Source organism: Budorcas taxicolor, chromosome 13, assembly GCF_023091745.1.
Source record: "Budorcas taxicolor isolate Tak-1 chromosome 13, Takin1.1, whole genome shotgun sequence".
In the NCBI taxonomy this organism is placed as follows: domain Eukaryota; kingdom Metazoa; phylum Chordata; class Mammalia; order Artiodactyla; family Bovidae; genus Budorcas; species Budorcas taxicolor.
The window spans coordinates 74791334-74934302 of NC_068922.1; the positions used below are offsets into that span (position 1 = coordinate 74791334).

General features: G+C 51.4%; 1 protein-coding gene across 1 annotated transcript; it reads right to left on the minus strand.

The window, feature by feature from the left end:
- Positions 1 to 2524: 2524 nt before the first annotated feature.
- Positions 2525 to 85579, minus strand: CDH22 (cadherin 22). The gene is made up of 11 exons (XM_052651116.1): positions 85322 to 85579; positions 72512 to 72806; positions 55977 to 56096; positions 44954 to 45121; positions 39746 to 39939; positions 36880 to 37133; positions 25787 to 25923; positions 13948 to 14069; positions 13710 to 13827; positions 6680 to 6931; positions 2525 to 3102 (listed from the first exon to the last, which is right to left on the minus strand). The coding sequence occupies exons 1-11, from the start codon at positions 85577 to 85579 to the stop codon at positions 2525 to 2527; spliced, it is 2496 nt and encodes an 831-aa protein (XP_052507076.1).
- Between the last annotated feature and the right edge of the window lie 57390 nt (positions 85580 to 142969).

Below are 142969 nucleotides of genomic sequence, written 5' to 3' on the forward strand. Positions count from 1 at the left end.
ATAATCTTCTCGGCAGGGACAGAGTCTGTCAATGCAAGGAGCACATGTGGAAGGAAAAGAGTCTTGGAATCAGAGGTCTTGAGTTGTTTCAGCTCTGTCCCCGCCAGCTGGGTGAACTTGAGCTGGTCACTTTACTTCTCTGAATCCGGATCTCAGTTACCCTCTCTACAATGGTGATGGCAATACCAACCTGAGAACTGTTGGGATTCTGTATGTGAGAACTGGGCACACAATTGGGTGAGGGAGAGGATCACGTCTCCTCGGTGGTATGCAAGTTACCAGGGCTCCTACATGGTTGAGAGTCCCAATGCCCCACATCCCTCAGTGGGCTTCAGGAGACATGGTCAAGTTGACCAAAGCATAGTTTCTTAGTTTGGCCTTCAAGGTCTTTTCCCAGCTGGTCTCTAACCAGCCTTCCCCGCTCACATCTCACTGTTCCCCCACCTGGTGGTCCAGCCCTGGGGACCACACACCACTCCTGAAGCTGCCTCATGCTTCCTGCCACTCCCCCACCCCCAGTCTTTGAGGATGCTCTTCTCCTCTCTGCCTGGAATGCTCTTGCTTGCTCGGCTATCTCATATATCTCAGATTCATTCTTCAAGATCCAGTTGGAGTCACCTCCCCTGGGAACTATTCAATCTTTCTTCAGTGTTTCCAGCAACTTTTTTCTGTTAATTCTGCTACAACGCTTATCCAATGCATTGTTACTGGCTGCTTCTGGCCCCCTGCACCCCGACCCCCACCCCAAGTTGGAAGTTACTGGAAGGAAGGAACCACTTATGCTCTGTGTATTAATGGCATGGGTTACTACTCTCTGAGCCTCAGTTTTCTCATCTGTGAACTAGGCTGACAGGATCTAACTTAGATGAAATAATACAGGTAGGGCACTCAGGACAGAATGACTATCTCTGGATCTGTCACAGTGGACCTTGGCAAATGTGGAGGGAATGAATGAATGCTCCCTGGGAGGGTAAAAGAAAAAGGCAAGTGAGCATTTATCGAGCGCTTTCAGTGTGGCAGGAAGGCACGGAGATCAGAACTTAACATTCATCATTTCCTTTAAGACTCTTAACAATCCTTTAAGGAAGGGACTGTCATTAGCCTCATTTTACAGATGAGGAAACTGAGGCTTCAGCAGTTGAGGACCTTGATGAAGGATGCCCACCTAGTAGGAGATGGAATTCATAGCCAATCAATGCGGGACGAATGAATCACTTGGGGACAAGGGTGTGAGGCCACATTGCCTGTATCTTATAATCAAATGGTTTTAGAACTGGAGGCCCTTAGAGATGACTTAGCCCTGGGGTCCTTACCTTGGGGTCCATGGCCGGGGAAACTGCAGGGTCCCAGACCAAATAAATAAGGTCCTCAGGGACCTCCCTGGCAGTTTAGTGGGTTAAGACTCCACGCTGCTGATTGAAAGGAAGTGGGTTTGATCCCTTGTCAGGGAACTAAGATCTCACATGCTGTGCAGTGCGGTCAAAAGCTAAAACTAAAATAAAATAGGGGCCTCATCACACGCAGTGGCTTTCAGCTCCTCCATCTCCCAGCAGCCCTGCCACTGGTCTAAGTCCTGGAGCTACTTGCTGTGCCCCCTCTTGGCCCCCCTGGCCAGTGTCCTATCCCAGTGTCGCCTGAAGTGCCAGTCTCTGGGAATGTCCCCATATCCCCCCCTCCTCCATTCAGAGCAGGAGCACCTTTTCTCTTTCCTTAGAAATATAGAGAAAGTGGGGAGAGAGCTCAGCCTGGGAGACAGACACGCCTGGCTTCTAAGAATGACAAAAAGAATAACAGTATCAAAGGCTAACATTTATTGAACACCTACTATGTGCTAGGCACTGTCCTAACCACTTGACACATACGAAACCTTTTTATCCTCAGGACTCTCGAGGTAGGTTCTGCTAATTTGCCTCGTTTGACAAAGGAGGAAACTGAGGCCCAGAGAAGGGAGGTAACCTGCCCAAGGCCAGGTAGCCAGCAAGGGCCGTGACTCCACGGCACACTGGCCAGGTGTCCTTGGACAGGTCCCAGCCCCTGCTCTTGGGGGTCTTTCCCCATCTGTTACCTTCAGGGCTCCACCTCGCAGTTTCCATGACGACTAAGACGTTCTCTGCACAGTCCCAGTACACAGTAGGCGCTTAGTAAATGAACAGCCCTTCTTTCCTCTTAACTCTGATGAGGGGATACCTGGGGAAGGGAGGGCACTTAGGCAGCATTCTCCCTCCGGCTTCTCCCCGAAGCCAGGAGGGAGCCACGCCCCACCCAACCCCTCTCTCTATGTAACCCCCAGAGCCAAGCGGTGCCCGTTCTCGGGGCAGTTTTCGTGATGTTGATCCTAATTCCCGCACTTCTGGGCGAAAGCTGCCCACCCCCTCGGGGAGGGATGCCGTCGGAGGGTCCGCTCGCGTGGCCCCACTCCTGGCCGCCCTGGGAGGGTGGGAGGTTTGGGAAAGGGGGTGAAGCAGGGGACGGACGTGCTTTGTCCTGGGGGTGCAGTCGTGCCCCGGGCGGCAGGGAGGGCGGGCTAGGAGGCCGGGGCCTCGTCGTCCGGGCGGTGGCCGGCGTAGAGGGCGGCCAGGGGCCGGAAGCGGGGCCCCCAGCCGCTGAGATAGGCGAAGTCCTGCTCGGAGCCCGACGAGCCGCCGCTGTGCAGCGAGCTGAGCGAGGCGGCCGGCGAGTCCGCGCCCTCGAAGGCGTAGGTCTGGAAGGCGTCGTAGGGCGGCACCGACGGGTCCCCGTCCGCCAGCGCCACTTTGCGGCTGATGAAGTCCCTGAACACCGAGAAGTCCGGCTCCGGGCTCGGCGGCCCCTGCGGCAGCGAGTGGCGCTCCGAGGGCAGGCGCGCCTGCGGGGGGCTCCCCGCGCTCCCTGCGGAACCCTCGCCCCCGCCGCCGCCGCCGCCGCCGTCACCGCCGCCGCCGCCCTTGAGCTCGCCGAAGTCGTAGAGGCTCCGCAGCGCCGACATGTCGTAGGCCTCGGTGTCCTGCTCGCCGCCGCCCTCGTCGTTGTACTTGATGACGTTGTCCCGCATGTCCTCGTCCTCGTCCGAGCTCAGGTGGCTCTTGTGGTGGCGCCTGAGGGTGAGGATCAGCAGCACCAGCACTGCCCGGGAGAGAGAAGCAGGTGCCGGTGAGAGCCCAGCCCCACCCAGGGCGATCCCCGGAACCACCCTTCTCCTGATGCCCAGCAGAGCTGGTTCAGCCTAAAAGCTCATGCAGGTTTCCTAAATTTCTGTGCAAAAATACCTTTCTCACAGTTTGGACAGAGCTGGCTATATGGAGAGGTAGTGAGCTGCCCATCTTGGGAGGTGTGCAAATCAAGGCTACACCACCACGGGGGGTGGGGACAGAGAGCTGGTGTTAAGAGATTTCATGTGTGTAATAGGGCTGCACCCAACCTCTGAGGTCTTCATCCTCAACTCTATGAAGATACATCCCCATGAGGTCTCTGGGGGCTGGTGGGTGGAAAGAGGGTAGCTAAGGTTTGGGGGAATGAAATGTCCTTGGCCCTGACCTCTCTCTCACCCTTGTCCTTCTCTGTCCACTCCAGAGGCCCTGATCACGCTGTTAGCCCTTTGGGTCTCAGATCCAGGTATGTCCTGCAGGAGCCCTCATCTGAGAGCTCCAGGCCCGGGTTCAACACCATTACCTCCAAGCTTCCCTGGTGAGGGTTCCTCTCTATCGCCCTGCCTGGGTCCCTGGATCAGCAGCACCGGCACCTCCTGGGAACTTGTTAGAAATGCACTTTCTTAGGTTGTGCCCTAGATCTACTGGGTCTGTTTCAATAAGGCTTCGAAGTCATGCCCAGGCAGCTCAGGTCTGAAAGCCACGGCTCCTTCATAGCACAGACCCTACCATATGTTGGTCTCGTCTCACCTCAAATCCACACTCTGAACTGCCCTGGAGGACCCGGGGCATGTTCCCCTGGCGGGGTGCCTGGCACGCAGTAAGCATGAGGACTATGCTTGTTGAATGAATGACTGAATGAAGAACTAGATGGAGACCTGGGTGTTGCAAGGTGGAGAGAATGAATGAATCGTCCCTTCTTGGCTTTCTTCAACTGTCAGAAAGGACTCCGCGTGCCCTTCCTCCTCTCGCCTCACTGATAACTTGTCTTCAACTTTCTAAGCAAGCTTCTCTTCTCCTCTACTCTCTGACTTCTTTTATTTAGAAAACATTTTTCTTTGGTGGGGGGCTATGCCGTATGTGGGATCCTAGTTCCCTGACCAGTGATTGAACTTGCACCCCCTGCCTTGGAAGCAGAGTCCCAACCACTGGACCACCAGGGGCAGGAAGTCCCCTCTCTGACTTCTTAACATCAGATGTCCCAGGACTCAGTCCTTGGTCCTTTATCCACATCCTCCTTCTTGGCGCTTTCCTTGCCTTGTGGCTTTAAATTCCAATTAGAGGCTGACAGCTCCCATACTTCAGCCTCCAGCCTGGACTTCTCCCTTGAAACTTAGATTGTCCATCCAGATTCCACCCCAACAAGTCCCAGGGGGTGACCAGAAGAATCACAAACTTAACCTGTTGAAATTTAAAATAATAATATTTCCTCCTTCCCACCCTCTGTCTCTCCCCCTTAGCAACGGCAACCCCAACTTCCCAGTGACTCGAGGCTTTTTGCCTCTTTCATTTACTGATGAATCCCAGTGCCTAGAATAATTGAGCACATGGGGGTGGGGCTCATGGATGGATAAATTGGGAACTGATGAGCAAACAGAGAATTAGATGGATGGTTGGGTAAATGAATGGACAGAGATGCACTGGGTATCATGTCAGGCACTGGATTTTTCTTGCTGCTCCAACCAGCTCGGGCTAGGCCAGGGTCCAGAACCAGCTGCGAGGGCCATGGGGCAGGCTGCTGGCTCACGACCTAACAAGGTGGCCCATGACAGGGAAGGAGGGGGGAACCCGGGGACAGGTCGGGAGGGAGGAAGGCGTCAGGAGAGAAGTGGGAAAGATGGATGGACGGCTTCCGGAGCCGGAGGCTGGAGCTGCGGAGGGCGATGCCCGTGAGAGCAGATGGTGGGGAGTGCAGGCGGCGGGCGACAGATGTGCCAGGCCTGATCAGCGATTCCGCCCGTCACCTTTACAGCACTGATGTGCACTTTCTTCGTTTGTGGGCAATTAGGCAGAAATTTGTTTGCACTGCCTCGGAAAATGAAACCGCTGTAAAGTGCACCCTCTGGAAAAAGGTTTCTGAGCCATGGGCTAAGGAGGGGAGAGAGAGGGGTGGTGGGGAGCCTCCTAGCTAGGAGGGGCCTGCCCAGGGCCTCTGCAGGTCCCGGGGGTGGGTGGCGAGGCATAGGAGGCAGCTGAATCTCCCAGGGAACCAAGCAGACCTGGGATGTGCCATCTGGCCCTTCCTTGAGCGCCTCCAGCTTTGGCTGTTCTGTGAAGTCCAGAGGTCAGGGCTGAGGTGAGGCCCTTCTTCGACAGCGGGAGGCAGCACTGTGGCCACTGGGTCCAGCTGAGCTCCTGAAACTGGACCTCTTCCTTGGGGACACTTTGGGGGTTCAAGCGGCTGCTGGTGCAACTGATACCAGAGTAGATTTTGCCCCCTCTGAATACCTTAAGATTTTACCCCAGCTGCCCCAAGATTTTGCCCCCAGTTAAAATTCCTAGCAGTGAAAAAAAGTGGAATTATTAGTTGCTCAGTCGTGTCTGACTCTTTGTGATCCTGTGGACAGCAGCCTGCCAGGTTCCTCTGTCCATGGGATTCTCCAGGCAAGAATACTGGAGTGAGTAGCCATTTCCTTCTCCAGGGGAGTTTCCTGAGCTAGGGATCCAACCTGGTCTCCTTCACTGCAGGCGGATTCTTTACCTTCTGAGCCATCAGGGAAACCCAGATTTCCCAGCAGGGGGGGTACTTAAAGGAACAGAAAACATAGGCTGAAAAGACCTGATTTCAAGGAAGACCGAGTTAGAAGACTAGCTGGGTCCCCTTCGGCAAGCCACTTAACCTCTCCAAGCCTCAGTTTTGTCATCTGAAAAATGGGGTTGATACTCTGGCTGCATGGTTGTAAGGTTCACAAGAGCCCTTTTTACTAAAAGTCCTACATAGAGAATAAAATAGGACGATAGACATGAGAGAACTTTAAAACACAGGCTTGGCTTTTAAAAATTAGGGGAGACTTCGGGCCATGTAGAGCCAGCTGAACTTAGTCTCCACTGGGTGCTGACCCCTTCTGAAGCTGGCAAAGCGGCTGCTGGGTACTTAGGAGATTTCTTATGAGAGCTGCAGCTTAGAGCTTGGAGCTCAGGCAGTTGGTTCAAGATGGAAGAGTAGAAAGACACGCCCCCATCTCCTGCGAGAGCACCAAAATCGCAGCTAGCTATTGAACAACCATCGACTGGAGGATGCTGAAACCCACTGAAAAAATCCAAAGACAAAGGAGAAGCTGCAGTGAGATGGCAGGAGGGGCCCAATCATGATAAAATCAAATCCCAAACCTGCCAGATGGACACCCTGCAAACTAGAGAACCAAAGAAGTTCTCCGCCTCTTGTGAAGGCTCTGAGTACCACGTCAGGCTTCCCAGCCTGGGGATCTTGGGAAGAACTTGGAGCTCCATCAAGCCAGCCCTTCCTTGTGCGCACAGGAAAGTCAGACCCCCATGGGGGCCACTGGGGAAGGAAATCCAGGGCCCGAGGACGGGTCCCAATCAGGTGGACTCACCGACCAGGATGAGGACACAGACCAGGAGGGCGATGAGCGCGCCGGGGCTGAGGGAGGCGGCCATGACGAAGGCCGTGGTGTTGCAGGACTGGATGGCGCCCGAGCTGTCGCAGCCGCAGATGCGGATGGTCAGTGTCCCCGTGCTGCTCAGTGTGGGCGGCCCGCTGTCCACCACCAGGATGGGCAGGAAGAACACGTCCTGCTCCTGCCGGTTGAAGCCCATGTGCTGCGTGTGCACCGCGGCTGTGTTGTCTGCTCCGGAGAAAGCGAGGGGCGAGTGACTTGGGGTCAGCCGTGCCTGTCCCAGCCCCTCCTGAGTCCACTTTGGGATCTGCCTCACTCTGCCCCCAGCTACCGCCTCCCAGCAGACCTGATCTCCCCCCCATTCTGCCCCCCCAGATGCCTGAAGGTCCTGTCCCCAGCCCTCGAGCCTTCACTTCTGTCCTTAGCTGTTCTAAGTTTCTCTTCCCAGCTGTCTCAAAGTTTTGCTTTCAGCTATTTCAAGATTCTGTCCCCAGCTGGGCCAAGGTCCTGTCCCCAGTTATTCCAAAATTCTGTCCCCAGCTGGGCCAAGGTCCTGTCCCTGGCTATGTCAGCTTTTTTTTTTTGCCATGTGTCTCAACAGCCTTTTGTTGTTGTTGTTGTTCCAGATTCTACCCCAGCTGTCAAATGCATCCTGACCCTGGGGTCCTGTGGTCTTGGGGTTGTGGCTTTCTGAGCTCTGACAACTTCTGGGTCATCAGAGAAGACTGGAAACTCCAACTGGCACCTGCCTTTGGCTGAGGGAGCTTGCTGTCAGGGGTCTCTTTAAGAGCTGAGCCTGGAGAGCTTGGGACATAGCCTTCGGGCCTGTAAAGGATGCCCCAGGGCACCGAGGTCTCCTCACCCGTCTCTTTCCTTCGGATGCAGGCGGCCAGAGGAGACGGTGAACACATGAGTCATACTCATCACACTGCTGCAGGCTGGCGCCTGGAGTGCCCTCCAGGACTCAGGGGTGGGTGGAGAATGTGTAGACGTGCCCACTTCCCCTGGCCTCCTGACTCCTCCACCCCTCCCCTGTGTGGGCCAGGCTATCACGGACTGCCCCCACCCCGGGCCCCCATCATTTTGGTGAAAGTACTCAGAGCCCACCCTTGACAGCCAGCCCCACAATGGGGGCCTCACTTCCTGCGAGGGGCTCAGGCTTCCTTCCTGAGTCCTTCTATCTGTTCACAGGCTTCAGGTAGGTCTCTCTGACCTCAGATTTTGGCAGCCCGGGCCCCTTACCCAGCTTTGTGTCCCCAGTTAACTCAGCCCCTTCCCTGGCCCCCATTTGGTGTTCCTGTCCTGGCCTTTCCCATCACGGACATAAAGCAGGAACCAAGAGCCCTCGGGAGGGCCGACTTGTGGTCTTGGGCACATCTGTGAAACAGCCTGGAGGTCCGACTGAAACAAGACTGGTCATGGGTTGAAGCTCATGTGACGGCCACACAGGAGTTCGTTGTGTGATCATTTCCACTTTTATACATATTGGAAAGTTTTCATTAAAATGTTGATAACTAAGGCTGAGTCGGTCATGTACTAGTTAGGGAAACTCATTTAGCTTCTCGGGACCTCGGTTTCCTCATCTGAAATGGAGGAAAACAGCATCTCGCAGGTGTGAGGATGAAATGGTGTAGTTCACCCATGCCCCGCAGAATAGCTCCCGCAAAGCAGAAACTCTCCATGGAGGCTGGTTGTAAATTGTTTCTTGCCCCAACCCCCACACGCCGTACCCCAAGCCCGCTCTCTGTTGAGGCTGCCCTGACTTTATTCACCGAGTTCCCGCTAGCTGGAACGCCCTCTCCACCTTCTTGCTTGGGCAAATTCCTCATCCGTCATGCTCCAGCTAAATGTCACCTCCTTTCTGTGGCCTCCTTTCTCCGCTTCTCTGGGAAGGAAGGATTTATGGTTTCCCCCACCCTGCTCTGACTATGCAGGTGCCACGCACACTTCTGTTATAGCACTTGTCATGCTGCGTTAAGGTAGCGTGTGCCTGTCTCTTCCCTGGCAGTGAGCCAGCCTGAAAGAATGATGCCTGAATGAGCCACATCTTTTAGGGGTAGCTGGTGGTTCTGGGTCAGCTCCTCAAGCTCTGGCTTGAACTCCAGCCTCCTGTCAAAGGGCAGTCAAGCCAGCTGTGACAACATCTGCCTTCCCCTGAGGATGAAAGGCTGAAGAGCAAGATGAGGGGTGAAAGGATGGGACTCCTTTGCACTGACTGTGTATTCTTTAACGCATCAAGGACTGGGTGGAAATGCTTAATCCTCACAAACATCAAGAGTTGTAACATTATTCCCATTTTAAATACGTGCAAGTTGAGGTTCAGAGAGAAGGGATTTGTCTGAATTTATTCTGTTAATTGGTGGCATAGCTATCTTTTCCATCCACCCATCTTATCATCAATCCATCCATCCAACTATCTGTCTTCCATTCATCTGTCCACCCATCCTCCATCCATCCATCCATCTATCCTTCAACCATCCATTCATCTATCCTTCCATCCATGCATCCAATAAATCTTTATTGAGTACCTACTGTGTGCTTGGCACCATGCTAGTCATAGGAGGGAAATAATGAAGACCTAAATCAACCATAGTCTTGGATCTGGTCTTAACGTGATAATGTGGAGAGACAAATGTTAATCAAATAAACCCACAGTTTAGTCTACAACTGCAAACCATGAGGAGTGCTAAGAAGGAAAAGTATAGGAAGAGCATTTACCAGAAGATCTGACCCAGTCTGGGAGGTCAGGGAGAACTCTTTGGGTGAAGACATTACATTATTGCTGAACCCTGAACAATGAGTTCTAGGAGAGGGAATAGCCCATACAAAAGTCCTGTGGTTGGCAGAGGCATAGGAACTCGAGGAGCTGAGAGCAATCTTTTGTGGCTGGAGGGATTGGGTGATGATTAGAGCAAGTCAAGAAGAGGCTGGAGAAGGAGGCAGAGGCTCATTATAGAAAATCTTAGAGGCCATGGTAAGGAATTGCGTTATTTTCTTAAAGGCAATAGGAAGCCACTGATTGGTGGGCAAAGAAGCAACCTAGTGACATATCATCCCTCCTTTCAACAACAAATAAGAATTAAACACCCTCTTTAGGTCAGGATAAGCCTTTCCTGGTGGCTCAGTGGTAAAGAATCTGCCTGCCAATGCAGGAGATGCTGGTTTGACCCTTGGGTCGGGGAGATCCCCTGGAGAAGGAAATGGCAACCCACTCCAGTATTCTTGCCTAGGAAACCCCAATGGACAGAGGAGCCTGGTGGACTACAGTCCACGGGGTTGCAAGAGCTGGACACGACTTAGCAACTAAACAACAACAAGAGGTCAGGATTAGTCTAGCCCCTGAGGAAAGGGCAGTGAACGAGACAGACATAGGCCCTGCCATCTCAGAGCCCACCTTCTAAGCAAGGGTGCTTAGAATCTAGAACACAACTGTGGGTGCAGAAGACCAGTTAGAAAGCTGTTGTATGTTTTAGATGTGAAATAATAGTGGTTGTGGAGGCCCTGAGAAGTAGACAGATTTGAAAAATGACTGGCTGGCTGTGGCTCAGCCTCAAATCCCCAAGTAAGAACAGAGGAGGAGAAAGGGGATATTTGTTTCTCAGGGCTGCTGTCTTTGACCACGGGAGCCATATGTTTCTGGAGCTCTGGTCCCTGCTACCGTTTCATTCCATAGGAGGAAATCCCTGAGCCTCGTGCCCATCCCTCTTCACTCCTCTCCTGGCAGCAGCTGGCTTCATCTGGGGAAGCCGTTGGCCACCCCAGACCCCGACCCCACCCTTCTAGGCGGGATCTGCGCCCAGCACTGCATCCATCCATCTGGCCTGACATACATCAGTGTCAATCCCTGGCTGCAAAAGCAATATTTATAAATCACGTTTCCAAACTGGCTACAAATTTGTACAAAGAAACAGATGGGTTGGGGTAGCCGTTTGTCAACTGGGATATTTATACGGTGAGGAGGAGGGGGCTTGGCACACTGTGGGGAGGAGCTGGGGGGCCGGAAGGAGGAGCCCTCGCCTGCCTATGCTGACCTCAGCATGCTGCTTGGACCAGGGGGTCACACGGGATGGGACCCCTGGTGGCCAACCCAGCCTCCGACCCCCGGATCACAGAGGGGTAGTTGGGGCATAACCTCAAGCCCCTTGGGTTGGAAAGATCTGTGAACCTGGCGAGGTCAAGGGGTCAAGCCAGGGCTCCTTGTGTCTCCTATGCCCAGCTCAGGATTCCACAGCAATGATGAGCAGGCAGGGCAGTACTGGTGGTGAAAGTGTTAAAATATCGAACTACTTCTGAAAGGTTTAAATAGCCATGACTCTGAGTCCCCCGATTCCTGCCCTGTTGCCTCGGCCTCTCCCTCAAGCACAACCCCAACTTTTCTTTTTTTAAAAAACTATTTATTTATCTTGGCTGTGCCTGCTCAGGCTTCTCACTGCAGCGGCTTGTCTTATTGCGGAGCACAAGCGCCAGGGCTTCAGCAGTCGCCGCTCACGGGCGCAGCAGCTGCGGTTCCTGGGCTCCAGAACGCAGGCTGGATAGCTGTGATGCCTGGACCCACTTGCTCCACGGCATGTGGGATCCTTCTGGACCACAGATCAAACCCCTGTCTCCTACCTTGGCAGGCAGATTCTTTACTGCTGAGCCACCAACACACCCCCACTTTAATACAATCAAGTCATTGATGGGTTAAAGCCTGGCTCCACAGAGGCCCCAGGGTCCTACTCCAGGTTTATGATCAGTGTCCTGACTGGTTATCTGAGCTACACTGGTTGTTAAATCCATTTAGGACTCCTGGAAATACACATGGGTCTGGCTTCAGAGGTCACTTGAGGCACTGAGGGAGGGATGTCAAAGTCTTGGGTTGGGTCGGGGGGAGTGAACCCAGACCCGTTCCAGGTTCAAAAGGAACTCACATCATCTGACCTCAGTGCCTCTCTGACTACACGTCCTCCAGTCCTGTCACTCACTCACCCCAACTATGAAGGTCTTGAACACTGCAAGCCTGTTCCTGCCTCAGGGCCTTTGCACTTGCTGTCTCTGGGGCTTGGATCATTCTTTGTGCAGTTATCTGCCTGGCTCACCTCTGACTTCCTTTAGATCCCTCCTCACTACCGACTCCTTCCCAGAGGCCTTCCTAAGCCACCTTATTAAAGTAGCTTTTACGCTTGTGCTGTGCTATGCTCAGTGGCTTCAGTCGTGTCTGACTCTTGAAGACCCCATGAACTATAGCCCGCCAGGCTCCTCTGTCCATGGGGATTCTCCAGGCAAGAATACAGGAGTGGGTTGCCATTTCCTCCTCCAGGGGGTCTTCCAGACCCAGAGATCGAACCTGGGTCTCCTGCACTGGCAGGCAGGTTCTTTACCACTAGCGCTACCTGGGAAGCCCAGCTTCTACTCTTATATTTCCTCCTGTTTTGTCTAACATGTGTATGTGAATACCTACTATGTGCCAGGCACCGAGGGTCCAGCACTGAATAGAAGTCCAGACTCTTGTGAAGATTGCATTATTTCTCCTTGCTGGCCACTTACCACCCTCATCATATTATTTATTTGTTTAATTTCTATTTTCCCTCCTTATAATGTAAACTCCATGAAGGCAGGGATTTTGTCTCATGTGCTGCTGCATTTTTAGGACCTAGAACAGTGCCTGGCATATAGACATATTTTCAGTAAATATTCAAGAAATAGTTGCTGAATGAAGGAGATGCCATGTTCTAGGTACTGACAATACACTTCGGTAGGTCACATTTCACTGGGGCCACCTAGCTGCCTGGCAGGCATTTTCAGTCCCATTTTACAGATGGTGAAACTGAGGCAGACCTCAGGGTTGCACAGGAAGTCATGAACTGAGATTGAACTGAGACTCAGGTCCCTCACTCCCAGGGTGTTGATCCCACTCCCCCAGTCTACCCCTTAAAGATTCAGACTTCAACTTCTTGATGAAGGTGAACCTGCAGGGGTGGGTTTCACAAATGGGATCAGCTCAGGCTGGGTGGGGCAGTTTGCTCGCAAGGTAGGGAGAAGGAAGCACATTGGAACTGAGATACATGTGGGTTTGAATCCCAGCCTCATATTGACTCCCTATATGACCCTGAGTGAGTCCCTTGTCCTCTTAAAGTCTCAGTTTCATCACCTGCAAAATGAGGGGACGGGTAAGAAAAGCTGCCTCCCAAGTGGCCATGAGGATGCAAAGAGAAACGTGAGTGGGCTAAAGCACTTTTTTGCCGGCTGTGCTGTCTTCACTGCGGCACGTTGGCTTTCTCTCGCTGCAGCGCGAAGGCTTTTCTAGTTGTGGCCCACGGGCTCAGTAGTTGCAGAGCGTGGGCTTAGTTGCCCCTCAGCATGTGGGGTTTTGGATATCCGACAGGGGCAGAACCTGCGCCCCCTTAATCGGAAGGTGGATTGTCAACCACTGGCCAAACAGGGAAGTCCCAAGGGATAAAGCAGTTTTAAAACAAAAGGGTGGGAGTTGTGTGTGGGTGTGTGTCAGTTGCTCAGTTGTGTCCGACTCTTTGTGACCCCACGGACTGTAGCTCGCCAGGCTTCTCTGTCCGTTGGATTCTCCAGGCAGGAATACTGGAGTGGGGTGCCATTCCTTTCTCCAGGGGATCTTCCTGACCCAAGATCGAACCCAGGTCTCCTGTATTACAGGCAGATTCTTTACCGTCTGAGCCACCTGGGATCCCTGGCTTATTCCAACCTTCACTTAGATCAGGGGCTCCTTTCACCCTGGAGCTGCTCCCGCTCTTCAGGTATCCCCTCTCTGTCTCTTTCTATCTACCCCTGTTACCCTGGAGCTGGCCCCTCCACTCCACCAACCCAGCTCTTGCTTGTTCTTCAGTCTGGCCAGCAGGCTTGGTAAGGGCTCCAGGGTGGCGCAGACGTTGTGTGTGATCTCGGACCCATCACTGGCCCTCTAGGGGCCTCCATAACATGGGAAGGGGACGGGGAGGCTAGGCTCCTCCCTCCACGGGTCCTAGGATTTGGTGGTCCTTCAGAGGTCACTCACCTTGGATGTCGAGCAAGGAGAAATGGGGGTTGCTGGGAGCTTCCGGCACCAGGCGGAAATAGAAGCGATGCCCACTCTGGGGCTCGTCTCTGTCCACCACGCTGATGGTCTGGATGAGCTGAAGGGTGAGGAGGGGGCAGGGGACTGAGGTGAGGCCGAGCCCACGCCGGGCCTGAACAGAGGTTGCCCCAGCAACCAACTTGGTAGCCACCCCCAGCCCCCAGCCCCTCAGTGGTACCTGGCCTGGCTTGGCATCCTCACACACGGCTGCCTCGTAGGGTGTGGCCAGCTCTGGGGGATTGTCGTTCACATCCAGGATGCGGATCCTTAGGGATGCCCGGGATAGCTGGGCGTGATTGTCTGTAACAAGAGCACAGCAGCAGGGTGGGAGGCTTCAAATGTGAAATCTAGGCAGCCCCCATCTCCTGCTAGAACATTAGGCAGTGGGGTCGCATTGAGAGATCTGTGTGTTGATCAAGCTAGACATCGGGCTAAATGGGTCAGCATCAGCATATCCGTGTCGTCATCATCATCGCCACCATTCGATTATCACTGTAACCATCACCATTATGTTGCTATAATCAGCAGTCCCGCCCCGTCACCAACGCCATCACCCTCTCCACCATCACTACTACTGCCGTCACCATCACCAGCAGCACTGCCACCTCCACCAGCATAACTATCAGTGCCACCATGCCATCCTCCCTGCTCTCACCATCACCCATGCCACCCCAGCTCCTCTGTTACCATCTCCATCAGCATGAGAATGATCACCAGCGTCGAATCCATGAGTACCGCCTCCCTCATCTCCACCATCACAAACACTCATCACTCACCACCCTTTCCAACCCCAGCACCCCCCGACACCACAGTCGCCGATATCACCACCACCATCCTCTCCAGGCATTCACTTATCCACCATCTCTGTTACACCATGACCCCGCCTTCATCACCCACATCACTACCACAGCACCCCCACCCTCACTCCCATCTCCAACCACACTACAGTCAACACTGCCACTCCACCCCTCCACCTCAGCATGCACAGAATGCTCCTGGGGCATCCACACCCATCACATCAGGTCTCCTTGCAGAAATCCGGTAGTTTGGTACAATTTCTATCCCCATATTGCAGAAGAGAAATGAAAACATTGGAGAGTTTAAAGAATCGGGCAGCTGGCAACTCACGTCCCAAACCTTTGCTCTATTAAGACTCGATCCTGAGAGGGCAAGACAAGTCCACTGGAGGTGAGTCTTCACCTCCCAAACCATGCAGTCCCCACCCCTCCATCTGTGATGTCTTTGAGGTCAAGGCTTCCATTGTGTTAGTTCCTGGGTCCCCAGCATTGCGGCATGTGGCACAGACTAGGTTCTAACAGATCCGCAGAGTGAATGAGTGAAACTTGGAAACACTCAGAAAGAGGCTTGCATTTCAGGCATGGCTCTGTCCCTGACACGGTGTTTGATCTTGGGTAAGACTTTTCCCTCTCTGACATCAGTTTCCACACCTGGAAAACAGAGCACAGTGATTAAGAGCAAGGACTCAGGAACCAAGCGGTTCCAATCTCAGTGGTGCCACTTAGTAGCTGTGTGATCCACGCCAGGTCACTTGACCTCTCTGTGCCTTGATTTTCTTACCTACAACAAAATGGATCTGTTAGGAATGGGTTGGCTAGGCGGACGGATTGAGTCAATATCTGCAAAGCACTTAAAACTGTATATATAACACACAGCAAGTATTACATAAGGACTTGTTAAATAAACAGGCATCCTTGAAGGATCCTCTCAGCAGTGACATTCAGTGACTCAGGGCTCTGGGATACCCCATCCCCTCCTGTCCTTTCTGAGAAGCACCCTGAACATTGGCCCTTTACACCCTCAGACCTCTGAGTGCTCATGGGTGCCGTGTCCTTGGCTATCTTAGCCATGAGTTCATTACTGACATGTTCCAGCCAACACTGCAATCAAGGACAGGCAGCCAGGAACCCCATGAGTTTTATTGGGGGAAGAGGGGGTGGTCGACTGCTCCTTTCTGTGAACTCAAGGGCCCCAGCGGATGCCGAATGCAGCTGCTCCTGTGTCGATAAACACAGAAATGGAGATTGGGAGGCAGGTGTGGCCACCAGGTCAGGGAAAGGAAGGGCTGGGGGTGGGGGGCATCCTTAATTAACTCAAACCCCGACTCCTCTCTGGAGCTCCCCTTAGCCAAGGCGCCTTATCTTCTCAGCTCACCCAGATCTGCTGCTTCGGCGATTAGGGGGGTTTTTCCGGGGGCGAGAGATAGGAGTCGTGACTGGGAATGCCGGGTGAGCTGTTATTTTTAAGAGCGCTTAGCCGGAGAACAGCCAGCAGGTGGGTGCTTTGGGGGGAGAGGAGGAGAGGAGGAGGGGAGGGTGAGGTCCATCACCAGGAACAGGCACCTCTCTCCCCACTGAGGCAGAGAGAAGGTAGGGAGTGAGAGGGCACCGGGAGGTGGGGTGGTTCAGGGCTGGAGGCAGAGGTAGGGTCCTGTGGGGCCATGCAGAAGGGGTCCTCAGAGTCGGATAAGATCCTCAGTGGGCAGACTGGAGGCTTGGGTCCACTGCTGGTGAGACACCCATTATTGTATCATTCCTCTGGGTTCTCCTGGGCCTCTCCTATCTCTTCTGTAATTCTATCTCAATTATCTCGATTTACTGAGATGTCCAGTACTCTTGCCTGGAAAATCTCATGGAAGGAGGAGCGTGGTAGGCTACAGTCCATGGGGTCGCAAAGAGTCGGACACGACTGAGTGACTTCACTTTTAACTGACATACAACACTGTATAAGTTTAAGGTGTAAAATGCAGCCAAGAGGTGTGTTTCTGTGTCACCAAAGTTGCCACCTACACAGCTTATCTCAGAGACCCCCTGAACTGGTGGCTGGCCTGGGACCCCAGAGCTCGTGGGCCAACCCTAAGGCAGCATCCTCATGCTCTTGGCATCATGACAGTCTCCAGCCTGGCTCATTAGAATCACTTAAAGGGACTTTCTTGGTGGTGCAGTGGTTAAGAGTCTACCTTGAAATGCGGGGGACGTGGGTTCAATCCCTGGGCAGGGAACTAAGATCCGACATGCCATAGAGAAACTAAGCCTACCGGCCTTAGAGAGGCCGTGCATCCCGCCCTAGAGAGGCTGTGCACCATACTGTAGAGTCCACGAGCCACAGTGAAAGACCGCACGATGCAACGGACTTCCCGTGAGCGCAGCTTAGACCTGATGCAGCCAAATAAATACAAATTTTTTTTTAAAAAAAATCCTGCTTTAAAATGAACTGATGCCCCAAGACTTGGTCATTAATGGTTTGTTTTTTTTAATAGCTCCAGGTGAGTCTATATAATATGTATCCATAGCAAGCTTTGCAAACTCCGGGGGTGACTGGCAGGTGCTGGGGGAGGTCCAACTGGACATCTTGCCTCTGATTGGCTTCCTCCAAACCCCTATGGGTCACAACATCATTTGTAATTGATAATAATGCATAATTTTACCACCTTAAATGTTTCTGGTATAAAACAAGACATCCATCAATTAATAATTTCCTCTTCATGCAGAAAGTTCCCATTTATAACAAACTTTCTTATCTTTCATTGGATCTTCAAAACAACTCATAAAGGAGGTCTTAATTAAACCCGTTGAAAGATTTATTTTTTGGCCATGCCGTGCAACTTGCAGGATCTTAGTTCTCTGACCAGGGATTGAACTCAGGTCCGGGCAGTAAAAGTGCCGAGTCCTAACCAGTGAACCGCCAGAGAATGCCCTAAACCTATTTTGTAGATGGAGAAACTGAGGCCCAGAAAGGGGTAAGACTTTGTCCAAAGCCCCAGGAAAGTCAGTGGCAGAACTGGCGTTGGGTCCTAGGTCTCCGGACACTCAGTCCAGTGCTTAGTCCAGGTGCAATGCCCGTGGGTCCTTCTGCTGCCTGAATATTTGTCCATCCAGATGCAGCTATTGCTCGGACCGAGGCCCAGGCTGACCTCGCCCTACACCCAGTGGTAGGCGCCCTCTCCCAGGGCTGGATGCCCCAGGGGTCCCACTCACCCTCCCCTGGCATCTCAGTTCAGCTGACTGACATGCAAATTAGTTTAATTATTTCTTCTTCTAAAATAAATTATATTTTGCAGTAGCTGCAATATGTTGTGTCAGGCAAAATTACATTCAATATTTTTAAACTAATTGATGCAGCCTTGAGGAAGGCTGATTGACAGCCCAGAGCTGAGCAGGCCTGCAGTCTTAACCAATTCCTAAATTAAAATTAAACGTGCTTCGGCCGGGTGCTTCCTCTCTGAGCTGGCTCACCATTAATCCAGGGAGGTGGCAGGTGGAGCCCTGGGGGGCCGAGGGGCTGAGAAACGTGGGCCGTTCTGTGGGTGCCTTGGGAAGAGAGCAGGCTTGGGCGGGAGAGCCAGTGTGTGGTGTTGGCAGTCCCCTTAGATTCTCTGGGTGTCAGAGTCCCTTTTGTATAACAGATGGGGGACCGGACTGGGCAATTTGAAACTGAGACTTCTGTTTTTTGCTGACTGCTACAGTTTGAGCGCCTCCTTTGTACCAAGGGCACAATACTGAACAAGACCAACACTGCCTCTTGGTCTATGGCAGGGACAGACAGCATTTCAGACTGTGATAAGAGTTGAGAGAAAAAAAGTCCAGGACTGTGAGAGGAGGAGGCAGGAGCTCCTACCCTGGTGGGGCACAGGGATGTTTACCCTGAAGTAGGGGACGGTGGCGCCAGTGGTAAAGAACCTGCCTGCCAATGCAAGAGATGTAAGAGACACGGGTTCGATCCCTGGGTTGGGAAGATCCCCGGAAGGAGGGCATGGCAACCCACTACAGTATTCTTGCCTGCAGAATCCCATGGACAGAGGAGCCTGGTGAGCTAAAGTCCATAGTGTTGCAAACAGTCAGATATGACTGAAGTTACTTAGCACTTAGCAGGGGACCTTTAAGCTGAGATCCAACTAGGAAGTGATCGGGTGAAGGGGATGGGAAGAAAGAGTTCTCCAGACAGTAGGAACAGCGTGTGCAAAGGTCCTGGGGTGGGAGGGGAGTCTGTAGATAGTAAAACTCTGGATTCCTTCTAAGGAAGACCCCATCCCCTGGCCGTTCCTAATATAGTGTTTGGGCCAAACTGAACTTAGAGGCTGGAGGCCAGCAGGAAAGACAGAGGGTGTAGGGCCTGTCCTGGTGACCCTGTTAGGGAACTCCTAGGAATGTGTGCCTCCCAGAAGGCCACCAGCAAACACATATAGAGAACCTGCCACGGGCCAGGGTTTGTTCTGCCTCATTTCATCCTGTGGGAGATACGGATTTGAATTACTGCCATTTTTTGATGAGGAAACTGGCTCAGAGAGGTAAAGAACTTGCCCAAAGTTTCACAGGGGACAATCAATGGAACCTGAGCCTGGTTCAAAACAGGGACTTTCTACCCTTCAAATGATATGGCCTTTCTGACCACCTTTAGCTGCCCGAGGCCAGCCTGCCTTGAGGCCCCAAATGTCTCTGCCTCCTCCAGGAAGCTTTCCTTGACTGTCCTCAGTCCTGGGCAATCAGACTATACGTCCAAGACCTACATACCCATAAGGCCTGTGTGATCTTGCTCCCTGGCCTTGTCCCTTGCCCCACTCTCCTTTTTCCTCTGATCCAAGTTTCCTCTTTACCCTCCTTCAGGTATTTGCCCAGATGTCTTCTCAGCAAGACTTCCCCTGATGACTTTATTTCACTTTGCTCCTTGCAATTCCACCAGATACCCCATTTACTGCTCTCTCTCTGTCGTGTCTATCCAACATCCCTGTATTTTTGTTGCTGTTGTTTTTCAGTTGCTAAGTTTTGTTTGACTCTTTGCGACCCCATGCACTGTAGCCTGCCAGGCTTCACAGTCTCCAAGTTTGCTCCAATTCATGTCCATTGAGTCAGTGATGCTATCTAACTGTCTCATCCTCTGTCTGTATTTTTACTTACTTAAACTCACCCATCATCTATCTCCCCCACTAGAAAGCAAGCAGATTTTTGGTCTCCTGTGTTTGCTGCTGTCTCCCCAGCCCCTCTCTGCATGGCACACAGTAGGTGCTTAATAAAGGTTGGTCAGATGAATGGGTTTCACTGTCTGGCATCTCTAATCATGCTGGGCTGCTGCGGAGTAGCAGGGAGAGACCGAGGCCTCTGGAGGGACAAATCCTGCGGGGGCCGCGCCTGCGCCTGAATCCCATCACCGAGGGAGCAGTCTAGCCGTCCGACCTGTTCCTGCCTCTCTCCCTGCACCAAGGTTTTCCCATCCGTGAAACAAATGGAGCTGGACTCCGAGGTTCTCCTTGGTTGTCACAGAGAAAGAGAGAAGCCAGGGAGGGAGACAGAAGTGAGGACACAAGAGTGGGCGTGGGAAGGAGAGTGAGAAGTGGGGAGAGGGTGGAGGGAGGGGGCTACAGAGGTGGGGGGCTGCTGGAAGGTACCTCCTTCTCCCTCACCAGCAGTGGTCAAGGGTAGCCCAGACCCTCTGCTCCACAGTTCCCTCAGCCCCCCACCCCCCCGCCCCCACCACCTCCCGAGGGAATTAAATTGCATCCAAACACCAGGCTCTGATTAGCGCTGGCCAGCTGGGCAGGAAGATTTATCATCCCAATTACGAGCTGGCCAAGACAAGCAGGCAAGACGATGGGGGGGACTGGGTGAGCAGGCGGGGCTGCTTCAGGGAAGGGGCGTCAGAGCTGTCAGGGGGGGATGCCTTGCACTCCCTGCCCGGTCCCCACTCACCTCCAGGGGGAGCACGAAGTTAGGGCACCTTCTCTGCTTGTTGGTTATCTGTTTGGCTTCCACATGGAGATTGGAAGTTTGACCTTGTTGAGTTGGGGATGTTTCATCCACCAAAGGGTAGGGGAGAACTTCTGGGTAAAATAGGGGCCCTGGAATCGGGGGTGGGTGGCGGGAAGTTTTCCTTCCTAGGGCTGAGCTGGTCCTAATACTCTGGGCTTTCCTACAAAGACCACATGGACCTCACGAAAATCTTTGTTCCTGGTGGGATTAATTAAGTACCTAGGCAGCTCAGGATCCTGGGAGTTACCTGGTCCAAGTGGAACCCAGGCTTGATTTACACACTTCTGGGGATGGGGAGCTCACTACCTTCTGAAGCAACCCCTTCCACGCAGGGCTGGGCCAAGCCTCTTCCCCAACCTCCCCAGCACTTCCTCCCTCCTTCCCTCGCCCTGCCCTCCACTCTCAGCACGTCTCAGCCGAGTCTTCCTGACAGCCTCCCATCTGTTCCCCGCTCCAGGGTGCCCCCCTCCTGTCCCCCTTCCCCCATGAACCCAAGTGGCCACAGGGGACTGCACATCTGACTATCTCCCTCTTCTGCTTGAAGACCTGCTCTGGCTCCCTGTCGTCTCCAGGAGATGTCCGGCTGCTCACAGGACATCCAAGGCGTTTTGTAGAGGCCCCCAGTGAGCTTCTGCATGCTCAGCTCGTCTCACTTGCTCCAGCCACCCTCTGGCCCAGTCTCTAGCCACATTCTATTTCTCAGAACGGACAGTGGTCTTCCTGCTGGCCAAACCTCGAGGCCTTGGCACACGTCTTTCTGCTGGGAGCTCCCAACCCGACTCTCCTTAACCTTTGAGACCCAACTCAGACATCCCCTTCTCTGGGAAAGCTTTCTTGCCTTCTTCCCCTGCTGCACCTCCTGAGAGCCCACCGCCTCATCCCCTCTACCCTGTGCTGTCCAGAGCGGGGCCAGACCTCCCGAGGTCAGAGGCCAAGACTCTACCCCCAGACTCCAGTGCCCAGGCCCGGTGGGTGAGAAGAGGACCCCAGCAGACACTTTATATAAGGCATTCAGCACAACATCTGGCATATTGTGAGCTTCAAATAAATAGAAGCAACTATGATAAATAGTTATGAACTTCTCAGGTGGCCCAGTGAGTAAAGAATCTGCCTGCAATGCAGGAGACACAGGAGAGCCAGGCTCGATCCCTGCGTCGGGAAGAAACCCTGGAGGAGGGTGTGGCACCACCTCCAGTATTCTTGCCTGCAGAATCCCATGAACAGAGCGTGGCAGGCTACAGTCCATAGGGTTGCAGAGTCAGACACGACTGAGCGATTGAGCGCACATGATTAATAGTCAACAGTAACCGTTACTACCCTCACAGCTGTCCAATAGGGTGCCATTTCATAGGTGAGAAAACCAAGGCAAGAAGAGGGGAAATGACTGTCCATACTCTCGGCTAGGGGTCGGACCACTAGAAGCAGTGTTTCTTTATCACGCTGCCCTGCCTTCCTAACTGGGTGGGCAAGACCATTTACCATCCATTCAGGAAATATTGAGTTGGCCAAAAGGGTTGTTTGGGATTTTCCATATGATGTTACGGAAAATCCCGAATGACCTTTTTCGCCACCCTAATACTTGTACACACCTACTAAGCACCAGGCCCAGTGTGAATGCTACAGATATGGAAGAGACCCTGCCTTCAAGGAAGGTCCTTTCCCCAGGAGACGAGAGATCAACAAAGTCGGCACACAAATGCATGTCTAAATCATAAAGCTTGCTCTGTGATAGAAAAGAAAAATCAGGGGCTGGTGAAATCGGGACTTGGCCTGGGGTGACCCGGATGGGGAAGCTCTAGCTAATCTAGTTAACTCTTTGCTGTCCAGCCAGAGACAACCCCTCCAGACCAGTTTGGGGCCTGGAAGAGGGGGCCGGCTGCAGCTCCCTGGCACACCGCGCCCCTCTACCCCAGCGCAGGCTTCGCCAGCCCGCCCGCCACCCCTCTGTCTCTCTGAAGACTGTCCCTTTACAGCTGCCCTTTTTTCCACTGAAGGATTCAGACACAAATTGTACTTTAAATTCAATATCGGTCATTAATATTTCATGATTACAAAACGTTAAAGATAATGTCAGTGGAAGGAGCGTCTGCATGGGCAGAATGGATGACTCAGAAGTTCGGGGGAGAGGGGAGCCCGCATGCTAAGTGGCTGGGGAGTCTTTGAGGTAATCCGGTCTGACAGGCTGCGGCTGTGCCTCAGTGCCGCGTTCTCGTTCTGTTCTCCGAGGTGCTCACAAGGCTCTGCTGCTGTGTGTAAATATTTCCCCTCTGATTCTTGTCACCTCGTGTTTGTTGACCCCGCCACTGGCCCCCCGCCGTGGTCCCCTGTTTCTGAGAAGCCAAATAGATGCTTTGGCAGAAGGGCACCACGGTGTGGGGGGGCGGGGCGGGTGGTGGGGAGACCCCAGGGCATTGTCCCTGAGGCTCTGGCCTGGCTGTGGGAGCCCTGCCCACCCCCATCCCCCAGGGACTGGCTTTGTGACTTTGGGGCCATCGCGATTCCTTCCTGAGCCTCTACTTCCCAGTCTGCAAAGTGGGGATAACAATTTGTCCTCGTCTCACAGAGAGGGCAAGAGGCTGGAGTGGGTGGATGGCTGGCGCTGCTCCTGGCTTCATGCCTGGCACCAAAGACATATGACTCGGGGGCAGCTGGGTGAACGCCGGGCCATGCCGTCAGACTGGCTGGGGCCCGGAATTTGGACAAATGACTTCACCTCCCTGAGTCTTAGTTTCCTCATCCATACGTTGGGGGTAATGGCAGAATCGACATCTGATAGGTGGGGAGCTTCCGTGAACACAGCACTGTAGAGTGCCTGGCACAGAGTGAGTGCTTCAGGCAAGTGCACCAAGTCCAGATCAATAGCTATCATTAACTGAGCACTAAGTACTAGGCTAAGTTCTTTCTATCCTATTTAATCCCCCCACAAGCACTGTGAAGTGGGAACCACTCATTTTATCATCGATCAATATCCCCGGTGAGACTTGGGCAGGAGTTGTGAATTGCAGCTCCGAGGGGAGTGGTCGCTAGCCCAGTCCTTTCCTTCCCCATGCTCAGTTACTGGGATGGTGTGGGGGCAATAGGGGTGGGGCCCAGAGAACAGAGTGCCAGGAAAAGGGAGGCTGTGGAGCAAAGCTGTGGAAGACAGGAAGACCTGGCCCCAAATCCTGGCTCTGCCACTGCACATCCTTGGGCAAAGCTCTTTATAGTCTGAGGCTCAATTTTCCCATCAATAAAATGGGTGCTGATCATGATTCAATAGAAGTATGTGCTAAAAAGGATCAAGCTCAGTATCTATTAGGTAAACACTGTAAAAAAATCTCTGCTGGGGAGAGGCCCCTGACACACTCTCTCTGTGAAATGGTAGCATTAGAGATTCTGTATGCTTCTCTAGCTGCTTTCTGGAAGAGATTCACAGGGCAGAAGAACAACGCTTAACCCAAGAAGGGACCAGCCAGCGGTGGGCCGTCAGGTGGTGTGACAGCTGGTGGGGAGATGCTCTGTGGGCAGGGAGAGGGGGTGTCTCTGCCCAGCAGCCCGGCCAGGCCCCCTGGCTGCTCAGGAAGCAGGTTCAGGGAGGTGAGGATGGGGAGCTGTCTGCCCACCAGTCCAGCAGCCACTTCTTCTCCAGCCACCTTTGTTATCTCCCTTTCATGCGGTGGAGAAGTGGATTCAAAGGCTCGGGAGCAGCAGGCACTGAGGTTTGAGCCAGCTTTGTATTTCCTTTTAAACCGAAGTTGAAAGAAACGAAGGGAACTTCAGCCTAGGGACTTCCTCGGCTGGAATAGGCTGGTGGGGATAGGGAAGTGGGAGGTACCGGCCAGCGAAGGCGGAGGAGGAGAGCCGCCAGGAGGGCTCAAAGGCACAGGAGGGCCTTGGGGCCCAGCTTGGCAGAGGGGAGTCTGAATGGCGCCCACTTCCACCAAGGCTGAGCCTCTGAGTATTCCTGCTGTCACCATCGGTTACTGGAGGCTCTGCTGGCTGCTGAGACCTGGAGAGCTGACAGGGAGGGGAGCTTGCGGAGCTGGTCTAGCATGGGCTCTGGCAGCATTGCTCTGGTTGAGGAGGAGGCCTGCTGAACTGCCCTTTCCCCATTTCTGGCATGCCATGAACCCCCATGCTCTGAGCCCCTCACCTCCGTGGCGTGACTTGTCTAGACTCCATGTCCCAGGGCCTCTTTCTTTCTCAGCTCACACACCTCCCCAGCTGTACCAAACTGCCTGTGACATGCGAGCACGCGTGCACACACACACACTCTTCGACACAGCCCAATCACCTTGGAGTCATTCTTGACCCCTCCATCTCTTTCCTCCATCTCACCCCATCAGCAGGTCCAGGGGGCTCTATTTTCAGCCTGCCTCCAAAAGCTACCACTTCTGACCATTTCCATGGCTATCACCCTGGGCCAGGCCACTATCTCATCTTCAGGGCCCTGTTGCATGTAAATTCTAATTGAGCCCCTGCTCCTTTCCCTCTCCCCACCCCCCCCCCCCCACCCCTACCCTGCAGCCCCCAAACAACCTATTTTCAATGCAGCAGCTGTAGGTATCATGTCAGGCAACCTCCCTCCTCTGCTCAAACCCCTCAGTGACTCCCGCCTCATTTGAGTCAAGTCCAAAGACCCACTGCAGGGTAGACACTCTGCCCCTCGCCAACCACACTGGCCTCCTTGCTATTTCTCCAACTATGACCTCAGGGCCTTTGCACTGGCTGTGCCCTCTCCTTGGAACTCTCTTCCCTCCAATGGCAGCATGACTCCCTCACTTTATCAAGCTCTCTTTTGACAAGTCTCCTTCACAGCGAAGCCTACCCTAAGAGAAACAATTCCCTCCCAATCCCTTTCCTCTGCTTTCTTTTTTCCAGTTTCTTGTTAGCACTTAGCTGACATGCAAACACCCTTTCTCGAAGTTTCCTGAGGGTCTAGCTCTAGCCCATGGAGACAGTTTTTTTTTTAACCTTGTTAGGGGCTCTATCTCCAACCTCTGTGAAGAGGACTGGTGTATAGTAGGTGCTCAATACAAGCTTTAGGAAGAAAGCCAAACTCAAGACTGGGCCCGGCCTTTTGGGCTCGGGATCCTTCCCACATCTGTATTCCTGTGGGTCAGCCTTTGCCGACCACGCCCCCACCTCAGCTCTGCCCAGGTTCTTTTTGCCCTGCCCCCAGCCTTGGGCCCCTCCTCCCTGGGCTTTGCCCCGCCCATAGCCCCACCCTTTGGCTATCGCCCCTCCCTTCCGTATTCGCCCCGCCCCCTGGCTCACCCGCCTCCATAGCCAGCACTGTGATGTTGTGCCAGCCGGCCGTCTCTCGGTCCAGTCCCTTGCCGGTGACGATGGCACCCGTGTCCGCATCGATATCAAAGATCTGGTCCAAATCTGAGTCGCGGTCGATGGCATACCTAAGAGGGGCAGGTCAGGGCTGATTGAAGGTGTCCTGGCGCTGATGGAGCAGTGCCCATGTCCCTCCACCCTCCCCCTAAAGAAGAACCACCTGCCCGGGAGACACAGGAAGCAGAGAGACCTTTTCCGACAGAGGAGGCGTGAAAATGGATCTGAGTTTGCATCTCAGCTGCACTGGGTTCCTGACGTGTGACCATGGGCAAGGCTCAACCTTTCCGAGCCTCAGCTTCCTCAGCTGGGTAACGGGGCTAATAATTTACATCTCACGGTCATTGTGAGGTCAGGAAGAAGGCAAAGTGCCCAGCACAGAGTTAGCATTCACAGGGTATTTGATTCTTATCTTTCCATAAGAGGTGACTCTGGAACCGGTCTTGAGAAAGGGACAGAATGGCATTCCAGGCATGGGGAACAGAAGCTGCAAAGTGAGAATCATTCAGGGGACGGCAAATTGTGCAAAAAAGGCCAGAACTGGAAAGTGCGGAGGAAGAGGCTTGAGAACAAGCAGAGTGCAGAATTCAGGGCGTTGGGGGTCCTGGGGAGCCTAGAGGGATTTTGAGCAGGAGGGAGGGAGTTGGCTGTGCCGCTCAGAGGCTCGCTCTTCCGAGGCCCCAGACCTGGGACTCGGGCTGAGCCAAGAAGGGGTCTGAGGTCTGGCCGCCGGCCCCTCCCCGCCAGCGCAGCGCGCCAGTGCTAATCTGCGGCTTTTCACTTGCCGCGTGAAAAAGCCCTTTGTTCCGCCTCCTTCCCAGGCCTTTGTGCGGCGGCTCCAGGCCTGAAAGGCCCGTGTCCAACACATGTCTCGGGCGGCGGCGGCCCAGAGAGGCCCCGCCAGCTCTGTCCGCCGCTTCCCCAGGCTGATAACGCGGGCGGGGGCGCCGCCAGGCTGCGCGGCCTACAAAGGCCCCCGAATGCCAAGCAAGGGCTCTTTGTGCAGCGGGAACAATGGAGCCTGGTGGGGCGGGGCACCCCTCCCCCTTCCTCCAGCTGGAGGAAACAAGCCCTTCCCGCATCTTCTGGAGCCAGAGCCGAGACACTGAGGCCCACGGAGAGGACAACACCAGAACATCCCCTTCCCTACCCACACTGAAACTCGAAGCCCTGAGATGACCCTTCAGTGGGCCTTGGCTGCATTACCAAACCGCTCCAGGCCTCCGTTTCCGCATCTGTTGAATGGGGATAATGATACCCAGTGCATGTGGGAGGGGCTTCCCAAGTAGCTGGTGGTAAAGAACATGCCTACTAATGCAGGAGATGCAAGAGACACGGGTTTGATCCCCGGGTCGGGAAGATCCCCTGGAGGAGGAAATGGCAACACACTCCAGTATTCTTGTCTGGAAAAATCCCATGGACAGAGGAGCCTGGAGGGCTACAGTCCATCGGGTCACCCCTCACACTACTAAGCACAGTGGTACCCAGTGGAACTGTGGAGTCTGGGAGCAGTTGCAGCTGGCTTTGAATCCTCTGCTTCTTATTCCACCTGGGTGACCTTGGGCTAGGCACTGGACCTCACTGGCCTCTGTTTACTTGTCTGCAAAATAGGGTGATTCATACATCACTGGTGTGGGTTAGAGGAAATAATCCATGGAACTGGGCAAAAGTGGCAGCCCTTACTGTTTTCATATTCACTGCTGCAGTGGAGGTGCCAGCTTGTGGCAGACTGCAAAGGGCTGGGCATGAGGGTGTAGTGGGCATTAGAGCTAGTCTTCTGGGGCCTTAGGTTTTTTTCTTTTTCAGCCATGCCACACAGCATGTGGGATCTTAGTTCCTTGACCAGGGATTAAACCCACATCCCCTGCATTGGAAGCAAACAGTCTTAACCACTGCACTACCAGGGAGGTCCCCCGAATCCCTAGTTTAATGCCACCTCCTCTCTCTAAGTTGCTAAGCCCACATCTTCTTTGGCCCTGATCAGCCTGGGTCCTCCTGACCTGGGTGAAAGTGTGTGGGTCAGATCCAAGATGACAATTCCTCCCATCAGGCCAGCACTTAACAGTCTGTAGCTTGCTTTTCCTCCAGCCATCCCTCCCTTCGTTCTTTTATGCCTAAACATTAGCTGAATGCCTTCTCCACGCTGCTCTGTGCTAAAGTGAAAGTCGCTCCATCGTGTCCGACTCTTTGTGACCCCGTGGACTATACAGTTCATGGAATTCTCCAGGCCAGAATACTGGAGTGGGTAGCCTTTTCCCTTCTCCAGGGGATCTTCCTAATCCAGGGATCAAACCCAGGTCTCCTGCATTGTGGGCAGATTCTTTACCAGCTGAGCCACCAGGGAAGCCTAAGAATACTGGAGTGGATAGCCTATCCATTCTCCAGTGGATCTTCCCGACACAGGAATCGAACTGGGGTCTCCTGTATTGCAGGCGGATTCTTTACCCTCTGAGCCACAGGGGAAGACCACTCTGTGCTAAGCTCTGGGGGTAAAATGGCAAATGAGACAGATGAGGCCCCGCCCTGCCTGTCATCTTGTGAGGCTGATGTGTGGTCAACCCATTTTGCAGATGAAGATGAGAGAGGCAGCTTCCCAAGCTTAGGGCTGCCAAGTATGGTTGTGCAGGCTGTGTCCTGCACAAAGCTACTAGGCTGAAGAGGGGAAGAGGGGATGAAGAGCAGCTGGTGTTCTTGCCTAGCCACAGGTGCTAGCTCAGGAAGAATCTTCTCAAAGGAGGACCTTTTCCTTATTTATGAAATGTGCCACATGGGCTAGTGTAACCCTGCCTAAGGTTGCACAGGGACTGTCAGAGAACTGGAATTTGTGCCCCAACTTGGGACTCTACGCCCGGAGTTCTTTCTAGCGCATTGAACCATCTGAAGCGGCAGTGCATGGAGTCTCGGGTCACCGTGGATCCAAGCCTGAACTGCTGGATGTTTGGGTCCAAAGATGGTAGAACCAGACTCTTGAGTAGTGTCGGCTCAGCTGGAAGGAACCATGGAGACCTCCTCTTGATTTTACAGGTAGAAGTGAGTCCGAGAGACAACCAGGGGCCCCTGATCGCCTGGTCGGGGCTGGGCATAAGGCAGGGCTGATGGGAGGATGCCCACTGCCTTCTGTCTCCTCCTCTCTCTGCTCAGACCTCTTTCCTCTCTTCTCTCCTCCCAGTTACTCTTTTGTTTCCTCCTGGAGAGGAAGAGGGGGATGGATTCTAAGTGGAGGCAGCTGTTCTCAAGGCCATGGGAAGGGAGGGGGGGCGTGGGGAGCCACCATCAACCAGCTAAAGACTTGGGGCTGCAGGTCCATGTGGCTGCTCGGCCCAGGTGCCTTTGTTCCAGCTCAGGGAGCCAGCGAGCGAGAGAGAGGGATAGGTGGAGGGCACGTGGCAAGGAGCGTGGCCTGGCAGGTGTGGGGGCAGCGGGGGAGGCTTGAGGCCCTCACTTGGCAGCCCTCGAGTTGTGTGTCTGGTCTGTGCTGCAGGTGGTCAGTGCACGTGCGTGATGCTGTGTTATGGCTGGAAGGTACAAGAGTTAGGCGCTCAGACCAGGAGCAGGATCCACAATGACCCCAGGCAAGCCACTTCATCTTTGAGCCTTAATTTTAAGGAAAATGGAAAAGTGATTTAACTCCTATCTTGCAAGTGGTTGGGAGGGTTATGCGCCTGGCTGGGGGACAGGTGCCTAGTTGGGTTCCAGGAAAATGAATCTGTGAGTGAGCACTATTGTTATTCTAATGATGATTCAGAAATGTCTGCTAAGGGGGACACAGGACCCCCCCCAACCCAGTGTGTGCTCTGCGGGCCTAGGGGTGGGAGGTACCATGCATGGATGTGGGAGCGTTGCCAGGGTCTGAGAAGGACAGGAGGCATCTGTGGTCTAGAAGGCGCTGCTCAAATCTCAGTTCTCATTTGGTCAGCCAGGACCTGGAGGGCAGGAAGGGGAGCAGGAGCAGGTGTGAGTGGAAGAGAGCAGTGAGAGAGTGTAGGTTTGTGTCCGCTAGCGTGTGTGTGTGCACAAGTGCAAAGAAAGCCTGGGAATTGTGGTCAGGAGTGGGATCCGATGGCCATCTGCCGAGGTTTGAAACCTAGCTATGTGACCTTGAGTCAGTCACTTAAGCTCTCTGGTCTTTGGTTCCCTCTTAAAAATGGTGCTAATAATAACACCTACCTCAGAGTGGTTGTGAGGATTAGACAAGTACTACCAATAAAACACTAATAAGACACTTTTAACAGCGCTGGGCCCCTGCCACATGACGTATGGATTAGCTCTCATTTTTATTTGCTCAGCAAGACTCTGTGCCAGGCCGGAGCACATGCAGGAGCCGCTCCCAGCCTTGCAGATAACTGTCATCACTGCCGCTGCCATTTTACACATGGGGAAACTGAGGCTCAAAGAAGCCAGGCGCCTTGCCCTGGGGCAGAAGGGCTGATGGGTGGCAAGGCCAGATTCCCAAGCCATGTGTGTCTGTGCAGAGTCCCACGTCTGACTAAGAGCAGCCGCCTCAGGGCCAGCCTGGTGCACCTGCGGGCGCCCCTGCACCCTGGGGACAGCACAGAACACTGCTGTTGTCAAGGTCAGGGTGAGAGGAGTGGCCAGGGTACGTCTTCCTGGTTTGAGGGCACATGTGGGTTTTTGTCACTTAAATATGTGCATATATAGCTCACGCAGGCATGATAAATACGACAGTGTGCAGACTCGTGCGTGTCCAGGCTGCCCGGGGCTCCTGTATCCGGGCTCGTGCACACACACGTGCACACACAGCAGGCTGGATGATGCAGTCCCCACCTGAGCTCCCAGCAGGGGAGACTCTTCACAAGCAAAAGGGGCTGCTCCCCTGAGCTGGGGACTCCTCTCTGCTCACTCCATCCTGCCTTTTGACTCTTTCCCCTCCTCCACCCCTTTAAAAGCACACCCTCAAAGCCCACACACGATACCTAGAAATCTGTATGGGGTTAGTACTGGTTGCAGAATGAAGGGGAGTACTGGGTGTCCAGACCACCGAGAAAAATGGTAAGGTCCATTTCCTGAGGATCTACTATGTGCCAAACACTTAATCCTTCCTCCAAGCCTGGGACCACTGATCACAGAACCTGGTCCCTAGTAGACATTTAGTACTTTTTTTCTGAATAAATGAATGAGGCAGGAACTACCATGACACCCATTTTAGAGATGGGAAAACTGAGGGTTGGAGTAGATGCAGTGATTTTCCCATAATTCTGCAACTGAGCTAGGATTCATTCCAGGTTTTCTCTGACTCTAAAAGGAGTACATCAAGGCTGTATATTGTCACCCTGCTTATTTAACTTATACACAGAGTACATCATGAGAAACGCTGGGCTGGAAGAAGCACAAGCTGGAATCAAGATTGCCAGGAGAAATATCAATAACCTCAGATATGCAGATGACACCACCCTTATGGCAGAAAGTGAAGAGGAACTAAAAAGCCTCTTGATGAAAGTGAAAGTGGAGAGTGAAAAAGTTGGCTTAAAGCTCTCAACATTCAGAAAACTAAGATCATGGCATCTGGCCCCATCACTTCATGGGAAATAGATGGGGAAACAGTGGAAACAGTGGCAGACTTTATTTTTTTGGGCTCCAAAATCACTGCAGATGGTGATTGCAGCCATGAAATTAAAAGATGCTTACTCCTTGGAAGGAAAGTTATGACCAACCTAGACAGTATATTCAAAAGCAGAGACATTACTTTGCTAACAAAGGTCCATCTAGTCAAGGCTATGGTTTTTCCAGTGGTCACGTAAGGATGTGAGAGTTGGACTGTGAAGAAAGCTGAACACCGAAGAATTGATGCTTTTGAACTGTGGTGTTGGAGAAGACTCTTGAGAGTTCCCTGGACTGCAAGGAGGTCCAACCAGTCCATCCTAAAGGAGATCAGCCCTGGGTGTTCTTTGGAAGGACTGATGCTGAAGCTGAAACTCCAATACGTTGGCCACCTCATGCAAAGAGCTGACTCATTGGAAAAGACTCTGATGCTGGGAGGGATTGGGGGCAGGAGGAGAAGGGGACGACAGAGGATGAGATGGCTGGATGGCATCACTGACTCGATGGACATGAGTTTGAGTGAACTCCGGGAGATGGTGATGGACAGGGAGGCCTGGCGTGCTGCGATTCATGGGGTCGCAGAGTCGGACACGACTGAGTGACTGAACTGAACTGAAAACCCATGTGCTTTCTGTTGCACCCCACTGTGGAATGCTGGGAGGAAATGAAGTGTTCACTCTCTCTCTGGTTCAGCTTGGGCTTTCCTGGTTTTGACACTGAAGGGAGACCCAAGAGGGGGCTGGGGCTGGTAGGGCTGGAGATGGGTTGATAAACAGCCAATCTTGTCTGCAAGGCTGCCTGATCCAGAGATGGGCCCATCTGAGCCCTCTCCTCTTTCTCTTCAAAGCCTTCCAAGACTTCACACTGCCTAAGGATAAAGTCCCACACCTTCACCTGACATTCAAGGTCCTCTCAGCTTGTCCCCAAGTGCCCCCACCCTGACCTCCTCTCTGGCCCCAACCGCCCTCCTGTGAGCTCATTCAGCTGACCTCACTGCTCCTGAACTTGACCTCCTGGCTCCCTGATTCTGTTCCTGCCACCAGGTCCTCAGAGCCACTCCACCCTGGATGCTGCCCCCCCCATTCCAGCCCCATCCTCTTTATCTTTGCTCCATCCCTCCTTGGTGCCCAGAGAATGCACCTCTCCTTGGAGCTCCTGAGTCCTTAAGCCCCTGCTCAGCCCACTGAGACTTAGCTCTGTCACTTGACTCACTCACATGGGGCCTCAGCCTTCCCCTTGCCCCCATCTGACTCTGTGTTTCATGCAGAGGGGAGGGCACCACATAAAGTTGGAAGCTGTTCAAACTACAAAGAGAATCAGAAAGAAGAAGTGTTAGTTGCTCAGTTGTGCCCAACTCTTTGCAACCCCATGGACTGCAGCCCACCAGGCTCCTCTGTCCTTGGGATTCTCCTGGCAAGGATACTGGAGTGGAGTGCCATTTCCTTCTCCAGGGGATCTTCCTGACCCAGGGATTGAACCCAGGCAGATTCTTTACCACTGAGCTATGAGGGAAGCCCTAAGAGAATCAGAAGCAGGGGTGAAATGGCAGAAGGCTGGACTCAAGAATCAGACAATCATGGGTTAAATCCCATTCCTTCCCCCTTCAGGCTGAGTGACATTGGGAGGGTCACTTCTCTCTGACCCTCAGTCTCTTCATCTGTAAAATGAGTAAACTACAACCTGAGGGCCAAACGCCACAGAGTGAGGCATCTTCCACGCTCTGCAGTACAGCGACTCGGAAAAGTCACTTTCTAATCTGCATCTCAGGATTTCCCAGGTACCGCCATCCTAGGCAGAGTCGCCTAGGATATCACTTCATTTCCAGGAACACACTAAGCATGTTCCTGCCTCAGGACCTTTGCACTCGCTATTCCTTCTACCCCTGATAGCTCAGTTGGTAAAGAATCCACCTGCAATGCAGGAGACCCTGGTTCAATTCCTGGGTCGGGAAGATCCGCTGGAGGAGGGATAGGCTACCCACTCCAGTATTCTTGTGCTTCCCTTGTGGCTCAGCTGGTAAAGAATCCACCTGCAATGCAGGAGACCTAGGTTTGATCCCTGGGTTGGGATGACCCCCTGGAGAAGGGAAAGGCTATACCCAGTATAGCCTCCAGGCCAGAATACTGGCCTGGAGAATTCCATGGACTGTATAGTCCATGGGGTCGCAAAGAGTCGGACATGACTGAACGACTTTCACTTTCATTCCTTCTACCCAGAATGCACTTTGCCACATCTTTGTCTAGTTGATTCTCTCTTGATCATTCTGATGTCAACTCACTTGTCAACTCCTTGACCACTTAATCCAGGGTAGCCCCCTGTGGCCCCAATTGGTCTTATCCTATTACCTTGTTTATTTTCTTCATAGGTCTTATCAGCAATGACCCCTTTTAACCATCTGTTGACTTGTGGCGACAAACATTCGGCTACTTATTGGCTGTTTCCCTGCCTCCCCTGCCCCCCAGGAGAAGGCAAACTCCTTGAGCGGAGGGACTGGGTCTTATCACCTCTGTTTCCCCATTGTCTGGGGCAGTGCCGGATGTGACATGACTCACACCCCTAGGTGTTGACTGAGTCCAGGACCCTTGGAACCCAGGGAGCTGGAACATAAGCCAGGCTCTGGGCTGCCCAGGTGGTCTGTGAGGACCCCTTCTCTAGCCATCTGTCCCCTTACAGACTGGGCGCTCCTCCCCAGTTCTGCCCTTGGCTGAGTCATCTAGGGCCTGGTTCCAGGCCGGCACGGAGGAGGAGGAGTTGGGTAAATGTTTGTGGTGTGAAATTGGACCTCTCTCAAGCTCCTCACCGCCTCCACATCTGAGGAGCCCCAGGGAAGGGGCGGCATAGAGAGATGAAAGGAGGTGAGAAGCAGGTTTCAAAGTTGGCCCTTTCAGTGCAGATGAAAGCAGGGGGGAAGGGAAGTCAACAGAGGGTGGAGGGGGAGGACTGGGGGGGAGTGGGGAGAGCAATACTGGAGAGGAGGGGAGAAGGCAGCGGGGTGCGCTGGACCTGGGAGGCAAAGACCAGGCTCCTACTGATGCCTGGTAACTCTTGTGAGCCCAGGGAAACTCCTCCCCTCCCTGGATCTCAGTTTCCTGCCAAACAAGGGTGATAATGCCCTCCTGGGAAAGGTCTGGGGCTGAGCCAGAGGCTGACGGGGATGTTTAAAGACTGTATCTATTGTCAGCGGGGATGGAAAGATGGTGGAGTTCACAGGCAGTGGAGGGTGGTTTTGGCCATGGGAAGGGTGGAGGCAGCCTAGGAGGCTTTCAGGACCTCTGGACTGAGTCTGAGCCCTTCAGCCTATCTTTGAACCTTGTCAGACTTCTCTTGTTGGTTCATTGCTCAGCCTCCCGTAGACATCACAGTCTACTCATCTCCAGACACACCTACCACTTCTTCCCTTCTGATGCCTGTGCCTGGAACAGCCTTCTCCTCATAGCTACACTTGGAGAAGGCAATGGCACCCCACTCCAGTACTTTGCCTGGAGAATCCCAGGGACGGGGGAGCCTGGTGGCTGCCGTCTATGGGGTCACACAGAGTCAGACACGACTGAAGCGACTTAGCAGCAGCAGCAGCAGCATAGCTACACTGACCAGACTCAGGTACACGGCTCAATATAATTCCTGCCTCCTCCAGGAAGTCTTTCTAGACCCCTGAGGGTAGCCTCCAGTCTGGGAGCCCATAGGTAGTTAAGCATCTTTGTGTCTTCACCTTGGGGTTGCCATGTAAGGTTGCACAGGCTATGCACTGGACAAATCAGAGGGAGCCATTCACATAAATGATGGTGAGAATGCTACCCATATGGAGTTGAATAATGCAGAGATCCTTTAAGCACAGAGCTAGGCACATAGCTGGCTCAGGCATCATTCACTATGTACAGGGGTTTCAGGGAATAAACAGGAAGCTCCAGACACTTAAATTCAGTCAACAGTGGGCATTCACCCCACCCTGACCTCCTCCTCTGGATCACTTTCTTTCTCTCTGACATCCTTTCAGCTTGGGCCATGGTCAGGGACTCCCCAACCCCTGCAGATTGCAAACCCTTCCAGGGACACCAACAGCACCAGAGCACCCCGTGGCCTCCGCCCACTTGCCGCTGGCCCCTTTCCCCCCGTGCCCCACCCCCATGCCTCTGTCTCTGCCACTGGCTTTCTCTCCAACTCTCCTCTTTCAGTTCCTACAGTGTCAGGTCGGTTCCTCCATCCTTGAGTTACTCCTGCCCTCTTTCCACTGGTTTTCCTTCTCTGGCCACTTCCTCTCACTGTCGGTCTCACTGCATCTCCAGGAACCTCTCTCTTCTCTGTCTTTCTCTGCTTTTACATTTCATCCATTCACCCTGTGTCAGGGAATGTCCACTGAGCGCTAGGCAGCATGAGGACCTGAGGATACAGTGGTGAACTTAGACACGCATCCCTATTCTCCTAAAGCTTATCTTTTAGGGAGAGGGACAAAGTCATCAGGAAAATGGGTAACAGGTTAGATGGTGATGAAGGACGAAAGAAAATGGATATGAAGTGTGGGGACACGTTGGGGCGGGGTTGACATTTTAGAAAGGGTGGTCAGGGAAGGTTGCACTGAGAAGGTGACTTTTGAGGAAAGTCCTGGAGGAAGTGAGAGGACCAACCCTGGAGATGTTAAGTGGGAGAACATTACAGGCAGAGGGATCGGGCAGTGCAAAGGCCCTGGGGTAGAGGCGGGCTGGGTGTATCCCTGGAGCTGTGAGGAGGTCAACGTGGCCAAGCAGAGTGAACCAGGGAGGAGGTGAGCCAGGGTATGAGAAGTTACAGTGAGGCCACATCCTATAGGGTCTGGGCTTTTATCCTGAGTCCCAGAGGTGCCTTTGGAGGGCTTTCAGCAGAGGAGGGCCAGTGGAGGGTGGTTTGGGCCACGAGAAGGGTGGGGCGGGAGTCAGTCTGGCTCCTGTGCCCATTCTAGATTGAAGAGGGGTGATGACAGAAGCAGAGAGAGCCAGTAATCAGGCAAGAGAAACAGGTGGCCTGGACCAGGGCGGCAGCTGCGGAGGAGGTGAGAAGTGGTCAGATTCTGGAGATGTTTTTAAAGCAGAGATGACAGGCTTTGCTGATGGATTGGAGGGAGGTGTGAGAGAAAAACGTAAGTCGAGGATGTTTGCAACATTTTTGACCTGAAAAGCTGGAAGGATGAAATTATCTCTTTTTTTTTTCCCCCTTCTGGTGGAGGACCGAGGCTGAGCCCAGGTCACTGCTGCGTCTGTCACACCTGGTTCTCTCTCGTTATCCTGAGCTCCCTGTCTCTCTGCCACTGTTCTCGAATCCGATTCCTTTGTCTCTTTGGCTCCCGGTGGCCCGAGTCCATCGCTCTCTCCCCTCCTCCCTCACCATCACCGCCCCCAACCCTCCCTGTCCGGTCCCCACCCCCTCTGCCCGCCGTCTGTCCGCAGGCGCTGGCGGGGTAGCAGGCAGCAGGCGTCGGCCCCGGGCGGGGGTCTCACCGGACGGGCCGGTTGGCGGCGTCGGGGTCCCGCGCCGTCACCACGCCGACCAGGGAGCCCACCTGCGCGTCCTCCTGTACCTCCAGGAGGCCGGAGGGCGGCCGGAACTCGGGGGGCTCGTCCACGTCGATAACCGCCACGCGCACGATTGCCTGGTCGCGGAACGTGCCCAGGTCAGCGAAGCGGGGGTCCACGAACTTGTTGAGGGCCTCCAGGACCACGGTGTGCACCGGCTGGGACTCGAAGTCCAGGCGCTGGAGGAGTGGGCGGAAGGGAGCAGAGGGCCGGTGAGTGGACTGGTCTGCTCCACACCTCCAGGCGGACAGAGTCCAAGTCTGGGGGTAGGGGGAGCTGGCCTGGCTCCGAGGGGGCGGGGCTGACCCCAAGAGGGTGGGGCTGGCTTAAGGTCACAGTTGACTGAGGCATCACTGACTCAATGGCATCACTGACACACTGTCCGGTTACAGGGAGAGAAAGTCAGGCCCTGCTGGGGACAGTCTTGCTCAGGGACACAGGGTCACATACTGACTCCCAGACTTCCTGCTACCCGGCGCACGGGACTGGCCTTAATTTATTAACTTACAAAGCTCTGTGTGCCAGTGTTCTAAATGTAGCGACTCATCTAATTTTACAGCGTCCCAAAGAGGCTTGTATTATTATTATCATCCTATTTGACACGTGAGGACGTCGAGGCCCAGCAGGCTCTGTAACTTGCCCTAGGTCACTTAGCAGTTAGTCCCTGGCAGAAGCGGGATTCACATCCCCAGCAATGCGGCTGTCAAGTGCCAGCCCTTAACCCCACTGGCAGGAAAGGCGCTGGATGTGTGGCTGCCCGGCTGTGTGTCTGCGGGCAATCTGTTTGGCCTCTCTGGGCCTCGGGTGGGAGGGTGAGATGAGACCTTCCTGGTGTATTATTGGTGGCAGCTGCTAATGTGAGTTGAGCCTGATAAGCCGGGCGGCCTTAGAGCTTCCCTCAGAGACCTCGCTAAAGCCACGCTGAGCCCTGGTCCTCATCAGGGAATGCTGGTGGGGGACCCTCTGACGGACAAGCTGCATGGCTGCATGGACTCTGGCCTCCTAAGGATAACGCCTTTAGAGCAAAGAGAAAGGGCAGTGGTGGAACCATGGCACCACTGTTACATGCTGGGGGAGCCATCTGGGCAGCAAGGGCCACCTTCCTGGAGAACTGCCTCTGTCTAGGGTCCCTCCTTTCCTCTCAGAACCTCCCCTCCACACTCCTCCTTCCCCAACAGAAAGAAAAAGAAGGGCTACCTCCTCCCTCCATCCTGTTGCCTGGGAAATCAGGATGCAGGGAGGCAGGCGCGGACCTGGCCTGGGAGTGAGCGATGGGCTCTGGAGCCAGGTCATCAATCAGGCGGGGGCTCTGCTCCCTGAGCCAGCACTGACTCCACAGAGACACCTCAGGCGCCACTGCTGGAGCAGGCGGGGTGGGGGTGGGGTTATGGGGCAAGAGGCAGGGAGGATGGGGAAGTTACTACAGGGGCATCACCGGGGATGAGAGCAAATGCTGTGCTGGGGTCCCTGGGCTGGGCTTGGGGCCTGATTCTGCTGCTCTGTGATGCTGGGCCTCCCCAGGCCTCCAGGTCCCCCATCTGTGAAATGGGCTCATCTTACCGTGAAGACAAGTGGAGGTCAGAAGACCGAAAGCTATGTAATGTCTAAAAAGGTGGATTCTGGAGACAGACTCCCTGGGGCCCTGTCCCTACAACTTCTCTGTAAGATGCTTGTCCTTGGATGCAAATGACTGAACTCAGGGCCTCAGATTCTCACCTATGAAATGGGCAATAATAATACTGAGAGGGTTGTTGTAGAGATTAAATGAGTTAATACATGGAAAGCATTGGAAAGGAGGCTGGCATGCTATTAACACTTCATTGTAAGTATTAGCCTCATATTCTTATCCTAGTTGAAGAAACAGAGTTTTCTCTATCCTCAAACCCTCATGGCCAGGGAGAGAGTTTGATTATTGAGTGAATGAAGGGCTGTCGGGGCAGATGTTTCTGTGGGTCCCAGGAGGCAGAGCCTGGGCTGACAGGAACTAGACAGACTGTGGCTGAATGGGAGAAGGAGGAGCAGGACACTGGTAGGGAGTGAGCATCCCATCCCTGGGAGTATACAAAGGCTTACGACTGTAGGCCAGGGCAGGGGACTCAGACCTCCTGTGGAACAGCAGCGTTGGAGTGGGCAGCATCAAAGACATGTGCACCCCTGCGCTGCCAAGTTCGTGACCAAGCCCTTGAAGATGATGTTTGCTTTTTTCTCTGACCTCTGTCTCCTTTCCCTAGGGGGTGCTGAGTTTGCTGTTTGAGCTTCTGGTTCCTGGGCTGGTCAGTGGGTAAGGAGGCTGTTAGACTCAGGAAGGAAAGAGCTTTGGGGTTACCAGACCTGGGTTCAAATCCTACTCTATCTCTTACAGGTATAATCTTGGGCAAGCCCTTTTACCTTTCTAAATCTCTGTTTTCTTACTTGTAAAAACGGTCATAATATGTTTTCCTTCCAAGGGTAACATCAAGATGAAAGGAAACAGTGAGTGTGAAGGGCCTGGTGTGAACTTGAAGTAGCACAGCGTAGTGTGTAGGAGCACAGATTCAAATCTGGATTGACTCCTGGCTCTTGACCACTAGCTGTGCAACCTTGGACAAGTCACTTAACCTCTCTGTGCCTCATGTTCTCATTTGTAAAATGGGAAGGAAAGCATTAGCGTTTTCCCAGGTTGGTCCAGCCTCCCTGGAGAGACTTCACCCCTGGAGTGAAGTGGGATGGGGTATTTGGCTGCTCAGTGACCCCCTACCCAACCCTGCTGCCCTGGGGCCTGCCTCCCCCATCACTTCCAGGGCGGCCGCACCTTCTGCACTACGATGATGGCCTCCTGCGTGTCACTGTCTGTGATGACCTTGAACACGTGCCCGCCGCTGCCGCTCTCCTCCCTGAGGTGGTAAGTCATGTCTGTGTTTTCGCCCACGTCTGAGTCCTCGGCCTTCACGCGTCCCACGGCCGTGCCGATGGGGGCCGACTCCTGAATGCTGAACTGGTACATCTCTGTAGGGGATACAGCTGTGAGCGGGGATGGTAAGGCAGCCCCTCCCTCAGCTTCCACCAGCTCTAGGGGTGAGGAGAGGGGGGGTCTCAGATGGGCTCCTTGGAGCTCCCTGCTTGGCCAGGACTGGTGCTGGGAGAGGCGCTTCCTCTGCAGAAATGCAGGATGCAGTGCAAAGAGGAGGGTTCTAATTCTGACCTTGGCTTTATCCCCTGATTGATTTGAGAAAGTGTCGGCAGTTCTTTGGGACTCAAGTGTCCTCATCTGCCCAAAAGGGGACAGAGAAGCACCGTGATCAAGGCTACGGCCCTGGAGTCAGTCCTGGCTGTGTAATTCTGAGCTCTGGTTTTCCTCATCTGTAGAATGGGAATAATAATAGTGTCTTCCTGATAGCACTGTCATTTCCCAATCAATTGAGATGATAATGCATGTCAGTTGCTTAGCACAGAGGCTAGTATCTGTTGCTGCTGCGGCTGCTGCTAAGTCGCTTCAGTCGTGTCCGACTCTGTGCGACCCCAGTGTTACCCACCCAATAAATGGGACACACTGCATTCAAATAGTAGGGCTGCACACTGATTTTTTTGTTGTTGCAGATGTTAATGATATTGGTTCCTTCATTTCCACATATTTATTGAGCATCTGTGATGTCCCAGATGCAGCTCTATGCACTGGGCTTCCAGCAACAAGCAAAACAGACCCAAATCCCAGGCCTCACAGTGCTTTCCTCTTAACGGAAGGAGAAAGACACTAAACAAACATATCAGTAAAATAGGATGTCAGATGGTACTTGGGAGAAAAATAAACCTGGGAAGGGAAATGGGGGGTGATGATGAAGGTGTATGTGGAATTTTAAATAGGGTAATTGGGACTTTCCTGGCAGTCCCGTGGTTAAGACTCTGTGCTTCCAACGCAGGGGGTGAGGGTTCAATCCCTGGTTGGGAAACTAAGATCCCACATGCCACAGGATGCAGCCAAAAAAAAAACTGTAAATGGCGTAATCGAGGAAAAGACAACATTTCTGCAAAAGTCTGAGGGAGGTGAGGCAGTGAGTCAAGCAGATATTTGGGAAAGACAGAGGGAATAGCAGGTGCAAAGGCCCTGAGGTGGGTGCAATGCCTGGCTTGTTTGAAGAATGGAAGATGGCCACTGTTACCAGAGTGGGGAAGCAGAGGGGAAGCCAGAAGGAATGAGGGTCAAGTGGAACTCAAATGGCTCCCTGCTATCCCTCCAGAGTGGAGTTGAAGGTGAGGGTGATTTGCTAAGTGATGGGCCCGCCCAGGGGAAGCAGGGGCTGTGGCACTGGGGATGTGTCTCTTGGAGCCCGCACTGGTCTGGATACCCTTGTGTGGTGTGGCTGTCTCTGACTGACTCTCACATAAGAGTCTTGGGGGGACTCTTAACACAAGCTGACCATGCCACCCCCTACTCTTTGCCATAGCTCCCCCAGCGCTGGAGGAAGCTGGGGGAGGGGCTGCCTTACCATCCCCACTGCACTTGGAATGAAGTTGTACAAGCCCCTTGGCCCCTGCTGACTTCTGCAGCCTCATGCCTCCAACTCCCCACCTCAACATGAGCCTTAGCCTGGCTGAAGTTCTTGCAATTCCTTCAGGATGACTTGCTCTGTCTGTGCCACCTCTAGACATTCCCTCGCTTTACTCTCCTCTCTGCCTTCACTTCCCGTTTCCCCTCCTTTTTAGTCTCAGTGACTATTACCTCCTGTAACGGGGAAGGTTCCCAGACCTCCAGGCTCTGGTCCTATGTGTCCAGGGCCCCCAAGCTTATCCTATTGTAAGGATTACTGCATTTCCCTATTATTTTCTGTTTATTCTCTCTCCTTCTCTCTTCTCCCTCCCTCTGGGCTGTGAGCTCCTGCAAGGCAGGGACCACATCTCTTATTCATCAGGCATTCATGGTGCCTGGCAGAACACCAGGCTGTCACATAAATGAAATGTTTGAGTGACTAGTGAGTGAATGAATGAAAAGCAGCGTGAGTTACTAGTATACATTCACTGCTGCTGCTAAGTTGCTTCAGTTGTGTCCGACTCTGTGCGACCCCACAGATGGAAGCCCACCAGGCTCCCCCGTCCCTGGGATTCTCCAGGCAAGAACACTGGAGTGGGTTGCCATTTCCTTCTCCAATGCATGAAAGTGAAAAGTGAAAGGAAAGTCGCTCAGTCATGTCCGACTCTGTGCAACCCTAGGGACTACAGCCTACCAGGCTCCTCCGTCCATGGGATTTTCCAGGCAAGAGTACTGGAGTGGGGTGCCATTGCCTTCTCCATACACTCACTGGATTAACACAAATGAAATAAATCTGACAGTACCAAGAATCAGTGAGGGTACGGTATGATGGACACATGCATTTCTTCATGGGGGAAAACAACGTGGCTTTATTTAGTAAAGTTGAAGATGAGTTTATTCTGCTCCTCTGTAGACGAATGAAATTGCATGCAAAACAGCAGTAGGACGCATACAACCATGTTCAAAGTGGTGTCCTCTGTAATAGCCTCAGACTGGAAACAACGTAAATGTCCATTGGCAGGAGAATAGATAAATCATGGAATACTATACAGCACTGAAAATGAATACATTATAGCTAGAAGCAATAACATGTGATTTCACAAACATAATTTGGGGAGATAAAAAAGCAAGATGAATCATTTGTATTGTGAGTTTCCATTTAGATAAGGTTAAAAAACTTATAAAATTAAACTATAATGTTAGATGATGCCTGTATGGGTGAATCAACCCTAAAGGACTGGATAAGGAAGAGGTGGTATATATGCATACTTATATATAATAGAATACTACTTAGCCACAAAAAAGTGAAATTTTACCACTTGCAGCAAGATGGACTTGGAGGGCATTATACTAAGTCAAATAAGTCAGACAAAGACAAATACTGTATGATATCACTTATATATATATAATCTAAAGAATATTTTAAAAAGAAACAGATTCACAGATATAGAGAACAAATTAATGGTTGCTAGCGGGAAGAGGGAAGCGGGCAGGGGCAATGTAGGAGGAGATTGAGAGGTACAAATTATTAGGTTTAAAAAAACTACAAGAATATATTGTACAACATGGGGAATATAGCAACTAATTTATAATTAGTTATAACTATAAATGGAGTAAACCTTTAAAAATTATGAATCACTGTATTGTACACCTATAATTTACATAATATTATACATCAAAGAAAGTGAAAGTGTTAGTTGCTCAGTCACGTCCAACTCTTTGGGATCCCATGCACAGTAGCCAGCCAGGCTCCTCTGTCCATGGAATTTTCCAGGCAAGGATACTGGAGGGGGTTGCCATTCCCTTCTCCAGGGGATCTTCCCCACCCAGGGACTGAATCCAGGTCTCCTGCATTGCAGGCAGATTCTTTACCATCTGAGCCACCATGGAAGCCCCTATTATCCACTAACTATACTTTGATAAAAAAGAAAAAGAAAAGCAAAGAGATGATGGTCATGAAAGTGGGTGGTGGTTAACTCTGGAGGAAAAGGTAAGGGGAGAAGTTATCATCAAGAAAGGACTTGTGGCAGCTTCTGGGTCCTGGCCGGTGGTTACAAGAATGTTTGTTTTGTAATTATGTGCTGAACTAGACATTTATATTTTATGCATTTCTGTCTGTGTGCTGTATTTCCCAATAAAGAAATAAAGAGAGAATAGATGAACAACACGGCTCTATATTAAAAATGGATGACCAACAGGGTCCTGCTGTACAGCGCAGGGAACTCTGCTCAATGTCATGTGGCAGCCTGGCTGGGAGGGGAGTTGGGGGGAGAATGGATACATGGATATGTATGGCTGAGTCCCTTTGCTGTCTGCCTGAAACTGTCACAACATTGTTAATTGGCTACACTCCAGTATAAAATGAAAAGGTTAAAAAAAAAAAGAAAGAATACATGAATGAATAAATAAGAGTCTTCCAGGGGCCCTGGCCTCTCTTCTGCCCCACCCCTTCCAGCTCAGGGCTGGCACACAGCCTGGCACACAGAAAACTGGGTGGCCCCCGCCCCTTCATAGGGGTTTTGAAGCTTCCCCATCAAGTGAGTGGGGCTGGGCTGGGGGAGTGGCTGAGGGCGGCTACTGGACCGGGTTCCCCGGGGAACAGCAAAGATGGGGAGCTGGCTGGCGGGCCCTGCCCACCCCGCTTGGCGTCTGGACTGAGGCGCTTAGGCTGTGATGTGCTCTCAGCTAAGGGATTGGATTCCCTTATCTCTCGGGGGTCAGTCCCCTGTGGCAGGGCCTAATGTGAGCAGCAGGCCTCAAGTAATGACTCGCCCGATAGGGATCAGCCCGGCTCCCCACGGCAGTTAGTCTCTGCCAGCTTCAGCAGCTTCCTGGGCACAGCCTTCTCATCTGAACCTGGGACGGAGGGGCTGGCTGGGCTGACGGGAGGGGGCAGGGACTGGGCCAGAGAAGACACCCCCACTCTGCTGTGCCTGGGGAGGCAGAGAGTGGAAAGCACTCTCCCCCAGTTCAGAAGCACAGAGTCCTCCAGGCTCAGAGGAGAAGGAAAAGACCTGTCTCTCCAGACCCTGGCATTTCTATGCACAAATGATAGGTGCCCCTGGGCATGGCTGCAGCCTCTGTCTGTATGTCTAAAAGACCCTGTGTCTGTCCCTCCATCCCCAGCGTGCCTCTGAAGCTCAGATCAGTAGCAGATCACACATAATAAGCATGACAGGGGTGTGTGCAAGGACCAGCCGGAGTGGGTGGACAGACAGGGGCTCACTCTCGGCCAGAAGCAAGGCGCGGGGAGGGGTGGTAAGTGTGCTACATGGATGTATGGAAAGTCAGACAACGTTGGGGCTGTCTCTTGCAAAAAGTAAGATTGGAGGGGGGAGGGGGTTGTGGTGACTTGGATGAATAGACAGATGGACAGACTGGGGAGTCCCTCTATGGTGAGAAGACTGCAGGGCAGCTTGAGGTCAGAGAGCGGCCGGGAGGGATGACCAGACAGACACACAGACCCACTGCTCCCTCTGGGAAGGCCTCACTCACTCTGCGGGAAGCGGGGCGGGTTGTCGTTGACATCAGTGACCACGATGGTGACGGTCGTGGAGCCGGAGAGGCCGCCCAGCTGGCCCGCCATGTCTGTGGCCTGGATCACCACCTCGTAGCACTCCTGGCTCTCGCGGTCAAGGTCGGGCACGGCCGTCCGGATCACACCTGTGAGTGGGGGGTTGAGGCCAGGGATGCCCCTTGCCAGCTGCCAACTGATACAGAGACCCCTCCCCAGGCAGAGGCCAGGGTCATTCAAGTTCAGGAGGGGAGTTGCGGATGCAGAAGACACTGATCCGACCACCATGTAGGTGTGGGGCTCAGCATACACACACACACACACAGACACACACACACACGCATGCTTATACAGATAGGCTCACAGATAACTCACACTCAGCACTCCACACACACATACCCTCACACACACACTACTCTCTCACACACATCAGATTCATGCATGCGTGTGTCTTCAGTTGCTCAGTTCGTGTCTAACTCTTTGCGACCCTGTGGACTGTAGCCCGCCAGGCTCTTCTGTCCATGAGATTTTCCAGGCAATAAAACTGGAGTGGGTTGCCATTTCCTTCTCCAGGGGATCTTCCTAGACCAGGGATTAAACCCACGTCTTCTGCATTGTAGGCGGATTCTTTACCGCTGAGCCACTGGGGAAGCCCAGTCACATGCACATATACTTTAAAACACACACCTTCCCATCCACTTGTACACATAAACACACACGTTATATACAGACATGTTAACATACAATCCACACACTCACACACATACATGCATATTCACACACTCACATGCAACCCCAAAGGAAGAGAATATGGACTGTTTCGTTTACTAAAAAGAGGCGTAGGGCCCAGAATCAGGCACTGTGTGACTCCGCCTTGAGCCTCCGATCCCACTTTCAGGGTCTCAGTTTCCCCATATGAGGGGGGATCCCGACATTTTCTGGGTGAGCCTGGCCTGTCTGATTCTGGGTCGGTGTCACTCAGCCCGGAGCCAGCCCCAGCGTGGCAGCTTGGTGAATGTTTAACTGAGTGAACCGGCCTGACAGCCACCCTCAAACACACTCACGATGGAGTCACACTCGCCCGCACATAAACACTGATATGTCTCACACGCTTAGACGTACTATTAATACATAAATACACAGGTAACACCTATGAGGTCACATGCACAGGCATAGCACATAGCTACTAGCACACACTTCTTCTCACACACACACATACACCCTCCACGATTAAGTCATCCCCCAGCCCTGGGGACCCCAGCCCTTTCCTCCAGGGCCCGGCCCCAGATTCTCTGTCCCGGCACCAGCTAATTGCTGATCAGACAATCCTTCAAACTGTTAATGGAAGCAGGCAGAGGGGCAGCAGGAGGGGGTGGCTGCAAGATGAATTCTGAGCAGGGGAAGGCTGGACTTCTGGTCTCCCTGCACACACACTTATACGGTGGGAGATCAGGCGGGAGGGGGGAGTTGATGAACCAGTCAGAGCCCCCCCACCCCTGACCCACTTCAACCTGTGAGCGCCAGGTGGTGGCAGGTGGTGCCCAGGGCCTGAGCACCAGGTGGAGTCACGCACCAGCAGCCCCACGATGCGCCCCATAAAACCCAATCTCTCCCTCCTGATGTCCCCAGACAGCCCCTAGCCTCCAATAAAGGCAATGGAACGGGAGGAGAGGCTATAGTGTGTGTGTGTGTGTGTGTGTGACGGGGGAGCCAGAGGTGGTGCCTCTAGGGGGTGTGCCTGCTTTTGTGGGATCCCATGGAGATACGGAAAGTGCGGTCTGTCTAATCGGGGTCATGGAGACCTTCTATCAGCGGCCTTCAAGATTCCTCAATAAGCTCCCTCCTGACTCCTCCTTGGCCTGGACTGATCTTTCCAAGGGCAGGGGAGACTTGGAAGCAGACGAACTTGGGATAAATTCCAGATCTGCTATTTGTTGACCAGGTGATCTTGAGCAAAACCCCTCACCTCTCTGGACCTCAGTTTCATCATTCATAAAATGGGACCATCACATACCTCCCCAAAGAGCAGGATTTCCCCAACTGGCACCGTGGACATCTTGGGCAGGATAATTCCATCCACGAGATGCTGGTAGCAGCGCCCTCCCCCTCCCAGCTACAGTTCCAGACATTGGCAAATGGTCCCTGGGGGGCAAAATTGGTGCAGAGTTTCATCTCATGAGAACTGCATGTGACAGTAACAGCGATAACTGACATGGATGTGCATTTTCCTGTGCTTGCCACGGTTCTCAGCACCTTAAGGGAACTGCCTTATTTAAATTTCTCATCAGCCCCATGAGGATGGTGCTGTGATTATACCCAGTTTACAGATGAGGACATGGAGACACAGACAGGTTAAGTACTGGCCCAAGGTCGCACTCGGAGAAAGTGCCCAGTCAGGATTCCAGCAGGCTCTCTGGGGCCGGAGCCCATGCTGTGGACTGCTCTGCCGGACCTCAGTAAGGAAGGAGGGCCCCTGCCCAGCCAGCCTGGTATCCCCCACCCCACCCACCCTCAGGTACAAGGGGAGAGTGCAGGCCTCTGATAGAGTGATGCTGTGCTTCTGTCTCAGCTCCTGAGAGAGCCCTTGCTCATCTCCGTCCTAATCAGGCAAGCCACGCTTCCAGTCATGCACTGGCTCCTTGCCCCATCTCCCTGGTGCTGGACCTCAATACTGGGACTGTTAGAGGAATCCCTTCTGGGAATTAGGGCAGGACCCAAGTCCAGGATGGCAGGGGCCGTACTGGGAAGGTGCCCTTGTGTGTCCTCTACCCTGAAGGGCTGGAGGAAGGAAAGAGCAGGAAGGGAAGAGAGAAGAGAGGGAGGAGGATGAAGGTGGCAGAGAGGGAAGGAGAGAGAGACAGACAGAGAGGAGTCTGAGAGGTCAGAGCGGAAAGAGACAGAGAGCGCCATGTACTTGAGGCACAGAAGAAGGGAACGGAGGGGAGGAGAGGGAAAGGGAGACCCACGGAGAGACAGAGGCCTGGAGAGAAACCAAAAGAAAGAAGAAAGCAAGGCCAAGATCAGCAAGGGCAGCGTGAACAGACCTCCCCAGGGACGCCAGAGAGGCAGACGGACAGGGAGGGGTGGAGAAAGAAGGTGGGAGGGCCGAAAGGAGAGGGCTGACAGATGGACTGACAGGGGAGTGATCACGGGCCAGAGACATGGTGGGGGGCTCCCTGCGTGAGCCAGGCAGAGGGGCAGGCTGAGGGGTGGGCCAGTCGAGCACTTAAGATGGGCTAAAGAAAAAGTGAAAGTGAAGTCGCTCAGTCGTGTCCGACTCTTTGTGACCCCATGGACTGTAGCCCACCAGGCTCCTCCATCCATGGGATTTTCCGGGCAAGACTACTGGAGTGTCATTATTAGAAAAATGCAAATCAAAACCACAATGAGGTACCATCTCACGGCAGTCAGAATGGCTGCTATCAAAAAGTCTACAAACAATAAATGCTGGAGAGGGTGCGGAGAAAAAGGAACCCTCTTACACTGTTGGTGGGAATGCAAACTAGTACAGCCACTATGGAGAACAGTGTGGAGATTCTTTAAAAAACTGGAACTAGAACTGCCATATGACCCAGCAATCCCACTGCTGGGCATACAGACCAAGGAAACCAGAATTGAAAGAGACATGTGTACCCCAATGTTCATCACAGCACAATAGCCAGGACATGGAAGCAACCTAGATGTCCATTGGCAGATGAATGGATAAGAAAGCAGTGGTACATATACATAATGGAATATTACTCAGCTATTAAAAAGAATGCATTTGAATCAGTTCTAATCAGGTGGATGAAACTGGAGCCTATTATAGAGAGTGAAGTAAGTCAGAAAGAAAAAACACCAATACAGTGTATTAACGCATATATATGGAATTTAGAAAGATGGTAACGATGACCCTATATGTGAGACAGCAAAAGAGACACAGATGTAAAGAACAGACTTTTGGACTCTGTGGGAGAAGGCGAGGATGGGATCATTTGAGAAAATAGCATTGAAACATGTATATTACCATATGTGAAACAGATTGCCAGTCCAGGTTCGATGCATGAGACAGGGTGCTCAGGGCTGGTGCACTGGGATGACCCTGAGGGATGGGATGGGGAGGGAGGTGGGAGGGGGGTTCAGGATGGGGAACACAGTACACCCATGGCTGATTCATGTGAATGTATGGCCAAAACCACCACAGTATTGTAAAGTAATTAGCCTCCAATTAAAAAAAAAAAAGAACACGAGTGGGTTGCCATTTCCTTCTCCAGGAGATCTTCCCTACCCAGGGACTGAACCTAGGTCTCCCACATTGTAGGCAGACGCGTTACCATCTGAGCCACCAAGGAAATCTATGGGCTAAGCTTTGTCATTTATGTCTAGGATCTCACTGATGTGGAGTCTGGTGATGGGGCCACTGTGCATGGATAAGCTTGTGGACCTTAAGCTCAGTGACCCCAGCTCTGAGTGGGGCTGGGAGCAGGGGTCTGACTGAGATCTATGCTGTGGGTGAGGTGCCATGCTTATGTGACTGGCCTCCTTGCTGTCCCTGTCACTTCTGACTCCAGAGGAACTGGGGACACGTAAGTCTTCATCCCTAGAAATGGGTCATGAAGCCGTGCTGAGTGTGTGAACAGGTGCCCTCTCTGGACAACTAGGAGGTGGGTACCCTAAAGCCATGCTGTCCTCTGGACCCTGTCCCCCCGGGCCACACCCAATAACAGGTTGCTATGGTGATAGCTCCCGAGGAACCACGCCTGCTGGGATCCACACCTTGGGTCAGCCTCTCCCATGCTGACTCCAGCCTCGGCCATGGGACTTGCTTTGGCCAACAGGACATCAGCAAGTGTGACAGAAGCAGAGATAGCTGATAAACCCTTGTGTGCCAGGGCTTGTCTCCTTGGAACCCTGAGACCACTGTGCCGTGAAGAAACCCAAGGTGAAAGGCCACAGCTGTCCTAGCTGACCTGCCAGCTGACTGTTGCTATGTGAGTGACCCCAGCAAAATAACTGCCCAGCCAACTCACAGAATCATGACAAATAATAAATTGTTGCTGTTTTAAGCCACCGTGTTTGGGGACAGTTTGTCACATAGCGGTAGACAGCTAACAGAGAAATCGAGATTCCCCAGCCCGTTCCTCTTCTGGGCTCACTCCTGTAGCTGCGTTTCACTGGAGGGCCATCTGGCTGGAAGGTCCAAGATGGCCTCATGTATTGATACATGCTGGGCAGTTGATCCTGGCTGTTCACCAGGCCTTCTTTCACCCTCCTGTGGGCTGGGCTGGCTTCCTTAAACCATGATCTCAGGACCGTGTTCCAGGAGAGAAGCATGAAAGCTGCAAGGTCTCTTAAGATCTAACCTAGGAATTTGCAGAACATCACTTCTGCTACATTCCACTGGCCAAGGCAAGTCGTAAGGCGGCCCAGAGTCAAGGGGCAGGGAAATAGACCCCTCCTCCCCCCTTGATGGGAAGAGCTGAAGTTACTTTACTAGGAGGCCAATTCAGGGATGGGAGGACTTGATGCCATATTTTGCAATCTGCTCTATTTCACACCCCTTTCTACCCCCAGTTCGGGGAGAAGCATCCTGGAGGCTGCTGTCCACCTGAGAGTCAGAGGCAAAATTCTCAAATCAGCTCTTAAACTATCTGCCTCTGGGTTTCCTTGGTGGCTTAGTGGTAAAGAATCTGCCCGCCAATGCAGGAGACACAGGTTCGATCCCTGGTGTGGGAAGATCCCACAGGCCAAGGAGCAACTAAGTCTGTGAGTTGCAACTACTGAAGCCTGTACACCCTACAGTCCATGCTCCACAAGAGAAACCACCACAATGAGAAGCCTGCACACCACAGTGAGAGAAGCCACCACTCTTCGCAACTAGAGCAGAGCCCGCACAGCAGCAAAGACCCAGCACAGCCAAAAATAAACGAATAAATAAAACTACTGAAGAAAAATCTGGCTCTGAAAATTCATTCACTGACTCATTTATCAGGGCCTTACTGAGGGGCTATCATGTCCCAGGGCCACACAGAGTCAGATAAGAAGCAGCACAAAAATGAGGGACTTTAGAGTCAGATTGATACAGGTTCAAGCCCTCTTTCCACCATTTATATGTTATCTGACCTTGGGCAAGTTCTTAACTCTCTCTGAGCCTCAGTTTCCGATTCTGTACAATGGGACTACTCAGTGGAAAGGGCTCTTACGTGGGTTAAATGAGACAAAGCTTCAGCAGCAGGCCCCACATTTTGGAGATGCCTTGAGGATTCCCCCTCCCCAAGCCCTGGGTTGTGGACCCTATAAATCAGTTCCACAAGGGCTGAGACCCACAGTGGCCTTGTTCATCATCTTATCTATATATTCCAGCACATAGCATGTGTTCGATAAACATTCTGATTTACGGACCTACAACCATAGACCCTCTGCCTGCCTCTCGCAGCCGGGGTGTAGTTGTCTATCTGTATCTGGCTTCTCTGTTGGAACAAAAGCCCATGACGGCAGAAACCAGATCCAGTGCATCATCCTGACCCCCGGGATGTGGGATCTGGCACTTAGAAGCGTGAGTGTCATTCCCTCTTCAGGAAGCCAGTGTTTCTGGCTCAGCTAAGAACGTTCAGCAGAGATCTTGAAGTCTCTGAGAGCCAGAGGCTTTCTATTCTTGCTGGGATGGTGGCTGGGCGGGGGCTGGTAATGAGAACCTGGCCCCGGCTCCCCACAGCCTCGTCCTCACCCGACGCCCCCAGATCCAGCTGTTGTCCTCCCCGTCCCCGCGGTCCCCTCCAAATGCTGCAGAAGGGGCCCTGGAGCCCAAGTGACGCCTCATTAGCCCCGCAAATGCCATCCCTGTTTTCCCAGTGGGGGGTCTGCTGGCAGGCCTGGCCTTTAAAACACACACGCTAATTCCTCCTCTGGCACGGGCCTCGTGGCGCCCCGCCCCCTCCCTTCCCTTACACCTTCCTCTCAGGCCCCGTTCCGGCTCTGCTCCCTGCTATCTGCACAGCGAGAACAGACTGTACCTCGCCGCGGCTGCTAAATATAGACCCGCATCAGCGGAATATTCCTGGCTGGGGAAATGGAGCTGGGGCTGGAAATGGCACCAGGGCGGCTCCTACCGTGGGGCCGAAGGCTCGGGGAGGAAACATCGAGTCCCTCCTCGGCAATACCTCCACAAAGACCCTTTCAGACTATGGAAGTTGAAGGATCCTGAAAACAAGGACCCCGTTTGTGTTTCTCCACTTGCCTTGCCCCGTGCCCACTTTCGAGCTTCTTGAGAACTGTTCCTGCCCTCCCAGGCTCCACGGCCTCCTACTTGCCACCTTCCTCCCAACTCTCTGCAGCGGGCCGGGGTGGGGGGGGGGGAGGGGGGGTGGGGGTGGGGGGTGGGGGGGGTGGGGGTGGGGGGGTGGGGGAGTAGGGGGGGTGGGGAATGGATGCTCTTTCTTAGAACCTGACCATCCTCCTCATTCTCTTGGAGTCTGATGCTTCATCTGCCCACCCCTGTCACCTCCCAGACTCGGTCCTGGCCCTGCCCTTATTTCTCTGTCCTGCCTTTTCATCCCCTTCTTAAAGCTGATGAACTCTCAGGCTGAAGGCATGAAGGTCGCATCCCCATCATCCCCAGGGATTGCACTGAGCCCATCACACCCTCACTGTCCCCTGGCCTGCATCTTCTGTGCTAGATACCGGGTGGCCGACCCCTTCACTTTCATTCAAGGCTCAGCCCCAGTGTAACCTCCCCAGAAAGGTCTGTCCTGATTTCCTCATCTAAGTCTACTCTCTTATCCTGCTTAGGTGTCTTCCTAGCACTCACTGCTACTCAACATTATGTTGCATGTTTGTGTGCTTGTGTTCTGTATTTCCTACTTAAAAGCTCCGTGAGGGTAGAGTCTTGGGTCTGCCTATTGCTGCCTTCCTAGGGCCTGGAGGCAGCAGGACCTCCACAGGCATTCCACAAAGGGCTGGTGAAGGAATGAATGAATTCTATTGGACCCTCCCAGCAGTCACGTGAGAGGAGTATTATTATCTCTCTTGTGCACACAGGGAAGCCAAAGCTCAGAGTCCCAAGCGCTCTTGGAGCTTTACGCCCATATTTCAGATGGCCCATTCTAGACGATTCTTCCCTCCTCTCATCTTAAAGCCAACGGAGTTAAAATCGAATTAAATAGCTCTGTACCAGATCCTGAAGCATACTCAGTAATTCCTCTGCCCCTCGACAGTTTTCTTAAGCCACACTCATCCTTCTGTTTTGATAGATGGTGCCCCTTCCCATCCCAGGTGCCGATGTTAGGAAAGCCCAGATCCCTTCCTTAATCTAGTCCTGTGCATTCACCCAGGTCTCCAAGGTTCACCCTTTGCAGGATCTCACTGTCACCCCTCATTCTCCCTCCTCAGCATCTCCACGAATCTTCGCTAGCAATCCCAAATCATCTCTGGCCCCCAACAGATGCAGCAAGTTAAGGAGTCTGGGTGGGCGCTGAGAAAGGGCGCAGGCTTTGACTTTTGTCCTTTGGGGCTCTCTGCTGGCACCCCAGGCTCCTGGGTGTCCCTGAATTCAGTGCTTGCTTCTGAGCCATGCTATACAAGGGCAGCCCGAGGGATCTTGTTAAAATGAAAACCTGAGCATGTCACTTTCCTGCTTTAAAGTCATCAATGAACCCACAGGGTTGGCAAGGGGGAGGGGAAACAGGCTCTCTCCTAGGCGGCTCTTCGCAAGTGTAATCTGGTACATTTCGGCATTATCTATCCTGATTCCAAAAGCACATGCTCTTTGACCCAGCTTTTCCACTTCCCGAAAATTATCCTGCAGATACACTCACACAAGCACAAAATGATATATGTATGAGGTTATTCACTGTAGCATTGTTGGTTGTAGGAAAAGATTGGAAACAGCGTAAGTGTCCATCAAGAGGGGACTGGTGAAATAAATTTCAGTGTATCCACAACAGCTGTTAAATAAAAGAATGAGGAAGCTCTTTATGTGCTGATATGGGATAATCTGCAAGATGTATTGTTAAGTGAAAAAGGCAAGCAGTGTGTATAGTGTGTGTTTATAGCTACCATTTGTGTGAAAAAACAAACAAATACATGTACCTACTTTCTTGTACATGCATAGAATAGCTGGAAAGATACACAAGAAAATTACATTGGTTGCTTTGGGGATACAGACCAGGTATCTGGGGGACTAGAAGGGGTGAAAAATTTCCATTAAATACAAATTTGGACATTTTGGGGGCTGCGCTGGGTCTTCGTTGCTGTGTGTGGGCTTGTTCTAGTTGCGGTAAGTGGAGGCTTCTCTCTAGTGGGATGTGGGCTTCTCACTGCTGTGGCTTCTCTTGCTTTTGAGCTCGGGCTCTAGGCGCACGGGCTCAGCAGCTGTGGGGTGTGGTACATGGGCTTAGTCGCTCCGTGTCATGCGGGATCTTCCCAGACCAGGGATCAAACCTGTGTCTCCTAAACTGGCAGGCAGATTCTTTACCTCTGAGCCACCAGGGAAGCTCCCAAATTTGGACTTTTCGAATCTTGAAATGTATTATCTATTTAAAAAATATATATTTTTCAAGTGAATGAGTTCAAGGTCTCATAGGATATATACACCACGTGGCTCCCTTTGGGGTTGCAACTTCTGAGGGTGAGAGTGCTCTTCTTTCCTCTCTTTTTAAAAACATTCCTTTCACGTTTGAATGTTTTCTAAAATGTATTAGTTTTGCAAAGAAAAAAAGTAATGCAGATATTATGTGTAAGAGCATGTGATTATAGACTGGAACCCTCCCCCTAAACAAAACGAACTCACATACACACAATATCCCAATCTCAAATCTATCAAACACCCTCCCACCTCACTGCCCTTAGAATAAAATCCAAGTGCTTTGCTTGCCTTGCACGCGACGCAGCCAGGCCCCAGCCAGCCTCTCCACGTCACCTCTCCACAAGCCTCTTCCCCAGGCCTGAGTTGTTTACAATTCCCCGTACGCCTCAGGCTGTTCTCTTCCTCCCAGTTTTGCCTGCCCCATGCCCTCTGCCTGGAATGCCCTTCTCTGCATCTTGGTCTGGCCAGCACTTTATCCTTTGGAGATTGCTACCACTGCCTCCAAGAAACTGGCATCCTAATTGCCCAAGCAGACGCCTGTACCCCTGCCCCCACTGGACTAGGAGCCCCATGGTGACTTTCGATAAGCATTCGGCAGTGTCTGATGTCTCAACCCCTGCCTTCTCTAGTCCCAGGGACACTGAGGGCACTGCTATTGGCATCGGCAGCCACAGCCAGCTGTGGGACCTCAAGTGAACCAGTTCACCTCTCTGAGCCTCCTCCTTCTATCATCTGTGCCACTCCGGCAAGCCGCTCCCCCACCCGGGGATGTACTCAGGTTCTAGCCTCAGAGTGAGTGAAGCAGTGGACAGTGGGGAGGGGTACTGCAGCACTGCTTGCTGGTGGTGGGGAAAGCAGTAAGCCAAGACCTTCCCTAAGCCAAGTCTTGGCTTCTGTCTTCCCATCAGATCCTTAACAACTGTCACTTGAACAGAGGTTTCACAACTGCCGAAAATGTGCCTTGCACAGGCCCACTACTGTCCCCCGCTACCTGTCGGCCCCCAGCTACACTTATGACTATGGCCGACTCGTATGGACTGCGGACGCGTCTGCCCAGTTTAGTTCCTAGGCCAAGGTGGGGGGCCACTGAGTTCAGATCTCTGCCATCTTTTCAGGAGCCCCATAGTGGTTGCCTCCCGCCTTTTGGTTTCCGTGCCAGGCTCGTAGGTGCCCCCACTCCATTTATCCCTCTACTGCTCTGTCCTCTCTTCTTGCCTGGCTGCCCTCCCTCTCTGCTACCCTGGGGTCTCCTGGATCCAGCGAGATGCTTCGGTATCCTGTCCTAACCTCAGCACTGTTGGTTGGAAGGCTGAGGGCAGAAGGCCGTCCTCCTCTCTGGCCCCGCCCACCCCGCCCCTGCCCCGCCTACCCCGCCCCTGCCCCGCCTACCCCGCCCCTGCCCCGCCTATGGCCCCGCCCCTTGGTCTGGCCCCGCCCCTCACCGGTCTTGGGGTCCACGGTGAAGTGATGCTCGCCATCCAGCACGCTGTACACCAGTCGAGCACTGCTGCCATACGTGGGGTCATCCGCATCCGAGGCCATCACCTGCATCACCGATGTGCCTGGGCCCGGGGGAACAAGCGAGACGGAGGTCAGCTGGCGCCGCTGTGCTCATTCTCTCCACCTCTCCCCACCCACGAGAAGCTGGGAAAGGAGACTGAGGCTGGAGGTCACTGAAGCCAATCCCTTCACAGTCCCCTTGTCCACATTAAGCCCCAACCTGCTTCCAGATCTGGGGGCCTTCCCAGTAGCACGAGCAGGACCATGGAGCCAGATCTGGATTCAAATCTCCTTTCCCGGCCGCAGGACTCTGGCGAGAGAAGAGAGCCTCTCGGAATCTCAGTTTCCTCACCAGCAAAATGGGGACAATCCTGGTTCTTGTTCATGATGGAACGCATTTTAAACTCCCAGTGCACAATGAACAGGCTCAGAGCCTTCTCTCAGTGGTGGTGGAAATGGTTAATTTCACCAGTTAAGGTCATCACAGTCAGAGTTAGAGCTGAGACTGGAAACGATGCATTTTACTCCCAAAGCAGGGGTCTTTGTACCCATCCCAGCCCGTCCTGATTTCTCAAGGAAATTCTGCCTTCTTCCTCCCACCCTCTATACTCCCATCCCCACCATGGAGGGGGCATGTACGGAGGTCAATGCAGAAGGACAACCAAGTTTACTGAGACTCAGCGGCCAGTGTCTCTTGGCCCCCAGGCAAAGGAACAGTAGCACCCAGCTCTTGCTTTGGGAAGTAGTTGGCTGTGGTCCTTGGTGCCCTCCTCGCTCCTCCCCGCCGGTGTCCAGACAGTCCCCAGTCCCAATACACACACTTTTCCTCATGCTCTGCACGTAGGCTGCTGGGGAGAGTATAAATTGGATAAAAGTCCATCAAACAGTGGCAATTAAGTTATTGATTTTCGACGCTGCCTCATTAAACTGGGAGCTTCTCTCGGCCTGTCCCAGAGATGGCTCTAATTTGACATCATGTTCAATTTGACGAAAGCAGAGCTTGGGACGTGAGGCTGGACAGGGTGAGGATGATGGAAGGGGTGGGGGAGGGGTTGAATGGAGGGATGGGCTAAGCTGAGTGGTCCATCAGAACCTTGCCAGAGAGGCGGGGATAAGACCCAAGAGGGAATCATGAAGGCTTGGGATGGGACCCAAGGGGGATGAGACTCAGGCATCACTTCAAGGAGATGTCCCCTTCTGGGTGCCCTGCTAAGGTTCCAAGTAGAGCCCTCCTGGTGGGCTGGGTTCTCTGGGCCAGCGGGGTGGCATGCTGGGGGGTGCGGCCAGTTCACTGCCTGGCTAATGAGTGAGGCTCTGGAAGTGCTACTGCAGCAATTCTGCTGAGCCCAGACAGCCGCCCGCCTCTCCCGCCTCCAGCCTGGGGCCCTCGATCATTCCAGACAGACACATGTATTTATTTTTCACTCTTTTGCATTTCTCATTTCCCTCTCCGTGTCCCCCCCTCCCAGCTTCCTAAACTGGCCCTGCAATGCGCCTCTCTCTTTTGGCGGCTCCAGCTCTGCATCAACCATGTCAGAGTTGCCTGGAGAAGCTGAGAGGAAGAGGTTTGGGCAAGCCCCCTCTCTCTTGATGCTAGGTAACCAGGGGTCTTCTATTCAGGGCCAGGGCATGATCCCAGGCCCCTCCTCTTAAACAGAGAGAAGAGAGAGTAATAGATGCTACTGAGCACTCACGGCATGCCTAGCTTCACCAGCCACTTAAATCCATTATCTCTAATTCTCATAGCATCTCTGAAAGGCAGAGTGGACCTCTCTAAATTACAGGTGGGGAAAGAGGTCAAACAGGGGAAAAGACCTGAATGGGGACACAGAGTGACGAAGTGGTGGGACTTGAACCCAGGACTCTCTAAGGTCAAAGTCCTCTGGAAGCCAGAGTCAGCACAGACACACACAGTGACTCTGGATGGTGGCCTGGTGTGCTGAATCACAGTCAGTGGCTCTGCCACTTCTTAGTAGTTTGACCTTGGGACTGTCATGAATCCCATTTTTGCCTAAATTTCCTCCTTTGTGAAATGAGGGTGAGAGTACCACCACCAAACTCCTGGGATCGATTTCAGAATTCAAATAGATTTCCGTATTCAGCAGCAAGGACAGTGCCTACCCCCACGCTAAGAACTCAATAAACGCAGGTTGTTGCTGTCTTCTCAGGAGGCACTGCATGCTTGTATACAATGGCACAATCAAGCCTCCCTCACAGACATGCTGAAATGAGAGACGATACATACAGCATCAGGCTCATGGTGGGTGCTCAATAAATAGTGGCTGCTGTAACTGTTATAAGAGAGGATCTCCCTGTCACTCTCCTCTGCATGTTGCCCCCACCCCCAGGGCAAGACACAATGCTGGGTTGAGTGACTCCCCAGGGACATGGCTGAGCTCTCTCTCTCTCTCCCTGGCCGTATCCCAGGGACTCCCGCGGGGATGATTGAATCATTTTCCCAATCTGGGGTTCTTTACTGCAGCCATTACAGTTAATGCGGATGCATGGGGATGGTGAAGGGTCAGTGATTCACCCCTCGTTCCCCAGGCCCCACACTCCCTCCCACCTCCTTCACAAGTCAGCAGCTCCCCAGAGTCAGCAGACAAATGGGTGCCAGACTTGTGGATGCTGTAGGACAACTTTGTGCCATCCCCCTAAGTTTAGCAGATTGCATTTTACAGCGCACCGTCACGGCTCTTCTCTCCTTCAGTCCTCATGTCAACTTGATGAGGTAGATGCAGTGACATGCTGGCAAATGTTTAACCATTGGCTCTGGGGGGCAGAGGGGTGGGCATAAATGCCCTGCTTTGCAGCGTTTGCTGATTTCTACGGTGTAAATACTCTTACCATGGCCCATTTCAAACTACCAATGTGATATCAAGTGGCTTATGAAACTCCTGAAAATCAATATTTGGCTCTCATGAGCTGATACAAGCCAACTTCAGTATACTCCTGCACCATTTCCATTTTACAGATGAGGAAACTGTTATGCACAGCAAAGGGTGACAATGTAAATTAATAATGAATAATAATGAAACCCATGATTACATAAATGTCTTCAATGATAATGATAGATTAGGTTTATTAAATAACTACCTTGTACTACATGTTATAATAAGCCCTTTATGCATAGTCTCTCATGGAATTCACATAATAGAGTCTTGAAGTAAGCTCTATTAAGATTTCTACTTTGCAGGTAAGGAAATGGAGGCTGAGTGCAGTTTAACAAAGAACCCCTTTCGTCTCAACTTCATCATCTGTGAAATGGGGGTACTCAGGACCATTGTGAGAACTCAAATAGATTTCCTTGTTCAACAGCTGAGACAGTGCCTGGCTAAATTCATCTGGCAGGGAAATAGGAGAGGCAAGTTTCAAACCCAGGTCAATCTGATGTCAAAACACACATGTATCTTGCCTTATAAGGTAGTAGGGTGGGGATCAATAGGAGTAGAAGTAGATAGGCAAGTGAGAGAAGAGTCAAAGAAAGGCGAGAAAGAAAGAGCAGGAGGAGAGCAAGGAACTGGATTCAGGATTCTCCCTCCCTGGCATTTAGTTCAAGCCCAGACTTTCAGAAGCAGGGCTGGGATTGGCTAGATTGAGCCATTCGCTGTCCATGGTGCTGGCCCCAGCCCTTCTGCTAAATGAGGTTAAGGGCCTAATTCCAGACTGATATAAGCATCTGAATGCAGAGTTCCAAAGAATAGCAGGAAGAGATAAGAAAGCCTTCTTCAGCGATCAATGCAAAGAAATAGAGGAAAACAACAGAATGGGAAAGACCAGAGATCTCTTTAAGAAAATTAGAGATACCAAGGGAACATTTCATGCAAAGATGGGCTCGATAAAGGACAGAAATGGTAGGGACCTAACAGAAGCAGAAGATATTAAGAAGAGGTGGCAAGAATACATGGAAGAACTGTACAAAAAAGATCTTCATGACCCAGATAATCATGATGATGTGATCACTAATCTAGAGCCAGACATCTTGGAATGTGAGGTCAAGTGGGCCTTAGAAAGCATCACTATGAACAAAGCTAGTGGAGGTGATGGAATTCCAGTTGAGCTATTTCAAATCCTGAAAGATGATGCTGTGAAAGTGCTGCACTCAATATGCCAGCAATTTTGGAAAACTCAGCAGTGGCCACAGGACTGGAAAAGGTTAGTCTTCATTCCAATTCCAAAGAAAGGCAATGCAAAAGAATGCTCAAACTACAGCACAATTGCACTCATCTCACCTGCTAGTAAAGTAATGCTCAAAATTCTCCAAGCCAGGCTTCAGCAATATGTGAACCGTGAACTCTCTGATGTTCAAGCTGGTTTTAGAAAAGGCAGAGGAACCAGAGATCAAATTGCCAACATCCGCTGGATCATGGAAAAAGCAAGAGAGTTCCAGAAAAACATCTATTTCTGCTTTATTGACTATGCCAAAGCCTTTGAATGTGTGGATCACAAGAAACTGTGGAAAATTCTGAAAGAGATGGGAATACCAGACCACCGAACCTGCCTCTTGAGAAACCTATATGCAGGTTTCAGGAAGCAACAGTTAGAACCGGACATGGAACAACAGACTGGTTCCAAATAGGAAAAGGAGTATGTCAAGGCTGTATATTGTCACCCTGCTTATATAACTTCTATGCAGAGTACATCATGAGAAACGCTGGACTGGAAGAAACACAAGCTGGAATCAAGATTGCTGGGAGAAATATCAATCACCTCAGATATGCAGATGACACCACCCTTATGGCAGAAAGTGAAGAGGAGCTAAAAAGCCTCTTGATGAAAGTGAAAGAGGAGAGCGAAAAAGTTGGCTTAAAGCTCAACATTCAGAAAACGAAGATCATGGCATCTGGTCCCATCACTTCATGGGAAATAGATGGAGAAACAGTGGAAACAGTGTCAGACTTTATTTTTGGGGGCTCCAAAATCACTGCAGATGGTGACTGCAGCCATGAAATTAAAAGATGCTTACTCCTTGGAAGAAAAGTTATGACCAACCTAGATAGTATATTCAAAAGCAGAGACATTACTTTGCCAACAAAGGTCTGTCTAGTCAAGGCTATGGTTTTTCCTGTGGTCATGTATGGATGTGAGAGTTGGACTGTGAAGAAGGCTGAGGGCCAAAGAATTGATGCTTTTGAACTGTGGTGTTGGAGAAGACTCTTGAGAGTCCCTTGGACTGCAGGGAGATCCAACCAGTCCATTCTGAAGGAGATCAACCCTGGGATTTCTTTGGAAGGAATGATGCTAAAGCTGAAGCTCCAGTATTTTGGCCACCTCATGTGAAGAGTTGACTCATTGGAAAAGACTCTGATGCTGGGAGGGATTGGAGGCAGGAGGAGAAGGGGACGACAGAGGATGAGATGACTGGATGGCATCACGGACTCGATGGACGTGAGTCTGAGTGAATTCCGGGAGATGGTGACGGACAGGAAGGCCTGGTGTGCTGCGATTCATGGGGTTGCAAAGAGTCGGACACGACTGAGCGACTGAACTGAACTGAACTGAACTGTAGGAAGGATTGCCCAAAGGATTCCTGCGTAAACAGGATCTCAGAACTCCAGGGCTCCGTGTAGAATGTTGGATATGGAAAGGCTGCTCCTTGGGGGGCACAGAAACCCGTGGTTCTCAACCTGGCTGTACATTAGAATCTCTTAGGAGTTTTAAAATAAAACTGATGTTGAGCCCCAACCTAGATTAATTTAATAGCACTCCCTTGGGGGTGGAGCACAGGCAAGGGTATTTTAAAAGCTCCAACAGTGATTCTAAAGTGCATTCCAGACTGATGCCCTACATGCAACCCCAGATTGAACTGATGGGGAAACAGAGTCACAGAGAGACTCAGTGCGTTTCCCCAGGTGAAGTCCTAGTAAGTGGTAGGAAAGGACTCCAAGCCACATCTCCGTAGCCAGCATGTCACCCTCCTGAACTCGCTGTGCCTGCACTGAGACTGACACGCGAAAGGAAGCAGCAAGTATGACACAAGCCACCAAATCAGCATGAGAAGTTGGACACTCCTACAAAGAGATGCCCCTCGCAGCTTCATGGAGACATGGGACTTCGGCATCAGAAAGTCCTGGGTTCAAATCCCATCACTTCCTCACTCTGTGCCCTCAATCACGTCTTTCCCTTGCTTGACCTTTTTCCTCACTGATAAGTTAGAGGGTCACACTCTGCCTCTCAGAGATGTTATGGGGATTAGAGATGATGGATTTAAGAGGCTGGTAAAGCCAAGCATTTAGTAAGTGCTCAATAAGAGTTTATTCCTTTCTCTTCTCTCTATATGGTCAGAAGATCTCTGGGGCTGTGTCTTTGCCCCTGAGTGGGAGACTCCTGGGCACCAGTATCAGGAGGGAAGGGGCTTGCACACTCTTCATTTCTAGTTTATCTGGGTGGCTCTGACATGGTTTATCATGGGTCCAGAACTAGAATCTATGCTCTGGCTCCCAAGTCAGAACACTTTCTCTCCTCCCTTTAACCATTGCTGTTTATGAAATCCAACTGAGGCCCAAACATGGGCCCCAGAACCCCAAGCTGCTCAGGGAAAAAGTGGTGCCATGTGGAGTGGAGGTCAGGGGTTGAAGACAAGTTCTTATTCCAGCCCTGTCCTTGGCTCTCTGTGTGGCTATGGGACAACTACCCAACCTGACTGGGCCTGAGTTCCCCTTCTGTAAAATGGAGATAACACTTTATGCTTCCTGTATCCTGGGTGAGGGAGACCCCTTGATGAGATGAAAGAGATGAAACGCTTTGGAAAAGAACAGAGTCCGCAACCGAGGTGACCAAGTGTCATTATTATGAAGATATTTGTAATTATTATCATCCTGTTTCTTCCCTACCTCCCTCTGCTACCCTGCTGGGCCCGGGGAAACCCTTGGCTTACATTTAGCTTCTCAAACATTTATGAAAAATGAGTCCCACCCCCTGCTGCTGCTAGAACTGCATGGAATGCTTTCTATTAAAAATTAAAAACCACTTGTCGAGTCCCTGGGAACATTCAGATTACACAGGAAACAAGTCCCTTCTCACACTCCCCCTCTTACCACCGCCCGCCACCCCTATCAACTCCCTCTTTGCTCGTCACTTACAATGCCGGCTCACTGCACTGGCCTCAACTCCACTTCCGGCTGCCCAATCAGGGCAGCCTAATATAGATGAATGATACACAGGAGATGTAGGAAAGTGGCTGCATGGAAAGGGGGGTCAGAAGAAAGGAGGGGGGGAGGAAGCAGGTCAAGAGACAAGGGACAGAGAAGGCGGCATACAGAGATGGGGTAAGAAAGTGGGTCAGAGGCCGAGAAACAAGAGACAGAGATGCAGACAGATGGACAGAGAGAAAGTGACAAAAACAGAGGTACCCAGATACATAGGGAGAAATTAGAATAGAGAAAGAGAGATGATGGTCAAGGAGGGAGATATACATACATATATATCCAGAGAGAGAGACAGAGACGGGGACAGAAAGAGGTTGCCATGGACTCACCCAGGCAGGCAACACTTGAGTGTGTGTGTGTGTGTGTGTGTGTGTGTATCTCATCTATCCCCCTGAGAAAGGGGATTCTTCTTTTGTTCCAAATTGAGTCCCATTGACTCTTCCATCCTCTCCCCATTTAAATGGGTCCCTTCGTGGAGTAGTCTGGTCACCTCGTTTATTCGGGGCAGCAACATTCCAAGTTTCTGCTGTAGCATCCCTCGGCCAGTTGCAGAAAGCAAACATTTTTGGCGTATTCAGTTCTATTCAGTTGCCCAAGATATCCAGAGCACCTACTATGTGCTAGGCCCTTGAGGGTAGGGTGCCACATTTGCCACCTTTGTGCTCACTGATGCGTGGGCACCGGGCCTGGCAGAGAGGGGCTGCTTGTGTTTGCTGAGGGGTTTGTTGATGGAAAAGACAGAGAACGAAGTGAAGCCAGGGCCTGTGCTCCTCTCTGCCACCTCTCTCCACCAGAAACCTCCTGCCCCTTTTCTCCCCATCCTGGGTGGTGAGAGCCAGTGCCGTTGCTAGGCAAGGAGATATTGCACATATAGATCTTCCTGGACTTTAATTAAAAACATCTTTAGAATGTGTCTCTGCAGAGGCCAGCAATTGATTCCTGGCTTGGGCCTGAGGGCTGTTGAGCCACACTCTCTCCAGCAGCAGGTGGAACAGTCAGAGGGTCCCAGCCTGCCCTGCCCTCCCCAAACAGGACCTCTGGGGAGCACACTGCCCCCTGCCTTCCTCCTCTCTTCTCTGCCACCGTCCTCTCAAGCACGGGCCCTGGCAATCAGATAGTATGTTCTCCCGATTTTATTTCTCCCTCCCCTCTTGGGCCTCAGTTTCCTCAGCTGTAAAATGAGGGTATCTACACTTAACCCAAGAGAGTTCCTGGGAGGATGAAATGAGATTAGGGGTGTGAAAGTGCTTTGTAAGCTCTAAAGTCCTGTGCACACTAAAGAGATGGCTGTGACTGTTTCTCATGCCTACTGAGACAAGTAGCTTAGGTTCTGGATCCAGGATTTGGAGCCGGTTCTGGCTCCAGCTCTTACTATGGAACCTCAGGTAAGTTACTTTATCTCTCTCTGCATTTATCTCCTCATTGGTAAAATGAGGACAGTAATACCTGCCCTGCTTATTCCCCAGGACTGTGAGAATAAAGGGAAATAGCTTTGTGAAAACAGTGTTGGCTGATAGCTATTATTTAGTGGATGTCCCAAGAAGTGCAGACTGTACTACAAAAGAGTCTTTTTCCATCTATTAAAGATGCTGCTCACAGAGGGATTGCAATACAAGGGAAAGCGGCTGTGGCAGGGCCCCTATCCGTTTCCACAGTCTGTTGAGCCCCAATCTCATGGTCCAGCAATGCCAATCCTATGGCATATGTGCCTCCATAGTCGCCTTCCTTTGCTCCCAGCAGACATCACTAATCGATTGTGGCATTCTTTTCTGCTAAGCCTGAATGAGACCTCAGACACCTTCTCAACACAGCCCTACGACCAGTTGATCAGAGTTGGCACCAGAGATGAAACTGATCTGCTAACACTTTGAATGGCAGTATCTTGCTTATCTTTGCATCCTCACATACCTAGTGAAGGACCACATACGTAGTAGGAACTATTATGTATTTACTGAATTAAAGCAACTGCTTATTTTTTCTATCCCATTCGGGATATACACACACACACACACACACACACACACACACACACACATATATATAAAGCACTAATAAATGTTTGCTTAGTTGGGTGACTCATCTTTGCAACCCCTACAGACCCAAGTACACTGAAGGCCTTGTATATAATGGGTGCTAATAAACATTTGCAGATTTAATTCAATTACTTATCCTTACAACCCCAGCAGTACCCAGAATAAAGTAGTGGGTAATAGATGTGTGCTGGATTGAACTTCTCATTTCTGTATCTTCAATAGTCCCAAGGATTTTGTCTTACACATAGTTGGCATTAATAAGTAGGTGGGGTTGAACTGGGCATGGGAGCCCTGTGAAATTCCCTTGCTGTCCACTGGTCAGGTTCTGCCAGCCTACATAAGGGATCTGGGACCCCCAACATCAGGAGATTATCTAGTCTAACTCTTCCATACCAAAACTCACTCCTTTGTTGATTTCACCCAGACTCAAGCTTTAAATTCTCACTTTGCAGATGACTTCCAAAGTGGTAACGCTAGCCCTCATTTTGCTTTTGACCTCCTGACTTAGAGATCTAACTGTCCCCTTGACAACTCCACTTGGATTTCTAGTAGACATCTCAATCTAAACATGTCCAATAAGGAACTCTTAATTTTGTGCTGCAAATTTGCTCTTCCTGGAGCATTTCCCAGCTCAGCAATAGCAGTTCCATCCATCCACTTGCTCAGGTCAAAAACTTCAGCCTCATCCTTGTCTTCTCTCTCTCACTCCCCTCATCCAATCTCTCACAAACCCTGTTGGTCTGCATTCAACATACATCCAGAATCCAAATCACCATTACCTCCTGTCCCCTGATCCCCCTACTTTCACCTTTAACCCTTATAGCTTAGATTCAGCCAACAAATCATCTTTTAAAAATCTGTGCTGGATCATAGAACTCCTCTCCCCACCCCCCGCCCCGTCTTACTCAAAGCACAACCACAAAGCTTTCAGCAGCTACAAAAGTCCTATGTGCTCAAGCTTCTGGTATCTCTTCTGACCTCCTTGGACCCTCTCCCCTTCCTTTACTCCTCTTTTCAGCCACACCAACTTCCTTGCTATTCCTCAAACATGATAAAACACATTATGCCTCAGGACCTTCGCATTCACTGTTTCCTCTTCCTGGAACATTCTTTCTCTAGCTTAGTTTTTGTGGATCTTTTGTTGCAGTGCAAGAATTCTTTAGTTGTGGTGCAGGCTTAGTTGGTTCTTCAAGTGTCCCCGGAACCAGCAGCATCAGCATCAGCTTTGACAGCATCTCTGTTAAAAATGCCAACATTTCTAACAGCCCAGATGTGCTGGGCTTCCCTAGTGGCTCAGATGGTAAAGACTCTGCCTGCCATGCAGGAGACCCAGGTTCCAACCCTGGGTTGGGAAGGTCCCCTGGAGTAGGGAATGGCAACCCACTCCAGGATTCTTGCCTAGAGAATCCCATGGACAGAGAAGCCTGGCGAGCTACAGTCCATGGGAATTGCAAAGAGTGGGACACGACTGAGCAACTAACACTGAATCAGAAACCTTGGGGGTAGAGGGGAGCCTTCCGTGCTTTAACAAGTCCTCCAAGTAACTTGGATGTACAATAAACTTTGAAAACCACTGTTTCACATGAACCTCACCAAGATGGTGGAGTAGAAGGACATGTGCTCATCTTCTTCTGTGAGAATTCCAAAATTACAAGTCGCTGCTGAACAACCATCGACAGGAGAATGTTGGATCCCACCAAAAAAAAAAGATACCCCACGTCCAACAGCAAAAGAGAAGCCCCAGCAAGACGGTAGGAGGGGCAAAATCACATTTAGAATCAAACCCCATATCCGCCAGAGACACTCGGAGGGCTCAAACAAACTTTGTGCATACCAGGACCCAGAGACCCCACAGAGACTGAGCCAGAACTGTGTTTGAGTGTCTCCTGCAGAGATACAGGTCAGCAGTGGCCTGCCGCAGGGGCAGGGGCTTTGGGTGCAGCAGACCTGGGTATGGCATAAGCCCTCTCGGAGGAGGTCGTCATTAACCCACCATAGAGCTGCCAGAACTTACACTGGACTGGGAAGCATACTCTTAGAGGGCACAAACAAAACCTTGTGTGCAGCAGGACCCAGGAGAAAGGAGCAGTGACCCCACAAGAGACTGACCCAGACTTGCCTGTGAGTGACCACAAGTCTCCAGCGGAGGCGTGGGTCGGTGGTGGCCTGCTGCAGGATCAGGGGCACTGAGTGCAGCAGTGTGTGCATGGGACCTTCTGAAGGAGGTCACCATTATCTTCATTACCTCCATCATGGTTTGGCCTCAGGCCAAACAACAGGGAGGGAACACAGCCCTGCCCATCAACAGAAAGTTGGATTAAAGCTTTAGTGAGCATGGTCCCACCCATCAGAACAAGACCCAGCTTCCCCCTCAGTCAGTCTCTCCCATCAGGAAGCTTCCACATAAGCTTATCCTTATCCATCAGAGGGCAGACAGAATGAAAACCACAATCACAGAAAACTAACCAATCTGGTCACAAGGACCTTAGCCTTGTCTAACTCAGTGAAACTATGAGCCATGCCACAGCCACCCAAGACAGACGGGTCAAGGAGGTGAGTTTTGACAAAACGTGGTCCACTGGAGAAGGGAATGGCAAACCACTTCAGTATTCTTGCCTTGAGAACCCCATGAACAGTAGGAAAAGGCAAAAAGATAGGACACTGAAAGATGAACTCTCAGGTCAGTAGGTGCCCAATATGCTACTGGAGATCAGTGGAGAAATAACTCCAGAAAGAATGAAGAAATGGAGCCAAAGCAAAAACAGTACCCAGCTGTGGATGTGACTGGTGATGGAAATAAAGTCCGATGCTGTAAAGAGCAATATTGCATAGGAACCTGGAATGTTAGGTCCATGATTCAAGACAAATTGGAAGTGGTCAAACAGGAGATGGCAACATCGACATTTTAGGAATCAGCGAACTAAAATGGACTGGAATGGGTGAATTTAACTCAGATGACCATTATATCTACTACTGTGGGCAAGAATCCCTTAGAAGAAATGGAGTAGCCATCATAGTCAACACAAGAGTCTGAAATACAGCACTTGGATGCAGTCTCAAAAATGACAGAATTATCTCTGTTCGTTTTCAAGGCAAACCATTAAGTATCACAGTAATCCAAGTCTATGCCCCGACCAGTAATGCTGAAGAAGCTGAAGTTAAACGGTTCTATGAAGACCTACAACACCCAAAAAAGATGTTCTTTTCATTATAGGGGACTGGAATGCAAAAGTAGGAAGTCAAGAAGCAACAGTTAGAATTGGACATGGAACAATAGACTAGTTCCAAATCAGGAAAGAAGTACGTCAAGGCTGTATATTGTCATCCTGCTTATTAAACTTATATACAGAGTACATCAAGAGAAATGCTGGGCTGGATGAAGCACAAGCTGGAATCAAGATTGCTGGGAGAAATATCAATAACATCAGATATGCAGATGACACCACCCTTATGGCAGAAAGCGAAGAACTAAAGAGCTTCTTGATGGAAGTGAAAGAAGAGAGTGAAAAAGTTGGCTTAAAACTCAACATTCAGAAAACTAAGATCACAGCATCTGGTCCTATCACTTTATGCCAAATAGATGGGGAAACAGTGGAAACAGTGAGAGACTTTATTCTGGGGGGCTCCAAAATCACTGCAGATGGTGACTGCAGCCATGAAATTAAAAGACACTTGCTCCTTGGAAGAAAATCTAGGACCAAACTAGATAGCATATTAAAAAGCAAAGACATTACTTTGCCAACAAAGGTCTGTCTAGTCACAGGTATGGTTTTTTCAGTAGTCAGGTATGGATGTGAGAGTTGGACTATAAAGAAAGCTGAGCACCGAAGAACTGATGCTTTTGAACTGTGAAGCTGGAGAAGACTCTTGAGCGTCCCTTGGACTGTAAGGAGATCCAACCAGTCCATCCTAAAGGAAATCAGTCCTGAATATTCATTGGAAAGACTGATGCTGAAGCTGAAACTCCAATACTCTGGCTACCTGATTCGAAGAACTGATTCACTGGAAAAGACCCTGATGCTGGGAAAGATTGAAGGCAGGAGGAGAAGGGGAAGGACAGAGGATGAGATGGTTGGATGGCATCACCGACTCAATGGACATGAGTTTGAGCAAGCTCTGGGAGTTGGTGATGGACAGGGAGGCCTGGTGTGCTGCAGTCCATGGGTCCGCAAAGAGTCGGACACGACTGAGCAACTGAACCGAGAACTGAGTTTCACATAGCTCCTTGGTCCATTCCCTTGTTTCCTTCAAACCTTGTTCAAATGTTCTCTTATAAAAAAGGAAGGCCGGTATGTCCCTACTTCCCTGGTGGTTAAGAATCCGCCTTGCAATGCAGAGGATGTGATTGAATCCCTGGTAGGGGAACTAAGATTCCACACGCATTGGAGCAACTAAGTCACAGCTAAAGAATCCTTGTGCCGCAACACAATGTCCGTGTGATACAGCAAAGATGCAGCCAAATAAATGAATAAATACAAAAATAGAAAGGTCTCTCCTGACCCCTCTGTCTAAAATAGCACTCCCCCGATATAAGCCCCAATTCCCTTGGTCCTCACATTTACACCACGGGGTGTATTTATATCTTGACTTTTTTCTTTCTTTCCTATCTCTCTCCCTGCCCTAAATGTAGGCTTCCTAAGAATCTCCGATGCCTGAAACAGTCTCTGGCACAGAGTAGGCACTCAATAAACGTCTGGGCATGAATGAGCCCGCTCTGTGTTCAGAGGGGAACCTGGGGCCCAGAGACGAGCAGGGACTTTCCCGAGGTCACGCGCGAGGCGCCAGGCTTCCTGACCTTCAGATGCGGGGACCCGCTTTGCAGCGTTAGGCTCAGCGTGGCTGGCGTGCCCCTCCTCAGAAGCGTGGCTCATTGGAGGCCCCTGGCACACTTCCTTTCCCTTTTAAGCTGTGAGTGGTTTAATTTGTGAGCGCTGCTGCCTTTCATGTCCCAAGCTGTGTCCCCGCTCCCTCTGATCTCCGAGGCCGCCCAGACCCCGGTGCTGCTTGTCGGCCCCGCCCCCCTCAGCCCAGATCAGGAGGCTCAGTAATTGTGACTGATTTTCAAAGCTGCCTGAAGTCTCCGTAAGCACCCAAGTGTCGGATTTGCTTTTCCTTCAAAAAGTTGCTCAAATGAAATAAACTAATTTAATTTCTGTTTCCTCCTCTCCCCTCCTGGGTTCCCCCAGCTTGTCCAAGTTAAATCCCCACTTTTTCCTGAGAGGAATGTCAGAGTCAGTGGACTGGGAGACGGGGGTGGGGCGGGGGTTCCTTGTGGCTGGGCTCATCAAGCTGGGGGCTGGCTCAGCCTCCCACTCTCTGGGTGACCTTGAATGAGTCCTTGCCCTTTTCTTGGTCACTTTCCCCATGAGTGACACAAGAACCTTGCCACTTCAAAAGCCCGGGAGCCCAGCACAACGACTTGCTTGGTCGTTGACTTACTATGTGACCCTGGGTCACATCATCTCCTCTCTCTGAGCCTTGGTGTTTCCATCTGTTCAATGGGGATGCTGACATCAGTCCTGCCACCTCTCAGAGTCAAAGTGAGAGTGGAGTGGTGATGGGCAAGCCAGCATGGGGGATATGGGGCTATAGCTCCCTCATTCCCTTCCACTCTCTACCCCAAGGCAGAGGGAGGCTTCCAAAATGCAAGTCTGCCCACTTACTCCCTTGCTTAAGCTTTTCCCAGGCTACCTGGTTCCCTCAAGTCCTTTGCATGAGTCGTTTCCTCCTCTAGCTTCATCTCTCGCTATCTCTCTGGCTTTTCCATGTGGAAACGTGCAGTTCAGTTTTGGGTGAAGAGAGACAGGGCTACATCTCTTTCGGCCAGAGTTTGAGTCCAGGAGTAAGGGCTGCCGGACTTGGGAAATCAGAGGCTTCATAAGCTACCTCTGACTTGCAATGTAACCTGGGACCCATCACGGCTCTTCTGAGCCTCAGTTTCCCCACTTGCAAAACTGATTTCTAAGTACTCCCTGGGTTTCTGCCATGGACAACCTCCAAATTCATCTCTCTAGCTTAGACCTTGCAGCTGAAACTGGATACTGAACTGCCTTTTTCAAGATCTCTCCTTGGCTTTCTAATAAATACTTTCAACTTAGTTCATCTAACCAAACTCATGATTTCCTTCCATCCCCACAAATCTGTTCCTCCCACAGTTTCTCCCATCTCAGTAAATGGAGATTCCATCTATTTAATTGCCTAGGTCAAAATCTCAGTAGTCATCCTTGAATTTTCTTTCTCTCACACCCCACATCCAATCCATTAGCAAATGCTTTCAGCTCTACTTTCAAAATATATCTAGAAGCCGACCTCTTTTCAGTACCACCTTACTGGTACCACCTTGTTCCAAGCTACCATCATTTCCTGCCTAGGTAATTGCAATATCCTTGTCAACAAGCTCTCTGTTTCTGCCTTTCCCCCACCTCTCCATCTAATCTTCATGGAACAGCCACAGGATCCTGTTCAAATTAAGTCATATCATGTCACACTTCTGAACAAGCCCCTCCACTAACTTCCCAGTTTGCTGAGCATAAAAGGCAAAACCTTGACTATGATCACATGGCTGCCCGATCTGGTCTCCTCTCTGCTTCCCCTCAGAGGGAATTCAGCCTTGGGACCTTTGCTTATACTGTTCCCACTGCCTGGAATGCTGTTCCCTGGGTGCAGGCTCTCACTTCTTTTGACTCTCTGCTTCAGTGTCTTCTTCCCAGCCCCAGGATTGGTTTGTTAACTTGCTTCCTGCCTGTCTTCCTTGACCAGAATCGCCCTTCCATAGAAGCAGAGAGGCTGGTCTGCCTTCTCCTTGCTGTGTCCCCAGGGCCTATGCATACTTGTTAAATGAATGAATGAATTCACTCAGCAGACACATGACCTGTCAAATGCACGCACGGGTCTTAAAGGCTGTGCATATCTGCACACGCGTGAGAATACAGTATGCACAGCAGACAACACCAGCACACCAGTGTGTGTGTGTGTGTGTGTGTGTGTATGAACATGAACCCACACCCACATTCACAGCCCCCCATTCCCTATTCTCCCACCAGCCTTTGCACTCACCATTTTCTCTGGTGGGGAAGGTGGTAGTGGCCGGCTTGCTCCTCAGCCCATGACTCCAGTTTCTAACCAAACTAAATGATTGTCTCACCTGGGCTAAGTGATTGTCCAGGACTGTGCCTGGGCACCTGGGCTCACAGCTGTATCCTGACTCCCCTCCCGCCAGCATGCTCCCTTTCTCAACCCGGCTGCTCCCCTTCCCCTCTTACTGACTCACCCCACCCCCCAGAGCCTACTGCCCACCTGTGGGTGAGAGCTCGGCCACGCTGCCAATGTAGGGGCCATGCAGGAAGCGGGGCTCGCTGTCGTTGATGTCCTGCACCTTGATGATGAACTCCGACTCGGGCTCCAGCAGGCGGTTGGTGGCACGGTCCCGAGCTTGAGCCCGCAGCGTGTAGAAGGTCTTCTGTTCCCGGTCTAGGCGTTCCATGGCGTGGATGTCGCCTGTCAGCTCATCAATCAGGAAGATGGTCCCAGCGCCCTCGCCCGAGATGGTGTACTTGATGGCCCCGTCACCCTCGTCTGAGTCCGAGTGGATCTGGGGAGGCAGGGAGGAAGGCAGAATGGAGGCCAGGGTGGGAGCTCCCGTTGGTGCCCCACTCCCCCAGCAAGTCCCACTGAGGGCCTGTTCCTAAGCACATCTCTTCTTACGCATTCTTCAGTGAAGACACTGAGGCTGGGGAAACCAAATGTGATCCCAGTCCCAAGCCTCACTGTCTGGCATGTTTCACTAGCCCTCCATGGCTCTTCCAGCTCCAGCCCTGCTCTTGTAATCCACCTTCCCCTCTGTGGCCAGAGATATCAGCCTCAGAGGCAGATCTGAACAGGTCCTCCCCCATCATGCAACCTTCTATGGCTCCCTATCACCCTTACAAAGAAGTCACAGCCACCTCCACACCTCTCTGCTTCTTCTTTGCGTGTCCTGCCTTTTTTCTCTGTCTACTGAAAGTCTCCTCATCCTGCAAGGCTTGCCACATCTTGCAAGTTTAAATGCCACCTCTTCTCAAAAGCTTTTTTTTGGACCCACCCCCACCCCCACCTCCACTCCACCTCCAACTCTGCTATTCCGCTCCAAGATCTTTGCGAGACGTCAAGCCATCGTTATCACGTTCACTGTAGCCATGCTTCTCAAATCTTAATATGCATGCAAATCACCCAAGATCTTGGTAAAAAGCAGATTCTGACCCATGGAGTTTGGAGTGGGGCCTCAGAATTTGCATTTTTAGCAAATTTCCAAGCTGCTGTCCATGACCCTCGCTGGAGTGACAGGGCTAGGGTCCCTAGGCTCAGAGCCCCCAGAAGTATCTTCTTACTTCTCTGGAGAGCAGCCTCAGGGCGTGGCATACGCTGGGGACAGGGACTGGAAGGACAGGGGAAAGGGGGGTGCAAACTGGAGGAGCACCCACCATGTGCCAGGCAGTGTGCTGAGCAATTTACATACTTATTTGGTGCAGAGGGCTTTAAAAAGAAAATTGCTATTAGAGTAGGTTTTGCTATCTTCACTTTGCAGATTTTTTTTTTTTTCATTTTCCTACTGCGGACTAGAGAAATGGGGTGAATTGCTCAAGGTCAGACCACTGGAGGAACTGGTCTGGTCCACAGCCTGAGCTTTCTCACTCCATCCTCACGCCTCCTGGGAGAAGCCCATGGTGGAGGGAAGAAGCAGTACAGCTCGGTCAAGCCTCGGTGCCAGCATCACCTCCCTGTGAGTTCTTGCACAAGTCACTACCTCTTTGGGCTTCAGGTCCCTCCTCTATAACATGCGAAGCATAATAGCACCTCCTCCTAGAGATGCTGGAGGGTGGCACACCTGCGTGCTAAGTGGCTTCAGTCGTGTTCGACTCTTTGTGACCCCATGGACTATAGCCCGCCAGGCTCCTCTGACCACGGGATTATCCCGGGCAAGAATATTGGAGTGGGTTGCCATTTCCTCCTCCAGGGGATCTTCCCAATCCAGAGATGGAGCACGTGTCTCTTACATCTCCTGCATCGGCAGAGGGGTTCTTTACCACTAGCACCAGCTGGGGAGCCCACATGGAGGACTAATTGAGTCTGAAGCCCACCTAAGACCCTTAGCACTTGCCTGGCACCAGATGATGTTTACAATATGTAACAGCCAACCTGGTGGTGGCACTGCCTATGGAGCGGTACCATAGCAGAGCCCCTGCTGGTCCAGGTGGGAACACTTTGGATGTGGGATCACAGAGAGGTCCGAGGAGCGGAGGGAGCCGAGGGGAAGGAGAGGAAACAGACTATTTACCGCAGGTAGGGAGCCTTTTCACTATTTTAGCAACTGGTACAACTATACTGGTAGGTACTAGCTGAAAATCAGTCCTGCCTGAGACATAGTAAGTGTCCCATAAATGGTAGCTATCATTATTATTATATTATTACTAAATGTTAGCTATATATAACTGGGATTTAATCCAGGCATGCTAAGCTCCAGAACCCAGGCTGTTTTCACTGCACCGAGATCTCCTGGGCAAGGAACCAGCAGAAAGACTATTCTCCCACATAGAAACACCCAAGTCCTTATCCTACAACGTCCAAATCTCTCAGGCAGCTCTGAGCAGAAGAAAACGCATCCGAGGAAGCCAGTGACCTTGGGCGGCTCTCTGCTGCTCTCTAAGCTTCTGTCAAGATGGGGCATGAACAAGAGAAGCCCTAAAGCCCCCTTTCAGGCCAGGATGCCATGTACCCCAGCCCACTCAGCAGGATAACAGGTGCCAATGAAGTCATCACCAAGAGGGATAAAAGCCCGCCCCCTGCCACGCAGGGGGAGCCCGGGTATAAATTCTGCTGGTGGAACTTTGTGTCTGAAAGGTGGATTATAGAAGTGCCATTTGGAAGATTGAATGGCCCATAAACATTTTCATATTTCATTAGCCGATTAATGGGCATCTCTCTCTTTTTGGCGAGTCTGCTGATTCTCAGCAGAAATTGCGGGGAGTAAATGGAGGCGTCGGGTGGAACCTTTCCGGGTCCCCATCCTGTTATAGATTGCCCCAATTAATGCCCGTCCTGGGCTCCACTGAGAAGCCTTCTTCCTGTCCAGTTACTGTTAATAGATTTCTCATAAGTGGCTGGATTGTAAAAACCTCATAACTCAGTTTAATACCCCCAATAAAATTATCTCAAGACATCGGCCCTGAATCATCGGCAGTGCTGGAGATGAGGAGACCTGTCTCTCCTGTTTGCTGTTTACACTGTTCCTCCACCTCTGCCCGGAGGAGGTGGGGACCAGAGAGGTGAATGGGTTCCCTTTTTGGATGACTTCACCCACTTCCCAGTCAGACCCGTTGCAGGTTTATTTAATCAGCACACACTCCTCCCCGGAAGTCTGGTGGAATAGATGCCATTTGGGGGAATGCGTAACAGCGGTAATCTTATTAGTCTTCATCACTATCCTAATAAGAATGAAATGTCATTCTTAGTTCCATTTATCAGATGAGAAAACTGAGGAACACAGGGGAGGTCATTTGCCTGGTCACCCAGCTAAGTGCAGGAAGCCAGTCTCCTGAACCCATCACTCATGAACGTTGTGATCACATCATCTGTTATTTTTATCCCTCTGGGTCCATTTTTCCACCTGAGAAATCAGATCAAGTCCTACCTGGCACAAATGCGGTGAAGATGAAACAGGAGCATGACCTACACACTCTGTAGGGTTTCCCTAGAGGCTCAGTGGTAAAGAACCAGCCTACAAATACAGGAGAAACAGGTGCAACCCCTGGGTCAGGAAGATCCCCTGGGGAAGGAAATGGCAACCCACTCCAGTATCCTTGCCTGGGAAATATCCATGGACAGAGGAGCCTAGTGGGCTACAATCCATGGGGTGGCAAAAAAGCTGGACACAACTCAGCGACTAAACAACACACTCTGTAAGTGATTGTCTCCTTCCCGTCCGTCTCCTAGGTCTCCATCACGTCCCTGAAGCCTTTAACATTTTATCTCAGCCTCTGGCCAGGGATCACCTACCAGTGAGGAGTAGAAAGGAGGGAGTGAAACCCAGTGATGATGTCATTGATATTCTTCTGTGAAGTGTGACACAGAGCTCATGCTGGGGCCCAGGGGCTGCTCTCTGGGGACAGCAGAGTCGGACAGAGCCGGTCAGCCTGCGGAGGAGCTAAGAGCTCAGACCTGCAGATTTGGGCTGGGTCAGGGCTGCTTCCCACCCCCCACCCCCCTGGTTCTGGAATGGAGAGGAAGTGGACAGAAAATCTTGGCGGGCTAAAGTCCACAGGGTCACAGAGTCAGACATGACTGAAGTGACTTAGCACGCACACACATGCCGATCATTCTATCCCAGGATGATATTTCTTAAGAATCTCAGCTATGATGCTGGAGGATGGGACTTTTATTTACTGAGTGCCTACTACATGCCAGATTGCAAGCCTCTGCAGAAGTCTAATTTAACGCTGTGGCAGGACTTCCCTGGTAGCCTAAGTAGTTAAGAATCCACCTGCCAGTGCAGGGGACATGGGTTTGTTCCCTGGCCCAGGAAGATCCCACATGCCATGGGGCAACTACCCTGGCCCATGTGCCACAACTGCTGAGCCCACACTCTATAGACAGTGAGTTGAAACTGCTGAGCCCACGTACCCTGGAGCCCGTGCACCACAAGAGAGGCCACTGCAGTGAGAAGCCCACACACCCCATCTAGAGAGTAGCTGCCAGTTGCCACAACTAGAGAAAGCCTGGTGCTAGCAATGACAACCGAGCACAGCCCAAAATAAATAAATATAAAAGAAAACATTGTGGCCTATGTAAATGTCTCTCCATTTTCCAGGAGAACAGACTGAGATGGTCCCAGGTCTGTCTGACTCCAAAGCACAGGTTGGTCCCTCTGCAGCCTTTGGAATCTCGTCCACTTACAGGGCTTCCCTGTAGCTCAGTCGGTAAAGAATCCAACTGCAATGCAGGAGACCCGGGTTCAATTCCTATGTCAGGAAGATCCGCTGGAGCAGGGATAGGCTACCTACTCCAGTATTCTTGGGCTTTCCTGGTGGCTCAGCTGGTAAAGAATTGCCTGCATTGCAGGAGACCTGGATTCGATCCCTGGGTTGGAAAGATTCCTCTGGAGAAGGGAAAGGCCGAGCAGATCCCAATTGACCTTCTCAGTCGGACACAACTGAGCAACTTTCACTTCACTTCACTTAGTCCGCTTACAACATTTCTGGTTAAGGAAGAGGGAGAAAGGAAGAGGGGGTGGGCTGGAGGGCAGTCATGGGGCTGTATGGCTTTGACAGAGGCCTGTACCAGCCTGTACCCACAGGCCACCGTCATTGGCGGCCTTTTCAATCTGAGCCTCTATCTCATCATTTGGAAAAGGACTTCAAAATCAGAAGAGGTGATGGGCTCTGGATACAGGAAAAGCCAGGTGCCAGTGTCTGCTTTGTCACCTACTTGTTGCCTGGCCCCGAGTAAGAGGCTGCCTTCCTCCAAGCCTTGGTTTTCTCAGCAGTAAATGAGGCTGACAGTGCTTTCTCAGAGTCTAAAGAGGCACTAGATAACATGTGGGAGCTCCTGGCACATACTAAGTGCTCATTGAAGACAAGTTTCCTTTCCTCTTCAGTCACCTGGTCTCAAGAGAGATTGAGGGTCACCAAGTGCATCCATTCCCCCATTTCCTGACATAATAACCAGGGGCTCAAATCCTGACCCACTGGAGACAGGGGGGCCATTATGCAACATCTTCTTGTCTTTTATTTATTTTTAAAGTATTTGTTTATTTTATTATTGTAAGTATTGTTATTATATTATACTAATTATATTATTATAAGTATTATTTTATTATTCTTATTTTATTTATTTTTATTTTCTGACCCTGCCACGTGGTATGTGGGATCTTAGTTCCCTGACCAGGGATCGAACCTGCATTGCCTGCATTGGAAGTGTGCTGTCTTAACCACTGGACCACCAGGGAAGTCCCTCTTCTTGCCTTTTAGACTCAGCTTGTTTCCTCCTGCAGGCAGCCCTCCCAGAGGCCCTCCCATTTGCCCTCCGCCATGCACACTTCCCTCTGCTCCACACTCGCCTATAACACCTCTATATTGCAGTCTGTCTCCCCAGTTCTCATGGGGCTCAGGGGCAGGGACTAACATTGATTCATCTTTGTCTCAATCCCCCATGCCAGGCACACAATAGGTGTCCTGACAATGTATGCAGAGAAAATACAGGGGGAGTGGTAGAGGTGAGTGTGTGTGTGTGTGTGTGTGTGTGTGTGTGAGAGAGAGAGAGAGAGAGAGAGAGAGACAGCAAGTGTGTATGTGAGATGGTGAGCTCAGATCAAGCACATGGCCGTTCATGTCCATCTCCCTTGTACGTAGGTTAGGCCACAGCACCCAACACTGAACACATAAGTAATGAAATATACAACTGTCATTGTGTGTGTGTGCTTAGTCGCTTCAGTTGTGCCCGACTCTTTGCAATCCCCTAGATCTCTGTCGATGGGATTCTCTAGGCAAGAATACTAGAGTGGGGTGCCATGCCTTCCTCCAGGGGGTCTCTCCAACCCAGGGATTGAACCCATGTCTCTTATGTCTCCTGCAATGGCAGGCGGGTTCTTTACCACTAGTGCTTACCTGGGAAGCCCTGCAACTGTCATTAGAATTTTGCAACTGTCTTCCAGGCTTTCTGAAGGATCCAGTCACTTTGTTCCATCCCAGGTACCCGTGAGCTAGACTAGGCAGGACAATCACTAGGCACACTTTTAGACCCTCTATTGTTACTGTTACCTCCTTGATATTTCATAATGATCTTATGGCTCAGAGTTCATCCTTTCCCTATTGTACAGATTGGCAAACTGAGGCTCACAGAGGGCACACATCCTACCTAAAGCCACACAGCTAACAAGAGGCAGCCCAAGGCCTGTCTGCCTCCACATCCTGGGTTCTTTTCTCTGCAGCTATTGGAGACAGCCCCACAGGGGATTCCCCCTCCCTAAGCCTCAGCCTGGATCATAAACAACTTGAAAAACACCAGAGTGATGGCTTCTCATCCTTGGGAGGGGGGGGGCTGAAAAATGGGATTTACGAGGCCATTAATTACTTCCTCCTAATTAAATCAAAATTAAATGCGAGCAGAGGTACGTTTTCCTTATTAAAGACAATTAAACGGACAGTGCAGCTACGCAAATAAAACGAGCCCAGGATTTAAACGGAAAGCAAATCAAATAAAAAGCCTCCCCCAGAATGAGGGATCTGTTCATGCCTGTGCTACTCGTAAACCAGGAGTTCATCAATTTTCTTTAAATATTAGCAACTTAATTAAATCTGCTCTCCTCCCCACTTTAATCCTGCCGTATATCTAAAATAGATCTCACCGCCCACAGGAGTTGGTCATAAGTGCTGACCCCATAATTCTCTTTAAAAAAAAAAATTAAAAATCCTACAAAACCCACATCCAGCTGACAGAAGCCTCGGGGGAAATCACAGTTCGGAAAAGGGATTAGTCAAAGTACCCAGATTGTATGGAAATGTTGGGAGGCCACTCTGAGGGTGGGAGTTGTGGGAAGGTGTAGGGAGGAGGTGGGCCCCCAAGCTGTTGGGGTGGGTGGGGGGGCAGGACCGCAGAGGGATTTGTTGGTGTGGGGCCCTGGTGACAACCATGGGGCCCAGTGGCTTCTGAAGGTGCCAACAGGAGCCTGGCGGTGAGTGATGGAGGAGGCGGCTGTAAAATAGGTTACCGTTGGGCGCCTGGGGTTCACTCCACGGATGGTGCTGTTGCTAAGCTACCTTTGGAATTCGACAAGGACGGATGCTCCCAGCGGCTCCCTGGGGCGGGGGACCGGGAAGCAGTGAATTAACTGAAACTGTGGAGAAGTCCTTTCTCCTTGATGAGTGAGAGAGTGTGGAATGAATGTGTGCATATGTGTGTGTGCATACACAACCACTTGTACAAATGTGGGACTTGGCTGGAACGGGAACAGGTGGTTTTCAAGAGGATGAGCTCATCTTCCCAGAGTGAGGGGTGGGCTGGCGACCACCTCCCCCTACTTTGTGGGGAGAAACTAGCACATCAGGTTGCAACGAAGGCTTTCAGGATGTAGGGCGTGGGTTCATAATACCGGTGTATACTCAAGGCAGTGGGAATATCAGGCAAGATCCATCAGAATAAAAGCTAATACTGGGCACATAGAATGTGCTCTCCAGGTTGTTGGCATATGCTAACTCATTGAATCCTCACTGCAACTCTTTGAGAAGGTGCCAGGTACAGCCTCACTCAACAGATGAAGAAACTTAGGCACAGAGAGGTTAAATAATGTGCCAAGGTCAGAAAAGGAGTCAGCAGCAGAACTGAGATTTGAGCCCTGGCAGTCTGGCTCTGGTTGAACAGCAAAGTGAATCAGTCATACATATACATATACATATACATATACATATACATGTATGATAATATAAATACATATACATGTATATGTATAATAATATAAATACATATTCCAATAAACTGTGGAAATTTCTGAAAGAGATGGGAATACCAGACCACCTGACCTGCCTCTTGTGAAATCTGTATGCAGGCCAGGAAGCAACAGTTAGAACTGGACATGGAACGACAGACTGGTTCCAAATAGGAAAAGGAGAGCGTCAAGGCTGTACATTGTCACCCTGCTTATTTAACTTCTATGCAGAGTACGTTATGAGAAACGCTGGGCTGGAAGAAGCACAAGCTGGAATCAAGGTTGCCGGGAGAAATATCAATAACCTCAGATATGCGACACCACCTTTATGGGAGAAAGTAAAGAGGAACTAAAAAGCCTCTTGATGAAAGTGAAAGAGGAGAGTGAAAAAGTTGGCTTAAAGCTTAACATTCAGAAAACGAAGATCATGGCATCCAGTCCCATCACTTCATGGGAAATAGATGGGGAAACAGTGGAAACAATGTCAGACTTTATTTTGGGGGGCTCCAAAATCACTGCAGATGGTGACTGCAGCCATGAAATGAAGACACTCCTTGGAAGGAAAGTTATGACCAACCTAGATAGTATATTCAAAAGCAGAGACATTACTTTGCCAACAAAGGTCTGTCTGTTCAAGGCTATGGTTTTTCCAGTAGTCATGTATGGATGTGAGGGTTGGACTGTGAAGAAAGCTGAGCACCGAAGAATTGATGCTTTTGAACTGTGGTGTTGGAGAAGACTCTTGAGAGTTCCCTGGACTGGAAGGAGATCCAACCAGTCCATTCAAAAGGAGATCAGTCCTGGGTGTTCTTTGGAAGGAATGATGCTAAAGCTGAAACTCCAGTACTTTGGCCACCTCATGTGAAGAATTGACTCATTGGAAAAGACTCTGATGCTGGGAGGGATTGGGGGCAGGAGGAGAAGGGGACGACAGAGGATGAGATGGCGGGATGGCATCACTGACTCGATGGACATGAGTTTGAGTGAACTCCGGGAGTTGGTGATGGACGGGGAGGCCTGGCGTGCTGCAATTCATGGGGTCGCAAAGAGTCGGACACGACTGAGCGATTGAACTGAACTGATACATATACATATACATATACATCCCTGAACCACACACTATACTACCTTTCACAAAAAAGAGTGCTTTGGGCACATGTTTGCAAAGAGATGGAAACCTCTCTTCTCCCTGCACAGAGTGCTTTTCTGGAGGTGGCCTTGAGAGTAAGGGAGGAGGGGCTCTGAGTGAAGATGATGGAGGGGGAGGATAACGTAGTCATGACAGCAGTGGTGATGCTGGGAGAGGCTGCTGTGAGAAGAAGGATCCCTGGGGCTGGGCACAGAGTGGGGCTCATCAGTTCAGTTCAGTTCAGTCATAGAAGATGCTTAATGCAGGACAGTACTGTGCAGCACAGGGCACTCTATTCGGTACTCCGTGATGACTTATATGGGAAAAGAATGTAAAAAAGAGCAGGTAGATGTATAACTGATTCACTTTGCTGAACGCCTGAAAGTATCACAATGTTGTAAATCAACTACACGCCAATAAAAATTTTTAAAAATTGCACTGGAGGAACTCCCTGGCGGCCCAGTGATTAAGACTCCATGCTTCCACGGCAGGGGGTGTGGGTTTGACTCCCGGTCAGGGAACTAAGATTCCATATGCCCCGTGGCCAAAAAGTTAAAATTACAAAAAAATACTATTAAAAAATGCACTGGGGAAAGACCTGGTGTCCGTTGAGCCTCACCTCTTGGGGTTGGTTCTAGTACTGTGCTGGACTCACCCCATCTCTGCTGATCAAAAGTCCCTGGAAAGCTGAATGGCCTTGGCATGATGCTCATGATGTTCTTCTGGCCTCAGTTTCCCCTTCTTACCAGGAAGGGAGGTACTAGGGACCCCCATCACCTTGAGATGGTGGTTCAAGGAGACAGGGGTGGTGCTTGACTCATGACAATAATTGGTAGGTGGATGCAGATGGAAGGTGGTGAATGAACGAGCAGCTGGTTTCTTTCATCTGTTGGGGATGTGGATGGCTGAGGAGACCTTCTCAGAGCCCCAGCTGGCAGGCAGACAACACGGCTGAGGTGCCTGAGACCACCGCAGCTGACAATCAGGTAGACGTGCCCGTCACTCCCTGAGTTTCTAGGCTTTTTCTGAACCCAAATCTCTCTCCCAAGCTTGGAGAGGTTTGGAGAAGCAGCACATGGGTTTCAATCCTGGCCAAGCCGCTTGCTCACTCTATGCCTGTCCACTCTGCACCTCGAGTCCGTTGCCTACAAAATGGACTGATTTCTACCTTGCAGTTTGAGAGTTAAATGCTTCATATGGGAATAATGAGAAAATAACAATAAACAAACAACCAGGGACTTCCCTGGTGGTCCAGTGGTTAAGAATCTGCCTTGGATCAAGCATATGGCTGTTCATTTCCATTTCCCCTGTACCTAGGTTAGGGCACAGCACCAAACATTGCATTATGAGTAATGAGATATACAACTGTCCTTGTGTGTGTGTGTGTGCTAAGTCGCTTCAGTTGTGCCCGACTCTTTGCAACCCTATGGACTGTAGCTCACCAGGCTCCTCTGTCCATGGGATTCTCCAGGCAAGAGTACTGGAGTGGGTTGCCACGTCCTTCTCCAGGGAATCTTCTGGCCCAGGGATCGAACTCGCACCTCTTTTGTCTCCTGCATTGGCAGGTGGGTTCTTTACCACTAGCGCTTACCTGGGAAGCCCACTTCACTCATGCACTATAAACATCTCAACTGCTGACAAGACTCTGAATAAGCCAGGTTCTGTCAGGCCGTCAAGTCTTTTTTATAGGCTATGCCCTCTTCCCATCAGCCCAAACTTCTACTCATATATTAAAACGCAGCTCAGGCATTTAGAAAACACTTCCACAAAGCCAGCCAACAGATACCACTTAATGAATGCCTACTCAGTGCCAGGTGCTGACCTGTGAAGCTTTTTATGCACCAGGGTGTCTCTGCCTCTCCACCATTGCACCCATGAGGGGCTTAGGGATTAAAGGGACTAATGAAAGTCCTTCTCAGTTCCATATACTCTTAGGGCATAGACCTTCAGTCACATTAACCCACACTTACTCAGTTTGAGAAAGTAGCTTTCATTCATTCATTCATTCAGTGAACAATCTGTGAGCAATGTCTGTGCTAGGCGCTAGGGATTTTATGGTGAGCAAAACAAACACAATCTAATAGGAAAGACATGCATTAATTGCATAATCAAACAAAAACACATACATAATGAAGTGTTATGAAAGAAAGATATGGGGACCTCAAGGGGCACATAACAGGGAGGTACAGCCACATGCAGGGGGATCCGTCCCAGGTGGGTGTGATCAGGGATGGCTTCTCTGAGGAAGTGGCATTTCAGTGGAGACCTGAGTGTGAGATAAAGTCAGCAGCAGAAGGAGCAGGATGGGGACATCCCTGGTGGTCCAGTGGTTGGGAGACTGCCTGCCATTGCAGGGGACGTGAGTTTGATCCCTGGTCCAGGAGGATCCTGCATGCTGCGGGGCGACTGGGCCCCTTGAGCCACAGCTATTGAGCCTGTGCTCTAGAGCCCAGGAGCTGCAACTACTCAGCCCATGTGCCCCAACCACTGAAGGCCACGCACGCCAGACTGCGCTTCCCGACCAGAGAAACCACTGCAACTTGAGAATAGCCCCCACTCTGCAACTAGAGAAAACCCATGCACAGCAAGGAAGACCCAATGCAGTCAAAAATATGAATACAAAGGAGCAGGATGGAGCAGTTAGGGGAGGCAAATAATCTAGGTAGGTAAGGGGGTATGGGGCTGGCAGAAGCCTCTGGGGGCAGCAGAGAGACCAGGGAAAGGCATCAGAAGGGTGTCCTGGCCCAAAACTCAGAGGGAGTGCGGCAGATGAGGTTGGAGGAGCCGGATCTTTGCAAGCAGTGGAGCTCAGGATTTGAACTTGACCCTGGGTGCATGGGAAGCAACGGACGGATTTTGAGCATAGCAGGGAGACTCTGTGTGTGACATGATCAGATTTACAAACTCCTTTCTACATTCTGGCAACCCGTTCCAGTATTCTTGCCTGGAGAATCCCATGGAATCCCTGGCTGGCTACAGTCCATGGGGTCTCAAAGAGTCGGACATGACTGAAGAGACAGCATAGCATAGCATTCTGCATTCTAGCTGGGTCCAGCTACAAGAGGGACTGGCTTTCCGCCCTACTGGCCCTCTGGCTCCTCCGTGGGGTCGCTAAGAGTCGGCAGGACTGTGCGACTTCACTTTCACTTTTCACTTTAATGCACTGGAGAAGGAAATGGCAACCCACTCCAGTGTTCTTGCCTGGAGAATCCCAGGGACAGAGGAGCAGCCTAGTGGGCTGCCGTCCATGGGGTCGCACAGAGTCGGACACGACTGAAGCGACTTAGCAGCAGCAGCAGTCCTCTCTGCTCTAAGATGCGAAAGCAAGAGGGTCCAGAGAAGGATGCACGGCAGGGATGCCAGCAGAGTGAGGATTCTGTGGTCCACCCGCCCCATCAGGGCAGCTGGGAGGAGGCAGAAGGGATTTGGGAGGGGTTGGGAGGGAACTGGGATCCCTTGCGTCTGCCAGCAGGTGTCTCTGGGGTCCTAGGAGTAGGATGGCGGGTACTGGGTCCCACTTTACCTTGCCCACGTACAGGGGCTCGGTGCCCGTGTACTCCTCCACCACGAAGAACTGGTTCCACACCCAGCCGCGCTTCACGCGGCCAGCGCCGGGCGCGCTGTCCTGCACCGACGGCGCAGGCGTGCCCGCCGCCCACAGGGCTCCCAGCAGCGGCGGCGGGGGCGGCGGCAGCAGCAGCAGCAGCAGCAGCAGCAGCAGGAACGCGGGCGACAGCGCGGCTCCCGCCCGGAGCCCCCGGCCTTCGGGCCGCGGCCTCATGCTTGGCCTGCGAGGGGCCCGTGCCCAGGAGCATGGACGGGAGGCACCAGGGTGTCGCCGCTCGGTGGCCAGGACGGAGCGGGGCCGCAGTCACATGGTGGGCTCAGCGCGGCCGCCGGGGCGCCGCCCCCGACGGGGCACCCGGACAGCCCCGCGGCCCTGATCGCCGCCCAGCCGCGGGGGCACCCGGCTGGAGGGGGAGGGGGCGCGACCGCACCCGGGGCATGGACGGCCCCCGAGGTCCCCGCCCGCGCCCCCCTGGCGCCGGCGTGGCTGGGTCACCAGGCAGCGCCTCGGCGGCTCCGGAGTCTGGGATGCGCCATGGTTCCTGCGCGAAGGGGTGCTGGCCGGGGCCGGCTGGTCCTTCGGGGACTAGGGGCCGTCCCGCCCAGGAGCCTGTGAGATATACAAGAAGACGTCAGAGGAGGCGCTCTGCGGGGACGGGGCGGGTTGGGTCTATCTTTTTGTCCTTGTAGGTACCAGTAAACACCTGCTGTGTGTCTGGCACTGTGCAGGGTGGGACAAACAAGACAGAGTGGTCCCTGCCTTCTTGGGCCTACGGTCTAGCAGTCCTGCCCCTCCCCCGCTCCCTCCCCTAGCCCGGGTGCTTCCATTGAACACCCACCACTCACCTCTCCTCCCCCAGCATCCCTTTTCCTCAGACTCCCTGGTCCTGCCCTTTCTTAGTGGTCCTGGGCCATCCCACGTGCCCACAGAGACAGGGACCCCTTGAGCTGCTTTTCCTGCCCTTCCCCCACCTCATGACAATCTCCGTAACCCAGCCCCCCCCCACCCCCCATAACCTCCGGTCCAGAGAGGAAGTCAGCCCTTCTAGAAAAACTCCAGAGCTCCCAGGACCCAGCCTCCTGGGTGCATAGAGTCCAGCAGCCAGCCGGCCACCCCACCAACCCTCCGGCCCTCCCACGGCAGCACAGAGAGGTCATTCCATCCAAAGCAAGAGCCGGGGGAAGGCCCTCTGACCTCAGGTGAGTCCCTCCACACCCCACTTTCAGGAGTGGGGCACCTGAGTCCCAGAGGGCCTTGCTTGGAGGCACCCTGTGTGGCTTTGGCAGGGTCACACATACCCGCACCCCCCCTCCCCTGCCCCCCGCCCCGTGCTTGCCTTTGGTGTCTCCACCCCACCCCCCACCCCTAGAAAACCTTCTTTTCCCGGAGGCTGATAGACACTCCCCCCACTACCCCGGACCAGCACTGCCTCCCCAGATCAATCCATCTCTCCTTCCCGCCACCGCCCCCCCCCCCCCCCCCCAATCAGATCCTGCTTTCAGCCAGAAAGGATCTGAGGGACTAACTCCTACTCAAGCCATAATGATGAATAATGGCTTCGTGTGGGTGTTTACAGGGGACAGCAAAGCTGCTTCCAGGGAGGAGTTTCAGCCACTAAGAAGCAGAGGTGAATCCCCAAGTTCCCTCCCCCACCTCTGCCCTCAGCCCAGTTCAGTTCAAGTACTCCATTCTACTGAGCTTCCATTCTAGTCCAGGTTTGGGCTGGATGCTAAGACAAAGATGAAATAAGCTCACAGATTAGTGGGATGGGAGACAAGACCCCCAGTAATGACTTAAATACTGGGTGGAGTATAATCAGGGCTATAAAAAGGGGTGCTACCTGACACCTGTCTGGAAGGTGCAGGTGTGTGGAAGGATATCAGGGCTGCTGCTTGGAGGAGGGGGCATCTGATTGGGTGAGAAGAAAGGAATGGGCATTCTGGTAGCTGAGTGTGCAGCCAGGCTGGGGGTGATCTGGTTAGTTTGGAGAGGTGGGTTGGAAATGTGAGGTGTGTGGAGCTAAGCAGAGAATCTGGGAAAGTGCCTGGCCCCAGCCAGGTCCACCTGTGGGCAAAGGAAGGGGCTGGAATTTGGGGGTGGGGGCAGAAGACATGGGCCTCATGTGACCCAGGACCCCAGTGGGCAATTCTCATATGTTTTTAGGGGTCCCCAACCTCTGGAATCTAATGTCTGATGATCTGAGGAGGAGCTGATGTAATAATCATAGAAATAAAGTGCACAATAAATGTAATGTGCTTGAATCATCCTGAAACCATCTCCCCCACTCCCGGTTCATGGATGGAAAAATTGTCTTCCCTGAAATTGGTCCCTGGTGCCAAAAAGGTGGGGGCCCACTACAGTTTAACTCGCTAAGTCACAAGAGTCACAGTAGCTGTGAAAGTGGGCGTCTTATACCCATTTCACAGATGCTCAACTCCCCAGTGCTCTTTCCCACTCTCAGCTCCAGAATTTCTTTATGGAAAGGGTTCTGGGGGAGGGAGTCATCTGCTGGAGGTAGGGGGAGTGGTGAGGGGGTCAAAACTGCATTGAGGGCAATGAGGAGGGGAAAACCCCCACAGTCGGTAAGGAGGAATGGAAGGGAGATATCCCGAGCCAGCCCTCTTTCCCTTTAGGACCCACCCGGAACTGATGGACATCAGGAGGACCTGGGACCCTGATGAGAGCATCCCCAGCACCTCGTCCCACCCCCTCCTCACCTGCTCTGGGGGGTCTAAGCTTGAAGATGCTGGCAGACCCTCCCCCACCCGGGTGGTCCCTGAGCTGTGAGGCTGCCTCTGGGCATCTAGCGTCGTCGATTCCCCACATTATGGCCAGGGCTGGTCCTAATGAGACTGGAGTTATTGGTGAGGAGGAGGCGCCGCTCTGAGGCCTTCATTTCCTGGAGCTTATGACTTCCCTGCGCGGCAGGAACTGGTCCCCTGACTCCATCAGGCAGTTTCAGGGCTCATCACAGCCCTACAGGGATGCAGAGGGGAGGGGCTGGTGGGAGGGAGGGTTTGGGGAGTCGGGGACCATCTCGGGGAGGGCTGTGGGGGTGCAGGAAGTGGGAACAGGGGCGATCCCTCAATGTTTGCGAGCACCCCACTGTGGCTCTTTCTCCCTCCCCCATCCCCCTCTCTTCTTTATGTCTTTCTTTATAACACCTTTTACAAGACAGGGACACACTAAGATTCAATCATTCATTCATTCATTAAACATTAGTGTCCACTACAAGTGGGGAGAGAGAAATGCATTTCATTTATTCATTCAACACACTTTAAAGATCATTTCTTTGTGTAAGACAGCAAGATGCAATCAGCTCCTCAGCTATGTGACAGGAGAGAAGTGCATTTCTTCTGGTTATTCATAGACTCTTTCTACAAATATTTACCCGTGCCGCCCTGATTCCAGTTCCTGCGCTAGGCACTGGGGACAAAGTAATAAAATAAAGTCCCAGCTCTCATGAAGCTGACCTTCTGGTAACAAAGGAATAAATTCTACAATGCAGTTCCAGGGAGTGGTAAGTATTAAGAAGGAATATGAAGCAGGAAAGAGGAAGGAAGAGTGTGATGAAAGAGTTGGGGTGTGTGTTATTATAGACAAGGTATCAGGGAGGACCTCTCAGAGGAGGTGACATTTGGCTGATCTGGAGGAATGAGACGGAGCTGGGGACAGCAGAGGGAACAGTCTGTACAAAGGTCCAGAGGCTTGGAGAAGCTGAGGAACAGGGAAGAGGCCACTGTGGTTGGCACAGAGCAGTCAGATGAAGATGAAGGAGAGAGGGGTACTGGCCAGACTGAGCAGGACCGGAGGAAGAAAAACAGTGTCCATTTTTTTCTGAGTGTGCAGAGAAAGGCTTGGAGGGACTTCATACAGTAAAAAACCATGGTAGAACAAAATGGCACAGGGCCATAAGGGACTCTCATGATGCAAGCCCTTCAGTGTTGCAGGGCCAGGCATAGTGAATCGCGGAGTAGGGACAGCATCACAGAGAAGGTGGCACTTGAAGTTGAAGCACAGGAGGGATGGGGGCAGGTGGCGTTTGGGGTGTTGGGGAGGAGAGGGCGCGCTCTATGGGAAGGCTGCAGAGGTCTACGGTCAGCTCCCACTTTAGAAAGGGGTGGAGTCCAAGCTGCTGCTGCTAAGTCGCATCAGTCGTGTCCGACTCTGTGCGACCCCAGAGACGGCAGCCCTACAGGCTCCTCTTTCCCTGGGATTCTCCAGGCAAGAATACTGCAGTGGGTTTCCATTTCCTTCTCCAATGCATGAAAGTGAAAAGTGAAAGTGAAGTCGCTCAGTTGAGTCCGACTCTCTTAGCGACCCCATGGACTATAGCCTACCAGGCTCCTCCGACCATGGGATTCTCCAGGCAAGAGTACTGGAGTGGGGTGCCATCACCTTCTCCCAAGAGCGTCATCCAAATTTGCACAGGATGCCTGATGATGGAGTGGGGCCTCGATGGAGTGGGGCCAGGACTCAGATTCCTTTTGGAGGAGGGCACCTTTAGGAGGATAGGGAAGCCCCTCCGAGTGGATCAGCCCCAGGCCAGGAGGCATGCTTGGGAGGACAAGGGTGGCTGCCTGTCAGCCCCACCTGCCCCTGGGCCGGTGCCCTTGTACAGCGCTGATCCTGCACCGTTGTTTGAGGGGCGAGGTCCTCACAACCCCATCTCTCCCTCCCTCCCTGGGCCTTCATACCTCAGCCCACTGGGTCCGCTTTCGGGCGTGTTACCCAGATGCCCTAGATGTGAGCCAACTCTACCCTGCTCAGCACAGCCCTGCCGGGGCTGCTGCAGACACTCCAGCCTGTTCCCTCTCTTCCTTCCTTTCTCTCCAGTTCCAGCTGCTTGTTCTGAATGGGTGTCAAGTACAGGGCCTCATCCTGGAATTCCTGGTCCTTCAGGGGAGGCGGCTGTAGTGCCGTGGGGTCACGTTGGCTCCACCGGGCCTCCTGGTGAGATCTGGGGCATGTCGGTGGCCTTCTCTGGGCCACACGTCTCATTCTACTGCGCAGTTATTGGGTCCCCAGTGGGATTGAGTCCCCCGTGGGATGAAAAGTCGAGCCCCAACCTGGCTCAGTTAGTGTTGGCTTCACCCAGTCTGCTTGTCAGCCTCACCTCCTATGATCCATGTGCTCTTGGGTTCTCGAGGAAATGTGTGTAGTTCCTGTATGCCTGTGGGCACAGGTCTGCAACTGTGTATGCTAGCATATGAGTGTGTGTGTATCTGGTGCACACTGGTTCATTCTACAGATGTTTGTGAGTTTCCACTCTAGGCTGTTCTCGGCACAATGAAAAGAAAGAGTCCTTGCCTTTGCACCTCTAGTGAGGGTCAGAGAATAAACAAACAAACAACATGTCAGACGACGGTTTAAGCGCTGTGGAGAAAAACAAATCTGGGGCACAGAAGTGTTAGGGGTGGGGATTTTCTCTCTCTCTCTCAATCAAGTATTATAAGTAATAGTTTATACATGGTGGTCAGGGAAGGCCCCGTGGTGAAGATGACATCTGAACAGAGATCTGAAGTGAGCGAAGGAGAGAGCTGTGCACATGGATAGAAGAAGAGCATTTCAGGCTAAGGGGACAGCAGTGCAAAGGTCCTGAGGTCAGGGCGTGTGTGGCGTTCAGGAGGAACAGCAAGGAGCCCAATGTTGCTGAACGGGAGTGAGCGTAGAGGGGCAGCAGATGAAGCCAGTGAGATGAGCTTGGCATCAGAGCCTGTAGGGTCTCCTTTGGGTATTTCTGTGAGTGAGATGGGACCCCGTAGGAGGGTTTGAGCAGAGGAATGATGCGATCTGACTTGTGTTTTAAAAGATCACTCTGGCTGGTGGATTCAAAATAGAGGGAAGCTGGGATAGGGGAGGGGGGTGGCGAGGGAGCTATTTCAATAAGCCAGCCAAGGAGTAAACGTGGCTTGGACCAAGCGGGAGCAGAGGAGGTGCTGAGAAGTAAGGCTCCTCCTGTGTGTATCTCCTCCACAAGATATGTTGGTGGGTCGGAAATGGCGCGAGGGAAAAAGAGGAACAGAGCATGACCACACCTGCAGCCTAGGCAACAGAAATGATGGTGCACTCTTCCATAGGCTGCAGACCAGCGTGAGCACAGCAAACCTGGGGAGGCGATCAGGGACTCGTTCGGACGTATTACGATCAAGTCCCGGATGTGTTACGTTCCCTGCCTACTGGATACCCAGCGGAGACATCAAGCAGGCGACTAGCACTTACAGTCAGGAGTTCAGAGGCAAGGTCCCGCCTGCAGGTATAATTGTGGGAATTTGGATGGTATTCAGAGCTGGGGCTGCGTGAGCTTGTGAAGGAGTGAGGGTGGATGGTGAAGAGGTCCAACATCTCAGCACGTAGAGACTGGGGAGATGAGGAAACAGTAAAGGAGCCTGAGAAAGACGGGGGGAGAGGGGAAGGGAGGCGAGGAGACAGGAGGTGTCTTGGAAACCCGTAGAAGAAAGGAGGGAGGAGGCATTAGCTGGTGACCCTCTGTCCACCTTTGCCTGCGACAGTTCCCCTTTACATCCTCTGTCCTGGCATAACTAGGAATAGTGTCTTACCCCTTTTACTCTCAGCTTGGATGATAAATTGTATGGTCATCCTACTGATAGGTCAGGTCAGATGCAGACTTTGAATTGACCATTGGATTTAGCAACACAGAGGTCATTAGTGTAGGCCTTGACAAAAGCTATTTTGGGCGGGTGGTGGGTGTGCTGGTGCAACCGGAGTGGGTTCAGGAGAGGCTGGGAAGAGAATATGTGGAGACATGTGTGAGTGGGTGGCAGCCCCTCTAGGGATTTTTTGCCTGCTCCCCCAGCTCCCACCCCCTACCTCAGCAGTCTGGCTGGGTTTTATGATGTGTAAACAGAGTGATGGGAAATACAAAAAATGGGCTTGCTGCTAAAGACTAATTCATTCCCCTAACCTTCTTTCTTGTTTCAATTTTGTTTTAATATCCACCCTCCCACAGCTGGGCCATGTGCGCAGCTCCTGCCCTTGGAACAGTGATTAGTCTGAGCCAGTAAGAGCCATTCTCCCGTCTCCACCAGTGACTGGTCTAGAAAGTATCACACACACCATTCTGGTCAATGAAATATAACTCCTGGAGAGCTTCTGGATATATATTGTTTTTAGTCTTTAAAAAGAGATGTCTTGAGGAGAAACCTTTTGTTTCCTGCACATATGAGGTGATGGCCAGAGCACTGGCAGCCATTCTGGGACAATGAGGCCAAAGGGCCCTACTGAAAATGATGGAAAAGTCTGTATCCTTGATGATATTGTTCAACCACCAAATATATCCATTCTGGGCTTTTGTGATCCACTTCTGGCCCCTACTTCCTCCAGACTCCCCTTTTCTTTTTTCCTCTGAACCCCTTCAATCCTTTATGGCTAGGTCTGGGGTCAGCTGTGATGACAAGCTTCTAGAGGGCAGAGATCATGTCTATTCCTTCTGCCACCCTTCCCTGCTCCTTCCTACACACACCTGCCAGAGCCAAACAAGGAGTTGGGGCCTGGGAGGGACTCAGGAGAGTTTTGCCTCAGATAGATTTTGGGAGCTGCTCAGGCAACGTGTCTTTCCCTTTGACTGAGCAGCTGCCAGCCTCAGTGATTTGCTGTGGCCCCATCTGTCCTGTGGGCATCACTGCAACCATCTACAGTGTACACTTTTAGAATCCGGGCTGAGTGGCCAGCATGTCCCTTCTTGATTTTTTAGTGCCCTAGTACCACTGCTGCCAAGGCTGCAGCACTGCGAGCTCAGTGGCTCCAGACCCTTCTTTGTCATCTGGCTGTCTCGTTGGGGACAGAGGAAGGGATTCTTATCCAACCCACCCCTCATTTGTTTCTCAGCCTCTCACTCTGCCAAGACTAAGGAGAGGGGCAGGGCTCTGTGACCCCACAGGCAGGACAAAGCAGGAGGAACTTCATCATGTAGCCTGGAGCTCCTCACCTGTGCCTCCTCCCCCAAACTTCTGATAATCTTCCTAGCCCTGATCTCTGGGACAGAATTTAACATTCAGGGCACCTGAAACCATGAGGTCCAAAGTCAGAACAGAATTTGAGTCCCAGGTCCATTGCTTTACTGTACGTATTCAGTATTATTCTAAGCTCAGTCGTGTCCGACTCTTTGCGACCCCATGGACTGTAGTCTACCAGGCTTCTCTGTCCATGGGATTTTCCAGGCAAGAATACTGGAGTGGGTTGCCATTTCCTTCTCCAGGGGATCTTCCTGACCCAGGGATTGAACCCAGGTCTCCTGCATTGCAGGCAGACGCTTTACCCTCTGAGCTACCAGGGAAGCCCATTACTGTATGTACGATCTTGGTAATTTTCTCCTTTTCTCTAGCATCTTAGTTTTCTCATCTGAAAAATGGATATAATAGTGCTTACCTCCTAGAGTCAGTGTAAGGAATAAATGAGATGATGCAAGGGAAGAGATCCACAGTGTTTGGCAATAAATGCAAGCTAATGTAATGATAATAGCTATTGTTATTATTATTTCTAGTCACTTGAAAAACACCAGTGGAGGGACTTCCCTGGCAGTCTAGTGGTTAAGACTCTTTGCTTCCGATGCAGGGGGCATGGGTTTGATCCCTGGTCAGGAAACTAAGATCCACATGCCAATGGGTGAGGCAAAAAAAAAAAAAAAAAAAAACCTATAAAATTACTAATTAGCCTCCAATTAAAAGAAATAATTAACTAAAAAATTAAAAATAAAATAAAATTATTAATGGACTCCTACTGTGTACAAAAGTATCCTGACCAGGTAAATGGAGCGCATAGATATGTGTCCCCTAAGTCATTCATTTATTCATTCATGCATTTATTTAACAACTGCTAGAAGCCCATGAATGCACCTCTTTCTAAGAAAAGTGAAGTCTTATAGCAGGCTGTGGTGCTTACTCTGGTTCCAGGGCTGTTGCCCTGGAGGGGATGTGTAATGCAGGAGGAGGCAGTTCATTCATTTTCTCATCCATTCATTCCCTCTCTCTGCCCCACGCTGGCTTGACATGTATATGTCCTCTCTCCATGCCCACCTGGCTCCCAGGTCTGCCAGTGGGAACTGTGCCTGGCAGCCTGGCTCCTGTCTGCCCTGTCCGAGTCCTAAGGGCACTGTGCCCGCTGGATCCTGTGCCCAGAGCTCTCTGTGCTTGGCTGCTGCCTTCCCCTGGGGGAGAAATGATCCCTACCAGCTCAGTACTCTCCCTCCAGGCCAGAATGGACCCCAGAGTAATGTAGGAACTGTTGAGGTGTGGAGCATTATGGGGCAGAGTCACCTTGTGTCTGCCCACCTCTCACTGCCCCTTCCCAACCCCCTGCTCCATGGAAGGCACGGCAGAGTCACAAGCGAGAGAGCAGACCAGCTACTGCCTCAGCCTGCCCTGGCGCGCGTGAGCATGGGTGTGCCTGGGCACATGTGTGCCTTTGCATCAGTAATGGTGTGTGTAGGGGCAGCACGCATGCGCACAGTATCCCAGCAGCTAGAACAACTTCTGGCACGTGACAGGTGCTCAGTAAGTGTGGAGGGTTGACTGGATAGGGGCTTGCTCTGTGTGAGTTGAGCCCATGGGCTGTTTCCGGGGCCCTGGGGGTGATGCAGGTGTCCTGTGAACAGTGCTGTATTCCTAGGTGGGGTGGGGACTATCTCTCTGAGTGTTTGCATGGGGGCTCAGGATATGCCAAAGCTTCTGGGCTTGGTAGCTGGACTGTTATCGAGGGAGGAAAATGTGGGAGATCGGGGGAGAAAGGGGACAAGGGGGGTCATATGTAACCCATATAAAGGATCACCCCATCTGCAAAGCTGGTCCAAGGGCCCCCAGTCTTGCCCCCAGTCTATGCTGGGCATGCTGCCAGAGGCACCTTTATGCAGCCCAGCTCAGTCTGGAAGGTTCTGTTCAAATCTCTCCCCAGCTCCCTTTTGCCTTCAAGATAAAGTCCAGACTCGGGCCTGGCATTCAGTAGTTACCATTCAAAGTAGCAGAGTTCTTCATGTTCAGTGACTCTACCTAGATATAGTCCTTTGAGGTGGGGACTGTTATTTGTCCTCATTTATCAAATGAGGAAACTGAGGTACAAAGAGTTCATAAAACTTGCCCCAGACTCATCCAGAGGAGGTGGAGCTGGGATTCGACCCCTGGGCTGTGGGCTCCAAAGCTTGTTCCTTGAGCCACTGTGCACACGGCCACTCAAGGCCCCGGGAGGTCTGGGCCGGCCCAGTCCATGTCACTGTCACGGCCTTGTTTCCAAAGATACTCTTTACATTCGTTGATTTGGCTGCATCGGGTCTTAGTTGCAGTATGCGGGCTCTCTAGTTCTGCCCATGGGTTCAGTAGCTGCAGCACGTGGGATCTCAGTTCTCGTGACCAGAGATCGAAGCCAAATCCCCTGTATTGCAAGGCGGATTCTTAACCGCTGGACCACCAGGGAAGTTGCTGTCATGGCGTCTCCACCCACTCATCTCTCCGGGCGGATGGGATCAACCACTGTTTATTACTTTCATGCCTCTAGTTCTTTGCTCCTACTGTTGTTCCCTCTGCCAGGAATGTCCTTCTCCCACATTGCCCCACATCCATCCCTGACCCCCCTCATGGGGCCCACCCCGATTGCCCTCTCCTCCAGGCAGTCTCTGCCTCCCCTCCACCACCTCCCCAGTGAGCTAACTCATCTGAGCCATGGCTCAGAAGGGCTCTCTCTTTTGTCTTCGTCTCAGCATCCGGCCAGCTGGCTTTGGGCACCTCCCTTACCGCTCTCTGCCCTTCAGTTCATACCTGTGTACATGCTCAGACTGGCTGGTGCTGAATGTGTGAGTGAACTGGATGAAAGAAGGCATGAATGGTTGGAGGCATGGATTGATGGATGAATGGACAAAAGGGCACGCATTGCAGTTGCCTGGTTACCGCCACACCACCTCCCTGCAGACCGCCCTACTATGGCATCATTTCCTTCTGTTTGTTCCATTCGTTGACTCATTAAATATTTATTGAGCACTTACTCTATGCCAGGCACTGTGTTAGAGGCTGAGGATGTAGCTGTGGGCAAATCAAAGTCTCTGCCCCCTGGTGTTTGTGTGTGGGTGTATGAGAAGACATTCATTAATCCGATCTTCTCACAAGTAAATATACAGTTACCAATGGGGGCATATTCACAGAGGGAAGGTAATGGGGACTACCACATTTAATAGGAACCTCATTAGGGCTGGGTGGGCCAGGGAGGGGCAGTTCCCAGAGAAAGGGCTTTTGAGCTAAAAGGTAAAGGATGACAGAGGCATATTGGGGCCCAAGTAATAGCAGGTGCAAAGCCACATTCAGGGGCCTGAAAATTCACATAGCATGTGAGGGGGAGGGGTGGCTCACCAAGGGTCTTAAAAAGTTTAGATTTTAGCTCCAGAGCAAATGGGAGGGCACTGAAGGCTTTTTAGCAAGAAGATATCACCAAACTTGTGTTTTGAAGAAGATCATGGGCTTGAGACTTAAAGGACAAACTGTACAGGTTCAGGACCAGAAAAGGGGACCCAAGAGGACTCGATGGTGGTATAGATCAGGGAGGCCGTTATGTGATGGAGGGAAAGCAACAGATTTGAATTATTTAATAAATAAAGTGGACCAGGCTTGGTGATGGCTCAGACGTAAGGAATGATGGGGGAGCAATATCGGGCATGACCCCTGGTTTTTAAGTGATGTTTATTGATCACTTACTGTTCCAGCACTTTTTGGGCATTACCTTGCTTACGCCTCACAATAACCCCATAAGGTAAGTTACCATCACCCCACTTCACAATCCCATTTCACTCTGATCAGAATTGGGGAGGGAGGAGGGGTTGACGGGACACAGTGGGGTTTGTCCCAGGCTTTGTTCCTTTGGGGAAATGGCCTTGGCAGATGAAAAGAATAGAGAAGGAAGAAAGGGAGGTAGGGTGCATGTACTGAGCTGATTCTGAGTCACCAAGAATAATGATAGATAACATTTTTAGCACTTTTACTGTGTGCCAGGCACGGTGCCATTCAATTAGCTAATAATGAGAGGCATCACTTAGTTCCAGGGCATTTTATATCAATGATCTGACTGAAATCTTACAGCAGCTCTCTTTAAAATTTCTATTACAGAAGAAGGGAAAGTGGCGAGGAAAGGCTGAGGGACTTGCCCAAGGTCACACAGCTAGCTAGTAGTAGATGTGGAATTCAAATGGGCTGTGCAGAAAGTGGGGAAGGACAATGAGCAAAGGGGGATTTAGTGGCTTCTGGGAAGGAAGGAGAGGCCTGCATTTGGCTCTACGGATGAGCTGTGTCCCTCCGCCAAACGCCTGCTGACACTATTTACCCCAGGCCTGACTGTCTACCTACAGCCTGACCTCCCGTGAAAGTTACGAACACACACGCGCAGACACATTGACACCTGCTCACATATGCACACATGCATGTCTTGGCTTCCTCTGCTCACCTGCCCTGAAGTGACCACCTGGCCCCTCCATGCCAGGTGCCCGGGGCCTGCACCTGGCTCCCCGCCCTGCCCCCATCCTGCCTGCCTGCTGGTGCCGCAGGCAGAGCCCGCTGTACATCATGTTGACAGTAGAAATTACATCCGAGCTGCTGTTTTACACCTCGCCCTGTCAGAACTCACCGCAGCCCAGTGATCAGGACAAATTGAATACCATCCTGGCCGTGTCAATATTTATTCCATTTTATAAATGCGGCCGGATGGGGGGCAGGGCCCTGCCGCGGGGCCAGCCGAGCAGAGTCCCGGGAGGTCCTTCTCCCTCTCACTCCTGAGTGCCCCCACGCCTCCTCCTCCTCTTTCTTGACTTTGGTAACCAGTTAAAACTGTGAAATCAACATTCATACTGAAAAGTATAAGAAACATAAATGAGGAATTTAACAAATAATTAGCAATTGAACCCTGTGGATCGCCCTTTGATCAAAACACTGAATGTGGTCCCCTCACCAGAAGCCCCCTACTGTGTCCCTTTTTGACTATAACCCACTGCTTCCCTTTTCCCAGACTTTTGTGATAACCAGACCCTTGCCTTTTATATAGTTTACCAACTCATTATGCATTCCAATAGTCTTAGGTTTGTTTTTGAACTTGAGATAGATGGAATCATCCTGTGTACACTCTTGTGTCCTGTTAGCATTGTTTTTAAGATTCATTTTTGTTCTTGCGTCTTTCCTTTTCACTGCTGTCTAGTACTCCACTGTATGAATATCCATTCTAGTCACTCCCCCTTTTCCTCTGCTTTCCTCCTTTCTCCTGCCCTTTCTTTTAGTCTGTTTCTTCCTACCCTTCTCTCTTCTCCCCATTTTGCCTCCTTGGTTGTCTGTCTCTCGCTGTTCTGCCTGCTATATCTGTTCATACCACGCATACCTGATCCCAGGTCGTCCATCCTACCAGGGGCCTGGATACTTCCTCTGGGTCTCTGCCTCCCCCCACTCAGTTCTTGGAATATGTGGCTTAGGCCAGAGGGAAATTCCCACAGACCTGATTCTATTAAAGCTTATCTGTTGTAAAGGATACCCAGGAGCAGAGACTGAGACCCACAGCAGCATCCTTTTCCCTCTGTATATCAGCTTTTACTCTAGCAAGCCTGGGGGAGACGTTCTCACCCATCGCCGTCACTCAGAGAGTAAAACACTGCCATCAGGGCTGGGGTGAGAACTGAGGTGACCCTGAGTGGTCCGGCAAGATGTACTAGTAAGATGCATAGGTGGGTTGAGGGGGGACTGGAACCAGGGGAGTCGAGGGTGAAGCCCCACCCTCAGCCCTGCTCACTCAAGGCCTCTTGGGGCACTCATCCTGTGCCTAGCATTGGGTCCCAACCCAGGCCAAAGCAGAGGAGACCAGCAGGCTCTGGGGGGCGGTGTCCTCTTAGAGTGGAGGCCCCTCCAAGGAGTCATTAAAGAGCCTGCCTGGATACCCCGGGAGTGTGTGTGACACATCGCATTTCCATCCCTTCTCTGTCTTGGAGCTGCATTGATGATGCACATATTCAGGGTAGTTAATTTTTACTGCAACCCGAGCAGATGACATTAAGGGATATGTCCCTCTGTGGCACAGGCAGGAGGAAGCGCTCCAGGATGGAAGGCAAGTGGACTGGGTTGGAGGTTGGCTATGATCCCGCCGTGCTGGGTGACCTTGGGCAAGACCCCACCCTCTCTGGGCATCGGTACAATGGAAGGTCAAACTGTGGTTCCCAGGGCTTGTCCGAGGACCTGCCGGAAGCAGGGTCACTTTGGCAGCATAATAAGAGGTACTCTTTCAAAATCCATATCCCCAGGTCCCCAGGGCATCTGATTCACTAACAGTGACAATAATACTAATAGGCAACATTTATAGGGTGCTTTCTACATGGCGGGACATGGGTATCTGATGAGCTAAAAGTAAGAGGCTGTGCTTGTTGACCACTGTGCTAAGCACTTTACATGAGTTACCCTGTTTAATTTGTGCCAGTCTGTTTTAATTATTATTATTATTTTACAGATGATGACATCGGGGCACAGAAAGGTGAAGTAACTTGCCCAAACCCATAGCCAGGAAGTGGGGATCTAGGGCTTGATGTAAGAACTTCTGGCCCCAGAGTCTGCCCTAGGTCTGGGACAGCCCACTCTCAGATTCTGAAGCTGATCTTGGAGCCCCTGGACCAGGTGGTCAGGATGTTGTGTAACTAAGCATCATGTACCTACTATGAGTGACATGTTTTCACAGTGATTCATCAAAATGTGTGTGAAGGACTCATCCAACACACAGGCAGTGCCAGTAAGTACAATAAGTAACAATAAGTTCTCTTATTGTTACTTAAGCAAGCCTCACCCTATCCTCCTGAGATGGGAACTGGTCTCTCTAGTTACTGATGAAAAATAGAAGCACTTAAGAAGGGGTGGTTTTGCTCAAGACCGTGTGGCTAGGATCCAGCTACAAAGCTGTGAGCTTTCACCCTACCACACTGCCTCCATGCCCCCACTCCCCCCTGTACCTTGTAACTCTCTGGGCCTCAGTTTTCCCATCTGTAAAATGGAGGAGTTGGACTAGTGGGCTGGGAGTCTGGCGTCCCAGCTTTTGCCCCTAACACCAAGTGTTCTTGAGTAAGTTTCCTGCTTCTTTGGGCCCCAGTCTCCCCATTGGGAAAAGGAGGCTCTGTGATGCTCTTCCAACACTACACACAAAAGCTGTTTTACAACAAGCCTGCTGGTGAGGTAAAGCCTTAGGTCTGGTTCCCTGGAAATAGGCTCCAGGGTAGAGATGTGCCTGTGGGAAGTTTACTGGGGAGAGCTGAAGGGAACACGGGGGAAGGGGTGAGAGAGGCAAGGCTGAGCAGAGGGAGAACTTGAACTGTGAGGCTCTCTCAACAGAGGCCACAGCTGCTACCATGGGGCACTATGGAGTTGGGATGCTCCAAGTTGAGCCAAGGGGTCCCACCTTTGAATCCATGCACCTATCAGATGGTGGACATGAGTTGTTCTCCCCCTCCAGTGGACATGACCTTGAGCTGGACAGCTCCCTTTGGCTGAGGGCTCCCTTTGGCTTCTCCCAATGCTGGAGAAGGCGCTCAGCTGAATGCTGTTGGCAGCCCCTGTCACAGCTGTCCTGGGCAGTACGTTCTGCTACATAAAACTGGCTGAAAAATCGGGGCCTGACCTCGGCTCTGGAGACGACAGCGGACAAGACGTGGCCTGAGCCTGGGGCTTAGCCGGCGCGGCCGGCCCTGCTCGGAGCCCTGTGCCCCCCGGTCTCCTGTCCCCCGCTGTGATCACAGCGGGATCAGCACCCCAGATCTCGCTTAAAGCCTCGACTGCCACCGCCTGCCTCGTGGCTCATCTCCTGCGGCTCCCTGAGGTCCCAGCGATTATGCCACTGAAAATTCCGCTTTCATCTTGTCAACCTCGCAGTAAATTACAGGCCCGGGGAGGCGTGGGCCTCCTCCTTAAACAAGATTCAATTCCACTTAGCTGCCCCCCTTCCCACCCCACACACGGGTTCCCTCCCTCCTACCACCCCGGGCTCAGGATTTATGGCCTCTCCTTGCAGGCAGCTGGTAACCATGGCAAGCTCCTTAGGGAGGCTTCCGGCTGGAGCCTCGTCAGCCCCAGACTAGTGCGGCCGCTTCCTCCTAGGATGGGAGAGAGGAGAGTCCAAGACAGCAGAATGGGGCTTCTGGAGGCCAAGGCTGAGCGATAACAGGAATCCCAGCAATAAAGGGGCACGTCCATGCTATCCCATTTATCCTCACACTAACTGTGATACGAGATGCAACCATCACCCCCATTTGATAGATGGGCAAACTGGGGCCAGAGAGCGTGGGGTCAACTGCCAAGGTCACTTACTGAGCAAGCAGGTGATTCCAGGGCTGCAACAATTACTCAAGCACTACAGTCACTGCCTCATCCTGCAACGGCCACTCCTGGTGGGCTGCAGTGTCTGAGAGGGTTTCATGCCCTCTAAGACCTTAGCCCACCCAGAGGGTTTTCTTGGTGGTCCAGTGGCTAAGACTCCTCGATCCCAATGCAGGGGGCCTGGGTTCAATCTCTGGTCAGGGAACTAGATCCCACGTGCCACAACTAAAAGACTGTGCATGCTGCAATAAAGACCAAAGATCCTGGGCGCTGCAACTAAGGTCTAGTGCAATAAATAAATAAGTAACTAAATAAATAAAATAAGTAAGTAAAGCCAAATAGATAAGTAAAAGAAGAAAACAAGACCTTAGCCCACCATCTGATGTCTGAATCCTCTCTTAGACCTCAACCTCTGCTCGCATTCCCCCGGGGATGGGGAGATCGCTGCCTCTCTGAAGGACCCATTATCTCTTTAATGATTAGGCACGGTCTCCAAATTATTGATCAAGCCCTGTCACCTCTTGGAAGCATTGCTTTGGCATTTGAGTTTCTCTGTGATCCCGCCGCTCACTCCCTTCTCGATATTCACCTTTTGTGTCTCACCAACATGGTAGGCTTCCTGGGGGAGGGGAGGGGTTTCTCACTGGGTCTTTCTATTCCCCCACCCCCTTATAATTACTATCCCCCTTTAATTTCCATCCTCGAATATCGGAGCTAGAAATCTACCACTTTCCTAATTTTCCCAATGGAGAGAGACTCCGAGAGAATGAATTTCTCCAGTGCACAGTGGGAGCTGATAACGGGCCCAAATCTTCTTTCAATGAAAATAATAGTAATAAAATAGCCGACATCCATTGAGTGCCTGATACCATCATCCTAAGCATCTCATGTGTAATGCACTTTCTCAAACATCCGTACGAGGCAGGCCCTATTTCTATTGTCATTTTGTGGAGGGGACGAGGCACAGAGAGGTCAGGTGATGTCCCCAAGGTCGCACAGGTGGTTTGACATCAGAGCCGTGCTTCTCACTACGTGCTCCCCCTGCCCCACTCCACCTGGCTTGTTTATGAACAGTTAGCAGACAGAAGATGCCAAGAGGAGCCAGCGTACCAAGGAGAAGTACAGGTGGCTGCTTTGTCAGGGAAAGTGACCTGTCACTTGCGCTATCAGGCCTGGGACCTGAGATCAACACTCCCCCCACCCCCAGCCTGCTCATTCGGGGTTGTCACTTCCCACCTCCTCAGCAGTTTCGCATCCACATCCCCAGGGACCTCCAGCCATGCTGCTTCTTCCTACCAGACTGACAACCCCAAGCCCCTGGAAGCAAGGCCACGATATGATGCATCTCTGAGCCTAACCTGCAGACCACACATAGTAGGTGCTCAATGAAGTCTCGCTTTTCTCTAAGGAGGGCTTCCCTGGTGGCTCAGACTGTAAAGAATCTGCCTACAATGCAGGCGACCTGAGGTTCAATCCCTGGGTCAGGTAGATCCCCTGGAGAAGCTAATGGCTACCCATGCCAGTATGCTTGCCTGGAGAATCCCCTGGACTGAGGAGCCTGGAGGGCTGCAGTCTATGGGGGTCATAAAGAGTCGGACTTTTCTCTAAGGAAGTCATATGGGACTTTTTGTTGCAGGTGACATTTGAATTGCTCCTTTAAGGATAAGGGGGGTTCACCATTTAGAAGAAAGGAGAAGGGGAGTGCCTGGCAGAATGTCCTGGAGGAAGGAACATTCAGGGTATGGGGCAGGGGTGGGGCTTGTGAGGTGAAGAAGAGGAAATAAAGGTAAGCTGTGGCCAGGCTGAGCATCTTGGCAAGGGATCGGGTCTTTTAAATTGTTTTTATTTATTTTTGGCTGCACTGGGTCCTCATCGCTGTGCGTGGGCTTTCTCTAGTTGCGGCAAGCAGGGGCTTCTCTGTAATTGCACTGCCTGGGCTTCTCTTGCTGTGGAGCACAGGCTCTAGGGTGTGCCAGTTTCCATGGTTGTGGCACACGGGCTTAGTTGCCTCTCAGCACGTGGAATCTTCCCGGACCAGGGATCAAACCCATGTCGCTGACACTGGCAGGTGGGTTCTTAGCCACTGGACCACCAGGGAAGTCCAAGGGGTTGGGTCTTAACTTAGAGATGGAAACACTCCTTATGACCTCATTGTGCCTGGAACATATGGGAGAAGGGAACTGGGAAAGAATATTTCTCAGAAGTGCTACATCCCTGGGTTGGGACGGCTGGGGCTGCAAGCTGCAAACCAGTTTGGCCAAATCATCCTCCTGACTGTGAGCAGGCCCTCCTCTGGGGTGACAGATAGGCAGCACCGATGCCAGGCCTTGAAGGAGGTTTCACTTTCTTCTCTCTCCTGACAAGTGATGGAGCTGGCAGATAGGGCATCGTCTTCCCTAATCTCCTGTCTCCGGCTGGAACAAGAAAGCAAGCCGAGCTCGGCACCTTGTTCAAAACTTAATCCTCTCTTTCGTGAGCTTAAAGCTGTAGATTCGAGCCATGGATTCCCCAGCCCTTTCTCCAGGGGACACTGCAACCACTGAGGAAAACAGAGCTCCCACACAGGGCTGTACTGTAGAGGCTGCTTGGGGGAGAGGCGAGACCTAAGTCTGAGTTCGTCTTGGTGGAGAAAGCAGGAGCTGATGTCGGGGGTGTGGATTTGGGGATTGGACCTGGCCTCCCGACTCTGTGGCTGCCAGCTTTGTGACCTCGGGCAGGTTTCATCACTTCTCTGAGCATTCTCCTTTGTAGAATAGGGAAAATAAATCCTCCCAGGTTTCACTGTGAGGCTCACATAGATGAATATCCAAGTAATCCTCTAGAAAGAGTTAAGTGCTATAACCAGGTGAGGTTTGATGATTATTATCCATACGCGAGAGTGTATCAGAGCTTCGAGAGTGAAAGATAATAATAGTGGCTGCTATCTGTAGAGTTTTAACTACCTGCCATTACTACCCTAGGCTGAGCCCATTATAAGCACCCGTTCATGGAATCCCCACCCCACTGGCCCCAGAGGTAGGCACTATTATTATCCCCATTTTATAGATGAGGGAACACATCTCCTCTCTCCTCTTTCTTGCTCTTTGCAACAGAGAAAATGTCTCTCTTGTCTGAGGACAGGCCCCTAATCTGGGTTCTAAAGCCCACTCACATCTTCCCGGCATCTGAGAAACCTTACTCTGCAAATTCTCCCTTCTCCTGCCTTATCTTCTCCTGTCTCTGATGGACCCCTGGCATTTCCATGTGCTCAAGAAGATTTCTTTCTCAGTCATGTCCAACTCTTTGTGATCCCATGGACTATAGCCTGCCAGGCTCCTCTGTCCATGAAATTCTCCAGACAAGGATACTAGAGTGGGTGGCCATGCCCTTCTCCAGGGGATCTTCCCAACCCAGGGATTGAACCTGGGTTTCCTGCCTTGCAGGCAGATTCTTTACCATCTGAATCACCAGGGAAGCCCCTTTCAAGAAGCCTATCTTAAACAAACAAAAATAGGCATACCCCTCCTGACGCTTCTCAGCCCCTTCCCTTAACAACAGAACTTCTCTGCAGGTGGGGTGTCCTCACGATTCCTTTACTCACCTCCCATTTTCCTCTTAAGCCACGGCCATCTGGCTTTTGTCCCTGGCACTCCATCGAGACAGCTCACAGAGGTCACCACTGACCTCCATCTTGCTAAATCCAACGCATGTTCTCCACTCCTCATTTTACTTGACCTCACAGCAGCTTTTGAAACATGAAACTAAACAACTGGGCTCCTTCCCACCTCTCTAACAAAACTTTCTGCATCTCCTTTGCAGGCTTATCATCCTTTATGCCACTTTCAAACTCCTCAGACTCTTCCTGGGCTATCTCAGCCATGCCAGTGGCTTCAGTTACCATCGATGCTGTGATGACTCCCAAGCTTAGTTTTACCCTCCCTTCTGAAGAAGTCCAGAGATAAAGATACAATTATTTCTCAGTACTTCCACTTAGATGCCTCTGAGAGATCTCAAATCTAACGTGAAAAGCCAAACATATATTCTTCTTCCTCCACACCTGCCTGCCCTCTGGGTGCTCCATGTCGGTGAATGGCATCCGTGTCTGTCAAGCGGTCCAAGCCGGAAGGCTGGAAGTCATACCTGACAACTGTCATCTCTGCACCCGATCTGTTATTAAGTCTGGTTCACTTTACTCCTTAAATAACTTTCTAGGTTGACACTTTGCAAAATCTTTATCACCACTCTAATTCAAACCAGGGATTCTAGATGATTCTTAGATTCTTGGCCTAAAACTGGATGGTGTGACACCGTGATGGAGTAAATGAAGGAGGGGTTGGTAGGAAGCAAGAGTTCCTATTTAGGTGTGTTATTTTTGAGACATTCACAAGATATGCGACAGGAGATATGTAGCAGACAGTTGGATGGAACAGTCTGGACTCTGAGGAGAAGGGATATAAATCTGAGGTTTATCAGCATGTAGGTGATATTTAATGCTGAGGAAATGAATGTAATCACCTGGGGTGAGATAGAGAGCAGACCCAGAAATGGCCCCTGCTGCCCACCAACATTAGGGATAAAATAGAGGAGGAAAAGGAAGGAGAAAGACTGAGAAGCTCCCAGTGAGGCTGGAGGCCATTCAACAGACTGGTGTCATGGAAACCAAGAACAGTAACTAGAGGTCAACGTGTTGAAAGCTGCTGAGAGGCAAAGTAAATTGAGGGGGAGAAGTGACTCCAGCAGGCATTGCAGAGGTTGTTAGTGGACTTGAAAAGAGTGTTGGTGTCTGTCTTCCTTGCTGGACTATAAGCCCTGTGAGCCAGGGGCATGGTATTTGTTTGCTCACTCTGTACTTCTAGTGCTTGCTTAGCTTACTAGCATTGCTTTCTGGCATGTCTGGTTATCTTTGACTATGTGTTGGCCATTGTACTTGGAAAATTTTATTTTTTTTTTGGAAGAATTTTTTAAGAGGAATTTTATGCTTCAGATGAAAGCATTTGCTTCTAAAAAGGATTTGCATTTGGCTGCCGTGCTACCATTCTAGGATTGCTTTAAACAAAATTCAGGGTTTGAGGTTCCCTGGAATACCCTGGTAGTGTGGATGAGGCTGCCAATTCATGATTCAAGGCTGGGTTACTTTTCTGTTCAGTTCAGTTCAGTCCCTCATTCGTGTCTGACTACTTGAGACCCCATGGACGGCAGCACGCCCAGCCTCCCTGTCCATCACCAACTCCTGGAGTTTACTCAAACTCACATTACCTTTGGTTCACCCGTAATGCAAGGGTGAAGCCCCCTGGAGCCCCAGCTTATTTTGGCGAGTGTCTTCTACTTGATTGCCCACTTTGTACAGGCCGCAGACTTCGGTTTCAGTTCCCTTTATACTGGGAGATCCTCAAAAAACAAATTCAAAATTTTCAAGATCGGCAAACGCCCTCAGGACAAAAGAGTTTCTGTGCTTTCGAACTTTTCAGGGTTTCTGTCTTCCCTTCAGTTTTGACCTAATAATTCCTGATAATTCCTTACAAAGAGCTTGCTTGTCAGCTCTTTGATGATGCTTTGATAAGATGCTTTTTCTATTTTATCCAGTATTCTTAGCTCTTTTCAGCTGAAGGGTTGTTCCAAAAAACTAGCCTCCTGTTTCTAAACACAGAAATTGCTCACCGCTAGGACTTGGCAACAGGCATGGGAACATCATGACGACGCGATGAGTATTTGTTGATCGAATGGAGGAAGTGAATCCAGGTCTCCAATACCCCCATTCTTTCTAATGTGTTGGACATCACACTCCTGGCCAAGATATTAATATCAACAGAGCGCTGTGGTCAGAGCAGAGGGCTGTGCCGAGAGACAGGGCTGTGAGCTCAGAGAAGGAAAGATCCAAGTGGGATGGGGAGGGACAATTAGCAGGGGGTAGGGGACAGAGTGATAGGCACAGAAGCACATTTTAGCGTGTGAGGCATTGGGCTGGGAAAGGAGGACTCACAGGAAGTGACATTTTAAGTAGAAGCCTGGAATGAAGTCTGGAAGGCGTAAGGGATCCAGGAGCTAAGAGTGGGCGGTGGGCAGAGAAGCAAGGACCAGCCAGGGAAAAGTTTTGGAGGCCAAGGGAGACTTCTGGCTCCACAGTGAAAGTGGAACCTGAGACCCAGCAGAGTCAGCTCCCTGCAGCCAGCAGGAGGAGGGAGGAGAAACAGCTTTTGTTGAAATGCACACAGAGTAATTGCTAAGAAGAGTATTTCCCTCAGTTTAAAAGGCTTTCTCCTCTGCATTTTCCTTGGTCTCAGTTTCAAAGGAATTTTAATTGCAAAGAAAATGTTGTCATCTCCCCGGGCGGGGAGAGGGCTCTGTGGCTCGGAACAGTCATGTCCTGGTGCTGATTCTTCTCCATACTGGGGATTTTCACGGTTTGGCTGCTTGGAAGCTGTCTGGGGATTGGGTGGTGTGGAGGGAGGGGTGGGTATGAGACAGTCCTTCCGGTACCTTTCTAGGCCTGGGAAGGCTGGGTTTGCAGCTGGGGAGGTCTCCTGGCCTGGGTCCTGCATGAGGGTCTTTGGTACCAATCTGGTGACAGTCCTAATTTCTCTCTCCGTAGATCCAGTGGGTTTATTTACTTACTTATATTCATCAAACAACTGGTCTTTCAGCTCCCACCCTTGATCCGCTGTAGACTATTCTCCACATAGCAGCGCACATGGAAAACGCTTTGAAAGTGAAAAGTGAAAGTGTTCGTCATTTAGTCATGTCCAACGGGTCCCATGGATTATAACCCGTCAGATTCTTCTGTCCATGGAATTCTCCAGGCAAGAATGCTGGAGTGGGTGGCCATGCCCTTCTCCAGGGGAAACTTCCCAACCCAGGGATTGAACCTGGGTCTCCTGCATTGCAGGCAAATTCTTTACCGTCTGAACCACAAGAAAACATTTTGGGAGTTTCTCAAAAAGTTAAACATAAATTTGTTATATGATTCAGCAAGTCCACTCCTAGGCATCAACCCAAGAGAAGTGAAAACATATAGCCTCACAAAGGAATACTATTAAGCAATAAAAAGGAACACTCTGCTGATATATGCTATCATATGGAACACATCTCAAAAAATATTATGCTCAATGAAAGAAGCCAGATGGAAAAAAACATACACACACACATACTGTATGGTTTTGTTTATGTGAAATGTCCAGAAAAGGCAAATCTCTGGAGACAGAAAACAGATTAGTGGTCGCCTGGGGCTGGCGGTGAGAACGGGGATTGACTGCAGATGGGCACGAAGGATCTTCCTGGGATAAAAAAAATTTTCTAAAACTGGATAGTGATGTGAGTTGCACAAGTCTGTAATTTACTAAAAATCATCGAATTGTATGCTGACAATGAATGAATTTTATAGTATGTAAATTACACCTCAATAAAGCTGTCAAAAAAAAAAAAAAAAGAAGGCTCTCATTTCTCTCAGCATAAAAGCCAGAGTTTCTACCAGGCCCTATGTGGTCTGTGATCACAGCCTGCTTGACTTCATTCTCCCTCCCATCCTGTCCCTCTTTCCCTCTGCTCCAGCCCCGCTGGCCTTCTGGGTTTTCCTTGAACACAGCAGACGTGCTCCCATCTGACCACCTTTGAGCTAGCTGTTCCCTCTGCCTGGAGTATTTTTCCCTTAAATATCTGCAGGGCTCCCTCCCTTAACATTTTAATCTTTGCTCAAATGTCACTTTTTCAGTGCAAAGCAACCCAACCACTCCATCTGAAATTACAGCCCCTGTCCGAGGCTTTGCCAACCCACTTTCCCTCCTCTTGATTTTTCAAAGCGTTTATCACCTTTTCATATACAATTTACTTATTTATTATGTTTATTGCTTGTTTCTCTCTTGACCCCATCATACGTGCTTCCTTGAGATCAAAATTCATGTTGGTTTGATTCCCTGATGCACCCTTTGGGCAGAGAACAATACCTGACACAAAAGAGTTCAACAAATATTTGTTAAGTGGAAGAATTAATAAGTGATTCACTAAACATTTTCTGAATGCCCTCTGTGTCAGGAGCTGAGCAGACAGCAGTGAAAGGGTGAACAGATCTCACACCCCCAGATGGCGTGCATTTCAGAAATGTAGAAACGCCAGAGGCAAGAACGAATTTTAAACCAGGAATGGAGAGCGACCCCGAGTTCCATCACCAAGAAATCATGAGTGTGATAAACTTGACAAAAGGCTGGTGTGGGTGCGGGATGGGTGGGGGGGATCTTCCTGGGGAGTGACCCGTTGAATAAGTGGGAATTGGCCAGGTGGGCTGAAGGGAAGAGGGTTTCAGGCCCAGGGAACAGCATGTGAGAAGGTCCAGAGCTCAGAGAGGGAAGGTGTTCTGTTTGGAGACACATGTTTGTTCCAGCCAAACATGAACTTTAAGGGGAGTGGCGTGAGAGATGGGGCTGGCGTGAGAGATGATGGGGCTGGTGTGAGAGATGGGCTGGCGTGAGAGATGGGGCTGGTGTGAGAGATGGGCTGGCGTGAGAGATGGGGCTGGCGTGAGAGATGATGGGGCTGGCGTGAGAGATGGGGCTGGTGTGAGAGATGATGGGGCTGGTGTGAGAGATGGGGCTGGCGTGAGAGATGGGGCTGGTGTGAGAGATGGGGCTGGTGTGAGAGATGATGGGGCTGGCGTGAGAGATGGGGCTGGTGTGAGAGATGGGCTGGCGTGAGAGATGGGGCTGGCGTGAGAGATGGAGCTGGCGTGAGAGATGGGCTGGCGTGAGAGATGGGCTGGTGAGGTGTACGAGAGCCAGACTGTGCAAGACCTGGGGCATATCGAAAGACGTAATGGTCAGTTCAGCGGGGCACCAACCAATTAGAAAAGACACTGTCCATCCACAGATGGGATCCCCTGCTGAATCTCTGCTGTGTGCTAAGCCATGGGAGAGACCATGGAGTTAACACATGTTGGTGATCACGGGAGGCCGTAATCAGGTTTACGGAAGGATCACTGAAGAGCAGAATGGATTGGAGGGGCACGCGTTGATTGGAGGGAGGTGGGACGGGGCCTTTAAGGCAGTCTGCCTGGGAGAATGGACCATTGCAGGCAATGGATCGGATGTACGTGGTCAGGAAAGGGAGGGGTCATGGATAATATCCATAATCACAGCCAGCATTTCTAGGGCAGGCACTGTGCGCCAGGGAAGGCCCTGAGCACCTGGCAGGTCCTAGCTCTTAATCTACACGGCACACCAGGAACTGGAAACACAGGGAGGTTCCATGATGGAAGTGGGGCATCCAGGCTTCAGACGGCAGGCTAGAGATGATGTCAGGCTTTCAGGGGGTGACCTCAGGTAGCTTATTTGGGTGAGTGATGAGGAGATGGGGCTGGGAGTGGGCAGGAAGATGCTAAACACACAAGAAGTGTGAGGTGCCTCCCAAGTGGTGATGCCAACCACACAACTGAGTGTGTGGGTCTGGAACCCAGAGAAGAAATGAGAGCTGGCAGCAGGTGACTTGGCATCATGCCCCAGCACGCCACCCCAAGACACCACGCTGGGTCAAGAATGAGCAATGAGAAAAGGCCCAGGTCAGCCCCAAGATTTAAAGGGGAAACACAGAACAGGTTGTAAGGATGATCCCTTCAAGGTACATAAAAATAACATAAAGACATAGGCGCTGGAGTATGAACAAAACATTTTTCTAGAAGAATTATGAGTCAGGGCGATCAGGGTTTGCTTCTGGAGAGTGGTTGGAGCGGGGGCGGGGGGTGGTCTCTCCGGACACAGCATATTCTTGGATGTGTGGTTCATGCACCACATCTATTTAAAAAAAAAAAAAAAAAAAACATCAGCAGGGGAAAATAACTGGTGAGATTTCAAATCATTTTTGTTCATTTTTTCCTCTGTATACTTTTTTGGCATTTTTTAGAAAAATGACTTTAAACAAATGGAGGGGCGGGTGGGGGAGGAGATGGCAAAGGTGATGGAGAAGGAACGCTCAGAGAGATGGGAAGAGTCCAGGAGGGAAGTGGGGTCTTGGAGGTCAGTGAAGGGAGATTTGGGAGGATGCTGTGGCCACGGGTGTCCAGTGTCCATAAAGGACCAAGGGGATGACTGTGACACAGGAATCGGAGGCAAGGAATGGAAGCATTGCAGAAGGGGAGGCCACGGGGACCCTGAGAGAGTTGTAAACAGGAGGATGGGCGACACCAGATTGGAGTGGGTGGAGGAGTGAGTGGGAGGGAGTGAAACGGAGGCAACTTGATCCGTGGGGCTGGGAAGGAAAGGGGGAAGAGGGCAGCAACTGCAGAGGAACCTGGCTGGGAGGGAAGGCCTTTTAAAGGAGCGAGAGTTAAGCGAGTTCATGCTGATGCAGAGGAGCTGGCAGAGCCAGAGGGGCTGAGAAGAGAGAAAGAAGAGCTGAGCGCAGCGACAGAGGGGCTGAGGGCAGAGACAGAGGGGCTGAGGAGAGAGACAGGGGGGCTGAGGGCAGAGACAGGGGGGCTGAGGGCAGAGACGGGGAGTGAGGGGAGAGAGAGGGGCTGAGGGGTGAGGACAGAGGGGCTGAGGGCAGAGACAGGGGCTGAGGGCAGCGACAGAGGGGCTGAGGGCAGAGACAGGGGGGCTGAGGAGAGAGACAGGGGGGCTGAGGGCAGAGACAGAGGGGCTGAGCGCAGCGACAGAGGGGCTGAGGAGAGTCAGAGGGGCTGAGGGCAGAGACACAGGGGCTGAGGGGAGAGACAGGGGGGCTGAGGGGTGAGGACAGAGGGGCTGAGGGCAGAGACAGAGGGGCTGAGGGCAGCGACAGAGGGGCTGAGCGCAGCGACAGAGGGGCTGAGGAGAGTCAGAGGGGCTGAGGGCAGAGACACAGGGGCTGAGGGGAGAGACAGGGGGGCTGAGGGGTGAGGACAGAGGGGCTGAGGGCAGAGACGGGGAGTGAGGGCAGAGACAGGGGCTGAGGGCAGAGACAGAGGGGCTGAGGAGAGTCAGAGGGGCTGAGGGCAGAGACACAGGGGCTGAGGGCAGAGACACAGGGGCTGAGGGCAGAGACAGAGGGGCTGAGGGCAGAGACGGGGAGTGAGGGCAGAGACAGGGGCTGAGGGCAGAGACAGAGGGGCTGAGGGCAGAGACGGGGAGTGAGGGGAGAGACAGGGGCTGAGGAGAGTCAGAGGGGCTGAGGAGAGAGACAGGGGGGCTGAGGGCAGAGACGGGGAGTGAGGGGAGAGACGGGGGCTGAGGGCAGCAACAGAGGGGCTGAGGGGAGAGACAAGTAGGGCTGAGGGCAGAGACACACGGGCTGAGGAGAGAGTCAGAGGGGCTGAGGGCAGAGACAGAGGGGGTGAGGGCAGAGAGAGGGGCTGAGGGCAGAGACAAGAAGGGCTGAGGGCAGAGACGGGGCTGAGGGCAGAGACAAGAAGGGCTAAGGGCAGATACAGGGAGTGAGGGGAGAGACAGGGGCTGAGGGCAGAAACACAGGGGCTGAGGAGAGGGGTAGAGGGGCTGAGGGGAAAGACACAGGGGCTGAGGGGAGAGGACCTAGAGACTGAGGAGAGAGACAGAGGGGCTGAGGGGAGAGACAAGAAGGGCAGAGGGAAGAGACACAGGGGCTGAGGGGAGAGACACAGGGGCTGAGGGCAGAAGCCAGAAGGCAGAAGCAGGAGCATGAAGCCAGGAGCACAGACAGAGTGGAAGGCTCGTCTGACCTAACTGGAGAGTAGAGGGTGGATGGGGAACAGGAGCTGCTCCCTCCCCACTCTCCCCTGTGACCCTGGGTGACTCTGCTGACTTTGCACCTCTCCTTGACCCCTAATCCAGGCCCAGGCTTCCATGGCACTTCTCTAGACTGCTTGGTCCACTGGACTGGGAGAGGGCAGCCTCCTCACCCTGCTCCTCCTCTGGATGGCCATGTGGCCATCAGTGAGTCCTCCTCACCCCTTTCCCAGGCCTCAGTTTCTCCTCCCATGTCCAGCTCCAGGAGTCTACCATTTCACAGTTCAGTGTCTCTGCCAGTCCATGTCTCAGCTGCCTCAGCCCCTGCCTAAGGAAAACTCATGGTGAGGAGAATCCTAAAGGGAATCAACCCTGAATACTCATCAGAAAGACTGATGCTGAAGCTGAATCCAATATTTTGGCCACCTGATGTGAACAGCTGACTCACTGGAAAGGACTCTGATGCTGGGAAAGACTGAAGGCAGAAGGCGAAGAGGCGATGGAGGATGAGATGGTTAGGTAGCATCACCACTCAATGGACATGAACTTGGGCAGTCTCTAGGAGATGGTGAGGGACAGAGAGGCCTGGCGTGCTGCAGTCCATGGGGTCTTAAAGAGTTGGATACAAATTGGCTATTGAACAATGACAACAATTTGTGGAGGTGGGGAGCTTGTCCTCCCAGGTGACAAGCTGAGCCTCCTGTCCCGGAAATGACCTGGGTACCTTTCTTATCATCAGAGGACACTTGTCACTTGGAATTTTGTGGATTCTGGGCTCTGGGTGCAGATGTGCCCAGTTGGTTTTTCCAGATGTTCTTGCTCTGAACCCCCATGAACAGAGGGGGAACACCACGGCTGGCGCAAGCTGTGTGCTGGGCTGAGGAAAATCAGGGCCAGCTCGGTGACTAGGAGGAAATTCTGCATGTCTCTGGGCCTCAATCTTCTCATCTGAAAACTGGACACGATCTTTGCTCACACATGGCTTTCAGTGAGGGTTAAATGATATAATGCACGTGACACTTCTAGAACACAGCGAATGCTCAGTACAGAACAACTTTCATCATTATTTACAAGCCCTGCCCGGATCTATGACCACATCTGTGCTGGAGAAACCTCAGCACGTGCTCCAGGAGATGCACACATAACATTTACAGAAGCACTGCTAGTAATGAGGGAAAAGAGAAAACATTCTACATGCCTATTGGTAAAAGAGGGAACACATAAAATGGGGTATATTCATACCATGGAACACAGCCACTTAAATGGAATGAACCAAATCTATCAACACGGATAGCTTTCAAACACATCGTTGGAGAGAAAAAAGCCAGTTGCCGGGCAATGATATATCTGGTAGGAATCCATTAACATGAAAATAATACAAAACAATGCTCCTTATTTTCTGGAGGTCCATGTCATGTATGCTCAAGTATAAAAATGGTGTGAAATGATACAAATCAAACTCATCACAGGAGTGATTTCTAAGAAAGTGGGGAAGAGACCAGATTGGAGGTGGCGATAAATGGGACTTTATTTATCTGGTGTTGCCCTGCGGCTTGTGGGATCTTAGTTCCCCAACCAGGGATGGAACCCATACCCCTTGCAATGGAAGCTTGGAGTCCTAACCACTTGACCACCAAGGAATTCCCCCAAGGGGACCTAAGTTTCATCAACAATGTCCTGATTTCTAAGAGAATGGATTCATGAATTTCTTATAAAATTAATTTTTTTTAAAGAAATTAACAGAGGGACTTCCCTTGTAGTCCAGTGGCTAATATTCCATGCTCCCAATGCATCAGGGGGCCCAGCATTGATCCCTGGTCAGGGAACTAGATCCCACATGCTGCAACTAAGACCTGACACAGTCTAAAAAAAAAAAAAAGAAGAAGGAAAGAAAAGAAATTATATATAAAAAATTCTTGCCCTTCCCATTTCACGAAATTGTTTGGAGGACCGAATTATATGTGAATGTATAATTCATTTTCTAGTTGACAGAGCATTTTTTACCCACGTGACCTTATTCCATCCTCTCAACAAGACTTTGAAGGATGAATTGTAATTTCTGTTCTAGTGAGAAGGAAATCGGGGAGTGGAGAGATGATGTGACTGTTTCCCAGGTCACACGCGGGGCGTGTAGGGACAGAATAGGGATTCCAGCCTGGGGCTGTCTGGCTGCCTAGCTTGGGCCCCTCTTTCTATGGCTTTAGGCTCTGCAGTGAAAATGCCTTTTAAACTGTTTCCAGGTCACTGTTGTCATGGGATAATCTTGGTGGGGGCACCATCCCGACCCTGAACTCCCTCTCAGGGGGATCTGCAGCCTCTACCCAGAAGGCCCACAGCCCCGCCGAGCTGTCTGGCCCCAATGGCTGTGGACACCTGGCTTCGGAGTCTCTCTCTCTCTCTCTCTCCTTCTTTTTATAAAAGATGTATTTATTTTTGGTTGTGCTGGGTCTTTGTTGCTGTGTGTGGGTTTTCTCTAGTTGTGGAGAGTGGGGGCTCATCTTCATTCTGCTGCGTGGCTTTATTGTTGTGGTTGCTTCTTTTGTTGGGGAGCACTGGCTCTAGGCACCCTGGTTTCAGTAGTTGTGGCTTGTGGGCTTAGTTACTCCACAGTATGAGGACTCTTCCCTACCAGGGATCGACCCCATGTCCGCTGCATTGGCAGGGGGATTCTTAACCACTGGAGCACCAGGGAAGCCCCACTGTCTCTCTTGAGACCGTCACCCACTAGCTCCTGGGAGGCAGTGGCAAAAAAAAGTGATGGGGAAACACACACACACACGGATTAGACTCAGAGAGACCTGGATTTGAACCCCAGCTCCGACACATACCAGCCTGCAACCTTAAACAAGCCACTTCCGTGCTCTACACAACGATACCTAGTTTGCAGGTTACAGTGGGCAAAAGGTACACAGGAGATGCTCCATGAATATTGGTTCCTGTTCTTTCCCTCTTCACAGTTTCCCTAACTCTTAGCAGAAGGCTGACTTACCCCTGAACCCTGTGCCAGGCATAGTACATGACATAAAGTAGGTCCCCAGGGAAGCTGTGCCTTGGTTTCTCGTTAGATTACATTATTATTTTTAAAATTGTTTTACGTATTTATTCTTTTGAATGCACCACACAGCATGTGGGATTTTAGTTCCCCAACCAGGGATGGAACCCACGCCCCCTGCAGTGCATGTGTGGAGTCTCAATCAATGGATCACCAGAAAAATCCCCGGGATTAAATTATTGATGACAAAGGAAAAAGTCTCCACCATCTAACTGGGGTGACAGACCCCAGTCACAAGCAAGGGCCATCCTGAACTTTACTTTGAGGGCAGTGGGAGCCACTGAAAGTTTAATCAAGAGAGTGATGGAGTTGGCCAAGTCTCAGAAAGAACGCACAGTGTGGAGTGTGTCTTTGGAAGGGACAAGCACAGAGGCAAGGAGCCTATGACAAGGCTCTGGTGAACAGTTCAGGTGACAGGTAGGGCCCAAGGTCCCTTTTAATCCTGATACCTGGTGAACTGGCACAAGCCAGGGGAGAGTGGGATGGCTGGCTGAATTTGGAAAGATGCTAGAATTTTATAGGAGCTTGAGATAAAAACACATGATGTATAGGAGAACATGTTTCATAAACTTTAAAAAAAAAGTGCATATCCCCACCCTGATGCTCTTAATGTCACAATCATAGGCTATTTGAGGCATACAGCCTCCCAGCCCCTTTGTATTCAGAGAGCATTGACAAGGTCTCAAGTAAATTCCCAGCTCCCCTGAATCACTTGGCAGAAACAAGTTTTTATGTCAACTCACAAACCAACCAGTGTAAGCCCTCCGACAAACACAGCACATTATTGGGAAAGCAGGTAGCCCACAAAAAGCAATGGCCTGCTTTTCTCTTCCTTGTTTGTCAGACACATCTGTCGACCTCCACCCGGCATTGAGGGTAATATCACAAACACCCGAGATTTCAGACTCAAGGGAGAAGCAGGAAGGGCAGGTGGGAACATGGGCAGCATTGAGAGAGAGAGAGATTACAGTTTATAATAAAAATAGGAGCTGCCAGCTTTTGAATGCTTACTATGTGCTGGGCGTATGCACTAATTCTTGTATCAATCTCTGACGTGGGTGCTATTTTAATATATGCCTTTTACAGATGGGGGAGTGCAGACCTAAGGAACTGAAGTATTTCACCCACATTCAGCAGCTGGTACGTGACAGGGCAGGGGTTTCGAGCTGGTTGAAGGCAAGGTCCATGGTGACAGCAAATTATCATCACCAGACTTGATGAATACCAATACTTTCCATTTTGCCCCCAAAGACAATGATGCGATTATTTTAATGATGTGGCTTCATTTATTCAAAAAGTAATTATTAGAGGACCTCCTCTAAGCTTGGCAACGAAGAAGGAGGGTAGGGCTTCCCTGGTGGTCCAATGGCTAAGACTCCATGCTCCCAATGCAGAGGGCCAGGATTTGATCCCTGGTTGGGGAATTAGATTCCATGTGCCACAAGTTAAGAGTTGGCATGCCTCAACTAAAGACCCTGCATGCTGCAACTAAGCTGGCATAGCCAAATAAACGAATTAATTTTTTTAAAAAAGAAAGATGGTAGGGAAGAGCATGGGCAGAGGTCGGGAGACAGAGATGTGTGTGTATATGTGGGACACATCCAGACACCCTGGACTTGGCGAGTTACATCCAGAGTAGGTTAGCCTGGGTGGGTGAGGAGCGGATCAGGGCAGAGAGGGGGGTCCATAAACAACGGGTGTAGACGGAAGTGGGGGTAGGAGTGCATGCGGAGAGCAGAGAGGGAATCCCGCTTCCTTATTTATTGCCTCTGAGCTCTCAAATGCATGACTACTAGGCAGAAGTGACAAAATAAAAAGGGGAAGGAAAAAACGCCAGCTACAGCCAGAATAAAATCAGGGCAAATAGAATAAAACCTGACAGCCAAGTATAAATAAATATTCGTAAAAGAGTTAAAGGACAGATTAAAATAAAAACACCAAATGCAATTCTTACCCCTTGACAAATGCAGTGCGAATTGGGTTCTTTTAATCAAATGTTTGGCAGGTGTATGAATTATTTATAATTCAATATCAGGTGGTTAAATGGAAAATGGAAGATGTTCCCGTCATCTTCTCAGCTTATCCGCCTCCCCCAATGAGTTTCCCTGGGAGAAGCAGTGGGTGAGGACCCCTCCCCCACACCAGGTACCAGGCTGGACACTGGAGCCCATAATCCCTGACGCGCTGCGCTGGGCGGCCCCGTTTGTCAGTCCGTCTCCTGCTGCTCAGAGCCTTGTTCCAGAAGGCGGCCCCTCAAAGCTGGGCACAGGAGTGGGGCAACCAACCAGGGGCAGGGGAGCTGGGTCCAGACCCCTGGGTTTGTCCCCAGCTTCCGCAGACCCCAAGGATGCCCTTGTGTAGTCTTTCCCTCTCCCTGAGTCCTCTGCCCTCAAATGAGCTTCTCCCCTGCCATCCTCTTTTCAGCTACTTCATGTTTCATTTCACAGGGCAAGTTCCAACGTGTGGGTCTCACCACACCTTTCAATGGTGGAAAGCATGATAACCATTCCCATTTCACAGAGGAGAAAACTGAGGCTTAGAGAGATGCCAGAGGTGCCTCTGATCATCCCACTGGCACGAACTCCAGATAGGGCTGGAGCCTAGGTCTTCAGATTCCGTGTTCCCTGGGAGTGTGATTCGAAAGTCTGACGTCCAGATAGAGTGGACAGGGCATGACTCCAGAATCAGACACCAGTCCCACCTCTGGCTCTGAATTCACTGTGTGACCTAGGGTAGGTTCCCTGATCCTACCTCTGATCCTCCATTTTCTTCTCTATATACTGCGCTAATGATGATAGCTATCCTGGGGTGGTATGGCAAGGATTAAGAGTGGGCAGAGTTGCCTGTGTGAGCCTGGTCTCCAGGAAAGCTTGACAGAGATGTTTCTGTAGCTACAGGAAATTACTCTCATTTTACTTTTTTTTTTTTGCTACTTGTGGGATCTTAGTTCCCCAACTAGGGATCAAACCCAAGCCCTTGACAGTGAAAGCTCGGAGTCCTAACCACTGGAGCATCAGGGAATTCCCTACCTTTATTTTACCAACGAGAAGACAGATGCCCAAAGACACAAAGTGACTTCTCAAAGCCATTCAATGAGTCAGTGGCTGGGAATTATGGTCCCTGGGGAGGCGCTAGTCGAGAACTTGTGTGGCAGGATCCAGCCTCCACCTCCCCCAGGAACCCATCCACGCCTGATTCTGAATACAGCATCACCTGTATCCCCCATTCCTACCAATGGGGCATTCATTTGTCCCTCTCTCTTACACACACACACACACACACACACACACATATGCCCTGTGAGTGAAAGCGGGAGCGGAGAATCCCATTGCAGCCAAATGTTGACGGCCTTCCCTGAGCAGCAGATGAATGAGTCCTTGCTGCTAACAAACGGCTGTCGGAAAGGTGGGAGAATGAAGGTAATTAGTCCCCTTAATGCCGATTTCAGACTAATCTTTCACACTTAAGGAAATTGTTCCAATGATTTTCTTATTTTCAGGGGAGCTCGTTAAGTAAGAATTAGAAAAATAGATACGGTAAGAGATAAGAAAATGGATTTCGTAATGACAAGCTGCCTAAACACACCGACAGGGGGGCTGGCGGGGCCAGGATGGAGTGACAGCTCCAGGTCCTCCGGGGATGGGTGACGGAGGGGCTCCAGGGCCTTTGGGCAGGATGAGGACCCCTGGGGGCAAGGGTCCAGGGCCCACAGTCTTAGCTCGCTGGTGGTAGTTGATGTATCTGGACCCTGAACATCTCTCCAGACCTTGTGCTCCTGAGCCCTGGAGGGGGTGGGCTCGGGAGGGTTCGTTAGACACTTCCTCAACATCTGGAAAGAGAAGTCTTTGCTGGGATCGAGGTCCACGGCAGGGCATGCAAACCTCAGCACCTTTTGCATCTTCTGGGGAAGTCAAGGGACATTTATTGATTGCCTGCTGTATGCAAGTTGTGGTGCTGGGCGCTCTCCCTCTATTTCATCCCACAGCCCCACAGGGGTAGATATGTTGCTAGTCTATGGAGATGGAGGAGAGGCACAGAGGCAGGCCTGACGGTGTTCAGCCAGTCCTGCTGGCTCTTTTTTCCTTTCTAGGTGTCATCTGTTCTGACTGGTCAGGGCCTGTGCAGTTCTGGTTGTTAACTATTTTGAATGTCGGTCACACTTGATCATGTGATGTGGCCAAGGCCACCCGGCTGTAAGTTCCACTGTGGCTGCAATTGAAACCCTTGGGGCCCAACTTCAAAGCATCCACCTTTCCTTCCCCTCCAGGCCTCCTCTGGGTAATGAGTCCCAGTGGGAGAGAGGCTTGGAGGGAAGGACTTGGAGCCAGGAGGAGCTGTGTCCCCTGGGAAAAGGGGTGGCTTCCCCAGGTAGGACAGTGAGAGGCAGGGTCTGTGGGAGAAGGAAGGATGTCCTCATGTCTAACTTTCCAGAATGGGTACAGGCCATTTTATACAAGCTCATTCCTGCCTCATCTTTGCTGAAGCGGTACCTGCCCCCTGATGTGCCTATGACTCTCTTTTGTCTCTCCAAACCCTCCAGAGCCTCCCTGGAGACCAGTTCATGTCATTCCTAGCCTTCATCCCCAACAGCCTGAGATCTCTCCTTCACCTCTGAACCTGAGAGGGACCCAGCAGCCCCCGGGGTTCGCTGCGACACATTCTGGGAAATTCACCTTACACAAAAGGAAGTGACTTTCTGTGTGTGGACCAGGTTAGCATCATCAGCAGAAACTGCCAGGCAATTGGCTCTGCTAAGGACAAGAATTGTCCTCTAACAGGACAAGTGGGAAAAGGTGACTCTGTGAAAATATCAACATGATATTTCTCCTTGGGTCATGGTGGGGTCATGAGTTCAAGTGTCGTCTTCTCCCCAACCCCCGAGACCTCCACAACATAACAGAGCTTGTATGATGTTTCAAGGACGCTCTTAGAATAGTGGTTCTCAACTAGGGGCAATTTTGACCCCCAGGAACATTTGCAATACCTGGCGACACATCTGCAGGTCCCAGCTGGAGGGGTGCTACTGGCATCTAGTGGGTGGAGGCCAGGGACACTGTGAAACGTCCTGTAGTGCCCAGGACAGCCCCCGACAACAGAGAATTCCCCAACCCAATGTGTCAGTAGGCTGAGAAACCACTCGTAGAGGCATCTGATCCAATATCCCCATTATCTAACTTATCCAGGAGGTGGGGATAGCACCCAGCTCTTATGACTACCCCTGGGATTCAACGTGGAAAGGGCAATAGGCCTCTAAGTCAAAGATTTATGGTTCTGACAGCTTTTGTTTTCAATTCAACAATCATACATTGTACTTCTGTGACAGGCATTGTGCAAAGAGCTGGGTACTCAGTAGTGGACATCCAATCTCTGCCCATCTGCAACTCACATCATAGTGGACTTTGAGCTGGGTCACCTTAGACTTGTCTTTCTCCCTTCAGCCTCAGTTTTCCAACCTCTAAAATGGGCATAATACCCCCTCCCTGTGTTGTTGTGAGGCCTTCAGAAATTTAAATGTCAGATTGCAACCATAGAAATGGATTGGCTGCTTCTCCTTCCTGGAGAGAACTGGACAGGCGGTGCAGACAGTTTTCCAAAAAGAAGGGGGAGAAGATGAAGACATTAGTGAGTGTCATGTGCATCTCCTGAATGCTCCTAACAACACTGCTATTCGGCTGCAGTTCTTTTACTCAGGGGCTTCCCTGGTGGCTCAGCTGGTAAAGCATCTGCCTGCAATGTGGGACACCTGGGTTCGATTCCTGAGTTGGGAATGATCCTCTGGAGAAGGGAAAAGCTACCCATTCCAGTATTCTGGCCTGGAGAATTCCAGGAACTGTATAGTCCATGTGGTTGCAAAGAGTCGGAAGTGACTGAGCAACTTTCACTTTCTTTTATTCAAGTGCAGATAAGAAAACTGAGGCTGGAGGGAATGGGGTGGGAAACAGACAAGCTTAAACTGGTCAAGTGTAGGGGCTGTGATTTGAACCCAGCTCTCCTGGCTCTTTCATCTCTTCCTTTTGGCCATCTCCAGGGCCTTTTAAGATGGTGCTGGTCAGGGAGTTGAGGTTTGAGGCTGACCAGGCCTGGCCTTCAAGTCTTATCCCCCCAGCATCCCCCAGGGTCTCGGTCTCACCCCATTAGCGCTGCTTTAAAAAGTACGGACCGACCGGGGCGCGTTATTGCCCACATAAATCAGGCGGTTCCAAGTACGGAACACCTTTAAACAAACAGCTGATGGGAGTGAAGTTCCAGGATCATTATTAATAGCTTTTCATTTCGGTGGCCGCTGTGCTGTGACATGCCTTCCCAGCAGAAGCCCCGCGCAGCCAGCCCCCCGATCGGCTGATCCCCCGAGTCCGCCAGTCAGAATGAATGACTGTACCTTTGTGTTAATTGTGGAGCCCGAGCTGCACGTGGAATGCTAATAGGGCCAAGTGGGAGGGGGCAGGTGCCAGTCTCGCCTGGCTGCTGGGCAGGAAAGGACCCTACCTCTGGCTGTCCTCCTCAACAGCCAGCAGCAGGATCTGGCTAACATATTCATCTGAGCTCCACCCTCCTCTGCTCGAGGAAGCCCCATGGTTCCCATGGACCAGGGCCAAGTCTGGACTCCTGTGGCTGCCACAGAGGGCCTTTCACATCTCATCCTGTCCATCACTCCAGCCTCCTTGGTTGCATTCCCACACCATGAACCTTGTACTGCTCAAACTCCTATTCATTTATTCATTCATTCCTTCAACATTTACTGAGCCCTCTGAAGGGTGCAGGGGACGAAGCTGTGAACAAGACAGACATGATCCCTCATCTCATGGGTTTACCATCAAGCAGAAAAGACAGACATTGGCAGGCTCTGGAGCCAGGCTGCCTGGGTCCATATCCCAGTTTGGCACTTTACTATCTGTTTGATCTTTAAAAAGAATGTTTTTTATTGGAGAATAGTTGATTTACAATGTTGTGTTAGTTTCTGCTATGCAGCAAAATGAATCAGTTATATGTTCACCTATACCCACTCTTTTTTAAAGATATCTGTGTGATCTTACAGCACAAATAACCTCTTCTGGGCCTCAGTTTCTTCCTCTGTAGAATAGGAACAAGAACAGTAGCTACCTCAGAGGGTTGTTTGAGCAATTAGATGACTAAAAACATGTGAAAACATGTAATACGGCATCATTTACTATTGAGCACGAAGTTCTCAATAATTGTTAGCTATTATTATCGTTATCAACTCAGGATAGCATTACAACAAATGACCGTGGGACTTCGCTAGTGGTCCAGCAGTTGAGGCTCTGAGCTTCTCCTTCAGGGGGTCGGAGTTCGATCCCTGATTGAGGCCAAAAAAAAAAACCCCACAAAAACAAATGATGATGATGATGAAATAAAGTTATGGGGGAGCAAGCAGGGCATCAAACGGGGGGACTGGTCCAGTCAGGGGCTGGGGAATTGTTCCCTGAGGATGTCTGATTTTCTCAGACAGGAGGGCTGAGTGGGCGTTAACTGAAGCAGTGGAGGAGGGGAGGGAGAGAGCAGAGAAGTGGAGGGGACACCATGGGTAAAGGCCCGGAGGCTGGATGGAGCGCGGAGTCGAGAAACCTGAAGGGCAGCAGGAAGCTGGCGTCAGGAGTGATGGGGACGCAGGGCTGAAAGGAGCCTGGAGAAGCTGGCAGGGGGCCACGCCACGCGGGGCCATGTGGGTCTTGTTAAACTGTAAATTCTGTCCTGAGAGTAAGGAAGGGGAAGTTGTTGAAAGCTTCTGAAACAGAGGATTGCCATGAACCTTGTCCTGTTTTTAAACTCACTCAGGCTGCTGCATGTGTAAAGCCGGTGGGACACCCACCCTCCTTCTGCAGGGCCCCTCACGGGGTGGCTGAGAAAGAAACGGTGAGCGGAGATGGGGGGAACAAGGGAGCAGTAACTGCTGTCCTGGTGAATGACAATGGTGAGCTGGTCCCAGGTCAGGGCAGGGACGTGGAGAGGAGAGGGCTGTGTCTAGAGATCTACAGGAGGCTGATCCCTCCGGACACAGCAGGAACGAGGGTGAGGGACCTGCTGGGGAGACTCCAAGGTGGCCCCGGTGGCAACTCCCCAAGGGGGAGTGAGCCACGGGTTTGGAGGGTCAGGAACCAAGGGCTCAGAGCACATGCCCTGGTGGTCGTAGGACTCTGAGCCTTCGCACGTGCTGTTCCTTCTCCCTGGAATGCTTTTCCCCAATGTTTCTGATGGGGGTCTTTACTAATTGCTCAAAGCCAGGCTCCAGTGTCACCTCTGATATATGAAGCCTTCCTTCGCTGCCATAAATTTCGTGTCTCCTTTTGTCCAGTATCAACTCCCTTATCTGTTAGCAACTTCTCTGTGTTAATTCATGACGTCATTAAAAGGTGTGACAGCAACTGCAAAAGAGAGGGACCGGGAGCAGAGACAGCATCACTCGACTCTCCCAGCATCCTGCACCTCGCCACCTTGTGCATTTCACTGTTCCTTCTGCTGTTTCCACCTGTTCCCCATCCCCTGCTCCCCATATGCTGACGGGGCCCAGGGCTTAGTCCTTGGGCCACTCATCTTTTCTGTCTACACCTACTCACTACGTCACCACATGCAGTCCCACAATTTGAAGCCCTGTGGATTTGCTGATGATGCCCACGTGTGTGTCCAACTCAGATTTCTCCCATGACCCCAACTCTTAATTCTACTTACTTGTTCAGCATCTCCACTTGGAAGTCTAAAATGCATTTCAAACTCATCATGTTCAGTGAGGAACTCCTGACTTCTATCTACCCATCGCCCCCCTCCACACACAAATAATAATAAAAGAAAATAAATGTAAAGCTGCTCCTCTTCCAGCATTTCCATTTCAGTAACTGACAACTCCATGATCCCAGCTGCTTCTGCCAAAAGCCTTCGAGTCCTTCTTGACATCACTCTATCTCACACCCTACAGCCAATCCATCAGCAAATCCCGCCAGCTCTACCTTAAAATAGATCCAGAATCTGACTATTCTCACCACCTTCACTGTTTACAGCCTGGTCCAAGTCACCAGCAGCTCTCACCTGGGTTATTGCAACAGCCTCCTCACTGGTCTCCCTGTTTCTGCCGGTAACCCCCTACAGACTGCTCTTGATTTTGGTGTTAAAACATAAATCAGATCATAACACTCCTCTCCAAATTCCTTTCTGCCTTTCTCTGGGTAAAATGGTTCGTAAGACCCAACAGGATACTTCTGAACACCTCCTCCCATCACCGCCCCTCCCCCACATTCTAGCCACACAGTTCTCTGAATAGAATGGGCACATTCCCACCTCAGGGCCTTTGCATTTGCTGATCCTCTTGCCGGAATACCTTTGCCCCTGTTATCTGCAGTGTTTACTCTCTCCCTTCCTTCAGATGCCTGTTTAAATGTAAGACTCCCTGACAACCCGAGAGGGAACAGCCCCTCCATTCTCAGGAGCCCCCATCCTCTCACCCCGTTTGCTCCCTGCCCCAGCCCCCACAGAACTCAGCACTGTCTGATACAGCACTGATTTATTATCTGCCTCCTTGCCCTTTAATGGAAGCTCGCTAGGAGCTTTGTCTTTTGTGCTCAAGGCTGTATCGCCAGCACTTAGAAAGGCACTTGCCATGTAATAGGTGCTCGGTGGCCATTTCTCCAATGACTCTGGAATCACTGTTTTGAACTAGCTGTCTGCTTGTTTGTCTATTTCTTTCTCTCCCCCAGTAGACAGTAAGCAGCAATGGATTCAATTCTCCACTGTTTTTCTAGTGTCCAACACAAAGCCTGGAGAGTGGATATTCATTAAATGTTTGAATAAACAGATGAATAAATAATAGAATTTCCAGATGGGTTGCCAGGAGTAGTGTGAGGGAGGGGTTATGAGACAGTTGCCTCCTGGAGACTCTAACTCTGGCAGCCCTTCCTGCCTCTCCTTGGAGACCTGAGGCTACCTTGGAGCGGGGAGGCTAGAGCTTGACCTAAAAATCTCTAGAGGCCGAAAGGGACAGAGATTAGTATTAGGAGCTGGTGCTCGAAGGATCTGGAAATGTAGATTTCCTGTTGGAGCTAACCTGCGGATTGACTGACTGATTTCTCTTTCTTTTGAAATCAAAGTATAGTTGATTTACAATGTTGTGTTTGTTTCTGGTGTACAGCAAAGTGATTCAGTTGTATATGTGTGTGTGTGCGCGTGCACGCGTGCACTTGAGTGCTAAGTCACTTCAGTCATGTCTGACTCTTTGGGACTCTATGTACTATAGCCCACCAGGCTCCTCTGTCCATGGAATTCTTCAGGCAAGAACACTAGAGTGGGTTGCCATGCCTTCCTCTAGTGGGTCTTCCCATCTCAGGGATGGAACCAGCATCTCCCATGTCTGCTGAACTGGCAGGTGGGCTCTTTACCACTTGCCCCACCTAGGAAGCCTATATATATATATATACCTGTGAATGGATATAGAGGGGCTTCCCTTGTGACTCAGATGGTAAATAATCTGCCTGCAATGAAGGAGACCTGGGTTCAATCTCTGGGTCAGGAAAATCCCTGGAGAAGGAAATAGCAACCAACTCCAATATTCTTGCCTGGGAAATCCATGGACAGAGGAACCTGGTGGAGGCTAAGAAATCTGAAGTTTTGGAACAGATCAAGGGTTTAAAAATAGGATTTGAATTAAGGTGTGGGGTTTGGGAAACAGGTTAAAGTTTTAGATTCAAGGTTAAGATTCAGGGTTTGGGCAAATTCTGGTAAATTTTCTTTTCATTTTTATTCTATTACAAATTTTTTCTAATTTTCCTTGTTATAGCTTTTTAGATATACCCATCATTTACAAGTGGACATTTAATTACCAAATACATGAGATTTTTTTAAGTAAAAAAAAAAAAGATTTGGGGTTAGGGCCGAGAGTCTGGGAGTTGAGGCTGATGCTTGTGGCCAGTTGGTTTTGACTCTGGGTCAAACGATCAGAATTTGGGTTGGAAAATGAGACAAAGTTGAGGGTGGCATCAGGGGCCCAATTTGAGGATGTTCATTAGGTCTTAGAAGCATCTCTGACAGGATACCATCAGTATAAGACAGAAACTCACATTTTATAACAAAGTTCTAACAGTGATTCTCCCACCAGGGGACATTCGGCAATGTCTGGGCTCAATTTTGGTGCAACTGGAGGATGGTCCCTACTTAGGCAGAGACTGCTAAACATCCTGCAATGCACTGAGAGGCCCTCCATTACCAAGAACAATGCAGCCCCGAATGTCAGTCGTGCTGAGGCTGAGAAACACTGTGCTCGAGAATTTACCCATTCTCTGAAGGCTTAGCCAAGGGCTAGTTCAGATGGGCCAGGACACAGGATATGAGTGTTCAGGCCTGAGGGCTGCTGTGATGGGGCCTGAGTTATAAAGTGAGATGCAGGTACCTCATATCTCTCTCCCCATGGATTCAGCTTCTCACAGCTATCTCTGGCTCTGGCAGACTCAACAGGAGAGGAGGAGGGTAAGAGTGGAGATTCATGAAGCAGAATTCATAGACAAGCAGGGTGAGAGCGATTGAGAGAGACAGCAGCAGCTAAGGTAGGCTTGCGGGGCCCCCAGGCTGGGTCCATGGCGGAGGGGCTTGGGTTGGGGGGAGGGACAGACAGAAAGCTATAGGGAGATGGCATCTGGACAGGCCAGTGTCTGAGGCACCTTCTGCAACTTGTGTGAGTGCCTTGCTCCAGAGAGAATTCATATAATAATAATAAAAACAGCAATCACCACCGTAACATTAGTAGGTAATATTTGCATAGCACTTACTCTGTGCCGTGCTAAGGGCTTTACCTCTGTTAGTTCATTTTTAGCCTTCCCCCTAAGCCTATATGGTAACTACTATTGCCATCCCAATTTTACAGGTGAGAAATTGAGGCAGAGTGGTTAAGACGCCTAAGATCCCACAGCTCTGCGTGGCAGAGCCGACTCTGGAGTTGGAGCTAAAAGGCTCAGAGTTTGCATCTGTAGCAGAGGGTTTTGGGGTGCCCCCCTCTGGAGGTGGCCCCCCCCAACTTCCCGTGTTGCCGTCTTCCTCTGCCATCTGCATACATGATCTCATCACACCCTCTCAACAGTTTCCGGAGACAGGTGCTATTATTACTGCCTCTGTTTCTGATGAAGCGATGGAGGCTCAGAGAGGTTTAGTACTTCTCAACACAGCCAGGTCTGCCCGACATCAAGGCCACTTCGGATTCTCTGCGTTGCAGCTTGGGGTGCATCTCTGCACGGCACTGGGGGCCCGCCCTGGGGGCCTCACTTGGTCTTCACAAACAAGGCTCAGACTGCAGGGCCTCTCCTTCTTGGCTCTGTTGACATTTTGGTCTGGATCGTTCTCTGTGGTGGGGGCTGTCCTCCATGTGTAGAGTGCTTAGCAGCATCCCTGGCCTCTACCCGCTAGATGCCAAGGGCACCGCCTGTCAAGCAGGCTATTTCCAGACACTGCCACTCATCCTCTGGGGGGGGGGGGCGGTCCAAATCGTGCCCCATTCCCCCTCGCCATTGAGAACAACTGCCCCAGAGAGAAGACAAGGAGGAGCTTCCTGTGATATAAACGATCATGGAAACTGAGACCTGGAGAGAGGTAACGTCTTGTTCAAGGTCACTCAGAGAGTCGGGGCAGGACTGCAAGTAGGACCAAGCTCACTCCAGCCAAGAGGAGCCTCCTGTTTCTGAGCTTTTCTGCTGAAGTTGTGCTCCTCCTGGGCAAGTATTCAGTGCACTGAACAATTCGACAGGAGCTGGCCCTGGCTGCCCGTCCCACTCCACACACTGGTCCTACTGGGGCAGCCAGAACTTGCCCCTGAGTGTGCATTCTGCTCCCAGCTTTGGTTTCATGAAAACGGTTCAGGCTTTGATATCAAACAGCCCAGATTTCAAATCCCAGCTCTGCTGCCTCCTTACTATACAACCCCAAGCGCAGTACCGAACATCCCTGACCCTCTATTTTACCATCTGAAAAATGGGCAGATTGGACCAGAGTCTTTCAAAGACCCAACTAGCTCTGAAATCCTGGTTCTCTGAAAAACTAAGGTACTGTGTTTTAGCGCCAGCTCCGGGTGGCACTTTGGGTAAGTCACTGACTTTTTCAGAACTCAGTTTCTTCAAAGGCAACCCATACTTGAGCCACACAGAACTTCTTGTTCTCTAAACTGTGAATACTCCCCTTTCTTTGTTTATGCTGTGCCTCTGAAATGCTATTTATTCCATTATCCACCTGAAGAACTCCAATTCATCCTTCAAGACTGAGCCCAAGTCGTTTCCCGCACGAAGGGTGTGTGTATGTGTGTGTATTCCCCAAAAGACTGAAAGAGTCCTTGAAGGTGGAGAAAACTGGGTATCCCTAGGTCTCATATGCTTGTGGCCTGCATAGTGCCTGGCACAGAGTAGGTGCTCAATAAATGTTGAATAAGTAAGAATGAATGAATGGAGGGAGTAGATGGTTGCCAAGACCCTTAGCGGTTCCAGTACTCCAGAATCCAGGGAAGGAAGCCAGTCTCTTGCTGTTACGCAGTCTCACATTCAGAGAACTGTCCCCAGCCCCAGCCCCAGCAAGTGCCTGCCGCCCCAGCCCCCCCACACAGCCTGCCGCCCCAGCCCCCCCACACAGTCTGCAGCCCCAGCAAGTACCTTGGACAGCGGCAGATACACTTTCTTTTTCTTAAGGCTTTTATCCTTAGTGGAGCTGTCACTATAGGGAGCTGTCTGTGCAGACCTGCATTCCCTACATGTGCAGAGACATTTACTAATAGAAGAGGTCTTGCTTCTTCCATTTTTCAATCCACCCCGGACCAAGGATTGAACAAGGACCTGCATTCCTCACATTTATGCTTCTGAATACACAGCCTCTGACCAGGGGTGGATGGTGGTGGTGGGGGTGGCGGGGACTCAGTACTTCAGGAATGTCTCCACATTATCTCCTTCAGGAATCTGTCCTCCTCTTTCTCTAAAGCCACAAGTCCCCGAATTACTCTTCAACCCCCTTTTCTAAGAAGTCCTCTGAGTGAGGAAGCTAGATCTTAGTTCCTGGCTTGGGCAGGGGGCAGTGAAGAGAGAGAGAGAAGTGGTCTGTTCTCTTTGAGATCCACCTATTCAACAAGTATTTTTCTGAAAAGTTATTTAAAAAAACACTTGTATTAAACTTAACTTCCTGGGTCCTCAGTTATTCACTTGAAAAATGGGGGTAGATGTGGGTAAAGATTCAGACAAGCTCAAGTCCTTAAAGTTCGCATAAGCTTGACTCCCTCCATGTAATACATCAAGTTCAACTTCCACCAATGAACCAAACTGCATGTCTTAGTTCAGCTGTTTCCTTCCTCTGGGACCCTGATTAAGCCTCTGGTTTCCTCCTCTGCACCTCTGGTTGCAAAAGATGGGGGTGGGGTGTGAATTCTGGTTTCTGAGTTCTAATTCAACTCTAGGGGCCTGGGTTTCCTGGGTTTTATAATAAATCTACCTCCTCCCCTTTCCTCCAACCCAAGAAAGGGGCTGGACTCTTGGAGAGGTGGGCAGGGACCAGAGCTTCCTAGGGTGGGCAGGAGGGTATCAGGCAAGGAGGATCTGTCCTAGTCCCGGTGTGAGAGACGAGTTAACAGCTCAATTGTTATTTCAATTACACGGATTATTTGAAAACAATGTTATGAGTTTCATCACTGACAACCCAGGAAATGGCTGCTATGGCAACCAGGGAAAAGAATAGCCCTGACTAGCCAATCAGAAGTTCCAGTCATGCCCCCAGTTTGTACAAACTCCCTCTCCTCTCTGGGAGCCCCTCCCATCCTCTGCTTAGGGAGGAGCCTTGGCGGGAGGAGAAAAAGAGAGGGGCAGGTGGAGGGACCACTCTGTAAAAAGGAAGAGGACAAATGAGGAAACAGAGACCCCAGGGGAAGAGGGACTCCTGGAATGGGCTGTTTCTCCCAATTTCCTCAAAGGCCAGGACTGTGCCTGGGTCACTGTACTTTCCTGGTGCTACAGGGAGCAGCGGGTTCCAGGATGCATCCTTCACTCCCTGCTCAGCCAGACTGTGGGAGGGAATTCCCTGAGATGCCCTGACAGATGTCTTGGTTGTAGGAACACAGCAATCACCTGTCATGGGCAGGGAGAGAACAGTCATGCCAGGAGACGCCGCTGGACCAGAGAAAAGGGCAGGTGAGGCCCTCAGGGCTCAGAGGTGCCTCTGAGAAGCCTGGATGCCTTTCCCTGCTGCCTTCTGCAGAGGCAGCCTCTGTGTGCCGTGTGCCTGGGCCCATCCTCCTCTGAACGAAGCACTCCAGTGGTCTCCAGAAAAAGCCCTTTCACTTAGAGAACATCCCATGCTCTCCTTACAGGAAGAGGCCAATCTGATGGATAATTGGCTGGACTCTAGCTCTACAAAAGTCCAATTCTGAAAGCCCATTCCCTACCCTGTTTGAGCACCTGTGGTGTCCACGCCCGCATCCCTGAATGTTTCATCAGTTTCATTTGACAAACCCTTTCTAGAGCTTAGCAGGTACCAGGCAGTGTTCTGTTTATCAATATTAGTTCATTTAATCCTTAGTTCACCCTATGAAGCAGGTACTGTGCTTATCTTATATTACAAATAATAATAATAAGAAGAAGAAAATTATTTTACAGATGAGGAAACAGGCTCAGAAAGTCAAAGAGACTTGCCCAAAGCCACTCAGCCAGTACGTAGCAGATGAGGATGGGTGCCTAGATCCATTGCCTGTCTGCCATTAGTAGAAGACATCGGTCCTGTTCTTGTGTGGGTGTGTTCCGTCGCTTCAGTGGTGTCTGACTCTTTGGGAGCCTACAGACTGTAGCCCGCCAGACTCCTCTGTGCATGGGATTCTCCAGGCAAGAATAATGGAGTGGGTAGCCATTGCCTTCTCCAGGGGATCTTCCCGTCCCAGGGATCAAACTCGCATCGCCTGCATTGCAGGGGGATTCTGTGCTGCTGAGCCACCGGAGAAGCCCTCCTGTCCTTGAGGGGACTATCAGAGTCGAGATGGGTAACAATGGCTCACGAAGGGCCAGAAGAGGGCGCTCAGGCTGAGTAGGGGGAAGAGATCAGCCCAGGTGCACAAAGGCCTGAAGGTGAGAACGGATCTGGGAGCAACAGCTTAGCTGGGCCAGGTGGGCATTAGCACTCAGCCGGTGACCAGGTCAGATGATGCACTGGGGCCTCAAGTGTCAAGCAGATGGTTTGGAGCCTATGGTTGAGGCTACAGGGAGCCAGTGCTGGCTTTGGGCTTTTTTCCCTCCATTCTGAGGCGACCTCCCTCTCCCCCAGCAGAGCAATTTCCCAAAGCATTTTCTCTAATTTGTGGTCGTTTTCCTAACCCAGAAGCAGTCAAGAGTCTCCAGCTTCTCCCAGCCCAGGTATGGAATCGAGCTGAGCTGCCAAAGCTGTTGGTCTCCGCCCTGAGTCCGGCCCACTTGAAGGACCCTCCCATTCCCAAAGCCCCCCAGGGTACTGCACGGGCTGCGGGGAGGATCTTGTGGGTTGGCTGGGTTGATGCAGAGCTCCAGGGACGGCTATAGAGCTGGAGTCAGTGCCTGCTTGCGGACAGAACCTGGAGTGTGAGTTCTGGTCCCCGAGATGGGGGTGGCAGGAAGAGCTCCATGAGGGAATGGCAGGGTAGGGGGGGCACTCAGAGAGGAGAGGAGGGTTCAGAACAGGGGCAGAGGTGCAGTTAGAGAACAAGGGGGATGCATTCAGAAAGCAGCCCGGAGCCAAGTGGAGTGGCACGTACTCCGCGAGGGGCCTGGGTGTCCAGGAGAGGCTGGGGCTTACTGAGAGGCTCTGGGGCTCCAGGAGGCAGTGGAGGCTCTGCAGGGGGGCGGGGCGAGAGCTCTGCTGGGGAGTCTGGGGGCTCTCTGCCATGAGAGGAGAGGGCTCCCACAAAGAGATGGGGGCTCAGAGAAGAGGTATGGGCTCTGAGAGCGGGGGATTTGTGAGGAGATTGGGGGTCTTGGGGGAACAAAGTCTTGAAGAGGGAACAGGGGCTCAGGGACGGGATCTAGACTAAATGGGGGGCAGAGGCTTTGGGAAGGGGACAGGGCTGTGTAAGAGCTGGGGGCTCAGAGAGAGATGTTCGCTTGTGAAGGGAAGGAGGCTGAGTGAGGGGTTGTTTTCAGAACTAAGGGGCCCTACTGTGCTCTGGCTCATCCCAGCCACAGGCTTGTCTGCCTCCCCGCAAGTTCCCTTCGCCTTGGTCCTCCTCTCTTCCGCTCCCCCACCGTTCTTCAAGGCAAGTCCTGAGTCCTTCTCCACCCACGGCTCCATCAGTGCCCCAGTCTATGCTCATGCCCTCTAAGTCACCCCTATAGATTTCGTTTACCCCTTTAGCCCAAACATATGATCAGAAGGTACTTCAGATACCTGTAATGATCACTAAGGTAGTCCTCCCTGCAAGCTAACCACAATCCCTCCAGCTGCAAGTGCAGCCAATGTCCTTTATTCTATCCTGGAAATAGAATACACCTTTCGGGGCACCCCCTATAACTTTAGCGACAGATGGAGGCCTCTCAAATTTCTTTTTCTCAGGTAAAAGAATTCTGGTCCCTTTCATTGGCTCTTCTAATCACTATCTTCAGTATCAAGCTAGCAAAATATTTTACCAGAGCCTGGCACATTGTAGGCTCACAAGAAATGTAGCTCAGATGAATGAATAAGTTGGAGGATTATAAATGGATGAGTGTGGACAAATGGGCAGCAGGAGATGGAAAGAATGGCAGTGGAGGTACCTGTGTGGTGGATGATGGGTGAATGGATGGAGGGGTGGAGGAAGGAAAAGGAAGGGGTGGGCTTGGTGGTTGAATGTTCAGATGGAGGCGGATGGGCAGGAGGAAGATGGATGGGATGGTGGATCGATGGACGGCTTAGATGGGAGGCTGGATGGATGAATAATCTTAGCTGGCATCTCCGCTTTCCCCATATCTCCCAAGTATAGTCCCCTAATGTGGTTGACGGTACCCCAGTTCTCCCAGACACCCAGGCCTGAGACCTCGTCATTTTTTATTCTTCCATCTCCCTCATCTTCCATAACCAACAGCCCTGTTGATCTTGTTTCCCCGGTACCTTGGCCCCCTGGTCCCTGTTCCCCTCAGCATCATTCAAGCCCCAAACCCCCTTGTCACTAGGACAATTCCAGCTGCCCCTGCCCACCGTTTTCCTTCTCTTTCATTCAAGTCGATCCTAAAACAACGCCATCAGCCTGATCATCCTTAAAGCTCTAGTCAACAGCTCCCTATGGCCTGCGTTCCCCGCCTGGAGGCCCACCCTTCTGAATTCGGCTAAACTTGTGCCCCCTTTCTCAGCCTCTCTCACGCCTCCCTTTATTGGCTCAGTGCTCTGGTCACAGCAGGTGAGAGCTGTCACCCAAACGTTCCCCAAGCTTCCCCGCTTCCTTCATGCTGTCCCACCACCACCTCCCTGCCCCCTCCTGTGACACTGACTTTCTGGACCTCGACACACAGCTCCAAGGCTGCCTCCTGAATCCCTTCAATGGCATATAGTCTACGAGCCATGTCAAGACGCAGTCATTGAGGACTGGCCTGGTGGCCCAGTGGTGAAGCATCTGTCTGCTAATGCAGGGGACACGGGTTAGACCCCCTCTCTGGGAAGATCCCACATGCCACAGGACAACTAAGCCTGAGCGCCACAACTACTGAAGCCATGGAGCTCTGCAACCAGGAGAAGAGAAGCGAAGCCACCGCAGTGAGAAACCCGTACACCGCAATCAGAGAGTAGCCCCTGTTTGCTGCAACCAGAGAAAGCCCAAGGGCAGCAATGGAGACCCAGTGCAACCAAAAATAAATAATCAGCTTTTGAAAGACACCTTTAGTCAGCACCTACTGTGTATGTGCCCAACTGCCTAAGAGGGCCCTGGTGGTGAGAAGCGAAGATGAGAGACAGGATGAGAAAGACAGTCTTTGCCATCAGGGAGATACAGCGTGCTTGTGGGGGCGCCTGTGAGTGTGCACCCACCCATACAGAAGTCAAAGGAAAAATAAAGGCGAGACAGTGGCATATAAGCAGTTAACATCACAGAGCACTTCCTAAGGGCCAGGCACTCCTTAAGGACTTCTTTAGTTTTTATTTCCCCCTCTCTCATCGCAGAGCACAGGCTCCCGAGTGCCTGAGCTCAGTAGCTGCAGTGTGCAGGCTTACTTGCCCGCCTCTCTCCAATGTGCAATCTTAGTTCCCTGACCAGGGATCGAACCTGTGCACTCTGTATTGCAAGGCAGACTCTTAACCACTGGACCACCAGGGACATCCCAGGGCTGTACTTCTATTCACTCGTGTAATCCTTTCAACAAATCTCTGAGGTAGGTACAGGTGGGAAACTGAGGCACAGGTGAGATGACTCAGAGGTCATCGAGCTTGTGACAGAGCCATGGCAGGAACTTTCCATCTGGCTCCTGGGTCTGTGCTTTCAGAAGTACGCAGGAGGGTGGCAGAAAGAGAATTGCGGGAGGGGGATAGAAGGACAGATTCACAGCCAGGCTCACTCTGACCTCCCAGTTCCCCTCCCCTTCTGGGTCATAACCTCCCCCTCTGCCAACCTGGTCCTCTTCCTTTCAAGCCCAGGTAAGAGGCTCGTTTCAAAGAATGGAAACAAAAAAGGACTAAATTAGAAGCAGAGGAACCAGTCTGTTGTCAAGACCCTGTAGGACCCTCAGCACGTTCCCTCCTCCCCTGGGTCTCAGTTCCCCATCTGTAGAGGAGGGCTGGGCCCGTCCGCACCTAAAGATCCTTTCAACTCTGATGTGCTAAATCCTGAACAGCTGCTTGGAAGCTAGAAGAATTCCTAGGAGCCTCTTGGCCTCAGACCCTGGCTGCATCTCCCAGGAACTCCCTGTTGTCTCTGAATACAGGATTTCAGCTCCTGGCTCCTGTGGGCTCTGCTGTGAGGCCGCAGTCCTATGTCTGTGGTCCCCTGAATCTGTCCAGCCCATCACTGCCCATCATCTTGTCTGCCCACTGACCTGGATCCATCTGCCTCAGCTGCTCATCCATCGGCCTGCCCGGGCCCCTCCACCTTGTGTCCCCCTGCCTGCCCGGTACCTGTCACTCTGCCCATCACGCACACACACACAGAGTCCACCTCCCCCACCCCTGGCACCTTTCTCTGCAAGCACCACAGTGACAACAGAGATGGGGGGGCTATTTCGCTCCTAAAGAAGCCCAGTGTTAACATCGGAACCTGCTTTCTGGGGACGAAAACAGTTCTTGGCCATCCGGCATCCTCTTCCTTCCCCTGGGGACCCCCAGCCCCTCCTTTTTGGGCCCCAGGGCTTCTGCTTGAGGAATCTGGTCAGGGCCACGTGCCTCCTGCCAAAAATGTCCGAGTGGTCCCCAAGGAAATCATCGGACAAGAGCGTGAAGGCGTGTGTACAAGGATGTTCATGGCAGAATTGTTTGTAATCGCAAAGGATTGGAAACAACCCAAATGGCCAATAGTGGGGGCTGGTTAAATGAATGATGGTCCAGCCACACAGTGGAGAATCATGCAGCTCTTAAAAAATGATGATGTAGATGTATATTTATCGAAATGGCAAGACTTTCACAATATATTATAGAGAGGAAAAAAGCAGGTTACAAAGGCCTATGGATAAAGCAAGATGCCATTTTTATTTTTTAAAAATCCACATAAGTCAGAAAGATATCCACCGAAATGTTAGCCAAATGGTGGTGGGATTATGGCTAATTAAAAATGCCTTCATGTACAAAAAGACACATTTATATACACACATATAAATTTACACACACACACACACGCACAGGTTGTTATTGTTTAGTCACTCAATCGTGTCCAGCTCTTTTGTGATCCCAAGGACTGTAGTCCACCAGGCTCCTCTGTCCATGGGATTTCCCAGGCAAGAATACTGGAGTGGGTTGCCATTTCCTTCTCCAAGGGATCTTCCTGTCCCAGGGATTGAACCGGGTCTCCTGCATTGGCAAGCAGATGATTCTTTACCACTGAGCCAACTGGGAAGCCCCCACACATAGGTAGTGACTCCATAGGGAAGACTTCCAACAAGCCCAGCCCTGGGCTAAGCCCTTTGTCTTTATCACTTCATTTACTCTTCTACAATCCCACAAGGTGGGTTCCTTAAAACCACCTTATAGATGGGGAAACAGAGGCTGGCTCAGTAAGTGGCAAAGCCAGGATTTAAATCTGGCTTTCTCTGACTCCAGAGCCCATGCTCTGAATCAGGAGGCTGTCATGTTTCTCATATTGTTTATCTGTAACTTGCCTGGTTAAAAAAAAAATAACATATATTTACTCAGGTGATAAAGAAATGACAGAAGCTAACAAGACAAGGGAGAAATGAGGCTGGCAAAATATCCACGGTGATATGCCCTCGGTCTCTGGGGTTTCTGGCAGCTTTTCGGTGGGTCTGTCCCATCAGTTCATCCTTCCATCCATCCTGAATCGGTGGGCTGGTCCAGCCTTCTGGAGATGGGCCAGGCAACCCTGGGTAAGGCTGGGTTGTAGGTATTGTAGGCTTCACTGCTGAATGAACTAAACCCCCACACCTGCTGCTCCTCAAACCCAAATGTGATTCAGCGGGGGTAGTTAGTTCTATGTCACTTGCTATGCTGGATGCTGGGAGGAAAAAATGAAAAAAACTCAGAGCCTGCCTTCAGGATCTTCTCATCCAGGGCAGGGTTTCTCAGTCTCCGTGCTATCAGCATTTGACGCTGCACAGTTCATGGTGCGGAGCCTGTCCTGTGCATCGTAGGATGTTTAGCAGCATCCCTGGCTCCTACCCACTGGATGCCAGGAGCAGTCCCTCACCTACTTGTGGTAACCAGAGAAGTCTTCTGTTGTTGTTTAGCCATTAAGTCATGTCCAACTCTTTTGCCACTCCATGGACCGTAGCGTGCCAGGCTCCTCTGAGCATGGGATTTTTTAGGCAAGAATAGTGGAGTGGGTTGCCATTTCCTTCTCCAGAGGATCTTACTGACCCAGGGATTGAACTGGCAACTCCTGCACTGGCAGGTGGATTCTTAACTACTGAGCCACCAAGGAAGCCCCAGAAAAGTCTCTCAGTTCAGTTCAGTTCAGTCGCTCAGTTGTGTCCGACTGTTTGCAACCCCATGAATTGCAGCTTGCCAGGCCTCCCTGTCTATCACCAGCTCTCGGAGTTCACTCAGACTCACGTCTATCGAGTCAGTGATGCCATCCAGCCATCTCATCCTTTGTTGTCCCCTTCTCCTCCTGCCCACAATCCCTCCCAGCATCAGAGTCTTTTCCAATGAGTCAACTCTTCTCATGAGGTGGCCAAAGTACTGGAGTTTCAGCTTTAGCATCATTCCTTCCAAACAAATCCCAGGGCTGATCTCCTTCAGAATGGACTGGTTGGATCTCCTTATCTCTAGACGTTGCCAAATGTCCCCTGAGGTGGGGGGCAAAATCACCCCTGATTAAGAACTGTGGATTCAGTTGATGATACATGCAGATAGGAAAAACGAAATGAAACCTAATAGCTAGGGGGCTCAGTATAGATGAAAGTCATTCCTATGTATCTGGATGGATCAGAGAAACCTTCCTGGGATGTCCCTGTCCTTGAAATTTGAGGGTCCCTCAAGGTTCTTTTCATTCTACACTTATCCTGGGTGATCTCATCCATCCTTGCAGCTTCAAAGATCTATTTCTGGCCTAGAACTCTCAGGGTGGCCCAGTCCTTTCTGTACAGCTATCCATCAGGCATCTCCACAGCCTGTCCCAATAGCACCTCACATAGGCTCTGTCCACTGCTGGTTTCCTCCTCTTGAAAGCTTTGCTCCTTGCGTGACCCACGCAGCCTCCCAAGTTAGAAATAGGGACTCCTCCTGTCTGCCACGTCTCCACATCTGCCACCAATCTCCCAGCCCTGCCGTCCTCCTCTTCCAACCTCGCCATCTTCTGCTGCTCCCCAGACCCGGCCACTGGCAGCACTCAACATCATCTTCCCCCCCAGTCCATCCTCCACCCAGCAGCAAAGTGAGGCTTCTTAAGGCAGTGTCGTCATGTCACCCGCCCTGCTAAGAACCCCTGAGTCAATCCCGACGGCTCTCACGATGCAGTCCAAGCTGCTCTTCGTGGCTCTCAAGACCCACAGGACCAGGCTTCCGCCTCGCTGGCCTTGTTTCCTGGACCCCAAGCTCTCTGCATTCCATTTCAGCCAACTAAACTTGCAGTTCCTCCAATATTCTCTCTCACCTCTGGACCTGGGTACCCCTCACTCCCTGGCCTGGAGCCCGTTCCCATCTTTCCTCTGCCCCACCTCTTTTATTTCCTAGATAGCTGCTAATCAACCTGCAGGTCCCTGCTTAACCACTTCTTCCTCCTGGAAGCCTCTGCTGAGGCTTTGCTCTTAGCATGGCTTATGAGAATTGTTTAATTGTCTGTCTCCTTCCTGGGACCATCAGATTCCGGTTGGCTGGGATCGTGTCTGCTTGTTCCCTGTTGTATCTCTAGCATTTAGCGCAGTGCTTAGCACATAGTAAACATCTGACAAGGATGTGTAAATATATATTTTAAACTGGATAACGAATAGATGGATAGTCAGATGACTGGGTGGGTGCACGGGATGGGTACTATTTGAGTTGGGTCTTTAACGTGCTGAACGATCTTCAGGGGAAGGGCGTTCAGGTAGAAGGGCAGGTGTGGCTGAACGCGGGAGTGTCGGATTGGAGAACAGTGGGAGATAAAGGAGGATGCAGACGGATTGCAAGGACCTTGAATGTCACGGTGCGGAGTCTGGACTTAATTCAGTAGGCGATGGGGAGCCATGGAAGGGTTTTAATCAAGCGAGTGACACGATCCCACCTGCGTTAGAGAAAGATCGTTGTGGCTGCAGCAGGGATTGCAGCGTGGAGGGGATCAGAGGCTGGGAGGCCAGGAAGGGGGCTGCCACCACGATTTAGGCAAAGCTGGTGAGGTCTGAGCCAGAGCAAAGGACAATGGGACAGATGGGAGGGAGAAAAGAGGTAGAAACTAGGGTGAAATGAACCTGTGGGAATCTCAAACGTGTTCTGATGCCCCAGGCACATACAGCGACTGGCCGGTCCCTTGAAGGAAGTCAGGCCTGTCCCTTGAAGGAGGTCAGAAACAGATCCCAGGGGTCTTGACTTCTCAGGGGTGCAGGCAGTCAAAACCATGTGCAAAACTAAACAGGAATCGCTGCCTTCAGCCCCGTGGAAACCAAGGGACAGACAGAGGGATAATAGCAGTAACAACACTCCGCTAAGCACCTTACATACTCACGCACCTGTAATCTTCACAACTCAATAAGGCAGGTGGAACCTTTTCCCTCCCATTTCTCAAGGGAGGCAACTGAGACTCAGAGAGGCAAAGTAATTTTCCCTAAGTCACACAGCTAGCTAGTCACAAATTCAGGCTGGTCTGACTCCAAGGCCCACGTTCTTAATTAGCTGTTTATATTACACAAAAGAGGTTTCTAGCTGCAAGTGGATGGCTGAAGGCTCCGGGTCTGATGAGAAACCAAGAAGCTCCTCACTTAATCTCAATGTGACCAGACAGGGGTCTGCTGATGGGGTATGGAAGGAGATTTGGGGGAGGAAGGGAATCCCTCCAGGTCCCTGAACACCATGTGTTCAGACCCAGACTCACGTATTCAGGAGGGTGTCCACAAGGTTAAAAGAGCTGGGCTAAAGGGTAAGCAGCATGTATAGCCCTAACCCCTAGGAGGGCTACTTCTGTGGGAATTAAAGAAACATCTTCCTCTGGGGGCCTGTAGCACTACAGGCTCATGGCCAGAGGGTATATGAAAACTATTTTGTAAATTAGAGAACGGTGTCCCTTCCTCCAGAGGAAGGACATGGTCTATCATTAGGGCACCTGATTTGCTGAGTGGAGCTTAAGATGGATTTCTGGCCCTAGTCTCCTTTTGTATTGAGTCTCCTTGAACAGTCAACAACCTATCCAACTGTATATGACAGTCATGCCTCCATCCACCTTGTCCTGCCAGCCACTCTGCATAATTCTCAATGAGAAAAACATTCCCTCTGGCAGATACCTAGAGCTCAGACCATCTTTCAAACAAATTTCTTATTAGTACTTGACTCCTCCGTGGGAGAAAAGACAAAATTCAATTATGCCCATTGCCCTGATGAAAAAGTTAAGGTCAGAGCCTGTCCTTGGTGGTTTTATAAAAAAAGTCTAGACTTTCTCTAGAGAGGCCTATATTGAATCACAAGCTTCTAGGAAGCAAAGGCCTCTAGTCAAGAGCTCCATCTTAAGGGCGCTTGGAGGAGTCCAGGGGCGGTGGAGGGTACACCCAACCCTCGTGGGGGCCATGAAACTTTACTCCCTAAGCCTAGCCTGAGGCCTGGGTCTCCTCGAGACTTAGCGGGGTGGATTCTCTGTCCCCAGTCCCTAGTGCCCTGTTTGGGTCTCCCCAGGGCAGGATGGGGGAGCTCCCAGGCCTGAGGCCCCAGCCCCAAGCCATCTCCTTAGGGTCTCTTCTTTTCCTGGAATCACACTGACTCCTTTCTCAGCTCCCACCCCCTCCCAGGCTGAGCCACACCGGCTGCTGCCCGAGTTATATAAACAGGAATCATTCTCTCTCTCTCTCGGAATACCTGAGGCTGCATTTCCGAATGGAGCTTCCTGATGGAAGAAAAAAGGGGAGGAAAAAAAAGAACAGAGAGAGGCAAGGAAATTTAATTGGCTGACTCCTATCGCCCATGTGGTAAATAAACTGGCTGTTCTAAACTTTGCTAACTCAGAGGAGACAGGCCCTCCTGGGGTCCCTGCCCAGCACCCCTCCCCCAGAGGGCTGAGAAGTGCAGAGTTTTGCCAAGGCCTTAGAGGCCTGGCAGACAGCTGGGGGATTGGAAATCCTGCCTCTAGGCACAATTATTCCAGACCAACCAAAATGCCGGAGAACACAGCACACACACTTTTCATAGAAGGGCTGGGACTTGCTGGGGATCACATCAAACCTGTAGGGGCTGAACTGCAGTATCCTCAGGGTCTATTATACAGGCTTCTCTGCAAAAGACATTTCAACAGCTTTCCCTGGTACTGGCCAAGGTGCTGGGGTGGGGGTGGGGGGGTCTAATTTAAACACCTCTTGCATTTAAGCAGGCTCTTCTTGTTCTGCTTGCAACGTGAAGGCAAGAAATGGCTTCGTTTCCCCCTAGACCTGCCCGACATGTAAGGAGAATTGATGAGGCCTGGAAGTCAGGACACCTGGGATCCCGTTCTGTCTCTGGCTATCGCTTATCGTGTGACCTGGGATTCTAAAAGGGGAAGGGGGGGACCAGGTGATCTCTAATATCAGGAACAGGGGAGGGGGTTCTTCAGCTCCGGGAGCCAGCTGAGAGGGCTGCTCCGGACAGATGGCTGCCCCTAGGCTGAGGGAGATTCAGCGGCTTTTGCAAAGCGCCTGCCCCACAGGCCCTGGCAGGGGTGGTCCCCGGAGGGAATGTAGACACCCCTAGGAAGCAGGGTTAAAATGTCAACAATGGCCTTCCTTTCCAGGAAGAAAGGAAGAGGAGCGTCCTAGACAATGGAAGATGGAGAGGAATAGGGGTGGGTGAAGTAGCTGGGCCAGGGAGAAACTGAGGCAGGCAGGATGGGTGATGGGTGGAG

Excerpts from the sequence above, each read along its gene's own strand:
- CDH22 (XM_052651116.1), bottom strand. The coding sequence starts at position 85,579 with ATGAGGCCGCGGCCCGAAGGCCGGGGGCTCCGGGCGGGAGCCGCGCTG. Across the intron at positions 72,807-85,321 it reads AGCCCCTGTACGTGGGCAAG|ATCCACTCGGACTCAGACGA; the intron begins GTAAAGTGGGAC and ends CTGCCTCCCCAG. Across the intron at positions 6,932-13,709 it reads CTCCTTGCTCGACATCCAAG|ACAACACAGCCGCGGTGCAC; the intron begins GTGAGTGACCTC and ends TCTCCGGAGCAG.